At 45.8% G+C, this 144,179-nt stretch overlaps 2 protein-coding genes across 2 annotated transcripts; both read left to right on the plus strand.

Annotated features, from left to right (window-relative positions):
• The first annotated feature begins 30,652 nt into the window (after positions 1 to 30,652).
• On the plus strand, positions 30,653 to 66,132 carry LOC125939616 (sialin-like). Its single transcript, XM_049665643.1, has 11 exons — positions 30,653 to 31,106; positions 33,649 to 33,775; positions 44,344 to 44,552; positions 45,050 to 45,286; positions 51,461 to 51,644; positions 53,621 to 53,751; positions 54,036 to 54,185; positions 54,508 to 54,640; positions 57,250 to 57,405; positions 60,696 to 60,781; positions 63,590 to 66,132. The coding sequence occupies exons 2-11, from the start codon at positions 33,706 to 33,708 to the stop codon at positions 63,779 to 63,781; spliced, it is 1,548 nt and encodes a 515-aa protein (XP_049521600.1). The 5' UTR covers positions 30,653 to 31,106; positions 33,649 to 33,705; the 3' UTR covers positions 63,782 to 66,132.
• An 11,020-nt stretch (positions 66,133 to 77,152) lies between these two features.
• On the plus strand, positions 77,153 to 87,396 carry LOC119448633 (putative inorganic phosphate cotransporter). The gene is made up of 7 exons (XM_049665642.1): positions 77,153 to 77,381; positions 78,656 to 78,839; positions 80,066 to 80,175; positions 81,889 to 82,038; positions 82,974 to 83,106; positions 84,992 to 85,147; positions 86,779 to 87,396. Exons 1-7 carry the CDS (start codon positions 77,271 to 77,273, stop codon positions 87,318 to 87,320), a joined length of 1,386 nt encoding a protein of 461 aa, XP_049521599.1. The 5' UTR covers positions 77,153 to 77,270; the 3' UTR covers positions 87,321 to 87,396.
• The last annotated feature ends 56,783 nt before the right edge of the window (positions 87,397 to 144,179 follow it).

Consider the following 144,179-nt stretch of genomic DNA (forward strand, 5'->3'; position numbering starts at 1 on the left):
AAATGGCAGCAGCGCAAGAAGTCCCCCGCACTGTTTCCGTAATCGCTCTTGCCAGTCCCTTGCCCGACCTCAGTCCTATGCGCTCTAGCGATTGCTGTGTTTTCCTTTTTTTTTTCTAACGAGAAGGAGAGTACTGAAAGGAGGTACATATGCAATACGTGATAAAGCATGGCATGACTATGATACGTAACAAAGATAAGCGGATGCGAAGCGCGCCAAATGAGCTGCACGGCCAATCTCGTAAACCGGCCACAAACATTTGTAACAGCAAATGCGGAATCATGCACGTCGTTTTCCCACTGAAGACTTCGGCTTCGTAAATGGTATGAAATTATGGGGTTTTACGTGCCAAAACCACGATCTGATTATGAGGCACGCCGTAGTGGTTGACTCCGGAAATTAGGACCACCTGGGGTTCTTTAACGTGCACCTAAATCTAAGTACACGGGTGTTTTTCGCATTTCGCCCCCATCGAAATGCGGCCGCCGTGGCCGGGATTCGATCCCGCGACCTCGTGCTCAGCAGCCCAACACCATAGCCACTGAGCAACCACGGCGGGTATATGGGATAAGTTATGGATAAGGTATTCTCACAGGGGACCCTGATCATGAGAAGAAAATTTACAGAAGAATAAAATTGGGTTGGAGTGCATACGGCAGGCATTGCCAAATCCTGACTGGGAGCTTACCACTGTCGTTGACAATCATTGCAGTCGACAATCATTGCATTCTACCGGTTCTAACCTATGGGGCAGATATTCGGAGGTTAACAAATGAGCTCGAGAACAAGTTAAGGACCGCACAAAGAGCGATGGAACGAAAAATGTTAGGCCTAACGTTAAGAGACAGGAAGAGAGCGGTATGGATCAAAGAGCAAACGGTGATAGCCGATATTCTAGCTGACATTAAGAGAAAGAAATGGAGCTGGGCAGGCAACGTAATGCGTAGGATGGGTAACCGGTGGACCATTAGAGTTACAGAATGGATACCAAGAGAAGGGAAGCGCAGTCGAGGACGGCAGAAAACTAGTTGGGGTGATGAAATTAGGAAATTTGCAGGCGCAAGTTGGAATCAGCTAGCGCAAGACAGGGGTAATTGGCGATCGCAAGGAGAGGCCTTCGTCCTGCAGTGGATATAAATATAAGCTGATGATGATGATAATGGTGTCAGATCTCATAGTCACATATATGTCAATTATTGTTACATTATACTCGTGGTGCCATGACATTTCAGTTAGCGGCAGTCATTTTCATTCTCCTGGGAGGTGAAAATTTTGCTTGAATGTCATAACCTTCAGCGATTATTATATAACCTTCGAAATCAGGATCTTCTAAATAAATCCGTTGTATGATTAATGCCTGTGAATACCATACATCGTGTTTTTTTTTTTTTTCGTTTCTTCTGGCTTATTTTAACTTTTATGGCTTCAAACATACGTGTACAAATGCAGATTTATTTCTTTTTGTATGTGATGGGACAGGTGGTAGTCACAGTTTTCGCAGCCCCACATGAAGATTCCGCCGTGTAGCGAGGGTAGGCATGGAATAGATGTGTACATAGAAATGTTTGACAGGGTGACCACTAGTCTAGGATGGTCACAGGACAAGTGGACCTTGTCACTAAGTTCATGTCTCACGGGAGAAGCGCTAACTCTTCAAGGTGCAGTGCTCCAGTGCCACAAGTATGGGACGCTGAGCACAAAGCTGCTTTCTACAGCCTGAAACCGCCCGGTGCCCGTGAGTCACTCATATAATTCGGAATGGTACACACATATTATAGATCAACCCTGACATTTGCTTGCAGACAATGATTGAGGTTCGATGAATCAACCTTACTTTTATTGGTCTAAGAACAAGCATCATACTGACAAAAATAAAGCGCCAATGTTACAAAGACACTTCTAAGCTAACGCGCTGATTTGAGTATATCACTAACACAAGAATTCATATAGACGACAAGGGAGCATTTAAAGATTGATTTGTAAAACAGGTCACAATACTAATTACCAAATTTTTGAAATAGGTGAAGTTGTATAAGCAATATCACCTTTGAGATCTGTTCGACAGAAATTTTATTATCATTATGACTATTAGTTATTGGAATCAGCTAGCGTAATACAGGGGCAATCGGAGATCGCTAGGAGAGGCCTTCGTGCTGCAGTATACATAAAAATAGGATGACGATGACGACGATGATGGTGATGATGATGAATATTATAGCTTGTAAATACGTACGGTGGCGGCTGTATGAGATATGGGGTGCGAAAAAGGTTGACACCATCGGACAGCATCGGACACTAGCAGAAGCATGGAACGGTTGAGATAGAACAAAGACAAGAGAAATGTCGTTACTACCTAGGACTCTGCTACTATATCTAAATAAATAAATAACTGCATTTCTACATCAAAAAAATTTAACTGCTACGGATATAGCGCAGTGATTTTGAGGGTCCGAAAAACACTGGATTATGGGTGAATGTGTTTGTAGCACGGCACGTTCATGAGTAAATTGATCGCTAGTGTTCGAGCAACAAACACTTTTAGATCATTTTGTTTCGTTGTGTTGTCCCGTATAGTAAAGCAGTAACAAGTAATTGTTAGTGTATAAGCGTTGTGTAAGAATATGTTGAGGGAGCATGTGTCTATGGTGATTTAGTAGACTGGACATTCTATTTATTCTGAATCATATATTATCGACATGTGCATTCCAACTGAGTGATTCAGTACAACAGAGGCTAAGCTTTTTAAAGCTGGCACAATCTCAATTTAACTGTCGTCTAAAATAAAATCAATGTTAAAGCGAGCAGTTTTTTTTTCAACCTAAATAAAATGACGTTAGTTTTATTTGAATCAGTAATCAATATTTTTACTATAAACGTTACTCGTTCAGTATATTGACTAATTATTATTTTATTTCTCGTCAAGTAGGTGCATGTTTTGTTGATGACTTGCGTAACATGGCTTCCTGCTGGTTTTCATGACTCGTGTTCATTAGAAAAACTGAAACCTTTTCATTAAATCTTAGTAACTTATCGTAAACGTATTAGCGGTTAACGGCAGGGAAGAAAAGAAGACTTGACAGGACCGACGCTTGACAGGACGAGCGTCTGTCCTGTCAACCCTGCCGTTAACCACTCATACGTTTGCGAAATGTTGAACCAACAGGCCCAAGCAGATTACGATCAGTAACATAGATCTGCTGTGCTAGCTGGTGTTTCTTTTTGAATAATTTAAGGATAATGCACGAAATGACGGAGAGCAGAGAACAAGTGATTTGTTACAAAAGTATTTCCTAGGATGCACACAAGTGTCACGCTAAAAGAACATTCGCTCTTTATTGTGTGCTTTCGAAAAACTCTGTTTCAGAAACTCGAATGCCAATTAGGGAGAAGCGTCTCAACGCAAATTACGCGTGAAAAGGACTGCCAGAAACTGTGCTGTTTCGGCATATCTTGCGAAAGAGTGCTCGTTCATCCGTATCGGTGACCGGATCTGGATCTTTCACTCGCAAAACTTTTTAAATATATTTTTTCTTGGATTACGTTACGTAAATATTTTACCGCGCGTAGCTTTGTAACCGTTTGTCGAATAAAACCTGTCGTCCTAGATTTTGAAGTATGACTACATTATTCGCACACGATATTTACGATCGTTCTGGCAAGAGCACGTCGCGTGCACACGTTTGGCGCTGGGTTATCGCAGTAAATTGGTGCTACCCCATGCAACAATACTCCAATGTTACCTTAATAGGACGTTAGGACAAAATGTTCGGTTATTCGTTAGGTTACGCCTCCTACGATCATTTGCGATCAACACCTATATCGTTTTACCAAAAGCAGTGGTTCGGCATGCCAGAAAAAGAAACAAACGTAAAAGCGAGAGAAGTCTGGTGACACAGTCGTCATATTTTGAAGTAGTTCCAAGCGACGTCAAAGGTTATGAAATTGCCTGACCGATTTGACTGAAGGCTTTGTTACGTACAACATTCATTGTCAAAAGTTTGAAAGCCATTGTTGCCGCGTCCTATTGCAGAGCTTCTGAAGCCCATCTATAGCACACCGAAGATCGTACCTTCCATAGTGTATCTATAGCGCACCGAAGATCGTACCAGCGAGACCCTGTACCTTCCGCTCTTAGGGGCTTTAGAGTTAAGAAACATAAATAGGGTCTCAGCGAACGCTCTCGAGTGAGGCTAGCTTAGCAGGGCTGTTTGAGCAATTATCAGGCATTGCCTTGGATATCATTGGCCTTAGTGAAGTTAGGAGAACTGGTGAGGCATATACAGTGCTGACGAACAGCCACGTCGTCAGCTACAGAGGTCTTCCAGATAAGAGAGAATACGGGGTAGCATTTCTGATCCATAAGGTCATAGCGGGCAAGTGGCAACATTGACGAATTCTACAGCATTAATGAGAGGGTAGCAGTCATCGTAATAAAGCTAAATAAGAGGTATAGAATAAAGGTAGCACAAGCCTACACGCCAACCTCCAGTAACGATGATGAAGAAGTAGAACAGCTTTATGAAGATATTGAATTAGCGATGAGAAAGGTTCAAACGCAGTATACAAAAGTCATGGGCGACTTCAATGCAAAAGTGGGGAAAAATCAGGCTGGTGAACACGCAATTGCCAACTACAACATTGATTCTAGGAACACTAAAGGAGAGATGTTGGTAGAATTCGCGGAAAGGATTAGGGTCCGAATAATGAATACCTTCTTCATGAAGCGTAGCAACAGGAAGAGGACCTGGAAAAGCACTAATGGAGAAACAAGATTTCATACTCTCTGCCGATCCCAGCATAATGCAGGATGTAGAAGTGTTAGGTAAGGTAAAGCGCAGTGATCATAGGTTAGCGAGGTCTAGGATTTCTCTCAATTTGAAGAGAGAAAGAGTAAAATTATTCAAGAAGAAACAGGCCAACCTAGACGTAGTAAGGGCAAAAGCCGAGCAATTCAGGCTGATGCTCGCAAACAAATATGCAGCTTTAGAACAGGAAGATGAAGATAACATAGAGGTGACTAATGAAACCTTAACTAGGCTGATCTCAGAAGCAGCAATTGAAGTGGGAGGTAAGGCACCAAGGCAACCAGTAGGTAAGCTCTCCCAAGTAACAAAAGATCTAATGAAGTAACGACAAAACATGAAAGTGTCAAACTCAAGAGATCACATAGAATTCGCTAAACTGCCAAAACTGATCTACAAGAAAGTAAGGGATATTCGAAATTATAACGTGGGAAAGATTATTCTTCTTCTTCTTTCTGTGATTGTATGTATTAAAACCAGATCTGATTATGAGGCACGCTGTAGTTGAGGGCTCCGGATTAATTTTGACCACCTGGGGTTCGTTAACTTGCACTACAACGCAAGATTGAGGAAGCCGTAAAATATGGACGCAGCATTAAATCAGTAATAAAACTTGGCATAGGACAAGGCAAGATGTTTGCACTGAGAGATAAGCAGGGTAATATCATCAGTAATTTCGATGACATATGACATAATAAAAGCAGCGGAAGAATTATATACTGACCTGTACAGTACCCAGAGCAGCCAAGCTACTTTCATTCATAGTAGTGATGAACAGGATACAGAGGCTCCTTCTATAACTAGCGATGAAGTTCGAAGAGCCTTGCAAGACATGGCCCGGGGAAATGCGGCTAGAGAAGATGGAATAACGGTCAATTTAATAAAGGATGGAGGAGATATTATGCTTGAAAAGCTTGCGGCCCTTTATACGCAATGCCTCATGGCTTCAAGTGTACCAGAGAACTGGAAGAATGCCAACATTATACTAATCCATAAGAAGGGAGACTTTATAGAATTGAAGAATTGTAGGCCCATTAGCTTGCTTTCAGTACTGTGTAAAATATTCACCACGATAATTTCCAACAGAATCAGGGCAACACTTCAATCAACCAAGAGATAAGCTGGCTTCAAGAAAGGTTAATCTACAATGGGTCACATCCATGTCATCAATCAGGTAATCGAGAAATCTGCGGAGTACAATAAACATCTATATATTGCTTTCGTAGATTATGAAAAGGCATTTGATTCGGTTGGCATACCAGCAGTCATGAGGCATTGCGTAATCAAGGGGTACAGGAGGCACACGTGAATATCTTGGGGAAATATCTACAATGATTCGACAGCTACAGTGGTTCTCGACAAGAAAAGTAGAAAGTTAACTATCAAGAAAGGCGTCAGGCAATAAGACACAATCTATTTACTGCGTGCTTAGAAGAAGTATTCAAGCTCTTAGACTGAGAAGGCTTAGGAGTGAGGATCAACGGCGAATATCTCAGCAACCTTAGGTTTGCAGATGATATTGTCCTTTTCAGCAACAATGGGGACGAATTACAACAAATGACGGAGGACATTAACCGAGAAAGTGTATGAGTGAGGTTGAACATTAATATGCAGATGACAAAGAGAATGTTCAATAGCCTGGCAAGAGAACAAGAATTCAGGATTGCCAGTCAACCTCTAGAATCTGTAAAGGAGTACGTTTATCTAGGTCAGTTACTCACAGGGGATCCTGATCATGAAAAGGAAATTTACAGAAGAACAAAATTGGGTTGCAGTGCATACGGCAGGCATTACCAAATCCTGACTGGGAGCTTACCACTGTCGTTGAAAAGAAAAGTGTACAATCATTGCAATCTACCGGTGCCAACATATGGGCCAGAAGTTTGGAGGTTAACAAGGAAGCTCGAGAACAAGTCAAGGACTGCACAAAGAGCGATGGAACGAAAAATGCGTAAAGTTAAGAGACAGGAAGAGAGTGGTGTGGATCGGAGAGCAAACGGGGATAGACGATATTCAAATTGACATTAAGATAAAGAAATGGAGCTGGGCATGGGCAAGCCATGTAGTGTGTAGGATGGTGTGATGACAGGTTCTTTTCTTTAATGATTCTGACAGTTCTCTGAGGTGGAGCCTCCGAGAACCCAATTGTGAGAAAGGGATGCGATAGATGAGAGAAAAAGATTACGACAAGACAATAAATTGACCGAAGATTACGATACTCCCTAATGCGAAATTAAGCGAAGCTGTATACGTGTTTTCATTTCGCAGTATATTCAGGCAAAGCATTTCAGACCGAGGAGGAGGAGGAGGAAAAACATTTATTAAGAGAAAAAAAATAAGCAGGCGTCTTCCTGCTTGTGTTGGGAGGTGCCCTCAGTCCAGGGCTCCTACGGCTCTCGCTGTCTCCCGGGCCCGCCGCACCAGTTGTTGCTGGTCACGAGGGTCCGAGCTAGTCAGCACGGCCTCCCACTGCTCGGGTGTGGGGTTGGGTATATGCGGGGCTACCTGTATATTGGGGCATGCCCATGTGGTGTGATATAGGGAAGCGTAGTCGTTACAAAGGGGGCATTTGTACGAGTACAGTGCAGGGTGTATTGCGTGTAATCTGCTTAAATGGGGGTATGTGTTGGTTTGTAATTGTTGCCATGCTACTGCGTCTTCGCGTGAGAGGGTCTTGTGCGGGGGTAGGTATTGTCGTCTGTTCAATCTGTGGTGTTCTAATGTGGCGTGGTATTGTAAAGGTACAGGCTCCATAGATGCGGCCGTATCCCTCTCTTGTGGCGCCCGGGTGGCATGAGTGTTCCCATACTGCCCCTCCCTCTGCGAAGGCGCTGGCGGCACTGGCCCACTGCCAGTCAGTGCGGTGATTTCGGTCTGAAATAACCAAAGAACACGCTACAATTATTTCAGACCGAAATCACCGCACTGACTGGCAGTGCGCCAGTGCCATCAGCGCCTTCGCAGAGGGAGGGGCAGTATGGGAACACTGGCATGATGAGCGGCATCGGAGCCATCCGTGCAAGAAGACGACGACGAACGCGCGAGCAGTAGCACGAGCGCGTTCGCACGGTTACGTCGAGGGACGCCGACTCTAAAAACACACACATGCACACAATACAGAACTGTTTCTGTGGGTGTTGTCACACAGTCTGCGAAGGCCTTACATAGTGTTACACAGTGTCAACGTCCCACTAATACATTCTACGTAAGGCATTGGACAGTCACAACTTGTCACACAGTCCGGTGTCTTTTCAACAGCGCAGGACTGCCTTCATAGCGACTTGCGCTTATGTTCGTGTCGGCCCGTTTCCAAGAATGTTGTTTTCCGTGAGTGGGCGTTTGTCCAGTTGGTGTCGCGTGGCTTAGAGTGCTGCTCTTGCGGGGTGAAACGAGGGCAATCGCAAACAAGGTGCGCCATCATTTCGCTGCACCCGCAGAAGTCACAAAGTTCGGCCATTCCGATCAGAAAAGAGTGCGCATTTGAAAATGCTACTCCAAGCCATAGACGGACTAGAGGGGTGCAGTCACGTCGTGGAAGGTTGGACGGAATATGGAGCTGTAAATTAGGGTTCACGGTATGAAGACCTTCTGCAGGTCGAGCAGAAGGGAGACCGTATACGCCCGCCAGGCCTTAGATTGGCTTTTAATGAGGTCGCACCCTCCCTGACTGCATATTAGAAAAAAAATGTGGTGGGATTCGTCAGTAGTGCAACTTGCGAAATGGCCGCCAAATGGTCACCGCTAAGCGTTCATCATTCAGTAAACCATTCAGTGCGCTGCATCTGAAAACAAAAACAAAGCTGAATCTGACAAGTGGTGCAGCGTCTTCCTGCGCGCAAAAAGAGCGCAGTCCCACAAAAATTTCACAAAACCTGTGTGGTCGCAAGACACGGTCATTATAGACCTAAGCTTGGGCGCGACATTCGAGCAAGTTCGACCGTTGTTTATAATGGGGGTGAGTGTTATCTTAGGATCAAATAAACACTGAAGGAGAAGGAAAAGTAAATTTAGTAGTCCCATGTAAATGGTTTTCTTTGGCCGTTCTTAAAACAGGGTGGTGTTTTCAGCATGACATAGTGTCCGTTACCAGAAACCACAATAAACCATAGGATTATGCTCATTCGTGGAACTCAAAGGGTCAAAGAAGTGCGGACGGTGTGGATTCACCAGAAAGACAGTGAGCCTCGAAGGCAGTCGTGCCATCACGCACTGCTGACGCAAACATTTTGTCTGTCGAGTGCTCTCTCAAACTTATTTTCCTAAAGGGACAATAAAATGAAAAGTTAGGCTCAGATGCATTAGTAAATTAGCTTTCTAGAATAGAAAAAAAAGGAAAAGCGTCTCTTAACGTGAGGGAAGCTTTAATTGGCAAGCCACAGAACACGCAATATGAAAGACGTGTGGTGTCGCCGCTTTGAAGTTTGCGCGCCAGCCAGCTGTTGTGATGTCATTGATTTTGATGGCATCCGCTGGGCCCTAATTAAGTTTCTATCGGTAAATAACTTCACTGTTTTCTAGGAGAGTCAAAACACAGAAGTTAGCAAGTTTCCACATCCGGAGCACGGAGATTACAGCGCGAAATTCAATAAATTGAAGCCTATCCTTTATTTTCTATTCTATGGACAGCTTTCACGTGACGTCACGCACCAACCTTATCACCGTGTCGGGGCACCAACATGGCGACTACGAGCACTGCAGTCCAATCCATGTTATTGAAAGCTTTCACGTGACGTTACATACCCAGCTTGTCATCGTGTCGGTGCACCATCATGGCGGCTACAATGACGTCAGTGCAAGCCATCTATTAAACAACCTCGTATCACTAACTGAATGTAAATAAGCTTTGTAAGAATAATTAATCAGTCTGAATAGATTTAGTATTTCACTTTAGTGGCTCCTTAAACAACGCCTGCCGAAAAAAAAATTTTTTTCTCGCGCCTGAAAACCCCAAAACAGCCGTCCTTTTAATGTACTGGCAAAACTATAGTGAGTAGATAAAACAAAAAGTAGTATTAGCGCAGAAGTCGACAACTACGTGCGCATCGTCCGCAGACTGAAGTGATCCGAGATGGCCACAGGTGCACGTGGCCACACTAGCCCCGTGGTAAACTTTTGTTATGTGCTTCCTCGCGCACTTATCGGGCAAATGCGCTGATATTGGTACGTAACGCTTAATCGGGCCCGGGCGGCACTTGGCTTACCGTTATCTATGAGAGGTTGGCGAATGCGAGGTTGTTGAAAGTCGTTCACGGGCGCAAACCACGCTGCGCTTCCTTGCTCCGCTCGCACTCCTCTTAGGTTTTTTGCAGTGCCAGCACCGTCCGTCGGGCGATCCTTGGGCCATCCGCCATGCAGCAAGTACAGCAAAGTATGCTTTTCGTCTGCGTTTCTTGTCCTAATCTGATGAAACAAGTTGGAGCATCGTGCCTTATAGTATTCTGCAACGCTCTCCTTGGGGTTTTGCGTGTCAGAACTACGATCTAATTATGAACCGCCACAGGAGGGTGTGGCTGCAGCTTTGTTTAGAACGGCAACGCTTGCGCACCTTCTTTAAAAGTTATTCGTTGCAGTAATTACCACTTTTAAGACTCTGTTCTATCCGGACATAAATTACTTTGCGATTTTAAGCAGCGCATTTCATTTTCCAGGGGCGCTGGTCTTGTCGACAGTTCAGCAGCACGCCACCTGGTCATGCTGAGGGGCGATAACATACGCTTTGAGCAGTAAAAGACCAAACATGTTTAATTAATTCTAGGGTTTTACGTGCCAAAACTACGATCTGACTATGTGCCACTATTTATAGTGGGGGACTCCGGATTAATTATGACCACCTGTGGTTATATAACGTGCGCCAGTGCACGGTACACGACCAGGTTCGCATTCCGTGCCAGTCGGAATGCTGTCGCCCAGGCTGGGATCGAACGCGCGACATCATGCTTACCAGCGGGACGCCATAGCCACTGACCTACCATGGTGGGCTGAACAAACGTGTTGTTTGAAAGGATCACAGTAAACCTGTTGTTGCTCTATCCTCTTACTTATGTTTCTGATAGCTGTGGCATCAGTTAGTGAATCGTGCAATGAGCACTTACCTTTGGATATGAGATCTGTGCATATCTCTAAATCTAACCGAGTTCGCATCTCACATTCGCCAGATACGCGTTTCAGGACAAGAAACACCGCACGTGTTACTATTCTGTAAGCCCTGTAGACCATATTGTAGTACGAGAAATGAAAGCGTACTGTCATGCACGCTCAAGAATAGTGGTGCATGCATGTTTGCAATGATAAATAGGTGCTCTTGTTTATTTGCAATATACCTTACCACGTGACCGCCCTAATGTTGCAATGGGGTGTGTGTTACAAACCTGTCGGTCTGAGCTTTCCAGCGCTGGCCGGATACTGGCGCCGTATACGTTCAGTCCTGTCCTACCTACCTGCTGAAGCTTCATTTCCATGGAAGCGTGTATAATATTTTTCACAAATATAAGGTGACCGAGCGATATGTATCTGTTACACCTACGACTGCTGTCCCGATTTGAGTGAATTCTAATGATACGCTGCACAGTCACGATTTTCGGCATAACTTTCGGATGCTGCCGTGTAATGTACTTGATGTAACTTTCTGGTGCTGTCATGTAATGCATATATGACACGACAGCGTCTCACCGTGTCGTGTAATATATTCGAGGTAATATTCTGGCACTGTCATGTATACTTTACACGGCAGCGTCCGAACGTTACGTAAAAAAATGGTGATGTATACATTTGAGTGGCAGTAAAATTGGGACAGAAGCCGTAGCTACAACAAATACGTATCGCTCGATCACGCTATATTTGGTCTCAGGCACCCTAAATCGTACCTGCGACGTAGGATGTGGAAAGCTTAGTAAAAAGCTCACAGAACACTTTCTCGAGCAACAAATCCGTGTCGTAGATAAGAAGCTCAAATACTAATCATCTTGAAGTTTCGCTTCATTGTCATTCAGTGGAGCTCTACTACGCGCAACTTTATAAATGCGTGTAATTAATTGTGAGGATGGAATAGCAGCCGCGATGACGGACACACGAAAACATCTGCTTACCCTCAAGCTAGATTAAACCAAGTGTTCTGGTCGCACCTCAATCAAGGCGAGTCGTGTGATGTTGATATTTTTTTCCTTGTGCCTTTATTAACTGAGGTTTTAGATTCGACTTCCAATAATTTAGTTAGCAATGCTATTGTCTCAGTGTTGCACTGTATATGGTGACTTCCCTTTAGAACTACTGAAGCTCTTACTTTCAATTTACAATTCGCGCAAGCTTGTCGTATAACGAGAAATAAATAGTTATGTGTTGGTATAGGAAAAGTCAGAAAAGCCATGTTCTCATAACTAGGCAAACTGTCCTGGCGACTATTGACTCCTAAACGTTATTTTTTAATAAAATAAATTGATCAACATTGGTATTATGCAGTTTTGAGCAAACAACTCGGCCAGTGTCATTGTGAATGGAGCAATGGTAACAAACCGGGCAAGAACGAAAGACACGTATACGGCCGGCGACGCTATTTTAATATTCTCACGGGAGTTCCCAATGACGTCATACATTTCGTCAGAGTCTGCGCGGGGCTAGTCCACTGTCTTTGAATAAATAAATATTCATAAATAAATTATGTAACACATTCTTAAACACACCATGACTCAAGCTGGCCACTTTCGAGGACTTCTCCCGCGCCAAAATAGTCAAAATGAGTAAAAGTGCAGCTCAACCCTCAATTTCGCATTGACATCTCCTGCACCGCTGTTTGGACGTTAGCTTGGAAGAAAATTTGACCTTCATCTTTTGTGCTAATAACTAACCTTTCACCGCCAACAAAACGCAAGCGCAGCTTTGAAGGCATGTTTTACTAGTGTTATGTTCATTTTGTGTTTCTTTTAAAGACAGCTGGCGCCACTAGTGTTGCAACTGTGTCCACGCTCTAACCACTAAAGCGGAGTTTATCGCAGAACTAGGCATTCCATGGCAGCCATAGCCTTTAGGTGTCAGAAAGAGCGACGAGGAGTCTTTCGAAATCTGTCTGCGCTCAAGTGTGCGTGTTTGCTGATTGCTGCACCGATATCTGTAGGAGAGGCGCTGAGGCGACATCGGAGTTTGTATTGACGCCGTGACCTCTCGTTTGAAGGCGCCGCGCTTTGCCAACGTGTTTTCTTGCGCTGAGCCTTTCGCGAGAGCGCCTGCGTGTGTTTACGTGCGAGACTGGAGTTCACTGTCCCACTTCGAGGTTCGCTAATATACTGTGAATTCACATCAGAGATGCTGCACCGCCTGGCTCCTGCTATGTATGCTTGTTGATCCAACACCGCTTCTCGTAACAAGGCATCAGGAAAGAAGCAATGCGCCATTTCCATTGTGCATAATGGTCAAGCTTACCATGTGCGTTATACTACAACTTTGAGTAACTATTCAGAGAAAGCCAAGAACGAACAATAAAACAAGAACAGCACACATACAGAATGCGAACGAAGTTATTAAACGCGACATGTACTTCATTAACGATTTGAGGGGTATTTACAGCCGTACCTTGGAGGAGCACAGCTAGTACCGGTGAGCACCTATGTATTAAATGGATAAATAATCAAAGGTGTGCACCTAAATTTCTATAGTGTATTTTCTGCGCAATAAAATGGCAAACTGGGCGAGTTGGTGAGCGTTCCTACACACATATGAGTGAGCGCACATATGTGCGCGACGACGTTCGTAGCACATAATTAACTGTTGATCAAACATATAGTGAAAGAAACTATAGCTTGTCTACATTTTGCATCAAACCGTCACAATGCATAGTAGACGAGGTAGACTTTACTAATTTGTCCTCCATGCACTTGCATGAATCACTTATGCTGATAAGTAGGTAGTAAGAAGTTAGTAAAGTTCGTCGGAGGTAGTAACTGCCGTCGTCAATAACCTCTTACTACTTTTTTTCTTTTATTTTAAGAGTGTACGTGCGATAAGATTCCCGTCAAAGCCAACAGCAGCTTTTGACGGAATGGTTTCTTTGTGACATGTGGCCGAAGTTTCGCGACATCAATGGAACTGATTCGTTGGACACAGCCAGTGGTGAACTATAGATATCGAGACCCGCAATAGGTGGCGCTCTCCTGATGACCCACAAGCAACAATCTCTCATCTCCAACACGTCATACAAGAGTTAAACCAAAAAATTACAACAGAATAACCCTAATGTCCCCGCAGATTACTTTTGCTCATACGACCTTGTGTGTAGGAAAGTGTGAATGCTAAGCGTATACCAGTGGCACTATCTTCTGAAAAAAAAATTCTGAAATAGTACGCCTCTACTCTGTCTGTGTGAGCTCGGAGCAGCACTTTGTTTTGTTCCTGGGGTTGTATAGCTAAACAAAATTTCAAACCTACTGACGCCTATAAAAAAAAAGAAAAAAACGGTGCGCAAAGAGCTGGATCATTGAAAACAATTTCGCATTTGAACAGATCTGGGAAAACATAGTTTGGGTAGATAATGCAGAGCGTATAGCCAATATTAGGTACCGCATCACATGCAATGAACAAAGCGAAAGTGCTTGTCGATCGGTTTTCGGTATGAACCCACGATCTTTTTTTTGCGATGGCTGTGAATTACTCGATTTTGTCAATGGTTTAATACATACATCTTCGTATGCGGGCACTGCGCCCAATTGGCCATTCCGTCATAATGCCTTTGTGGTTGGAGAGCCCTTTCAATACAGTGCAACAAAAAGGTAATAAACTCTCGCTTACGCTTTAGTTGACCTTTCAGCAATTACGGCGCATAGCATTCATCTGGCCTCACTAATAGGTGGAACAGCTAAAATATTCCTTTATTATGTAAACAAAGAAAGCTAAATGCAGCAATTAAGACTGTTTACTGGCTCCATGTATGTTTACCTTCTAAAAACAAAACGATACAACACGCACAACTGGCCTTGCTGGCGTACAACCACCAGCACAGCCTTTGTAGATGCTGTGCATGTTACAGTTTTAGTGTGCGACCTTTCGACAAGTATCCACGTAAATGAGCCAAATGGGAGAGAGAGATAGAGAGATTTTTTTTAAAGAAAAGGCGGAGAGGTCGGCCAAAGCTAGTGCATCTAGCCTGCTATTCTGCACATGGGGAAGACAAATGAGGTCACTGAACCCTCTCCCACACCTACAATAGAGCAGTAAATGATAGCATTATTTTAGAACTACAGATGGCCGCAATATAGATAAAACAAACGCGGGTAGATGGTATCCTAATTCAGTTTGAGTCGGAAAAGTGAAGCCGCGGTTTATTGGAGCGTAGACAAAGAAAGAGCGTTGTCAAAGAAAGTGAAACGTGGTTAAGGGTAGCAGAAAATAAACTGTTGAGTTTATGAAAATTGCAGACATAGTGTATTGGACCGACGCAAGGCATGATTTATTGGATACCTCTGGGAACGATTTATTCCTGTAATATAGTGCCGCCAAAGGTGAAGAGGGGCTTGTCCTACCCACCCGGCGGGAAAATATATTAAGATTTTACCACAGCTCATTCACTATAGAGCATTTCTATCATTCCCTCTACAGTTTCGCCGCTTTCCCTGACCGTGCGTAATTCTTCTTTCGCTCGAACTTGAAGTGGAATCCCCATCCTTCAAAAAAGTCGTAAGGCGAACATTTTATGCATGGAACACTACTGCACTTAGCTGTGGGTGGGAGATTTAAGCGAAGCGCTGGACAGTTTGACGCGACATTGATGCAGAGATGCGAGAGAGTAAACCGAAGCTAGTAGCCGACAAAGTGTAAGAATGGGGCTGAATATTATGATGTAGAAGATAAATTTAATGTTCAATAGCCTCGCAAGAAAACCAGAATTCACGAGTGGCAGTCGGTCTCTAGAATCTGTGAAAGAGCACGTTGTCTTAGCCAAACATTTACAGTGACCTTGGTCATGAAAATAAAATTTAAGAAAGAATAAAAATGGTTTGGAGCATATACGACAGGCATTACCACCATTACCGGCAGCTTACCGCAATCCTTGAAAAGTCTACAATCATCGGATTCTACCGGTACTCGCATATGGTCCAGAAACTTGGAGGTTAACAAAAAAGCTTCAGAAGAAGTTCAGGACCACGCAACGAGCGATGGAAGAACAAAAAGAAGAAAGAAATGTTAGGCGTAACGTTAGGAGACATGAAGGCAGCCATGTGGATTAGAGAGATAAGGGGGGTAGCCGATATTCTAGTTCAAAATATAAGAGAAAAAATGGAGCTGGACAAGACATGTAATGCGGTGAATCAGTGGTCCATGAGTGTTACACAACAGGCACCGAAGTAAATGAACCGAAGTCGAGTATGACAGAGAACTGGGTGGTGAGATAAAATTAGGAAATATATAAGTATAAGATGAAATTAGCTGGTCCAAGGCAGGGGTAACTGGAGATAACTGGGAGATGTCTTCGTCCTGCAGAAGACATAAATAGGCTGATGATTATGAAACTGAGAGGAAGCGTTAAAGACGAGTTTTCGAATAGGGGCCCCAACCTTACGGTGCGCCAATCGGCCACCGGCTTGCGCCACTGGGGCACCCAGCGAGGACGCCTCTTAATATAGGGTTCACGGCTAGCGTTAGCGTCACGCGCTGGCAGCGCCAGTGGCTTGAGAGGGAAACCATTGAAGGTGTAACTGAGAAAGAAAATCGTGAATTATTACAGTATATATACACTTCTTACATGTTTGAAGTTGAAGCTGTAGCTTAAACTGTAGCTTAAACTGTAGCTTAAACTGTAGCTGAAGGGTAATAATTGACGATGAAGTGGAGCTTAGCTGAACTAGTTGGCATTGAGAGATCTGCAGCCAACAAAAACCAGAATACAGCAAGCGAGCCAAAAATTTTTTCCACTTTAAATCTACGCGCTCTCGCATCGATTACTGAAATCGGTAATAGCGGCGATACATAGTACAATGCTTGTTATTTGCGTGAGGTGCGAAAAAGTTATAGCCGATGTATCATCGTTTGTTTCTTATGAACATTACTAGATACCCGGTGCCACATTTGGTACCACGTCGCTTCAGTAGGTGCCGCCATGTTTGCTGACGCAATGCTTTAAGGGGCCATGACACGGTCGTTTGACTATTATCAGTTTATCATTGCACCTGCGACTAGAGGACCCATTATGGTTATACACACAAAGAAACTGCGCTTTCATTACGCACTTTAGGTAAAAATTTCCATGGTAAATCACTGCCTCTAAGCCCCTCCCACCGACAGTGATCGCCATTTTGGCATGGTCTGTGTGACGTCAGGAAATGTAGGGTGCACCGTCCGGGAATTCAATGGTGCAGCAAAGGCGTCGCCGTTGAATTCTGTCCGCAATTCCTTCACTCGCGCGATAAAAAGCAGCGGCAGACCGCCGCGGGACGCACATGCAAAGACGAAACGGCGCATGGCGGCCATGACATATTTGTAGATCCTGAAATCTCTTCCGGTGCTTCTAGTACACAAAAACATGGTCTTTGAAATCGGCTTCCGTTAGTCCGAGGGAGCCATTTCCGGGGGTGCAACTTCATTTTGCCACACTATAATGTTGACAGATGGTTCAACTGCAATGCAAAAAAAAAATGAAATACAGATTTCCTACCGCATCGAATGAGCTCCAATTTTGCCAACTTGCTGTGAGATGCGTACGTTATAACATGCAATGCATAATTCAAGCTCGAAAATTTGACGTCATGGCCTCTTTAAGAGACCCACGCTAAATTTGGAATTGTTGTTTAAGGGCTAGTGCGAACCCAAACTCTAGGTAGTGGATTGTTTTCAACGCATGCGCAGTTGAGAGGCGCTTTTCGCTAGATGCATAGTAGGCTTGGGTCCCCCTATATTCTAAAACTGCCTATTGATGGCACCGGTCTTTAACTATAGGGCTATCAGCTATAGCATTCATAGCGAGAGATGGGACAGTTAGGCCTCTACCGGGGACGTCTTCGCCGACTATGGCGCAGAACTGTCATTCTTTTTCATACATCATTTCGAGCAGAACCTAATATCTTTCCGCAGACGTTCGCGTTCTCGATGAGTGCTGCTAATCTTGTTATACAACGAGGCTGACACTGCGACTAGAGCGGTTTGGAAACGTAAACGAAAATGACGAAAGTGCACCTTTTGAGTGTATCCACCGAACTGTACGAATGGCCAAAAGTTGTGGCATGCTGAAAATTAATTGGAATGTGAGGGTGATACTGTCACGTGTGGGTCATGCTACAAGTTCGGGGTTTAATTAAGAGTGTTGTCAAAAATAATAGAAGTATTGCTTGTTGGTGGAAAAGAAAAGTGTACAATCATTGCATTCTACCGGTGCTAACATATGGGGCAGAAACTTGGAGGTTAACAAAGAAGCTCGAGAACAAGTTCAGGACCGCACAAAGAGCGACGGAACGGAAAAATGTTACGCCTAATGTTAAGAGACAGGAAGAGAGCGGTGTGGATCAGAGAAGAAACGCGGGTAGCCGATATTCTAGTTGACATTAGGAGGGAAAAAAATGCAGCTGGGCTGGCCATGTAATGCGTACGATGGATAACCGGTGGACCATTAGAGTTACAGAATGGATACCAAGAGAAGGGAAGCGCCGTCGAGGACGGCAGAAAACTAGGTGGGGCGATGAAGTTGGGAAATTTGCAGGCGCAAATTGGAATCAGCTATAGCGCAAGACGGGGTTAATTGGAGATCGCAGGGAGAGGCCTTTGTCCTGCAGTAGACATAAATATAGGCTGATAATGGTGATGATGATGATGATGATGCTTCTTGGTTGCGCTAGTCACGTGAAGCCGTTAGAGAGCTAACTCTGTGCGCGATGTTCAGTGTATTAAATTGCAATTTCATACGAAAAGAGGGTGTACTTTGAAGATTAAGGTGGGAGAAAATTTTCGAAGCTTGAGGAGAAGATAAACGAGCGCGGTGCGCAAGACAATGACACACAAAGAAAGGTACACATCTACGCTGAAATTTCGTGCCTCCCTCTGGCATTTTCTGTGTACGTGGTTTCCGCGCTGTGCTCGTTTATTCGTGAATTACCAACTTTGCCCAAGCTTCTACCCTTACCAGTATGTCGAAGCCGAATCTTGCCGTGAAATAACAGTCGAGTTGAAAACAAGTAGAAACGCAGCGCGCACTTTGGAAGAATCTGACGAGAAAATATCGAGGACGTGCGGCGATTAGGAAAGTCATGATAAATTACCAAAATGACACTGAAGTGGGGTGAGGATATCGAGCTAAAACTTTGCACATATGTAGTTCATACGGTCCACGCTTTCAAGTGCACGCTGAGTATTTATTTGTGTATTTGTAAACATTAATTTCCGAGTGTTATGTACACTCTTTAGGGGAGTGGAGGAGCGCCGGTCTCAGGGCAGCGGCGCGCCAAAGGGAAGTCAATGCGACCCGCCCTAGTCGGAAGAGCTGAGGGCAGTTATATCGGTGCAGAATGTGACGTCAACGTCCGGAAAAGTGTGCGAACGAGCATAGAGTTTCCTACGGAAATTGCAAGTGGGAATTTGAGCGCTGGTGACTACGGGAGCTGAAAGTGTCGCGGTTCAGCCATCGTGGTAGTGATGGGCACTACACGGATTTGCCTAAACGTCCTGCTTGTGGCTTCACACGGCATTTTGACCTCGCAAATTGATCTTTGCATTAAGGCTAGCTGCACTAACATCTTTGCGAAAAACATGGCTGTGATCCCACAAAGGCTCACAAATCTGCCACGGTCTTTTTGGGTATTGTTGCGATGACAGTCGGAATAGTGAAGAGCATATAAATCCAGCAAACTTGTGAACTCACTATTGCTTCTATAGAAACCGCATCTCTTTAACCGGGGCATCAGAAATATATTACAAACGCAAGGCTCCGATCCGTAAACGTAAAGAGGTATGTTTGTATACATTTAGAAATCAAGTTTTCGCGAGATTAAGTTTCCGATATCAAATATGCGCTCTAGGCTTCTCACGGTAAGTACTTATGAAAAATGATTCAGAGTAAGAATTTATGAAAATACTACGTGTTAGTGCTGTGATATCAAGACTGGGTCCAGAATTGATCTGAGGGGAACGGCGCGGCCTCGCGGTCCTAGCCAGCAGGCCTTAGTCTTGACTAAGGAGGTAGCCTTGACCAAGGTTTCGCCCTGACTAGCAGCGTCCAGCCCATGGCTCGCGCCACTGCTCGCGCGGCCCTCGTCCTCCTCTGCTTCCACCAATACCTGCGATGTCGCGGAACAAGGCGGCAGTTCCCACAAACCATTAAAAAAAATTCACAGGGTCTCTTATGTTATCCCTAAGACGACTTGAAGGCGAAAGCCCAAGTTCCGATGCATTAAAGACTGACCCCCTTAATTCGCTTAGTCATCCCCCTTACTCATCCTCTTAATCGCTTACTCATAGAAGAAGATGACGATGGTGACCTGCACACCATCAAAATTGTTGCGCGGGCGTTTGGATATGGGTGAGACATACGGATATATGAGCCACTGATGATGATAGTTTTTGTACGTTTCGTGTCGTCGACGCGTTTTCGCTCAAGGACTTTGAAGGTCGACTGAACGATGAGACATACAAGGCTTTTGCCTTAATAAATACCCGTTTATACCTTTCAGTAAACGCATGTAATAAAAAATTCGGCAGCATGTTACACTCTTGTAACACGTGAAGGACACGTGGTACACGTGGTAATGCATTAAGTTATACGATCGGAGGGGTTAGACTTATTACAAGACATAACGAGCCGCAGTGGGAAGTAAACGTATGGCGGCTGTGGGTCGACCTCCTCAACGACACATGCTAGCATCTAATGAACCGCCTAAAGGTTCTTTCGTTCTTTCTTTTCGTCTTTCTCTCTTTCTTTTCGTCTTTCCTCTCTTTCTTTTCGTCTTTCTCTCTTTCTTTCCATTTCGCTCCTTCTTCCGTTCTTTCTTTCACTCGCTCTCTCTTTCTTTTGTTTCTTCATTCGTCTTTAGCCATTGCATGTTTGCTTGCTTACGGGGGTATGATCCATTCCAGATGACGAGGTGTAACGTTGTATGCGTGATTCTTATGAATGTATGCACTATACGCTTCACTTTGCTGAGAGCTGTGCAATGCATCTGCATTGCGAGAGGGATGAGGATTGCATTTTTTGCTTACTTAGGGGGTATGAGCCATTGCTGATGGTGCAGTAACTATCATCATCAGCAATGGCTCATACCCCCTAAGTCAAGCAAAAAATGCAATCCTCATCCCTCTCGCAATGCAGAGGCATTGCACAGCTCTCAGCAAAGTGAAGCGTATAGTGCATACATTAATTCATACAAATATATATATATATATATATATATATACACAGGGTGTTTCAGCGAACACTTTCAGAATTTATTTAAGGTTGCCTGTGGCAGATAGCCCAATTCTAGTTAATGATCGAGCTGGTCTACTCGAAGAGGCGGACATCACTTGCACAAAAAATTGACATGCATAATCGACTAATTAACAAAAATTCACTAATTAAGTTTTTAACTAATGATCTGATGGCCCATATTGCAATTTACAAATTGTAGCCGTGGAGTTCGCAACGGCGGATACACTTGAAATTAATTCTCAGGATGACTCCAGTTTCGAGATATTAATTCCCGAACTTTGAGGAGAAATGCATTGGCGTTCCAGTTAATTTTGTGCTTCAATGCATAAAGCGACATTTTTTAAAGAATTTAACTGGAACGCGAATGCATTTCTCCGCAAAGTTCGGGAATTAATATCTCGATACTGGTGTCATCCTGAGAATTAATTCCAAGTGTATCCGCCTTGCGAACTCCACGGCTACAATTTGTAAATTGCAATATGGGCCATCAAATAATTAGTTAAAAACTTAATTAGTGAATTTTTGTTATTTGTCGATTATGCATGTCAATTTTTTGTGCAAGTAATGTCCGCCTCTTCGAGTACACCAGCTGATTAACTAGAATTGGGCTATCTGCCACAGGCACGCTTTAAGAACTTTTTAAAAAGTTCGCTGAAACACCCTGTATATATACCATTGAACCGGACGACGCGTTTTTTTTTTTTTCTTGTTTCTTTTTTTTATGAGCCATTGCAATGAGCACCTTAAGGCATTCGCCTTAATATAATTGAGTCGCTTGTTATGTTCCAGCGGCTGAGCACAGCTGGCGAAGCATTTTTGATGTTAGCGATACTCAAGATGGGCATGTTAGCGGTATACACGTCCAATTGAACCCTGCGTGAATTTGTAGAATTCGTAGCACTCATCATAAATGTGACAAAGAGGCGTTTAGGAAATGCGTAATTGCGAATGTATCCAATCAATTCCGCAGTGATGTGCCACAAGAAAGGAATGAAGAACGATAAAAGAAAAAAGCTTAACAGGTGCTGATAAGCACCACTATCTAGTAAGTGCTTACGTCCGGTTTCTTCATACCGTTACACTTAATAAGAGGCGCAATATTTCCCAGCTGCCTCGTGAAGAAAAGACATCTTTTATCGTCGAAGCCTTATCAGCGATTACTTGCTCTGCATAAAGATCTTTTGAACACAATACCGGCATAGGTGATGAGACACCCCACACGCGCATGTAATCGCATAAGTCAACTTCGTGCGGGCGTCTAGTCTTGTATGCGGACACTTATCACAGGAAACGCCGCCACCTCGACCTCGTTATCTAGTGCGGAGGCACCCACTCCCAGGTCCTCGCCTCTTCTTTTTTTTTCTTCTTTTTTTTATTTACACTTAGCCCCTTTTGTAACGAAGACTATCTGTCGTTTAGGCAGAGACACATGGCCGAGTTTCAAGTTGCAATAATTACGATCATTCACGTCACCGCGCGCACCTGAAACTTTCTGCTCGCTCTGCTAAAAATGAATGACACCTCCGTGCGACGTGCGGTTCGGCTGCCTCGCGAGATCACTGGGCCAACTGAGCTCGCGTTACGGAGTGACGTCACTGTACCCGCTATACAATAAGAAGAGCCAATTTTGCGTATCGTTTCGCACAGCTGGTGTCACCTTCATACTATAAGACCTGCACGTCGGACGAGATCAGGTGCTCTGTATCTACGGCTGGAGTTCAGGAAAGAGTGCCCAATTGAGCAGAAAGAAACAAAGGGGGGAGAAGGAACGCTCCATTGTAAACATTTTCGTTCCACTCCGCAGACACCGTCCGTTCCTGAGTCTCGATCTCTCGGTAAATGTAGCGCAATTCTATTGAACAATGTTCGCGGTACTGTCGTTATGGCGAGGCTCAGCAGCGGGACGCCTCTCCATTCATCAAGTCTGGCGGTGACGGCGGGCGGCGCCGTTGTTTTTGTTCCGACGTCAGCGCTTCCAGCGCGAAGGCGCGACTCCGGCTGCGGGAAGGCTTGTCACACGGGTCGGAACATCTCTGCCGGACCACAACACACTCCTCCGACAGCCCCACCGTCATCCCAGATTGACCAAAGGGTATAAGAAACGAGCCGCCGTTCCCTCGCATCCACGTTTCCCTTATTTTGCAGCCGAGGGATCGTTTTTGTTACGGCCATCGGCCGGAGAGGGATGCAGACCACCACTCTATTTATCTAATCCGCGTGGGAGATGCGGGATGCGAAGAGCTAGCACGCGCGCGCCGCACGCACGCACGCTCTCGCCTCGCGTCGCGAGCGCTCAGCCGCTCTCCTTTCTCGCTTCGCTTGGCGCGCGAAGAGATGAGCGCGTCGTTCCGCGAGCCCCACGGGGAAAGCGCGTCGTCAGTTGCGATCGGCGACGCGTCGAACGGAGCCAGCGCGCGCGCACCCGGGCACGCCTTCGGTAGTGGGACGCCTCGGCGGTCAGCCAGCTGACGCGCGTCTTCTCATCGGCGCACTGCCCTTTACACCCTCTCCACCTCGGGGTGTCTCGGGAGGCAACTCTTCCCCCCGCCAACGGAGAGCTTCGACGCCGGGCTTGCTTGTTTCGCTCGTTCGGCCGAGTCCTATCCCATTGCCGAGTCAGTCGTGGAGGTCGGCGGCGCTCGGTCAGTCAGAGGTGCTTCGACACGGGTCCACATTTCACCCAGCTAGCGCTTCCAAGTCATCCTCCGGTATCACCAGCGCCACAACGGTGAGTGATCTGGCAGCACTTGCATTTCCGTGACGACAAAATCTGCAGGTGGCTCAATGTGTCTTATACATCCGTCGCAATTTAAAACGAAGCAAATATACACTTCGGTTATGCGGTACGGTTGTGCTTGCTATCGAGCTATATCGCTCTGCTTTTCGAGTCTCTGGCACACCTGCGCTCTTTCAACGCTCTGTTGATGCTATATTTCTACGTTTATTCCCATTCTGCCCTCGTGTCGGCCCTGAAAACCGCACCGCTTCTGCTGAAACACCTGTTCGTGGTGAGCCGCTTATTTTCTTCATTTCGGTGTCGGCAGAGCGTGTCACTATAGCGTGTTGCTGTGCGATCGTGATGTACTGCCAGACGCTCCTGGATACGGGTCTTCGATCATATCCACTGGTTGGCAGAAAGTGTGAACGACGAACGAAAAAAAAAAAAGAAAAGGGCTGTAGCAGGTAAATACGAATATCCGAGCATACGATTTTCACGGGCCTCTTAACTGGCCCCGTCTTTGTGAACGTGAAGCTCTCTTCGCGTGACAGTAGAACAAAATCGGCGTCGCCTTTCCACGGGTTTGCCGCTTCAGTCACGCCCACCTTTCGTTTCTCTTTTGAGGCCTCCTGGCGCAGCTGGCCCTTTTGTGCGAAGTTGGTCGTCGCCCGCTCACTCCACTTCGTTCCTATAAGAGCGCCAGCTTTTTTTTTTTTTTTTCCTATGCTCGTTGGTCGCTTATATTATGTGGTGGTATGGTTGCTCGTTCCCGAGTATGTATTGAACACTGCGCTTATTGAATGCTCGTTTTATAGGATAAAGCATTAGATGTCGTTGGCTTATAAATGAGGAGTCGTTTGCAGCTAATTTACGGGAGCTCGTTCGTATCATTTCGTTGTTCTTTTCTTGCTCGATATCAAAGCCGCGATTTTGAATTAGCTAGCTACGAATGGTATTTAATTGTCGCTAGGAGCGCTAATGATGAGACAGGTAGGGTGTCTCTTCTTAAAGAGAAGAGGTCATCGCTGGCTAACATTATTAAGAGTTGCAGCTGTAACTGATGCAGGTTCATTGCGAAGGTGATATTGAATGAAATTGGCAAAATATTCTTTGAACACTGTCTCTATCCTCTGAAAAAAATATTCAATTTTTTTGCATGCGACGAAAACGCATTTGCTCTTCGTTACATTACTGACGGCACGTTTTAATATCTGGGACATCTTGCAGGCAAAAATTAACAACGTCACTCGAGGAGTTAAGCTAGCCTGATATATATATATATATATATATACATATATATATATATATATATATATATATATATATATATATATATATATATATATATATATATATATATATATATATATATATATATATATATATATATATATATACACTTAAAACTGCGCGGCACGCTGTTGCTCAAGTCAGCTACATGATTGCTACATAGCAACCACTCGACGCTTTTCTCTAAGATCAAGCTTACATGGCCACACATACTTACGCATGAGCAAACGTCAGCCAGTCGACATGTTGGAGATATATGTCATTAACTGAAGACGGCTTTCCAATGCATGGCAGACGAATAGCTTCGCCAATTCGGCTCCTGATCTTTCCAACAGCAATGGCGGAACCACGCATCAGGTGAACAGGTGTAATATTTCAGTTTTAAGGGTTTAGAGTGAAATATCCACACTCGGAAGGCGCTGACTCAGGGCGACGATGTGAAGGGGGCCACAAATGCAAGATTGAGACCAATGAAAGCAAAGTTTTTTTTTTTTTTTTTTTTTTTTTGGGGGGGGGGGGGGGGATGGTTGAACTCGCATAATGGTGAATCTTGGGACATCGAAAAACAGATTTTTTAACAACATGCTTATTAGGTCGCAAGAATGCACCAGACTTACCGGCTACACTTTTTGTTTCCGCTAAATTTGTAAAAAATTATATATCGCCTAGGTACTTCGGTGGCTGAAGTCTTCTTTCACGTAATTTCTTTGATCCTTTCACGGCATAATTTACACAACGGACTCGTCGATACTTGAGAAACTTCTCTCGAAGTTGATTTGTGCTCGTTCATAGATATTAATTCATTGTGTGAAAAGTTGTATTATGCCATTCTCTGAGCAATAAAATTTACAGCTTAATGTTTCGATAAGAGCTCAAACAGCCGGATAAGAAAGAAAGAAAGAAAGAAAGAAAGAAAGAAAGAAAGAAAGAAAGAAAGAAAGAAAGAAAGAAAGAAGAAAGAAAGAAGAAAGAAAGAAAGAAAGAAAGAACAGCAGCCCAGGGACACTGATCCCCGGTAATATGTTGCTCCGAGCGGAAATTCGATTACTGCAAGGGTGTGAGCGTGCAGCAAATTCGACATGTGAACCACATCTGCGCGTTCATATTCCTTCTTTTTGCCATTGTTAGTTAATACTGCAACCTGCGCTACGCATGTTCACGTAAGCACTGCATGTTTCCAAACTGATTCAATCCCGCCGTATGAGTATGCAAATTTGCCAACCTTAAAATGTCAAAAATAGTACCGTCGAAGCTAAAAAAGATACTGAACTTGAGGGAAAGTACTGGAAATTGTTTTCTACTCAAGGCGTACACTGTTTACTTAAAAATAAAACCTGATTTTGTTTTGTTGAAACGCTGTGATTAGGCATGTGGCTCTATATTCACAGCAAGAATTATCTACACAGAAAAGCAGAAATGTTCGTGATAGTTATTCGTAAAATATTCGCTGTAATGTGACCGAAATTTCACCTGATGTACTCGTGGCGCAGCTGCCAGTAGGTCTGAATAATCGAGCGGGTCCGAAATGCCAAGCTCTGAAAAACCACTGGACGACTACATTTGCATTCTGTTGAGATCACTTTTGCCCTAAACAGGCCGCGAATAAAAAATCATAAAATTATCGGCGTCAATACGACAATCGCAAGCAACCTCTAGTAATCGAGCATTTTTTACGAAGAAATCTGTAAAATTTGGCAGGTACGAATGTGGTACACGATAAGAGGTTTCTGGAGCCTAGGAAAGTCTTTGAACGCGGGCGTTTCCCTCTTCGCGTGTTTAGAAGTACGCCTACCACCACCGGAAATTGAACGGCGCAGTAGAGCGTCGGTCGGAGCGTCCCTGTGGCGCAAGCGACGTTCCTCGGCAGCAGAGAAGCTCAAAGAAAGATGACTCGAGCCAATGACCAACTTGGGCATCTTGCCTCATATGCAAACTGACAGATGAATGGCTGCAGGCGTACCGCCTGTCATGTAAGATAATGCTTACCTCATTGAAACATCGCCCACAGAACGTGATGAAGTGTCCAGATATATTGGGAGAGGGGGGGTGCAGAGTATGAAGGTACTGCATGCTTGCATTTTAAGTAAGTGAATAGTTGCTATTTCGAGACATTCAATACGACATCGTGAACGACATTGGTATGAATTGATTACTGAAAGGATTTGTAGCTGAGAGCAGAAGAAGATTATTCACATGCTCTGCTACATTTCATGATTACTGAATATTCCTTGACATTGAACGTTAAATGATTGTCAAATGGAACTTCGTGCAAATCTGCTTCGTTATTGTTAATTTCAGGCTAAACCTTCTGAACATATGTCTGACTGTACCATTAGGATGCATTAGAAAATTTATTTATTTAATTTTGTGTGCCAGAAAGCACTTTCTGATTATGAGCGGCATGATTATGAGGCAGTGGGAGACTCCGGATAAATGTTGACCACCTGGTGTTCTTTAACATGCACCCAAATTTGGGTACGCGAGTGCGCTTGTATTCCGCCCCCATTGGAATGCGGCCTCCGCCATTGAACCCGCGACCTCGAGATAAGCAGCAACACGCCATAGTCAGTAAGCTACCGCGCTGGGTCTAATAGGATGCACCACGATTGCATTGTCCGAACATGGGATGCGAAATACAGCCTGTAAGCCTGATTTTACTGGAACAGCGATATCACCGCGGGTCGCTCTTCCACCGAATCAGCAGCTGATTTCGTACGGCGGTTGCAATCCCATTGGCTTGAAGCACGAGGCGGCTAGATAATCAATCAGGTGACATTCACAAGGAGATTTCGTTGACGTCGCTGAAGGGGTAATATGCCATACACTGTTGGCGACGGTGTTCATAAAGTTTATTTAAGAATGGTTCAAGAATGGCTGAATTTGTACGACTGTGTCGCACTATAGACATTGTATTACGCGAATGCACACATCAAAGCTCCGCGTGTTCTTTTTCTGTTTTTTCCCCTCTGCGTAAAATATTTACAGTGTCTCTTAGTATGCTCCAAAAGTCACGTATAAAATCTAGCTTCCCGAAGCTGAGCTATCAGTAAATTTATTCAAAATTTCAAAAGGATGTTTAGGGCGCATAGATAATTCGTATCATAAAGTATATTGAAACAGAATTCATTCAAGATTCTGACTGCATGAAGCACGCCTAATGCTCCGTGCAAGCATAGGTCTTTGACCTCCATATCGAAGTTGATGAGGCAAAGCTGTAAACTCACACTTTGCATTTACAAGCACTCATAGTGACAAAGCGATGCTATGCGATTCTGACCGATTTGTATATCTTCCCCGAGCACTCAAGCGAGGTCATCGAATGTCTTGCGAACGGTAAAGTACAAAAGTGGGACATCAGTGTTGCGGAATAATTCTGGGCAAAGTCGTGCCTCGCGTTTGTGCCTGACTGATAAAGGCGATAAAATATTCCGCGTGTCTCGAGAGGCGACGTTAGCGACTGTACGTCGGCCATCATTTTTATCGCCAGGAATTTACTAGCCTCGGATCTTTCCATTCGGCACGAACGGACTTTGTTACGACTGACTGGGGCATAAAACCAAATAGTTAGACCCCTATTATCCAAGAAGTGCCTAGTGATGATCTCGCACACGCCCCTGTTACGAGGCGTTATGGGTATATATCGGTGCTAAATCGGAGTAGACGCCCGTTTGGCACCCTTAGAGGTGTTAAAATGTTACTGCGTCGTGCCTATACCGTAGCGACTTCCGTCGTCCTTGGGAGCTTGCGTGAGGATGTCTGAGTGAATGAGACGGTTTGCTGGCGCGCGCCTGTGCCCGTTGCGTCCGTGCATGCGTGCTTATTTAAGCGTATGTTGTGTCTGCAGTGCGCGCGAGACTACTGCCGTTCCTACGTGATTGAAGGCCAGCTCTATAGTGATGTAACTTTGTGTTCATGTTGAGCTATGATATACAACGGTATTCGGAGCCCCATCTCAACCCTAGCTTCCCGTAATGGTTTCGGAAGCCTCCTAAACACATTTCCGCTTCTTGAGACAGCCTCGTTGTCGTTGACGAACCTTTTCGGCAATGCCGTGCAGTCTTTCTGCGCCAATAGCACACCGTGTGAAATAATCTTATATGTATAGGTGTTGAAGTTGTAGATCAACAAGTTGACTTTCTTCACTTCCTCATTCTTCTTCCTTTTTTGTTTGAGTACACTTGTGCACGACTTAATGCGCCCGTGCTGCATTGTTCCGCACTAAAACCTTGGCAACACAGAAGCTTCGCGTAGGCTTATATGCCTATACAAGGTACGCGTTCTTTTTTTTTTTTCCTATGTACATAGAGAGCACGGTATACTTCTCGTCCCAAGGGAAGCATCGTGTGACTTTCTTGACCACACTTGTAACAGACATAAATCACGACTCTCAATCGGCCCATTTGCGAAGGATTGACTTTGCAACGTACGACAATGCAAAGGCGAGAAAATCTGCCGAAATTTCTTGACTTCCTTTGTTGCTGAAATGTCTTTCAGTGAACCAAGCTAAAAAATAATAAACTGCGAACTATATTTGAATTCCCGGGAAGAAAGCCGTGTTTACGGCACTGAAAATTCGAAAAGGTAGCAATTGAATAATTTTATTTGAGACTTTAGGTAAATTGGCAGATATGATTTCATTCGTACGCGCTGCAGAGAACCTCTTGAACGGAGGCATGGTACGCGCTCGTGGATTCTCGCACACTCGTACACTCTTCCCGGGTGGGAACGTCGACTGCATACATAATTAAGTGCGCAAGGTAGCGAATTAAATGAGCACTCGAGGGGGGAAAAAACAAGTAAACAACTGTCGCGCTCGTAAAACCTGCGTTCTGGCGGGGCTCGCGGAAGCGGAGGCATTCCGCCGATCAAGCTACCTGCAGAGTGCGAGTCTCTGCGTCCCGAGAAACTGTAGCATATTCCCTACGGCGACAATAAAGCGAACACATCAGCCGTCAATCACGCCCTTCAAGTTGAGAGAATACGGCCCGAAAGCGCTCCGTGAATTGGCGCCAAAATTGCGTCAGTAGTATACGGCTTCTCCCGCCCGGTGTTCATTTGTTCCGCCTTGTGTACACGGTCGTTCCACTTCGCTCGGAGCTTTGCATGCTCTACAAGCACTCACTTTCGGCCAGCCGCGTGCACGAGCTATCTCGCTCTCACCCTCTTTCCTTTCTATGTGGTCCCTTTACTTCTTTTTTTTTTTACTTATTATTTCGTTGTCTTTTTTGGCGACACCCCGGCATCCCTCCCTCCGCATCGAAAGACCGGTCTCCCAGCCGCTCCCGTTACCTGAGCTCACTCGTCGAAGAAAGCAAAGAAGGGAGCAGGAAAAAAAGAAAGAAGAACGACGAGAAAGACAAAAGAATGAAAAAAAGAAAAGATAGAACCAATCCGCTCCGAGCCCTTGCCTTTGGGGTGGATGGCGGCGCGCAAAGCTAACCTTTCGGCTTCAGCCAGTCGCGCGAAACAAGGTCGCTATACTTGGCGTGTGGCGAAGGCAGGCAGGCAGGTAGTCAGATAGGCACGACGTTCCCGCCGCAACGTTACACGCGCCGAGAAACGTGTTCGGCGCTACGCCGACGCTTCGCTGCTGCTGCTGCTGCGGCATAACTGCCAACGACGCTGACGCCATGATTGGAATTTGAGGAACTTTGCCGCACGCGCCTGCCAGCTGCCTCCATCTCAGTGCAGCGTTCCTTCCCCGTTTTTCCGTTTTAAATTGTTTTATTTGTTTTATTCTAACTCGCCTCCCGGCTACTGTCGCTGTCACCTTCCGGAAGTGAAAAGCCCCGTGTGTCTGTGTTTCGCGGTCATGCGCTTGTGTGTGCGTAGTCGTTCGCCTGTTTGATTGCCTCGAGGTAAACATCCTCAGCAAAAAGGCAACGCTGTTTTTCGAGTGTTTGGAAGTTCCCAGCTGATTGGTGACGTAAGTACACCGAACAATTCTCATGCGTTTATTTGCCGCTGCGCTTTGTCTCCAATTGCGTGGATAGTTTTTGCGATTCGTTGTCAGTAGCTGGAAGACTTCAATCAAGCATGGTCAACGTAGTAACATAATTAGCTTACTCCTTTACTGAATCAAGTACTTCAGTACAACCTTCGTGACATGCTTGACGAGAAGGCCGTGGTCGACGAATATAAGTCCACGTTTGTTTTTGTCCAGCCCCTGATGCTGAGCTTACATTCAACCATTCTACGTCTCTCATCGCTTACGTTGCTTTTGGTAATAATCAAGTCAACCTGGTGAGGTGCGCCACTTGCTATATTTCATCACCGAAGTGCAGAGTTTATGACCGTTTCTATTGGTGCAGTAAGCTCTTCATTCCGCATAGAGAAAAAATGAATTTTCATACAGATTGAACCACTCTGTGCCAAGTGACTGTTGTTGTCTATAGTCGCATGTGCGCGCTTACCCTTGTGAGAACTTTCAGTAGGATGAATATTTACGCATACATATGTGCTTGTGTCTGTCTCACTACTTTCGCAATTATAAGGATAGGTCGCGGATTTGATTTTACACATTGCTTCTACGCGTGTTTGTTTTCATCGCTGTCGTAAATCATCCTTCCGACTTACAGCCTGTTTATTTATATTGCTACACGCGTGTTGTATTTGGTCGTTTGAACGAGGCGAGCGCGCGCCATCACTCGATCAAAGAGGAGGTTGAACGAACTGGGCTCGCGCTGTGAATCCAACCGGTCAGCGCTGCAACCACTGCTGTAAATACAATCTGTACATAGTTTCTCGCTTAATTAACTCGTCCTTTTAGTTATTTTTCTAATGTTAAGGCAATATTTGATGACTTTCTTTATTCGTTTTGACAATGGAAGTTTCGTTTCTAAAATTTCAATTGCGAAAGTTATACGTAATGTAAATACAGCTGGATGAGGTGTCAGAAATTTTACATTGTGGAGCTACGCTCACAGGATCAATGAACATATATATGTTTAATGTTTAGGCATGTGGGTGGGAGTATGCAGCCGTAGAAAAGTGAGAAAGGAACATGGTGAGGCTGTGGCATGCGAGTCACCATATATGCTACCACTTACGTATAGTGCACCTATTGAGAATTGCTCACAATTTTTCTCGCTTGCCCTCTCAAAGGGGCCAACACTTCACCGATGTGATAATACGCAAATAAATTTCTATCACCTTTCCCTGTCTCTTCCCTCACTTACCAACCCCACTGCCGACTGCCGTTCATGTCTCAGCAGATGTAATTAAAGACAGTTGCAGTGCGGTCAGCAGTTTTTTTACTTACTTCCATTTTTCTTATTATATTTAAAATCAGCAACAAATTTCTACTACTACTCTCAATGTAGGAGCGCCCCTTCGCCCTCTGAACTACTTTAATATGTGGTGTTTTTTTTTTTTTTGTACCTTTTCTGTCAGTTTCCTGACTGACGCACGCCATGTGACAGCTGCGGATTGCGTTTCCAGGCACCGTTCATTCCGAATGCCCGCGTCATCACTCGGCTGTCCCAGTCGGCTGATATTGTCGTTAAGAGCAAATGAACTTGCAGAGCTCGAACGGTTGGTCCGACGTAGTGTGCTAGAGCAAGTCCTTGTACAAATTGTAATTGAAGCCGTATGGGGCGGAGCACGTGGCTCTTCTATGTGATGCGCTGCGGGAATTCACTACGCAGCGAAAAAAGCAGGCGCTGGGCTCAAGGTACGATGCTATTGCATGCATATCTTGCCTAGTGTCAACGTGACTGCTCCTTTGCGCAGGCATTGCTTGCAAAACTCGCAGCTGCTCGTTCAAATATAATTACACTATGTCTAGAAGGTCCCGAAACGGCACAACGGGGTTATGGGGGACGTCCTAATTAAAGTAACCGGATTAATTTCGACACACATTAACCAAGCAAAAGCCCCATTCAACCCGAAGGAAAATTATAACAAGTTGTTCACCTTCATTTTTGCCCACTGAGAGGTCACTCGTACATATATATATATATATATATATATATATATCGCTTGAAAAAGGGCGGTCCACCGACCGAAACTGTTCCCGCGCTTAAATGAGGGTTTGGAGGTGTGAGCGTAACAAAAATTGTACGTTGGGCTATGTATATAGGTTAACGTGCGCCGAAAGCACGGCACGTGAGCATTTATTTATTTTTTTTTTTTGCATTCCGCCACCATCGGAATGCAGCATCCACGGCCGGGAATCGAGCCCACGACCTTATTGCTTCTTGTATACCCCTCGGCACACCGCTCGAACCTTCAGAGAAGACTGACGCCGCGATTTTCATCGTCGTTCGCGTGAAACGTCGCAGTCGGCGCGCTTTCACAAAATGCACGGAAACCCATGCGTGGAAATGGCTTCGATTTTCGGTTCCGCGAACCCCATGATTAGAAAACCTGCCGTTATGGGAGGAAAAAAATGGAGGAGGATATAATATGAGGTCGGAAATTCGGGGTACGCGCCTCATTTGCGAAACATTTCTGTCTTTTTCTTGCAGACGGCCAAAATCCGGCCGAAGAGAGTGCGCCGTTGATGATGAAGCCCGTCCACAAAGATGGCAGCCGCACTGGCCGTGGCCTCTCCTCCCAAAATCAAGAAACATCGAAAAGGAGAAAAACTCTTCGGTGAGTGTATTTCCTTCCTGTTTGCTTTCTTTACCGCGGTGAAGGTGGAACGCCATAGCGACCATAGCGGCCGTAGCTTAATCTATATAGATGAGCGTTATTGTGTTAAACTACGCATGCGGGGGTGACAGCATATATCAAAGAAAAAGAAAAGTGGGAGTTTGACTGCACGCTTTGAAACAGGAAAATGCGTCCGTGTTCACGGTCCCTTCTTGATTTGGATAATACTCGCAAGCTCTTGAAGCCCGTCCTTACCAATGGTCGACCATACACTGTAGCCTACGTTGAGGATAAATACCATACAGTTGTTTGCCCGAAAAATTTATACTGCAGGTTGAATGAATGAATGAATGAATGAATGAATGAATGAATGAATGAATGAATGAATGAATGAATGAATGAATGACATCGTGCTTTAACGGGCCCACCCGCGCTATGAAACATACGCCGTTTGGCGGGACTTAAATGTGCACCGACACTGTTATGCAAGCTTTATTTAATACTGCGCGTGCAATCTCTGAACTTGAATCAGCGTGCTGTAAGCACTTTGCAGCTGCGTTGTCCAAAACAAGTTTCGGTTTCTGGGACTGTTGAAACAACGCGATGGACGGCGGCATACGACATCAAAAGAGGGGAGGGGGGGGGGGGGGGGGGGGGGCTTTAAGAACTTGAAATTAACCTGTAAGCTTGATTTTGAGTTCTCTAGCCGAATTTATTTGTGTATCCAATTCAACTACGGCAGAAATTTATACAGAAGTTGCGGCAGCTTTTTCGTGGATACGTATCTTCAGTACTGAAAACTTGTGCGGTAACCAATTCACAGAGTTGTCGAAGCTCCAGAACTGCAACGAAGGTCAATTTTCTTTTTTTTTTTTGCATTTTCTTGTGTTTTATTATTATATTTCTAATAAGCATGTTTTTGAGCTAAAAGAATTAAATGAAGTTTATGATCTCTTGCTATCACTGTTTACCCTAATTTGTATTATTTGATTTGAAGAGAGATATATACCGTTGACAGAAAAAGGAAAGTGAGGAGCAGGCTGGCAACTGCCACCGGAAGGGGCACAACACCTGCCTACTCTTCAGAAAGGAGGAGACAGAAACATAGAAATGGAAGATAGGAAGGAGGGGAGAAAAGGAGGAAAGAAAGAGCAAGATGACAAATCTCAAAGAATAAAGTAGAACACACAGTACAGGTCACACACAGTAGGGTCAGTCACTGCAGGTCAGGCTACTAAAGAACGTTAAATGGAATAGTTCCTGAGTTACAAACGTGAACCTAAGTTAGCTAATTCTATAAAAGTAAGGAGAGCGCGATGAACCTGATCGTGTCGAGACGCACAACGAATGGGGTACAAACATTCGTCGAGTGTCGTGCACCGCAAGCCAAGCAGATGATAGTCCCTCAGTAGCGTCATGCACGGCGCACTGAAAGCGACACTCCAATACCAACAAGAAACACACACACACACACACACACACACACACACACACACACACACACACACACACACACACACACACACACACACACACACACACACACACACACACACACACACACACACACACACACACACACACACACACACACACACACACACACACACGCACACACACACACACACACACACGCACGCACGCACGCACGCACATACTCGAACACAAAAGAATAAGCCCACTCGCTTTTCACCGCAAATACAGCGAGAACCGCACATTGCTCAAGTCGAACATTTGTTTGAGGTCCTTGTGAAATTTCTTCCTTCAGCGCATGCGCAGCGGCGCTCATCGACACGCAGTTTTACACAACTGCGCACTATGTGACCTTTCGCGACCATAATGTTGTCAATTTCTTTCATTGGCAGCTTCCCCAAGCGGAAAAGCAAAATATAACGCTTCGAGCTGCGGCAACTGTGCAGCTGCCCTCAACAACGTTTATTCGCAGTGTGGAAAAGGTTCTCAATGTCATACGTACGAAAATTCATGAATAATGCTAAACCGTTCGAACGTGGTCTGCATACACAGACTGCTGGTAAAGAAGCAATAGGTTAGCGTATAGCTCTACGGTTCCACATGGTAATTTCCTCGCCTTCGAGGGAAATTCAATACAGGAGTAGTTCGCTTCATGTAAGCACAACGCATGTCAAATACAGTGAATACTCCTATAACTAGCAGTTTGTGCGCATCAAAGGCTGGCTAGCACCTCAGAACACGACCTAAATCCTCCTACATGTAATTCAAGGCGAGTGACATAAATACAGAATAAAAATTGACGGAAAGGGACAATAGAAAGTAAGCATAACTACCTATACATATGTATACGTATTTAAGAGCATGAATTTGAGTCGTCGCCCGGCGTCCTTAAAATAGGGCTACGTCGCAGCGGAGGCTCCGAACAGTAGCCCGGATGGTGGAAATGTCGCAGGCATTTTAAGAGAACTCTACTACGAAAGCCAATGTTTACTTACTGGCTGAGATTCACGTATTTGACAAAAGTCATACCGGTTTGGCCAACACACGGCCAATAACGTTCATTTTACCCTGGAGACTGAGACTGTGCAAGAATAGGTGCAGACCTCAATATGACCACAGTACAGGCAAGTCGGTAATTGAGTTCATTGATGAATGTATTAACATGTAGGATAGTGAAGGCTGCGAGGAAAAATTGAGTTTCTGTTTAATATAGAATTAAAAATAAAAGATTTAGTCACCTATAATGGTGCCGGCAGCTCCTTTTCACGTGATAGTAATAAAATGAAGAAAATTATTGTAACATAAGAAGTATGATCACATGCCAGGAAAATCCAGAGTGAAGCTAGATAAGAGGTTAAATGAAGTCCACATATCATTCTCTTGTCAAATTATTTTCTAATTAAGAATTACAAGTACAGCATCTAACCATATCATGGGGCGTGAAACACATTTCAAAAACTGCGTGTGGGATAATTATGCCCGGGCGTTGTGCGCGTCGAATGCGCTCCAGCACAACTCGTGGAATCTTGTCAAAATGAATCAGACTTTAGGGGTTTGTGCAATTCGAAGCTTTAAGTCTTGAAAAAAAATTGAATTCTGGAGTTTTATGGGCCAAAACTGAGGCACGCCGTAATTGGTGACTCCACATTAATTTTGACCACCTGGGGTTTTCTGACGTGCACCCAATGCACGGTGCACGGGCGTTTTTGCATTTCGCCCCATCGAAATGAGGCCGCCGCATCTGGGATTTGATCCCACGGGCGAATAACAAATGGAATTGTCACTATTCGCAAATACACATTATTCGGAATAGCTTTCGAATATCTTAAAACGTCAACTTTGTGCATTTCAACATAAAATTCGAGCAGAAGTACGATAAATTTCAACTCCGAGGTCATAGTATAATCATAAAACATGAGAACTTGCGTAGTGGAGTATATAGGCTACGGTGCTCACGGTGGCTTGGCCGGCTATACAGCGGTTATTCGCACACTCTGAAGAGTCCTGTGCATGCGAACAAGCTGCTGACTTGTTCCTAATGCTCCATTTGTTCTTTTAATAAAGAACACTTCGTATACAACGAGCAATGAACGACCGGAGCTTGCTAACGTTATGAATACTAGATGTGAACATCGTTTTATATCAATTCTGAAGTGGATATTCATTATTCGAAAACTATTCGAAGAGTATTCGATTTCGAATCAATTCGATATGATTCGTATCTGCACCTATTCAATTCGTATTCGATTCGGGCTGAAAAATTACTATTCGCACACCCCTGTGAAACTTACTAAATATTTTTGAGTGTATGCGCGCGTTTCAAACACTGCGAATGCGTGTTCACGGAGGCCTTGTCATATTTCATCTATTTTTCATGCGACGGTAGCATTCAGTCCAACAGCAAACATGTAACCTCTTCTGCTTTCATTCAAGCGATCATTCTCCCTTTATATAAAAGCATGTGTTATCGTCAACATGCAATTAGAGGCGAACGGCCCAAGAAATAGATGAATGCTAATGGATCTCATGTAAAGTTGGCATTCGTTCGGGCATACAAAGAAGGCTGTCTCGCAGTTCGAGGGTGAAATAATCAGACTAATATGTTTCTTTCCTCAAAGAGAATACTTCTACTTTGTCGGCCTGATTAGAAATTTCCGGTCCGTGTTTTTCCATTAGCCAAGCGAAAGCACGTGTTGTATCTTCGCACGAGGCAGGTAAGCCTGACGTTAGATAGCCAAGACATTGGGGCCGCATGTAGTGTTACGATGTCTTCCATTCTGTCCTATTTATGGTGTTATGTTTCTTTTGTGTACGTGTTAGATTCCAGGCCACGACGGCCACCTTTCTGTGAGGGCGGAATGCAAAAACGACCGTGTGCTTAGATTGAGGTGCACGTTACAGAGTCCCAGGTGATCGAAATAAATTACTCAAGAGCACCGCCGATACAGCATCCCTTAATTATAGCCCGTGTATTGCTTTGGGACGTGCTGACACTGACATAAAAAAATTCAGAGCCCTTCGCCTATACTGTGAAGATGGAAGCCATCGAAGCTGTGACTATGGTGGGTCTGCTGTAGGTGAATGTTGCTATGCTGAATTTATATATCATCATTACTGACTATTTTGAGCGTCTTCGGCATGTTCGTCAAAGAGCAAGGACACCGGCGTCTTGTTTTCGCCCGGCGCGATGGCCAAGTAGTGCGTTTGCTGCGCCAAGTGCGCCCCATCGTTATAGGCGTTGGCGCGACACCGACGAGATCTCTCCCGCTCCTGCTCTCGGCGGCTCATACCTACATATTCAACGCGGGTATGAGCCACACGGGATTTCTTTCTTACCTTCCTTCTTTCTTTCTGGTCCCTGGCTCATACCCGCCCATCCAATGCGGGTATGCACCACACGTGATTTTATTATCATTATTCGTGACGTAACTGACGAGCATGTGATGGAATTGAGGCCATGACCTATCAGTCATGTTAGTCATACATTCGTAGCTTTCCATGCCAATTTTGTTATACACCACGTGAACGAGACGCCACAAAATTGTTGCCTACTTCCGGTGTACACGGACGCGATCTCCTGGAATCTAGCCTATACCAGCTTCCCTGTAAAAAAAAATCCTTCCTCAAGTATTAGACAGGTATCTTTCGTGCTCAATAAGGCATGCGTTAGGGCACGTATAAATAATTCGCCGGTATCAATTTTTGTCATCTGAAATGCTATTTCTATGCTATAGCTTTTCGACACCTCCAAATAAGCTTCTGTTGAACAAAGCTGAAGTAAACAACATACATTGATATTTCATTTCAATAACCTTGATAGTTCGTATTCGTGACCCCGAGAGCGCCGCTCTATAAACTGCAGACAATTCAACTTGTGCCTTATCTCGAGGGGTAAGTTGACACGTGATTAAGCCGTTTAGCAGATTAACTTTGTTACACCGTTTAACGTGCCTTACAAAGTGTTTGAAGAAATTTAGAAATCTGCTTCTAGAAATGTACTAAACATGTTTTTTTTTTCTATAGCTTTTATGAGTAAGACAGTAAGGCGACTTGTACGAGAAAGTGTCAGATTTACAAGCTTAGACGATCAAATTACAAAGTAGATGCATCTGTTCATGTATTGAAAGCAGCACTGTACCACAGGGCGGGAATGTGCCAAAGTGCAAATCCATTGTTAACAGTGTATTCGGACGATTCCCTAACATCAGGCAGACTGACGTCATAATCCGCCCGAGCGTAACTTATCAATGAGCATTTGCCAGCAGCTTTTCAACGTTAGGTCCACCTGCAGCAAGCAATGCTCCTCTGACTTCAAGGTGTCAGCATGTGCGCGTGCCCAAGTATCCGTGCGCATGTTTGGTAATGTAATAAGACAAAAATTATCAAGCGCACAATTTGGCGAATTAAAAAGTCAGTGTAAGAGTCAGTGTAACGTACGCGAACTATCTATAACCTGTAAACGTGTAGATTGGTGAAAAAAAATTAATAAGAAGCATTGAAAAGGGCCTCCACTCCCACCCGCTCCGTTTTTTTAATTTTCTGTTATTGATTTTTGGAAGCTTCTGGATTTGTTTGGGAAGCAAATGTCCTATTGTTGGAAAAAACGCTCGTCGTGTTCAAAAATGTCAATGTTCCGTTTCGTCGGGACACGCTATAGAATGCGTTAGATACCCTGACAACGCTCTTTAGTTTAAGCTGTTTACTTGCTTGCAATCTAATGAACACAGAATAGCTAAAAAATGCACGGTTGTCTTGCAAGACTGAGCAAGGACAGGGCACGCTTTTCGATCGCTATTCGAAATAATGCATATTCGATCAATGCTGTTAGCACTCTTGTTAAAAGCAAATAGGCTGGTCTTACTCTTCCTTAGGTGTTTGCAATCCCGACGGAAACTATAGTCAACTGCAGAAGTATGTAGTCAGGCATCTAGAGATCTTACCTTCTTTTATTTCGCACTGATATCGGCCAATGTTTCCGAACATGGCCAGTGTATAGTCAGAATATTTCGTTGAACCTATGATGTGCTATTGCAGCTGCCATATTGAACCTAAGGCGTTAGTGCTGCATTAAAAAAAATAGGTGGAAACACAAACAAATTATGATAAAGCAGATATTCTATCTGTGTCTGCGTGTACAACGATAGTAGCGAGAAATCTGGCGCAGGTCCGTTGACCTCGGTGAGCGTGAACTTGAAACGGGGACACACGTTTTGAATACGTATACTCGCACATCCTTCTTTTTTAATTTTTTTTTCTAGATAAATAAACCGCGCGCGGATTCTTCTCGAGTTTACTTCGCGTACTAGTGAGAGGGAACCGGTGGCTGCAGGGCAGCTTTCGAATATATTTCCTCGAGCGGTTCGATAGTTTTCCTTGTGCGAGTTACACAGGCGGGTTAATACAAAAAGGCCGGGTAGGTAGCGCTTTGCCGTGCCAATAGTCTTACCCGATCACAAAGAACCTACTTCTTCTCCTCGAGCTACGCCGCGTATTTATAGATCGAACCTCGGTGATCGCAGCCAGTCCCTTCTGCTTCGTCAGGTGGACGGATGAACACTAGATAGGAAAAACAAATTAATTTGGCCATCAAGCAGGCGCGCATTAGAAACGAGGCCGCCGCGAGCGGAGCGGTGCCGCCGGCCGGTTTTGCGCTGAGAACATCTCGAAAATGGAAAGCCTGATTTCTCATCTTCTGCCACGCCTTCTTCGGCGGCTGCCATAGTTGGCACGAAGTTAACGCCCTTTCCGAGTTACTGCGATGATTGTCATATAAAACCTATTTTCCAGGTAAAAAAAGTAATAATAATAGAGCTATAAATAAAACGGCTTCCATGCAGAGACCTACACAGTCGTGATCGCGTTCCTTAATTGCCTTTTTGATAATTACGTTGTTCAATCTGCTGGCGTGCACTTCAGCGCTACCTACTTTTTAGAATGCCTGCAGAGAACGCTCTTGCCGGTGTCGGCTTATCAGTGTTTGCGTAGGTCTTTCCTATCACATTTTGTAAAATCTAGAATACGGAACGTGTTTTAATTTTACCTAAAAACAGTTGCCCAAATTTGAGTCTTGTCCAAGGTTGTCTTGCTTTTGCTGCGAGCGAAGATGAGAGATCAGCCTTAAAACTTAATTCTGGGGTTCTTAGTTCCGAAACCACGATCCGGATATCAGGCACGTTTTAGTGAGGGACTCGGGATTCATGTTGACCGCCTGGAATCTCTTAACGTGCATCTAAATCTAAGTATACACGAGTGTTTTTGCATTACACCCACAACGGGATGCGACGGCCACGGCCGGCATCACGACCCGCGACCTCGATTTCGAGCTCAGCTTCGGCGGAGACGGTGCGATCCACTCTTCCAAACAGCAGGCCCAGGCCACGTGCCGTCGGCGCACATCCCCCAGGGCCCAAATCATGGCATTCACACAGAAAGACGCGCTGTAACGGAGGTACACTGTGAAGGAACCTTGTAATATTTACAGAGCAAATCGACAGAGTTATCTGCTGATTAATTTTGTCGCCGCATTGCTATACATTTTTAAGGGCTCTGATATATTGTGCCGGCAGTGGCGCCAAATTTACGAGCAGGCTTATTACGCCGCCATGCTGGCTTAGACGAAATCGCTGTTGTTGTATGCCAGGTGCACGCTCGACAGCAGTTGCTGGTGATTTTTTTCCGTGTTAGCACAGTCTACTTAGCAGGACGTGACGCCTTCTACATCACCGTTACTAGAAAACTTTAAGAGGTAATCTAGTAACGTTGTTCTACATTGGAAACAAGTCTGTGGGATGTACTGAAGTGATTTAACTCGATATTGCCGGAAGTTCCTGCTGCCGGTGAGGTGGACGCGTATCACCCGGTACGATTCATGCGCGCGCGTTTGAACCTTCGTTCACCCTCGGAGATCAGTAGTGCATTTATAAAGATTTGTTTCACGGATGTATCCTTATTACACCATTCGCCACGTAGTTCGTCTAGGCTGTGGTTTAGCAGCAATGAGTAGTTAAGAAACATACGTGACGATCGTAACAGCGTGGGTGCCGTTCTACTACGCAATGAATTCTGTCGTTTACTTTGAAGAGCCTTCAAACGTCCTTTTAGATACACTGCGCTACTACCTCGTTAGTTAGGCGCGGCTTTTGCCTACGAAGAAAATTGCTTAGGTCAGCAATAACAGCATGCCGTACAAACTGCAAGGCACCGAAAAATTTCTTGCGGTCCGTTTTAGGCACACTCACGCGTTCCGCGGAAATTGCGTCCTAACAAATAGCCGTCGCATTCTTTTTATGCGATTACTATTGGATATTACTGCTTTACAGAGCAAAGAGGTGGTGCTGAAGCACGAAGCCTGTGTTTCATGTCGGTGCACCAACCGCGCAGTGTTCAGCCGCGTCATCGGTCTCACACGGGAGGCCCAACGCAGACGAAGAATACTAGATTTGAAATGCGTGAGAACGATACTGCTGGCTGAAGCGAATATTTCAACGATTGGTGCTTAGCTGTTTAGGGGTTGCATTGGGTTGGGCGTACACGAGCACTCTTGTGTTTCGGTTCGCGCGCCAAGCGATCAGAGAGATAGTGAGAAGATTTTCCAATTGGATATTACTGGATCTCGGCAATGCGCCAACATCGCTGCTCTTCGTCGAGTGGAAATCGATGCAACCAAAATAGTTCACAACAGACACACCTTTGCGCAGACAAGAGCTTTCGCTTGTTTGTACTTATTGCTGCACCAAAAGATTGATTACACAGTGCTTCTGCGACTGCCTTGTTTGATCTGACACCGCGCAACTATTTCGCAGAACGAGCTAAAGCATCTCCAAATCATTTTACGCCACGCGATGACAACGCATTCAAGCAGAATCGCGCCATCACGCACGATCCAGCTGAAAGGAAGAAATGCTCGCCGCGCGCTCGTTGCCAGACCTTTCCCCCCTCACCCGATGAAAACGTCTATACACGTGGGATGAACGTGAACGAGGCTAAGGAAATGGAGGAAGTTCTTCGGCTGCTGTGTCGCAAGAACGATACGTGGACTGTGAAGAACGGGGTATTATAGTGGAAGACGGCGGGCCAATTGCAATGGACTGGGGTTTTTTTTTTTCTTTTTTTTTTTCACCGTTCAGTACGCTGTCGTTTCTGTTTTCAGCTTCCAGCAAAACGAAGCCGCCGAGGGCGGGATTCTAACCCACGACCTTCTGAAGGACTCGATGGCCTCTGCGCCACTGCATTGGCTTCACAGATCGTAATTTTAAACAGATAAGATGCGATTCTTCCCTATTGTATAAGCCTAAAAGTAAGGTGACGACGTTTCAGTCGAACGACCTTCAACTGCGGCATTCTGACTGAGACAGTGGACTTCTCAATTGAAGCGAAAGCGGAGACAGAAAAGCTCAATGACCAGACTTATAGACACGGACAAACAGTTTAATTGAAAGCATGGCTAGCGTTTGTCTCTGCACCAGTATATTCCAAATCATTTTCTTTTTTCGACGTTCATGAGAGAGAAAGAGAATAACTGAGGAAAGTCAGGAAGTGTAACCGGGATTGTTCTCGGTTTGCTACCCTATACGCCGGAATATGGGAAGAGGGGACATAAAAGATGACGTGAGGGGAGAACAGCCACGTGAACGTATGACACAAGCATAAGCGTTCACTACGTATTTAGAGAATGCGAACGAGCAGAATGTAACTAGATATATGTTGTACTTCTTAGTGGACACACCTGTCGTCACAAGAATCGACAAGCATGGCGTATGTCACCTTCGTTCTCGTGTCATCACTGCGTAGACGCCTCACACTGTGTGTTACGCCTGATTTGGGTGTTTTCATTTCGCCTTAGCTTGTGAGCAATGCAGTGCATGAAAATAAAAATTGCACGAGATTAAGTTACCTTGGCGGTCGATAAACGTAAACATTGCATGAGTTTGCACGCTGCATGGGATGAAAGCAAACACAAGTGTGCGCATCACCGTTAGTTTTATTGAACTTAATGAACACCGCTTGTCTTAAGCTTCGCTTCACATAGATTCTAACACCTGCGTTCGATTTGCGCTATTGTAACTCTCTCACTTTATTTTCTTTTGTCTTTCCAGATTTCATTCCATGCCGACATGTTTTCGTTCTTATGGGATTTCTTGGTCTGCTGAACGTGTATTCCTTACGTGTGAACCTCAGCGTCGCTCTAGTGGCCATGGTGAAAAGTGTTGATTCCGGAGACAAGTATGGCAACCACTCGGAATGCTTCTATGGTTATGCTAACGCGACTGACGCGTACTCGAACAAGACGGAAGACCAAAAGCAGGTAAGTTTCTGGGACCTTTGGAAGGACAGTGATTTCAGTGCATAGTTGTTTTTCTGGAATACGAGCTGTGGGCTCATGCGGAAAAATACATTCACCTCCACTAGGCCTGTGAAACCTTTCTTTGCTGGTTAACATCCCTGCCTTTCTTATATTCCTCTCTCTCTCTCTCTCTGTGGGCGTTAATACATTTCAACTCACGGTCAACCTATCTTTGACTATCATGCGCTGAGAAACGCGTATATGAATACATATAGGTGAGCACTATATGAGCAGTTATATTCTTCAGAACAAGTGTTCTTCTGAATATGCTGGTATAACATACAATACAAGCCGTGCGCGTACTGTATTCTCTGAATTAGCATACAATACGCACAAAAAAACTATTATCCGATTGCAAAAATAGCTAGGAAATCTGCAAAGTTTCTCCCCCGGTGAATTTCGAAGTTGATACGTTATACAGCTTCTGTCTTTGACCGAGAGCATCGTTTGTCGTGCAGGAGACGGGCGAGTTCGAGTGGGACAGCTACACGCAGGGCATCATCCTCGGTTCCTTCTTCTACGGCTACGTGATCACGCAACTGCCCGGAGGCCGCATCGCCGAAGTGCTGGGCGCCAGGTGGATGTTCGGGCTTGGCGTGTTCTTCACCGCGGTGCTCACGCTCGCCATCCCCGTCGCGTCGAGGGCCCACTACGGCGCCCTCATTGCCATCCGCGTTCTCCAGGGACTCGGAGAAGTGAGTGGCCGCCCGTTCACGCCGCGCCATCGATTTTTCTTTTCCTTTTTTTTCCTCACTATCCCGGGCGAGATTCGGAGTGCGTATGGAGAAAGCTGCGGCCGCGTGCCGTTACCGTTGGCGGCACTGATTGAGTGCTAGCTCGTCTCGAGACTCGCCCCCGGACAAATAGAGCTGGCGCTCGGCGATACCGACCTGTGCAATATTGCTTGGAGTGCACTGATCGTGTCTTTGTGACAAGAAGCAACGGCCCTTGGAAGGCGCGGGAACAGCGCAACGAATGAGAAGGCGGACAGGAAAACCACCGCACCATGAACGTTCGGAGGGTGTCTTTCTTGCTCCCGTCTTCGTTTTCTTTTTATTTATTTTTTACGCTCTCTACATGCCTTTTAAGATGAACCAATTAGCCCAACGTTGCACCCTTTGCAAAGCAAGGGCCCGAAGGCTCCGAGCAGTAACGTCACGCCAGTGTCTAAGGTTTCGCGTTGCGGAACGAGCGGTGAAGAAAGCGTGAACGTTATCATCGCTGCGCTGCTCATTTCGTTGCTCTGACCTTTGAGTGAATGGACTGTCAGACCACTGGTGGGGTGTCGCGGCTTAGTTTCACCTAGGAGGCGATGCGAGAAGCAGCGAGCGCAGGCGATGAGCATAAAAAGGGCACGTGGCAAAATACTCCACCGCCACAGCCTTCACTTCGCCTGCTGAGTTTGTATGGATGTCCGCCATTAATAGCAGCAGTTTCCTGCTCCATGACATCCTAGATGGGAAACAGAGATGTTGATTTTTAAAGGGTCAAGGAAAGAGAAAAATGATTTCAGCTGTGTTAGCAAATTAGCCTTCCGCAATACCAAAAAAAATAATAATAAAAAATAAAGCCACTCTGAGCGCGAGAAGACGGTAAGCCAGAAAAGACGACACAAATGAAACAATATTTATAATTGATAAAAATGAACAACATCGTATTCTAAAACAGCCATGGACTGAACTTGGGAAGTTTCAAGAACATTTACTCAACCACAACGGCCAAAATACGAAAAAAAAAAAGGTAAGTTGCACTCCGTGACGTCCGACCGATGTACCGGCAGCGGGGTTTCGGCTCGAAATTCAAAACTGATGCTTTGACCGTAATTAATAGAGTTCGTCAAGAACACTTTATCAATCCAAACAGTTCGAATATTTCTCTTTAGTGTCATTTAAATGTAAGAGTAGCGATGTTCGTCTGGCTAATGGCGTCACACCCAAATGTTGGGTGAAAACGATGGTATATGTACTGCAATCACACAAACAACACGTCCACATTCGCAGACGCACACGGCACCGCGTGCTTCTCAGCACAAGGCTCGAAGACGACGTCAAGCTGCGTTACTCGCGACAAAGCCCCCTCTCAGCATATCGTCGTTAATTCCTTGAGCAGTCGGCAATGCTTATGTTGCCATGGCCCCTAAATTCGTGCTATAACACCGAGTCTCACGCCTATAGTTTGAGCGCGATTTGCTTTGTGACTGGCTAAGCAAGAAGTCGCGGGATCAAATCCCGGCCACGGCGACTGCACTTCGATGGGGGCGAAAATGTGAAAACACCAGCATACTTAGATTAGGGTACACGTTAATGAACCCCAGGTGCTCCAAATTATTCCGTAGTTCCCCTTCTACGGCGTGCTCCATAATCAGATAATGATTATGGCACGTAAAACCCCGTAATTTAATTTAACTTTTTGTGACTGTCATAAGCAAATTGCGAAAGTCAAGCGATCAAGAACCGCTGCGCACGCTATCGATTTTCCGCGTCAAGCGAACGTGAACACAACCATGAATTTCGCAGCCACCACAAATAAAGGCGGCGTGTATTCAATCTTTAAGAGCGACACTGGCCCAATGGATTGGCAGGATACGTCCGCGTCGTGTTCGACAGCAGCATTGCTGCAGCGCAAGCGGGAGGCCGCACAGGCCCATTAAGATGTCGCGCCCTTTTCTTTTAAACGCGAAAAATGGATATACGCAATAAATGCGTCGGTGTCGCGAGCTGGAACTGATATTTCCAAGCCTACTTTTAAAAAGCTCGTATTAACACATTGGCCATAAACAGAATCGCTAAAAGTTAATTACTCATAATGATTTAGTTAACTGAGGACAACGCAAAAAAAAATGCTGAGGTCATCTTTTTCTTTAAGCGGCGGCGTATTCGACTTTCTAATTGTATCCACGTAGATGGCATCCCTTTATTCATTTAATTTGCTGCATGTTAGCCAGAATACCCTGTATATAGGTATAGTTGCTCTGAGACAGACACATGTAAGTAGCATCCCGCCCAGCATCACACGTGTAAGCTGAAATTATTCATTGCGGAGTGTTTTTTTTTTTATTTCCCAATCGCTATAGGCTCATATTGCAGTCGTAGCTGCATGCCGGCTTTATCGTGTTACCTTTGTTGCCGCCTGTACATGATACCTCATACGAGTACTCTCTGTTTTCGTAACTCTTTCTCTGCAGAGAAACGTTCTCTTTCCAAGCATGACGTTTTGGCCATGACAGGTGCACATGCACGTATAGCTATACGCATTCGCGAACACGCGTGCAGGTAGGAATGTTAACAAGCAGGTGTGCATAGGTCGAGCGCAGAACTCAGAAGCTTTACCTGTCTCATCAGTTTTTTTTTTCTAAATATAGCGTACTTCGCATGCCAGTCTTGCTGTCGTCAGCAAACCTGCCAGGCGACACCTTCATATGCGTGATTGGCCGCACAGGCAAGCAAGAACACGTGGTGTTTGCATTGAACAGCGGCAGTATCAGTAACAGTAGGCGGTAGTCGAACGCGTTATTATGTTCCAGGCCCAATTATATGTGAATACTTCGCGTAGTCTGCATTGAATTTTTTTTTTCGTACAGTCGCAGTAGCGCCGGTACGCTCCCAGGAGACTTGTGGCCGCGTCATTGTACTGGCACAGCAATTGGCCCATTTGAAATGTCGCCGCATAACGTGCTACGTGACAGTTTTTTGCCAAGAGTTAAAGAAAGCTCCAAGAACACAAAGAAGTGCCACGCGACTAGTAACACGGCACCTTTCGCGTGCTTTTGCGGGCTTCTTTCAGGCTTGGAAACACGAATAACACTACAGAACAACAGAAATCTGGATCGGAAATTTTTCATGATGGACTATATACAATTTTTTGATTGACAATTTTGCTCTCATTATACTGTTTGAGGAGTTATTTTATTCATTTAATTATTTAGTCATTCAATACTGCGGACTCAAGGTCCAAGCAGGGTGGACAATACAAATAGAAACAAAGCAGCAAAAACCACAAGAAATAGCAACAAAAGAACAATGCCGATGCAGGATCAAAAATGGTAATTCTCAATCTGATCACTTGCCTCAGTAAGGCAATTCTAATCACGTGTGGTCCTTGGAAAATAGGAAAATTTCAACAGGTCAGTGCGAGCAAAATATGGCACCAGCGCGTTTTGTTGGTGCTGTCGGGTGGGTCGGCTAGTTAAGGGTGATAAATACGGTGATAGTTCTAGAGCTAGCTTGTTATACAAAAGTTGGGAAAAAAATTATAATCTAAATGTTTGCCTTCGTGCCTGTGAATGTGGTATGCCATTATCTTGCATTAAATTAGAGGGCGAGGCTAACGCGGACATTTTTTTTAATATAAACCTTACAGCCTTTCTCTGAATACGCTCAATACTATAAATGTTACGTTTAGTATAAGGGTCCCATATAATGCACGCATGTTCTAGTTTTGGACACACAAGAGTGGTGTAACAGAGTAGTTTAACATTAGTAGGAGCAGTTCTAAGTTTATTATTGTTAAGTAATTAACAATAACTATAGTTATGTAATTACGCGAAATACAAGAAGATAGTCTGACTTGCTCCAAGCAACGGCAAACAACATTACTTTGGTTCTGTCCACCTACGTGGCACTCGCATATTTTTAACTTTTAGCACAAGATGCGTAGAACACTGGTTATACGGTAGGCTTGCTTCCGCGTATGGATCGCTTTCACTGTATTTCTTTTTTTTTTTTCGAAGTTGAATTGCACCAATTGTACCAGCACTTAGCTTCGTTGAAAAGTGAATAATATGGGCGTTGGATTCTAGCAGGTAATATTATCAAAAAGATGTTGGTGAAATTGATGCTTTGAAGCCGAAAAAAAAAGAAAAGAGGCGCAAAAACGCGCGCGCAGGCACAAAGCATGGCAGAGGCGCCTTCCCCGATTTGCTCTTTGCTAGCGCGTGTGTTCTTGTGCATAAGCTTCAGAAACTCGAAATAATGCGGCAGCTGCCGTTAGAAGAGGTGCGCTGACTTCTCAGGTGTCCCGCGTGGAATATGTCAGCGACTCCGTAAAAAGTTGCCACTCAACCCTGTAACTCGACCAGCCATAATTCTAACGAAGCAGCTGCTGCTTCATGCGCCGCTCTAGCGAAAATGACCTGCTTGCGTGTTTTTTTTTTTTTTTTCAAATATAAAACTGTCACGAAACTCCGGTACATATCCGGTTTCCCGTAGTACACTTTTCTCAATCTGACCTCGATCCGGCCAGTGTCTGTCATTGGTATCCCGTATCACATCTTCATGCCAGCATAAACTTCGGCAAGCCGCATAGGTAGTATTTCAGCTAATGGTGCGTTCTCTATCGCTTTAACAAAGCGGAACTGAGGACTTTCGCTCGTGCATTGACCTCTCTTTGGGCTTTTCACTTTCTGCTGCATCTCCATCACGCTCAAATATCTAAAAGTATAGATGACAGTACGTATTCAATTCCAAGACGGCGTGAGAGGGATCGGATTAAGCAATGAATACTCGTGCAGTGCTTTATAAACAGATCGCCAGAACCATATCTGTTACAGCTAAAACTTCGCGGGCGCGCACTGCAGCCTGTGTCTTGCGCTAAAATTAATTTCGACGGTGAGCATTGAGGAGTGACTACTATTATTTTTGTCGTTCCTGCGCGCAACATTGTCACAAGAAAAACAAGAACAAAAAAAAACATTTATTTTACGACTTCAGTTTCGCTTTTATAGCCTACGCGCACTTTGAGCGCACGTTTTACTAGTCGTTGACTCTCGCCTTCCAGTTGCTATTATGTGACCGTATTTCGTGAGCTGGCACTTCGCAATACATAATACGCTCCTTCGTCCTTCAAGAACTACACAGGGTAGTCGCAGTCATTGGGTCCGTCATAAAAATAAAAGGAGGCGTTCTTTAACGAATGCAGGCGGCGTTTGTTTAGTCGTATAGGCTTATCACGCAACTCAAACAACAAGAGTGATGAGTGAAACGAGTCGCCACTCGTGCGTGGCGCACGACATGCACAAGCACGTACAGCAGCAGCTAATTACAACATCGTGTCGAGGACAGTTACAAGGAGGGGACTAAAAGCGCCTTCGTTGCACGCGATGCGCATGTAATCCCTGCTCCAACGTCTACCAAGGTTCTTTAACACTTGTATAGACATCCCCATGATAATCGCCTCCATCGTAAGCCCTTCACATCTTCTTCGCGTTCATGTTTGACACGCGTCTTCCCTCGGTGAAGAGCAGCGTGCCAGTGCCTAACACGCCGAGCCAATCACCCTGGTATTCATACAAGTATCCGGCTGTTTTCATCCCATAGATTCTAATTACTTGAAACTGCTTTCCGTTTTGTTTACGCACTAGCCATTATTTCTCGTGTCTCACTGAGCGCTGTACAAGCACTTCACGACCTTCACTTTGATTACGTCGTCTATCGTAACAGGCGGAATCAAAAATAAAGAAGTGTAATCGAAAGTGAGCTAGGCTATCGGTAAAACATTTTATCTATGTGACAACGTCTACATCGTTAATTCACCTCATCCTTGCCCGTTTCTGGTAAGCGGCTGATTCTCGGCCAGTCTTCCACTGTGGTTATGTACCGCGGACCTTCAGGTCATCATTAGCAGCATCACTGGCCAGATAAGCTACACTGATGTTCCGTGTACCCTCAGGTTATTTATTTATTTATTATTTATTTATCAGCATAACTGACCAGCTAGGTTACGTCGACCTTATATGCATATGTGACTTGTTTCGTTTTGTCAACTGGTACATCCAGAGTTGTTTCCCTTTCTTTCTAAACTGTTGTTCCTTAACTTTCTTATTTAAATCAGTCCGTTACCTCTGCCAACCAAATTTTGTTTTGTTTTTCCAGGGCGTTACGTACCCGGCAATGCACTCGATGCTGGCGCAATGGTCTCCCAAGTTCGAGCGCTCCACTGCCACTGCGCTGGTTCACGCCGGAGCCCACGTTGGTGCCATGGCCGCGCTCACGTTTTCGGGGTTCCTTGCAGCGTCGACGTTTCTCGGCGGCTGGCCAGCTGTATTCTACGTTTTCGGTAATTTTGCACGCGTTTCGGTGCACGTTTCTTTCCCATTAAAATGATCCTTGTACACCACAAGATTGCTGAGAGAGAGAGCAAGAAGCGCCCATCAAATTAGTGAGTAATATCGTGGTATCAATTCAATAGCAAGTCATGACCACAGTCAAGCCGTATAAATACCGTAGTGTAGGTATAAGCAAAGTAAAGACCTAGTCAAACCTCCACAGAGGTAATCTGAAGTGGAGTGGAAGTGGAGAGGAAGTGGGGTGGAATTGGAGTGGAATTGGAGTGGAATTGGAGTGCTGCTCTATTTAACCGCAGAGCAGTTTGGGGCCACAATATATATGAAGGGGTGCGAGGAATTTGTAAAGGTGTAATGGTGCCTGCGCTAACCTTCGCAAATGCCATTCTGTGCTTCAAATCAGAGATATTGTCGGGGTTGGAAGTTATCCAAATGTCGGTGGGCCGATTGACACTGGAGTCCCACACTGAAACCACAAATGAGGCAATGCAGGGTGACATGGGTTGGACCTCCTCTGAAGCGAGAGAAGCGTAGCGTGAAATTAGTTTTGAAGAAAGGCATGGATGAAGAACATGGATGAAAAGAATTGGGCGAATAAAGTGCATGGATATGTGGACCTCAAAAGCGTGGGCACAGAATTGAGGAACAGGTCACGAAAGTTGGCAACCAAGTACACGGTAATTGAAAATGCAAATAGACAACCGAGAGTCGTAAAAAAAGAAGAGTGAGAGAAACAGAGACGGCAAATTGGATGCAAAGGATAGAAACAGTGAGTGATGGAGTACGAACTTTATTTAGGTCCTGAGAAGAAAGCATTCCATGGAGATTTACGCAGATGACAAGAAATAAATCAGGAGAGAAAGTCTGCACGATGACGCAAAGGGCAGTGGTTGCTGTTGGAGGAACCAGCTGGCGGTCTGGGAACAAAAACATACCGAGCGAATATTTGAAGCAAGATAAGCATGTTCCAGCTGCAGCCAAAATCAGCAGATGACTAAGCACATTGAAATGGAATGCCAACATAGTCACCCAGCCAGGACCGTAGGCAACGTCCGCCTCGCGTAAGCGCTAGGGTTTAAAGCTGATAGGAGCGTTAAGGAGTCAGTGGTAAGCAAAAGATGTTAGACGTGAGATAAGCAGAAGACGTTTAGAGTATTAGTGAAGAAAAAAACAAACAGGAAAAGAGCTCTGTGGAGACGAAGTCGCTACGTGCTAGGTAGCTGTAAAATATAGAGATCGAGGTTTTAATGGCGAAGGAAAATATAAAGAATAGATAAGCAGAATACTAGACTGCAATAGATGCAGTAGAAACCTGATTACTTCCAGCAGGCAAATGACTATTTGTCAACGCCCCATCTCAAAAGGATTGCCAATAGAAATCATCATAAACAGCCTAATCATCATCATCAACATCATCATCATCATTATCATCATCATCACTAATCTGTTCTGTTATAATTCAGTTGCTCGGGAGAGATTGAGACAGAAAATACATCAGCTACTCCGTTTGTCTGTATTTTATAAGGCATCGCAGGTGGGCTAGTACTTACGGATCCATTTTCCATGAGTAGCGCGAGGAAAGAACCCGGGTGAGATAATCAAGAAACCAACACACGTGCTGCTTACAACTACACTTTAGGAGCAACACGGTGTATGAGCCACCAGCTTTCGCTGTCTGGCTAATGAAAAAAATGCGAAAAGCATTAGAGATATGCGCTAATTTGGTGAATACTACACAACACTGTGACAGCGGTTCAAATAAGCATTGGTGTTCGTCACTTTTTTCTTCCGTCAGTGTTTTCTATTCACGTTAGATAGAGGTACAGTCAACTGTACACAATACAGTATACGGTCCTGCGTATGCCAATCTTTCTGTGTTTATTTTTGTCCGGTTATGCAAGGGTCTCATTTTGTTACATTAATATATAATAAAAAAATCTAACACGTATTTCTTTCCCTTGAATTTTCAGGCTTCTAGGCTGCGTGTGGTTCGTATTTTGGATGTTCCTCGTGTATGATAGCCCCGAAGATCATCCTCGAATCACTCAGGAGGAATACGACTACATTTTGATCAACCAAGGTGATGAAAAAGTACAAAAGGTACGCTTAAACTTCACGCTATATGGTTGCGTTGGCTTCTTCGGGCGGTCGGCCTTGCCGGCCGCTTTTTCTTCATTTTCCTTCCTCTAAAAGTCACATACTACTACTACTCTACAAAAAAAAAATGTAATCTGTTCGGCTCTACAACTTTGTCGGACAGTCATACGGACGGAATGATGGCTCGCCTTGACTGCTTTAAGTTTCCCGAGAATGGTGAAGATAAGCAATGTATCATGAAGTCTTCGTCTGCTGCGCGAACGTAAACGGGTTCGTCTGGTTTCCAGAACTTGAAGATACCATGGAAGTCCCTCGCCATGTCGAAAGGACTCTGGGCTCTTTCCCTGGCACACTTCGGATCAAACTGGATCTACTACACATTCTTAACCATCATTCCCTCGTATTTGGCTACAATTCTTCTCTACGACATCAAAAAGGTGGGTAAACCGTAGGTGAACTGTCGCTCCCCACTCAATCATTTAAAAAAAAAAACGTTGTATTAGTAAAGTGAGCAATGACTTCACTGCTTTCATAAGGGCTGCTTCTTAAACGACATTCCTAGCAAAACATTCCTAAACAAAATTTCCTAGCAGCCTGAAGTGCAGCAGCACCTTGCAGCAGGCTAGCAGCTTCTGGAACAAAACCAAACATGTCCTACACAAGCACGCGTTGCGGTAATTGCAAAATTGTAGTCGAGTACAGGAAGGAAACGTTGAACACTCGAGCTTCCTACCACGTGCGCCGCTTTCTTTTTTTCAGAATGGCCTCATCTCTTCGCTCCCTTACCTCCTCACCACGATCACCAGCTGTTTGGCGAGCGTTTACGCTGACGTGTTGCGAAAAAGGGGCATCATGAGCACCACAGCCATCCGGAAGTTTTTCAACACGTCCGGTGTGTTTTCTTGGTCATTCTCACGTGCTGCTGATGTTCAGGTGACGTTCGAGTTCCGTGAAAGCACGTGACATCTGTACAGTTAAACTTGAAGAATGTACTACGAAGAAGACAGCTACGCGTGTTGAAGGAAACTACTCCAGTTGTTTCTTTCTCGTTATCTTGCGCAAGCAAAAGTTGAAAACTAAACCAAGCTAATTCCGAAAAGAAGATTTCTCGGGTAGATACGAACGCTGAATTAATTACTTAGCACATGAACGCCACATTAGTTAATTAGCACGTGAAGATAAAGGCACAAGAAGAACATCAAGAACAATCACAGATTTGAACCTCCGCTAAATTTAATGGACACTTTGTAAAAGAAGTTAACGTCCCATGTGCTTTCCTTAGCTTCTAGTGTTTGTCGCCTTCGTAGTCATAAATCCCATATTTTCCGTAAAAAGAGCATAATCGGAAAACGCATCCTGCTTAGACATGGTGGTAGTCACTGCATGATTTTTTTTCTCTTTAAGTTATTGGTTGAAGTTTGCCTCGTGAAGCGTTAAAGTTGGGAATGTTTGCCTGTCTCACGGCCTGGCATGGTAGTCCAGGTGTTGGGTGAAAATCATTATTGGCCTCGAGAACATATGGTGCATGGCGTCATCCTGCTGGAATCTCTTCATAACGTAGAAAGCGACATCACGTGATACCGTCTGCGAAGTGTTCGGCATCTCCAGTAGTTCAGCCACGGTTAATACCGAGCGTTTGCATGTTTTAGGCGTTTCATGAGTGGCGTCTTGGCTGAAAAAACAATCTAGTGCGTACATTCCAGTCCGGTGTGTAGGGCAGCAAAGGTTTTTAGCGAGCGAGCAGCCTAAGGCTCTCATATTGGTTATTCAGTTCCCATGATCTTTCGTATAAGTACCTATACGCACTTTTGATATGACACGTTAATACGACGAATTTCAATCGCGTATATTTCTGTCTCCTCAATCCGCGCTTCCACCGTGTGCGAGCATGGAAGTTACATGCACATCTGCTAAGGGTATTTGACTGATGTCATGTCAAGTAAGCACGCTACAAGCCCAGTGTGCATCACTTGCTCGACTCTCACGATCGCCATATTATTTTGCTTTCAGTGACTTTATCAGCCTAGCATCTCGCTGCCGCTGAGTTTTTGGGTACGCACACCGGGTTCAGTCGAATACGTTCGGCACTGCGGTGCCGAGCAGTACACCCTCCTGTAAAAGTGGGCCACTAAATTGCTGCTTTGGGAATGAAACTTGTTATCTACAATCAAGGCTTCAATCGGCCAGCCAGCGAGCTGCCTTGGTTACGGCAAAGGCACGAAGGCCAGTCACGTGATTATATCACTTTCTACGTCATAGCGATAGCAGCACCGGTCTTTCTAGTGGTGGCCCTGGAGGCCAACAGCGAGCTCATTGACAAGAAACGCTTATAGGAGATGCTCGCGAGGAGGGGGGAGGGGGACAGCGCGATCGACGTGTTCAGTTTGGTGGTGGTTAATGCAATGTGTACAGCTGCCAACACAGGCGAGGTGGTTCCACGTGAAGCTAACTAAAGTCGTAAAGAAACCACTCTAAGTGGTTCTGAAAAGAAATCGACATTAAGGTTTATACTGCGACGTAAAGCTCGCACAATGGGTGTCATTACTTACGTCGTACCTCACGGGAGTTTAGTGCGTGATGCAATGAAACGTGAACGTTTTTGGTATTGTTGTACATCAGACAGGTTCGGTAGAAAAAGTTGTGAAGCTCAAGGTGCCATATTATGTCATGCTACCAAACAATGGCTACGTTAAAGAATAAATTTATCAACATAAACCTAATATTCTCTTTTACGTTTCAGCGTGGACGCAGTAGTGCGGAATTAGTTAAAAGAAAAGAAAATAACATTTGCTATGCTGTTGTGTACAGAATGCAATGTTAGCTAATGCTGTCAGAATCTTCCAATCTTGCATAATTTTCGATGTTGCATCCTAATCAAATCGACGAAATTTCCGTAACCTAATTGGCGAACTCATTCGCCCTTCGCTTCATGGCGAACAGAGCAAACAAAAGCCTCTGCTTAAGCTAACCTAGACATATTGCCGCTGTTGCCGAGGGCTACACAATTTGCATTTTTCATCCTTTCTCCAGTATTCATTGTTTTTATGCGTCCAAAGTCGAAACGTCCGATTTTCGTTTGTAGTAGTTTTTCTTCATTACAACGCCTTTCGAATGGTGTCCTATAGTCTAAATAGCAAGGCTTTGTTAGATACCAAGACTAAGCTGAAGGCCTCGTAGTCATTACACCGAGGCTCCCCGACAAAGCTTTCTTCATTACGTGCACAGCGCACAGTGAGCAACGGCGTCGGCCAAGCAGGCTAACAGCACTATCAGTGGGATGTCTGCAATGGGTTGGTTTGGTGACGGTGGCAGTCTCTTTATTGCGAGACCCCCTGCCGTGGCAACCCTTATTTATAACGCGGCGAATGCACCGAGTGAAATCGTAGTCGGGCTAACCAGGCCCGACCCCATTACGAGATGTTGTGCGGCTCAGACTCCTCTTGCAGTTTACGAGAACGAAGGCGTCTCAGACTCATCGCGCTGTGACCTTCGCCTTCGCAGCCGCCGTGGTGCCCGCACTTCTGCTGATCGGGATGCCGTTGGCCGGATGCGACAGAGTTTGGTCCGTGGTGCTCCTCAGCCTAGCCGGAGCGGCGCTCGGCGTCCGAGAAGTGGGATTCATGGTCACCCACATCGACATGTCGCCCGATTTCGCCGGTAGGCCTTGAATGCACTCTGTCGTACAACTAAGAACGACCCACCGAACACACACGCGCGCCGACTTGAGGAAGCAAAGAGAGAAGCGAGCGAGATGTACAGGCAAAGTTTTTTTTTTTTTTTATGCCACACCGAGTCAGCAGAATTGATGTCTGTGTCTGTGACACGAGACGAGAACGTGGCTTGCAGAGGTGCACTGCCACCTCGGTAGTCCTCGATACAGGATACGTGCTGTTATTTTCTTCTCTTTTTATGAGCGGCGGTTATTCATTCTGAACCCTTCGCAGTGTCGCTCGATTGCTTTGATCAGGGATTGACAGGACGTAGCGCCTGCCTAGTCGTACCAGTACACGGGTCTCTCTTTAACTCGCCATAAAGGCTACCACATGAGAAGGGAGGTCGGTTCACTTATGCGCTAAACAGTCTGACATAACTGTGCAGAGCGGTTACCATGCGGAGTTATAGAGAAACTTTATTTCTGAATTACTCTTAGCCCGAGTAGCAGCCATCGGAGTCCAGCTCAGTCCAGTAGTCTGGACCCATAGATGTGTTTTATGTGGACCACCAGCAGAAGCTGTGGTGACCACAGTTTAGGGAGTTAAGCTCTCCCAGGTGTAGTAAAGGGAGGGGAGGGTGTTAGAACAAGTTCAAATGCCTGAAGTACCCCGGGGAGGATAAAAAGAAAGTAGGTATAGCAATCTGACAGCAAATACCATTGAAGCAAACCGCCGACCATTAAACCGTGAGTGGCTTCGTCGCTTGTACTTAGTGATCTGTCACCGCTTTCTGTCTTCCCATCAGTCTCACTCGCCGTCGTTTTCTTTCCTTCAATGTATGCGTCTACTTCTTCGCCAAGGTGAGCGCTTGTTTTCTTGCAGAAGTAACCTGTAGCTTCCCATTATTGTTTGTTTGCAAATAGGCCAGACAGGTTTACAAGGAAAAGTTGAAGGTAAAACTTGTCATTGTTGTTCAAATAACTTCTGTTTAACCAGCCGTATTCTCATCTACCGAACCACAGTAAGGTTGAACTACTTATGAGGCCAGTACTGGGAGATTGCATTACAACCAAAAGTATAAATGTGACAAAAGCTTAACAAGTGACAAGCGACAAAAGATTATTGTTGCAGCAGCATTCACCGTGCTACACGGACGATGGAGCGGTGCTTGAAGGAACATTGAACGTAGAACTTGCAAAAGAAATAAAAGCAATACAAGGTTCGACGAAGGGACAGTTTACCGCACAATACATCGGTCAAAACAGAATCGCCTTGTCCGAACACGGAAAGCAGTGTTTAGAAATTCTTAGTGTGACGAAATGTGCATCATCTTATTAATAAAAGTCGCCAGAAATATTCTAGTTCCCCCCTTTCCACCTTTCCACCCGTAGCTGCAATGGCTACGATTTGCAGGCAGCCTATTTGAATCGTGAAATACGTTAGCTTTTTCGAACTTTCGTCATTCCTGGAACAACGTGTGGACAGGTGCAGCAGCAAGAAAATTCAATCAATTGACAAGGCGAAGTTGGCCCTTCTTCCAAGTTGTTGCTGCTGTGACTTTCCTCGCGCACCAAAAAAAAAAAAAAAAGAACTTTCCCTGTGTAGGTAAGAATGAACCCGCTTTTTGCACAATGCGTGCATGGAAAATCTCAGTCACGTGACAACGTGCAATAATGAAGCCCCCAAAAGGGACGACAACCGAGCTATAGGCTTATCACGTTTAACGAGCACCGCCTCAAAACTTTGCCAGTGACAGCGTAGGCTTTAACAATCTGGACGTCAGACTATACATGCAACCCGCCGTGGTTGCTCAGTGGCTATGGTGTTGGGCTGCTGAGCACGAGGTCGCGAGATCGAATCCCGGCCACGGCGGCCGCATTTCGATGGGGGCGAAATGCGAAAACACCCGTGTACTTAGATTTAGGTGCACGTTAAAGAACCCCAGGTGGTCCAAATTTCCGGAGTCCCCCACTACGGCGTGCCTCATAATCAGAACTGGTTTTGGCACGTAAAACCCCATAATTCAATTCAGACTATACATGCAGTCCTCCGGGGATACCTCTACGAGCGCTTTACTTTTGCTCCATATGCAGATAAAATATGCATCCTTAGGGAAGTCAGTGATGAAGCAGGCTGGACAGCGCGTGACATAGTAAACACAAAGGCTGCGCAAACACTAAACAATCGTCAACTGGCGCTCTTTACTGTCTTGGCCAACTCTCTTCTTTCTCTTTGCTCAGCGATCAACACCGTTTACAACACCCCTTTTCTTCTACTTGATTACTTTTCCTTTCTTTCTTTCTTTCTTTCTTTCTTTCTTTCTTTCTTTCTTTCTTTCTTTCTTTCTTTCTTTGATGAACGGAAAACTTGCGCAAGCGATAAGGATGTAGTAACTGAGGCATCCTGAATGCCTGGAGCGCCTGCTTGCCGGGCTGTCAGCGGTGCGTTTCGGAAATGTTCCAAACGACGTGCCTCGAGGCTTGCTTTTACATATCATTCTTTACCGACGCGTTTGTTATGGCTCTTCCGTTATTTCAGGGCGCCGAATGCGGAACGCCTCCGTGATTGCTTCGGCGGATGCCGCCCTATCTCGGAGCAACCCAGAGGCAAACAAAGACCGTTTCTAATTTCCGCCAGCTCCTGGAAATGAGGCCACGCTCGCGTCCACGTTCGAGTGAAACACGAGCTTCTGCGCGTGACACTGAGCGGCCGACTATTTGCCTCGAGGAGAATTGTTTTCCAACCACGTCGAATAGCAATGTACGATGAAGACTGTTAGAACACCGTCATTTGTTCTTCAAGTAACTTTCTAAAGCATCCTTGAACAATATTCCTTAAAAAAAAAGAAAGGAACAAGCAGTCAAGTTCACGCGACCTGATGATAGAATGAAGGACGAACTTGAAGAGATTATATAAAACATCAAAATCGCTGACACTCGCTCGCCTTACTTAGCGACTTGACCGGTTGAGTTACTCTGCAACCACAGAGTGTCTTTCAGGTGTCAAATCAACAGACTGTCGACAACAGTCAAGCGGGAACATCGCATTTCTGCCACACGTCTTTCAATAAGAGTTCTCGTACGTACCTCAATGACACGGGTAGAAGCAAAGCAAACGCAATCAACAACGAGGGAAGGCAGCAAATATTTTCTCGCAGACCAATAAAGCCTCTGGAACTTTGAGGCAGACAGACTTCTCCGGAGATTGTCGGGATCGTATAATCCTACAAATTAAGAGTTATGCTGAGCCGGCTCTCTGTGAACCATAAATCGTCTTTTCTTTTCTTCTGCCCAGGAACACTTCTTGGAGTCACAAACACTATCGGAAATCTGCCTGGATTTCTCATGCCATACGTCGCTGGAGTACTAACTAGTGAAGAAGTGAGTTTTGTTTCAATTATCACATTCAGCTGGGTTTAGAGGGAACCAGACCCATAACACAAACAATAAAAAAGGTCGTGGGTTCGTGTGTCTTTATTAACTGTGTCTTAATTAAGATAAAGTTAATTAAGGCACTCGAACCAACGACCTTTGTTGGCGGCACCATGTGGCGTGGTGGCGCCACGAATTTTGGAGCCACTGAATTTTCCGGACAGTAAGATTTTGGACCCATGAGCCATCTAACGCTTTGGCCTTAGCAAAAGAAACAGCTCTGTTACCTTTCTTTCCATTGTCTTGGGGCCCGGATCATTTTTGAGAAGCGCCAAAACCAACTCGCTGCGAAATTTTCGTTGCTGTACTGAGGTCACATATAGGCGCTATAACGGTGCTAGTGACGTGTTATGTTTAGCCAAGAAACGAGGATGTAGTGTGCTCCGGTCAATTCATTTTACCTGCGCGGCTGTGTGTACGGGTTAGTTAAATGGTGAGTCAGAGGGTGAGCGACCGTAAAGAGAGACGACTGTACCAAAGTGTAATGAGTTTTCGTAGTTGCTCACCTTAGTTGGGCTCAGCGACATGCTGCGAAGTTAGTTCTTCGCTGACGAAGAATAAAAAGCACGACACACGAGGGACAAGATAGAATCACGACACTGCGCTCTTCTCGTGATTCTTTCTTCGCCATCGTGTGTGGCGCTATGCTTCGTCAGTGCGGAATACCGACTCGCCCAGTATTCTGCCCTTTGAAATTAGTTCCAAGAAAGAGAAACAATACTAAAAAAGAGAGCAAGCAGACGTCTTTGTTTTCTATTATCCCGTCTTGGGAAATTTCAATAGGGCCTGCATTCATCAGATTTCTCTTGCGTGAGAGCGTTGCTTCATTGGCCGACGTTTGGGCAACCGCCACTAGGGATAGCGATCCGCATGATAACGAGAACCACTACGACGATCGCAAATCATGGACTGCAGTTACGTAAGAGAAACTTCGCAAATCCAGGCCTAAACCTTTCACTGATAATGCAAAAAGGACCATACGGGACACAAGTTACTTGAATTATTAGTTGACGGCGCAAACTGTGCATCTAGTTAGATCATTTTTAATGCAGTTCAATTATAATAAGATCTAAGCTAAATTCATCGAATATATTCGTGTCTTCGCAATCTGTTAAATAATTGAGTGCTACTTCACCTATATCATAGTCAAGCACATATACCATAGCCCCCCCCAAAAAATGTTGATGTTGTCGCAATATGCGTACATAAAATAAAACTTGCCAAATATTTGTTGTTATCACAAAGTAACATAACGTGGACATGTCCTGTGAGTGAGTTAGAATGTGAATAAAGTTATTTGTACCCGCTCAAGACAAAGCAGTAAATACAGAGGGTCTAAATTTCAAACATATGCAATGCAACTCTACAAATGAATTTGAATTAAAACATCAACCTGATAAAATACACATTGATTCGCGTATATAATTTTCACTGTTCAGCCATTCGTTCCAGCAGTGAACGCTTGTTCCACTCGACCGGTCTTCAAGAAGAATTTGAACTTGGCCTAGTTGGCATTTACTGTATGACATGCTTTGATTAAGTCGGCTAAAATAGTTTGACGCGATAGTTGGATGTTAGCGCCACTGCCGTTGTTGGTGTTTCTTTCACTGTATTCGTCTTTCATTAGCGGTAAACATGTCACTCGGCGTTCGATACAAGTTTGCATGAAGATTACGAAGTTAGTGTGAGCGCACTTACTGCTTCTTATACAACGTATATAAGCATATAGTAATCAGCTTGTACATGTGCAGGCATAGCGTTACTGCGAAGCTTTAAATAGCGCTATGTAACATCTGCATATACATGCATACGCTATGGAAAAAGTTGCCCTCCTACCCGTCCAGGTCTTAGTTTTACGTTTTCCCTTCCTTTTGTTAGTGAAAATAAGATATAAATAAAAGAGCAATGGGATATAGCTGAGTGCGCTACTCCAAACGCTGGCTGAGAAGCTATCGGGAGAATCGGGAGGGGGAATAGGCTGTGTTTGTGTGTATGTTTGCGTAATAATGCGCAAATATGATTCTGCCAAGGTAGGCCAGGCAAACGGCCCCTATGAGACACCTGATGTGGCTTCGGATCCTGCAAGACTCCAGTAGTAGTCTTGATAGTAGTCTTGCAGAGTACACATAGTCTTCTTTCTTTTCTAATTCTAGGAATCACGACCCTGTTTACAGTTTTTGTTAATTCGAACGGTTGTACCCATCGTATTTTTGTTATCTTGCCTTTTTTCTCTCTCTCAGAATAATTTGTTGTATGCTGCTTATTATAGTAAGAGAAAGTCCACATCAACTCTGCTGCTGCAATGTGTGTCAGATATCTTCACTTGTCTGCAGCCCCCTGACAAAGGTTCATCCACCGACTGAAATTGTTGGGCGTTAAAGCTAAGATACCACGAAGTTGTCAAACTCAATTTCCTTCATTTGTCGTCTGGCCCGTTAACAAATGCTAATATCGAACACTGAGATGATGAAACACACAGTTCTTCCGCAGAGAGCGTTTGTTCCATTACTACGCTTTAGTACCGCAAGCTTCTTTAAGGTAGCTTGTTGGTCGTCATGTTTCCAGCTATAGTGAGAAACAAAAATTAACAACTTCCAATACACAGACGCAAGTTTGTTCTTGTGTCCTAGTGAAAAGGCGAAACCCACTCTGGAGGATCGGCCATGAATCGGGCTGTGATAAAAAAATATTATCAATTATGTTTATTATTTTGTTACACGCAAGCCTATCAACCGAACGTCTTCGTTTTTCCTTCAGAACTCGATCCGGACGTGGAGCTACTTCTACTACATCGCCGCAGCCGTGGGAATCGTCTGCGCAGCCGCTTTCTTGTTCTTCGGCACCGCCGAACTGCAGCCTTGGGGCAAGGGCGCCGAAGCACAGGAACCGGCTGTCATGGACGAGAAACCGACCAAGGAGGAGAACAAGACGGAAAGTTCGAGACTCTAGGTGTTCGTCGCGACATTCGATCGGGACACTCCAAGCCTATAGGTCACCAGGCGGCCAGGGAGAAAGCGATTCCATCATTTGTAACATCAAGAACCGCTCGTCCTCCCGGCATCGTCTTCCGAGACACCAAGGGGAGCCGGAACACCGAGACACAGTTGTTTGTCTTTCGTATTGGTCAGGCTTGAACACTGGTTCAGCTTACAAGTATAGACTCGTCAAATGTGTTTTGCGGCTCGATGGGGGAGGAGGGTGAAAGTGTAAGGCATGGGTTTCGGGGTACTGTCCCTTGCGCAACCGTGTATACCTGCGTACGTTCTCGGGCGCCATCTCGGCTTTCGTTCGCGAAACAGAGCTGTTGCGCAACTATATCCCTCACAACTACACGTTATGCGTACGCAAAAAAAAATGAAGAAAGAGAGGAAGGAAGTCGCCCGGTGTCTTCCGAGAAGTAAATGCGGACCATTATCATTTATCATTGAGCATGACGAACTTGAACGATACAGTTACAAGCAAGAATTAAAGCAACTACTTATTCACAACTACCATATTTACAGTTATTTAAGATGTCTGCGAAGATACTTCCCTTCGCTTGCTTCGTTCAGTAAACTATAAGTCAGCAGAGCGTCTTCCACGAAATAGGTTAAAGTTCCGTACAGGGGCCTGTGCTCGCTTAGCGGTGGTAAGGAATGATATTTTGCGATAGCTAAAGCACGCCTTCGCAAAGAGAGTTTACCGTCTTAGCGCAGCGCCGAACATCCTTCTTCTAACTACCAGGAAACATGTCAGACTGCTGGCTGACTGCCATGGCGCGCTCCTGAACGTAGTCGCATCAGCGCCTGCTTGGTGAGGTTGTTGTGGAGTTTGGTGCGTTTTCGCGTAGCTATCCATTGATGACCGCACTGAAAAGAGAGGGTGGGGTCGCAGTTGGGCAGGAGTTTTAATATGGCCGCGTCTACCAACGCTTCGATCACCTGCCCGTATCGGCGCGCAGGTCCGTGCAATATAGGTTGGATCCGGTGCGAAACACTCCTTGGCGAAGCTCCCCGGGCTTTTAATATACTCGCTATACGTCGGGTAAAAGAGGGAGCATTTTCTGGTTGACGCAAGCATTATAACCAGCCGCGACATCTTTACGCACAAAATCTATACCTTAGCGAATGCGCTTTCTTTACTGGAGTCGCCGCAAGCTTTCACTGAGTCCATACGAAGTCAAGCGCGGCCCATGGCTGTTGGCGTGTTTTCAACCGCAAAAAAAAACTTGTTGCCTGTGGTGCAGGCTAACAGGCAAGCCAAAGAAGCTTGTTCATTATAACAAAGAGTCGTTAGACAGAAAGAAGAAAGTCACTCAGCCTGCCAATACTTCTAGACATTCCTGCTGAAGTATTGCCTACATTTAGCAAATTCAGAAGGTCAGGCAGTGGCACCATCACTTCCTCAGTTCTGGCAAGGTGCTAGTTTAGGAATGAAAATAGAATTTGACTGGTTCATGGAGTTCAAGCTCCGAAACCAACACTGAGGCTGTCAGAGACATCCGTATTGGAGGCTTCCATATTAGTGTCGACAACTGATTTTTTTTAAATTGCACCTAAATTCATCGTAGCAAATCTAAATTTAGATTTCGCCCGACATCGAAATGCGGCCGCTGCGGCCAGCAATCGAACCATCGACCTCGTGATCATCGGTTGAACGCCGTAGCTACTGAGCCTCGGTGATGGGTGAAAAATTGAATTTGTCTCGCAGTTTTTCACCATTCACACGTAACCCTTTTCGGCAGATGGAACTCTGAGAATTTTCCAAAATGGCAGCTTAACAGCCTCATACATATTATAGCCCGGCTTTATTGGTCAACTAATTAGATAACGCATGTAGCCTTATACTTCAGCTGACAGCCTTCATGATTTTATTAGCTGGTCACGCCGTATAGACCGGCAAATTCGTAAGTGCTTGAATGTATAGCTGTGAAAAACAGTGACCGTTCTCTCTTTGTATCGACTGCTCTGTCTGTTCAGGTGTGCCAAAGAATACAAGAACTTACGAATTCGTCATGCTGCCTTTTCAGCAGGTGTATAAAGTTATTTTAGCCTTTCACTGGACAATGTTTACGAAATATTAGACAGTTTTATAGCGTATATTTTTATGACGTTGGGTGATAGAAAGCTTATGAAAAGAGCCAACATCAACTTCGCGTGTACATACTTATATACTAATGTTTGTGTTAGCGCGAGAGAAAATTACATATATATGTATATTGTTGAGACACACATGTTTTGTGCACTTGTTGTATTTTATGCTCAGAGTTGACAACTACGATGGTATTTAATAAATAAATAAGTTTATATGTTCAAAAACAACCGCTTGGTTTGTTTGTTCCTGATGTAAATCAAGCGATCATCGTTGCAATATGAGGACCTTTGTTTTTCGTTGTTGAAGTTGTTGAAGTTCAAGACCGGCTAAGTAATCCTAACATTATTTACGATGTTGCAGTACACTGGGTTACGTAGGACTTACTTTGACGTTACACAGATTATCTGCTTTCCCTAATCAACCTGATAATTACCGCTTACTTCCATACGTTATACTGTGTCATACAATATATATATATATATAGCCAGCGGGTCTTTGCTTGCTACACAACTTAATTAGAGAAAGAGAGGATGTTCCAGTGAAAAGCTTCTTTACTCAACGATAGGTAATTTCCCCGATGCTTTTCTTGGCTTCATTGTCTGTTGCCTTTATATGGTCATGATTAACAAAAATCGAGCCCCTCGGTTTCCCTTCTGCTCTCTCGCTCATTCATAGCGAGGGTCACAAATCTGGCAGCCTTCATGTCATTAGGTAGCATACGAGGGCCTTTTAGCCGCGTACCCGCTCTCCTCAGTTCACTTGTTACGTGACAACATCGGACGACAAAAAAGGATGCTCCACACCCGCCCATCATGTCTCTGAGTGGCGCTGGCTAACACTCCCAAGGCCAGCTCTAGTAAACATAGATACCCAAGTAAGTGGACGGATTGATAGCTGTCACCGTAGCACATTTGGTAGTGCAACGCACGCGTAATGCGGAGGTTGCGGGTTCGGCTCCCACCGGCGGCAAGTTATCTTTTCATCCGCTTTCATTATAAGTTTTCTTTATCATTTGCGACATTTGAAATTCAACCACAGCTAATTTCCCTGATGCTTTCGTTGGCTTCATTGTCTGTTCGCTTTATATATATATATATATATATATATATATATATATATATATATATATATATATATATATATATATGGTCATGATTAACAAAAATCGAGCCCCTCGGTTTCCCTCTTGCTCTGTCGCCCATATATATATATAAGAAGCTAACAAACACAGACCCAAAGGACACCATAAGGGAAATAACATGTTCTCATATTATATATATGTATCACCTCGTCTCTGCCGTATATGTTACAATATTGACCGAGGCTGTCGACCCCAGGATTCGGGTAGGTACGTCTAGGGGGCCTCTCTTTGCTCGCTCGCCGAGCCGCGCACATTGAGGCACTCTAGGTGGATGGATGGGATGGATGCTATGAGCGTCCCCTTTGAAACGGGGTGGTGGGTTGCGTTGCGCCACCGCGCTCTTGTTATTATTTTACCTATATTTTTGAGCAAACACACAGATACAAAGAATTCCCAGCATCGAAAACTTTGAACCATTACTGGGAAGTCTGTTTTTGTACGTCTCCGTTGTTTGTGGTCTCCGTACTTTTATGCCACAAAACCTCCAATCACCTGTTACTAATCCCCCTGGTATCCCTGAACCCAAGGGCTACAAGGAGGCCAGAGGAGCCTAAATTGGCAGCTGGGTAGATATCTTCATATTCCAATAAAACATGTTCCATCGTTTCTCTAGCTTTACCGCAGCAAGCACATTGGTCTTCGGCCTTGGTGTAACTCGCTTTATAACTACGTGTTCCAAGGCATCGTGATATCGCTTCGAAAGGTAAGGAGCTTCCCTTTGAGTTATTATACATTGCTTCTTTCCTGATTTCGTTTTTTTTTCCTTTGAAGCAGTAAGTCATAGCAGGTACGTGTAGAGTTACTTTATATGCTCCCCAAGGGGAGCATACAGAGTAACTTTAGGTACGTGTGCCCCGTGGCGCCATCTGCTGGCCGTTCACCGCACGGTGACATGTAACTGAATGACAGAGAAGAATAGAAATTGGTTCCCACGCACGGAAGGCCACAGTTGAACTGCAGTCACGATTTTCGCCTAGCACACCCTTTCTAGTTTTAGGCTATTTTAGCTTATCTCCATCTGCAGTTGCCATATGCCCTTCTCTGGGTGCATTCCTTTGTGAAATCTTTATTTGCATGGGACGTGTCTACATGTCCTCCCGATGTCATTTTTGCTATGAACCTGAGATTATTGATCCGTTCTTTTATTGCGATAGCAATTACATGGACACTTCAACCGGATTTCTGCCGTCGGCGTCGCCGTCGCCATCGCCGTGAGGTTCCGTATAGATAAAATCTTCGCCGTGCGCCGTATGCCCGAGCGGAAGCGTGCGGGGACGCGCGCTATCACGGAGAGCGAACGCACTCAATCTCCCACGCGCAAGCAAGGAAGCGGGAAGCCAGCGCCGGAGGGAGCGGGGAGGGGGGGGGGGCACTTCTACTCTGCCAACAACCGCGCTCGTCGCTCGCCCGCACCGTCTCTTATCTCTCCCACGCGCAAGCAAGGAAGCGGGAAGCCAGCGCCGGAGGGAGCGGGGGTGGGGGGGTGGAGGGGGGGCGCACTTGTACTCTGCCAACAACCGCGCTCGTCGCTCGCCCGCACCGTCTCTTATCTCCACACGGCTCTGACCTTTATGCACTGTGCATTCGCCGCTCAGTTTCTGTTGAAACGATAGACCGCACGTACCTTCGCCCGCTGCCAGCGTTTTGACAGTCGTTGTCTGCAGTCATTCAGTGTGATCTATTCATGTTTGTTTGTGCGCGCTCACACCACGCTTGTTCATTCAGTTAGTAATAGTCGGGCCACATTTTCCAACGCACGCTACACATGTAATGCTGCCCGGATCGGCAGTGCAGCGCTACAGGTGTGTCCCTTCGCACGCGCTGCCCACGGGAAGCGCTTCTCATCAACACCACCGTTTCACACGCGCCTTCTCGTGGTCATCGAGTCTCTCTTCATGTCGGTCTACTTACGCCGCAGCACACCTGCTTACTTAATCAGCTCATGTTTACCACAATTCATATTGCTACCAAAGCCGCTCACCTTACTTCGTATGACATTGCTGTGTTGCTATCGCATTCATTGCTTCGCCCTTAGGGCGAAACTGTGACCTTTTTTTTATACTGCCGTGGGTTTTAGATCGAGAACAGAACACTCACCAAAGCGCCAGTCTATCGCCACACAAGTGCCTTTGGTCACCTGGGCCATATATAATTTTCTGCGCGGCACAAGTAAATCGCCGCGTTACATGACATTCATTTTGATGCCCTTTTCGAAATCGCTCTGCGGATGGCGAGTTTCAATTAATTTATTAAGTAATTATGACTTGCTTCCCTGTGTCTACTTTTCTTCCTTCTTTCTTCTATTTTACAACTTGCTTTGGTTTTCCTATGGCAGACTGTTGTTGTTGTTGTTGACCTAAGCGGTTGTCTGACTTGGCGAACAACGCGAGCTTCTTTTACAGCGTAAGCTGTTATGGGCTCATTCCAATAGCCGTTCCGGTTCGCGATGACGTCCGCCGCCGCCGCCGCCACTGGTTACCGTAACCGCTATCGCTGGAAATGCGAAAAAAAGTACCCGGTCCCTGCCGGGATCAAACCCAGGCCCGCTGCGCGGGAGTCGGATACTTTACCACTGAGCCACGCAAGCGCTTGCTATCAGGCCGCGGAAAAATGCCCTATAAACGCGCCCTAGGCAGGTGCGCAGCCGATGACGACGAGATGCGATTCAGACGAGGCACGCAGTGAACGCGGGATCGCGTTGACTGCGCAATACCGCGTTCACTGCGCGCCCAAGTTACGAGATGACAAGTTTACGAGATGAAGATTACAAGAAGACAAATTACGAGATGACTGACAGTCAACGCGGGATCACGTTGACTGCCAGTATGGTGGTGCTATCTAGTTAAGGTGCCTGCAAACGCAGCGTGCCCGACATGTAAGCTGCATATAGCAATTGCATGCTGCATGTAACTGGACCTGGTTAACTCAAGCAGGCTAGGTGACTATGTGTCACCAGCCCGTTTTGAAGATTGCAATAAAGAATCATGATCATCATCATCAACAACAACGTACCGTGCCACGGCCACGGGTCAAGGGATGTGAGATGTGCGCCACGTATTCTGGATACCTCTTTGGTACACGTTATGACGTCTCCTCGCAAGTTACGAACCACTGCTGAAGAAGCGAATCATAGAGGTACGTGCGCGGCTACAACCAGACATCATCAACCAGACAGCTGTGCAGCGAGCATTACAAGCCGCAGCTCGCCGTCGATGCCGGGCGGACCGTTCAGATTGTTCTCGTCAAAACGAGGCAAAGAGACTTTGCCGCGAAGACCCTGTTGTGCGTGGTGCCGAAATTGGAGCTACTCTTGAGCCGCTCCACCAGCTTACGCTGTGACTGTGCTGCGTGTGCCGCGCAGGCCTGTGACTTTCTTCCTCTTTTATTAACAAATTATCATCTAAGTTGTAACTTCCAACTTCCAATGACTATCAATACTGCTACTTCTCCCTGTCTTCATTCTGTTATTTCTAATGCCCTCTTCCTTGCCAAAGGGTATGCCGGTACGTGCCATTATTTGGAATCATCATCATTATTATCATCATTACGTTCGTTTTCCGTGATGAACTGAGTGCTAAAACTCGCGCGTACTCTTCCAAATGTTTTAGCCATATTTCATACAATTCGACCAGCGCATGCCCTTAACGTTAATTTTCCGGAAATATGCTGAAATTCTGCTCGCTTAGGTTATAGCAACCACAAAAAAACATGAAGCCGCTTTTATGCAAAAGATAGCTCTTTGTGGGCTCGAGTGGACTGCCGTGTGCAAAGCTGAACATCAGGTATTCTATCCCTGCAAAACAGAATACACAAGATGACTCAGTTTGACGTCTCCTTCAGCCGCGTAAGTTTATTATTTCCCTATTCCGTGGCAGGGATTAAAACCTAATTACAGGGGGATATCGGGAGCGCGCCGGTAGGGTCATTTCGGCCTGCTCAGCAAAATCAAAATCCCCAAAAGAGAAGATCACCTATAACGCCACAAGGACCGGTGAATCGATAAAAAGTTGTTACCGAGATAAACTTCCAACCCTCTCCGCTACGCGCTCACTCTCGTTCGCAGTAAAAATAGGTCATATGTACTGGTGTCGTTCAGTCCTACTTTGATTACCTTGCACTCCTACTCTGATTACCTTGTGTTAGATTGGTGCGCCTCCCTTAGACCGATAAGCAAATGAGGAACCAATGGTGCCCTTCTAATATGTAATTTGTCTTTTGCTTCGTTACATTGAGCAATATAAAGATAGTAGACACATTTCCCGGAAATAGTATAATAATGAGAGATTAAGAGGAGCGTTTTCATTAAAGAATTCAGAGTGAAAAGAATTTGAAGTAAAGACAGAATATTTCACTTGATGTGTTTTAAAAACGTGACACATTTCTCTGATGGGGATTGGTCACACAGGGGTCACACAGTTAAACGAGACTGCGAATTTAAAGACTACCTGACTTCCCATTCCAATAATTCTTCCTGCATCGTCCATGTAGCACACGCTGTTATGAACGTCGTATTTCACGAGTTCACATGTTAGGAAAGTTATCGACGTGCCATAATATGCGACGAAGAAGTTTGAAAACGCGGCTGTCGACGGGCTCGCGCCGACCTCACGCGGAGGAGGACGAAGAACGTGCGAACGGTTCTGTGAGGACGCATCTTAATGCCCCGTGCCGCGGCTCTGCCTTTTCCCGACTAAGCCCGAGCTTCTCCGTCTTCGGGTACTGCACTTGGCATCGCAAAGACAGTGCCAGTTGAAGCCGAGGCACGGCAAAGCATAGTAAGTGTATTTATCGTTTTGTCCATCACGGAGCGTGCTAGGGACTAAGGCTGTTGCAGCAGCAGCAGCAGCCATTCTTCCTGTGACGCAGTTTCACCCCTGTCTTCCGTGAAAAGCGATTTCACTTGACCAGCCACTATCGCTAATAATGTGTGCGCTATACCCCAACTGACCGGAGTTTGTTCTGACGAACCATTACAGGGCGCGAGGCGCTTTGTGAATACAGGGCCTGTCCTGATATTACCAACACGCAAGTGCGTCTGCCGGCTACTATAGGTGCTAATCTCTCTACGCAACAGCAGCGACATCAGCGAGATTATTACAGTACTAAAATTGAAAGTACAACCTCCATGCGCGCTCGGTCAAGCGCGCTGGTGCCGCTGGTTCGAGACAACGTCCCTTAAGAATGCTTTTCCAAATGGGCTGGTCACCGCTACACTTGTGGTTTTTGTCAAGCAGTGGCTTTCGATGCCCTCTTTTACCGGGAACAGCACTCTGCGCCTGCAAAGCTAAGTGGTGCCTTATCGACTGCCGTGACCTATGCTATATCACTCGCCAAGTGGTCGTCTTCGCTGCCAGCGCAACTATAGCGGCGGTCTGCTAAGACGGCACCACTTGCTGAGAAGGAAGTATTCTCGAACCAGTGATCTCCACTATATAGACGGCCTCAAACACACACTGCGACAGAGCTTCCTCTCACTATAGATAAGTGCTCTAGACGCTGTAAACACATTGTATAACAACACGAGGACACGTGGTCCACGGGTATTGCATACTCACGCGCCTAAGTCCCTAATGCAGAAAGATTTTGGTTCCTGAATATGTTTCATCACTGATCAACCACCTTCGTCAATATTATGTACGCTATCAAGATTGTCTGGCCCCTGTTCTTACAAGACTCTCTTACGTTGGGAAACTCTTAAACAAATACGGGCCCTGAATGTTCAGACGCGTGCTGTAGCTTCCACTCCAGTGCCACGCAATTGGGAAACGTTAGTGTTGCCTCGTCGCAAAGGCCGAGAACGCATATAAGACCTCCAATTACTCCACACACACTTAAGTCATTGGTACGTTCGCGGGCATTCGTGGTGCATTTCTTTTGCCCCTATTAAATCGGGAGTAATCGCGTGTTTGTTTCTTTTCAGGACAGCTGTACTCGGTTGAAGAGCGCCACTTTGAACGCTTATCAACATGCAAGCCATTCCAAGTATGGCGGGTGAGAGCGCGCTGCTTTGTTTCTTTAGTGTGGTCATCTGCTTCAGGAACGCCAGTAAAATATTTTTCTTTTTAAGCAGGGGGGGGGGGGGGGGGGGGGAGTGGGGGGTTGGCTTTACGGACACGTTTTGCAGAAGGCTCTGAAATAAGACACCTCGCGGAGCCCCTTGTTTGATATTTTCTGTATTTCAGCTTTATAATACATAAGGTTTTCTAGTACGCATGTTCTTTGGGACCCAACACAAATCTGTAATCGAAAAAAAATGTTGTAAGCCCGCACAGCGATAATACAGTGTATGTAAAAGAGCACTCGACGGAATAACGTCACGATTTCTCTCCTTCGATTTTATTCCTTTTTTGCCATCCACTGCTCATGACGGTCCGAGACTCGTTATAACAAAGGACCGCTGGCGAAGCTCGCCAAGCAAAAGGATTAGAACAAGAAATATATCATACTATCCCGGCTCTAGTTGATCAACGGCAATACGCTGCCTTCTAGTATGATGTCCACCTAGTGCTGGTGTAGCCCTGTGAGATGAAAGAGTTGTTTAAGCCCAACTTTCCTGTGCCCGAAAGGGACTACTTCAAATTTCTCTGGCACCTTCTTACGAAAGTGTTCGTTGCTCTCGGCGGCACCACTAAGTCTGACGCGAGTCCTCACAACCTTCGTCGGGCAGTACTAAGTACTAATCCAGCAGAAAGCGCCATATACTACGAGAAGCCGGTACCGTGGGCGTCGCTCGTAGTACACCTACAATAGTTTTAATGAAAACAAAGTGTAATTAAAGGAAAAAAATAGCTGCGTAAGCGAGTGGAATCATCGCCCCTTTAGCACAGCGTTAGACGCTTTTCATACCAGCCTGAAATAAAAATACATAAATAATATTACTATACAGTGAAGCGGTTACTATTATGTATAGATGTGATGCTGCTGGGAAGGAATTCGCTTAGTTGTCTTCTGATCACGATAAATGTTATTCGCGCACCACTAGAAACGAGGACTAGGAAACTACACATAAAATGCAAACTTTATCACGGCCACAGGAAACGTAGGTAGAAAAAACGGGAAGGCGCCAATTGCGTACATGTCCTAGTAGTAAGTTGTAATTGACTGTGTATTGAAATGAATGAATGAATGAATGAATAAATAAATAAATAAATAAATAAATAAATAAATAAATAAATAAATAAATAAATAAATAAATAAATAAATAAATAAATAAATAAAAGGGGGGAAGGAAATTACTGCTGTCACCTGAACGGCGGTTGGGGTAGAGGTAGGGGAGTAAAAGTACAGGGAGAGAGGATAGCAGAGAGGATATGGTAAATAAACTACTCCATATTTTACAACAGCGCGACCAGGTAAGAGATATCCATAGTTCGCTTGTGGACTGACTTTCTCGAGAGGATTTGTCACCCGAACCCGCATACCGGCACTGTACTACAGTCCGGTTTATGATTAAGGGGCCTCCCACGAGGCTCCACAAGAACTTTTCGCTCTACACTGTAATTTGTAAAGCACTCTCGGAGGGAGTATTCTCCTGGAATAATTCTTGAAACTGGCTTAATAGTAGTAGCGGAAATAAACACAAATGAAATGTTGCAAGGACCGCAGATCATCTGCTGGAAAACTGGGCTTGGTCATACGCTCACATACCTCAGCTACGTGCGCCTTTCAGCACTAGACCATAGAGCGCATACTAGTATACTGAGCATGTGTGAGCACATTCTCTACTCGAGTAATTTCATGTACAGTACTGCACTTGAAGCCACTGTATAAAAAAATAATTATAGCGCGTGTAAACTCAGCATCCGCACCCGCATCCGGTGGCCAATAAATAAGGCTTTCGAGCATCAAAGTTCGCTTCTTCTGTGATCCGTTTCGCAGTCCAATCTAAGATGGCCTTGTTCCCTTCTCAGCATTGTAAGGGACAGCGCACTTACGGATGAAGAACACAAAGAAGTAGACGGACACTAGCACTGACTTCCAACTGAAATATTTAAAAGTAGGGCCCAAATGTATATACACTCGCACACGCGATTTTCGAACAAGCTGCCACGTTGCCACGTCGCAAAAACAGAAGCGAGTTTACGTTAAGTGCTTTGTTGCTTACCATAGGTTTCCAACCAGCCCGGTCACACACGTCTCTTCTCAGCACCTTATGCAACATCTTAGGAACAAGAAGAGAGGAAAAAAAACAGCACGCGTTGATACTCGCAAAGTACCTCGATGCAAGAAGAGCACCGGGTGTCTAATGGCTACGTCGGATGTCGAGGTGGCCCTCGGCATCGACTGATGCCATGTGAGGGCTCTCATGGAAAAGGATGAGCGCCCATTAGGAAACTCAAGCCGGACAGAGCAACCGGTAGATTAACGTGGAATGCAATACCCGCGCTCCGACATCGCGGCAACTTGAGGCGCTCCTTCGCCGCGGCTGACGCTCCTATCTTGCGCCTTGCGACGTGTGTCATCATTACCGGTCTCTTAACACCGCGCTAGGGAAAAAGCTATTAGCACGAAACAAAAACTAAGAAGCAATAATCTGGGGTGCTCCAGTGATAGATAGGAGATTCCACACAAAATTACAGCTTTATTACAGTTTTCGCTGGCAGTCATTTATTACACTAGAGAAAAAAAAAGAAATTCGGCGGTACTCGTGAGCTCTGTAAATTATTTAAATTTCATGCACTAACTTTTAATTAACTACGGTGCGCACTTATAAATCTGTAATTGAAGGTCATTCGCGTTCATTGACACGTATACTTAGGAGCAATCCCAAAATTAACATGATCTCGAGATACAAGTCCCCAAACTTAGGGACTAAATGAATTTATGTTGCAGGTAGCTTCTTCCGACAGTGCATTAAAAAGAAATATCAAACGCCACTGCATTTGGCCACCCTTTAGGAACGTATATGTTGCGAAACCAGAGGTAGGGGCCTAGGGATTCCTACTAAGCGGAAATATGCCTCGAACGTGCCTACGAACTTTAATTTCGCAATGTATCGTTGAAGTATATATTTATTGAGGATTAATCACTGAATCTTGCTTCATTACAAAGCTGTCTGGCGATTATCCAATTTTTTGAAGACTCGCACTGTCATGAATTTCGGCAAGGAAAATGTCTTTTGCTAAAAATCCCCCATTTTCAAATAATGGAAACTGTCACAGTTGAAACACGAGGGCGAAAAAGAGGCGACTTTGCGGCCTCAAAAAGTGATCCCATCTTCGTCGCAGACATCGTGGCGGCTCGCTACGTGTTCGCGGTGGCGGGCTTCTTCGGTCTGATGCACCTGTACGTGCAGCGGCTCAACCTGAGCGTCGCCATCGTGGCCATGGTGCGCATGACAGGCGACAGGAACCGCACCGCGGACACCGGCTGCAACTTCGACGGCGCGGGAAACGCCTCGACCAGGGAACTGGTGCGCACTCACTGAAACGCGCAGATCGTTAACGCACCCAAGCTCCGGCACCAGTAAATGCGTCAAGAATGTATTCGAACTTTTTTTGCTGCCGTGCCGCAGTATCTGTCAATCTACCCCATTAATGCGAAGCATTCTTCTCCAAGTCCAGTCACTTTTTGGTTGGCGAGCTTATCTTGCCGTTTTCGGGGGCCGATCCCGGTGAAAGTGCAATATAATTATGTTTGACTAGGGTCACTTGGCACCACTGAGGCCCAATGGATATGTTCGCTCTGCAACATTTACATTATTCATGCAGCCATCCTCTACAAATCGCGAATGCTTCGCATTACGTAAATGTCAGCAACAGTTGAGTGAGCCAATTTAAATTTCTTTTCCATCCCTGAATCTTTCAAGATATTGCAAGAACGCTTCCGCACCGACATTTACGTGCGCAGTAAAGAAACCCACGAAGTTAAAATCAATCTGGAGTCTCTGTGCCGCTTTACGACGTTATGCGTCCTCGAACAGCCATCAACCTTGCTTCCATAGCAATTGTTGTCCAGTTTCGTTCAGAGATGTTAGGTGTAGTGTTGTTATCAGATCCGGCAAGCATAAATGACAGACCGGAGAAGCGTCAACGTACATCGTTCGTTCGATCTCTATATGGGGGTGCAAGTTTAATTATATATTGGCTGGCGGATACGCAGACGGGCGACTTCGACTGGGACGAGCAGACCAAGAGCTCGGTGCTGTCATCGTTCTTCTACGGCTACATCCTGCTGCAGTTCCCGGGCGGGCGGCTGGCCGACCGATACGGCGGCAAGCATCTGATGGGCTCCGGCATCTTGGTCTCGTCGCTGCTCACGCTGCTCACGCCCGCCGCCGCCAGACTGCACTACACGGCACTCATGCTCGTCCGATTTCTCATGGGCGTCGCCGGGGTACGCTCATCGCCCTATAGTTCAGTGATAAAACGGCGCTTGTCCTTTTCACTGATTCGTGGATTCATGCGGCTTAAGGTGCCAGTAGGAGGAGGACGAGGAGGAAAGAAAGGGAGACGGCAGGGGTTTTAATTTAAGGTCTGCTTAAGGCCCCAAAGTAACTCTCAACCTATGAGAGACGCCGTACTTGAGAGCGCCGGAACAACTTTAGCTCCCTTCAACGGGCGCCTAAATCTTAAGTAAATGAACGTTTCTGCATTTCTCTCCCATCCAAATGCGACCGGTACGACTGGGGATCGAACCCGCGAGCATGTGCTGTCGTTTTCACTGAGAAGCTCAAGCAATGCACCAGTCGCTACTGCAGCGCCTTGTAAATTTTTGTCCTATGTTCATCGCATGACATATTAACACTGCGTTATTGCATTATGCTGTCAATTTAAGCGTAATTGGGCATGTTTTTGAAGATTTAGAACGGCAGTGGGTGATCAAGAGAGACATCAGCCCGAAGCCAACGTTTCGGCAACTTCCCGCACTTCGGCGAGAGGGACCCTTATAAACCCTGCCACGAAAGCAACCGTTGCACGGACAAAGACAAGTCCACTTGTGGAAACTTTGGCTCCAGGCTGACGCTTGCCTTGTTCGTCCATTGTTAACCAATTCGAGTCTCAATATTCCTGTGACTCATTTGACTTGTTTGGATTGCGTTTGTGCAAGACAAGAAAGAATAGATTTACGCAAAAGAAGAAAATAAAAAAGAGTGAAAAAGAAACCATCCTCTAATACAACTCACCGAAACTAACCTGTTTTGTGATGTAGCAGTAAAGTGGAATTACGCGTAATATGCGAAGCGCCCTCCGATGCATGCAGAATCATACGGAACACACGATAAACAGTTGGGCAGAAGCCACTGGCGGATTTTTGTCAATCAAGCGATAGCTTCCCCGGTAGACCTAGTAAGATATGCCATTGGAGAAACTTACTAGTTAGCTTTGTTAGGTAATTCTGCGAGGAGTGCGCGTTATGAAGCGTTCCACTGCTTCCAGGATCGGCCCACTTTAACGACCACATTAAAATTCTTGCCAGCACACACGTCGGGCACTGCTATCAGAATTGGCCCACCAAGTCAACCAAATTTCATTATACTGTCTCCTGGATCAGCCCAGTTTACTCGGCCAGTCAGCCAGCCATCCAAAGTGGAGTGAAGATCCAATAAAACCTTCGCTCTAAAAAAGTGTTCCCCTCGCTTAACTCGCGCTGTGTCGTCGTCTGCGCAGAGCTGCTGCTTCCCAGCCATGCAGGCGATGCTGGCCCAGTGGGTGCCCAAGGCGGAGCGCACCATCATCTCCAACATCGTGTTCACTGGCTCCTTCACCGGCACCGTGGTCGCCATGACTTCGACCGGCGTCATGAGCGACTCCGAGGTCTTAGGTGGCTGGCCGTCCGCTTTCTACCTCTTCGGTGAGCATGGCGCACGGTGGCTGCGAACGTCGTCCCTAGAGTGCGCGAGTGATGCGCATCTGAATCTGTTGGTGCCTCGTGTGGCAAACACTTTGGCACCAAAGTCTCAACGTTATGAATAACGAAGCCCTATAAGCTCCGTGAAAACCGGTGGCCTGCAATGCGCGTTTACCTTACAGCCGTGTATCAATGTGTGATATAATTTTATCCAGTATCGAGGCAGTTATGTTTCTTCTCTTAGAACAACTTTTCGACTATGCTTGGCTCTTCGATAGCTTTACTTCAGCGTTCACCCACATTGGCTTGCCCTCTAGAAATTGTCACTGCATGCTTCCGCAATACACTCGGAGGTTCATGGCTTAAGGATTATGCAGTTGCCGTTCAATGCAATTGGAGAATAATTGTTGACACGCAGGAAATAAGCAGACTGAAGCATTGGTGCTGCGCCTCGTTCTTTTCCTTTTAATCCTCTTGTCTAACACACGGTTTTGCTTCCTGGAACGCCAATAGCACCCATGATTGTTTAACAAAACTCGGTGTTTGGAAACTTCCTCGACGAACTTTTTTAACTTACGGAAACATGTGGCATGCACTTCACATTGACAGACAAATAAAAGAAAATGGATGACGAAGCTAGCTTATTTATTTACTCTCTTTATTCTGAGTACGTTTGAAGAGCTTGACAATGGGCTTGCTAAAACATTTTGATGGCACCGTTGCACGTTCAGGCACCAAACAGACATGTCGACAACGGGCAACAGTTCATTTTCGCGCGCAACAAAGTGCAGTGCGTCTTCGTTCTCGACCACTGTGGGCTCCCTCTCACCACTGGGTTCCTCTTCTCTCCGCATCACGAATCTGCCAGCAGTCGCTGAAGATAAACGCCTTTATGATTCCCATATGGCTCACTCGTGTTGTATTCCTCTCTCTTTTCTTCAAATATTGTTGCTCCTCATTATTTGTGACACGAGGTAGCTAGCTTCTAATACCTACTATGCTATAGCATGCTTACTACCTGCAGCTGTACATAAATCTTCAGTTTCCAGCACTGCTATAAACAAGTAGTTGCAGTGAGTTCGCTTTTCTTGTTCATTTTACGATGGACGAATACACTATTTATAAATCAAGTAGCGAGTAAATCAACCAAATAGTCAATCAAATGATCGCAAAATAAACTAATGCAAAGCGAAACACACACGATTTCTTTCTCGACTCGAACGCTCCAGGTTTTACCGGTTGCGCCTGGTGCCTCATGTGGTTCCTGATGATCCACAACAGACCTGTGGAGCATCCGAGGATCAGCCATGGCGAACTGATGTTCATCACCGGCGGCAGCGTCATCATGCAGGGATCAGCAGTCGTAAGCATACAGTTATAGTGTATACAGCTTTGAACGTGACAACAAAAGTTGTGCGGTACGACTCGTACATCCGTTGCCACATGGTTGTCCCTGTGTTTTATGAAGCAAATTGCAATGTTCACCTGCCAAACTTTAGGATTTCTGAACACACAGGAATCTGTGTTTGTGAAATCTGTGTTTGTGTTTGTGAATCTTTGTGAAACACAGGATTTGTGTTTCATTTAACTATCATATTTGTGCCACCATAAATCTCGAAAGTGATACACCTGATATGCGCTGTTATTGAAATAAACACCTATGATAATACGAAGTATCAATAACGCACAAACGAAACGCACAGGCATTGCAGGACATTGGGACGGGTACTCACACACATAAAAAAGAATGTTCGTTTGCTGGTGATGTTCGTAAGAGCAGGAGGCCGTCAACTGAGCGAAGGCGACCAGTCAGTTGCAAACAGCTTCTACGAATGAACAGATTTGAGAATGCAGCCTCTGAAGTTCTTTTTATGGCGCCTATTTACGCTTTCCGTGTGCACGCTTTGCTGTAGACAGTATTAGCTGAACTCAAAATCAGAAGACTAGGCAACTATGTCTCACTTTACTCGTTCCACTCTTAAGAAAGAAACACAAAACATGTTTTCCAGCTTGAGACGAAAAAAAAAAAAAAAAGCTGTGGTCACCGCCAAGCTCCAACCGCTGTTTATATGTAGCTGTGCCCACCATTCACTGCGCAGCCGACATATGGGGCACGGCGATGTCTAAACGACAAGCACAATTACACATGTATAGAAACGAAACCACGTACTCAAAATTCGATCATCACCCACCAACTCTAGGGTAACAAACGGAGCAGTACATGGGAACTCGTGGGTAACTATGAATTTGTAGAAGCGATCTACCAGCGCCCATATTTGGGCATAGATATCCAAATTTGGACGTTGATGTAATTAGTGACATCATGCCCTACAACAACGCACTAGACTCAAGGTAGATAAAGCTTGTCACGCGATCAGGTAATCTTGCTCGCCCGCCAAGAACCAACTAACCATTGGGCTAACTGAACAAAAGCAACCAAGGTCGAGGCAAAACAGCTTTTCAGGAAACATTCAGCAGAAAGTATCCAGATATCATTTCGCCCTTGCAACGTTAGGAAGTTCAATCCAACGTTCCAGGAACACATTTAATTAGAGAGCCTAATTTTGCGGCTTATTTCACAAAGCGTTTAACAATGGTTAACAACAAGCAGCGGCCAATGACAAATGCTTCATAAAAATGAAAATAATTGTGCCTTAGGCCCGTGGACCAGTATTCAAAGTAGTTTGTACACTAGAGTGATCCACGAGAACCGGCGGCAGTCAATTCTGGCGAAGGGCACCAGCGAAGGCTACCTGACCATCGCGAGTAGTTCTTATCAACTTAAAAGCTTCATAAACTTGGCATCCGGTCACGTTATGTTGCGTGGCAGGGCGGATATTTCAGCACGCCCAGCCGGTTACGACTCACACGTGCACTCAAACATCCAGGCACCTTGCCAGGGTTGGTTTTCTGGCTATGTTTCAAGTTCGTAATCATTAACGTGCACCAAGTAGCCCCTTTCATTGCTTTACTTAACTTTTAGTTATCGCAATCAAGATGCCATGAAAATATTAATCTTTGCTGAATTTCGTATTGCGACTGGTGCGAGCAGATGATGCCGATTCCCTGGAAGGCTATGCTGACGTCTCCGGCTGTCTGGTCCCTGGCAGCCACACAGTGGGCGCACACCTACGGCTCCTACACGCTCATGACCGAGCTTCCCAACTACCTCAAGAATATTCTCGGCTTTGGACTTACGCAGGTGCTTGCACACCTACTCCGAACAAGCGGCATCTCACAATAGCTATGTGTTCAAGAAACTGAAGCTAGTTCAACAAGGAGTGTATAGAATTTCTAACACGCTCCACAAAAGTAGACTGCAGGCTAGATAAAGCTAAACAGGCCATGAGAGACATGCGTTCCTGGCTTAGAGATGCCGATGAGGATCACCTGTTAATTTTCGTAGTATTTCATTTCCCAGCAGCACTTCTGGAACTTATAGGGAACTGTACCAGCTATGTCGTACGCGACGTAGGATCTCTATTAATTGCACATATCTTAAATACAAACATTAGCCTTGAGAAGTTGGGCATTATAAGAAAGGTGGAGAGGACAATGTGAGAGAAGTGAACCACTGTTTAGGTTGTTTTTTTTTTCTTTCTTTTTTTTTTTTGCAATTTCAGAACCTTTTCCAGTCATGGCCACTGTATAGTGTTAGATAGCAAGCGAAACAGGGACTGCTTAGCAGAGTCCTAATCTCGTGAAGTGCTAATCTCTTGAAGTGGTCGTTCCCACAGCGCAGTTCAATAACGTGCCGAACACTTGTACAACATACTGGCAGGTCTCCATGCTACACCTGAGCGAATGTCATGCAAAAGCATTATCAGGATCGACCCACACACGCCTTTTATTATATTGTCTGCGGGATCGGTCCCGGTTGTACACGGCATTAAAATTCATCATGATGAATAGCTACCGACTCGCCCAACTTTCAGTACTACTTACACGGCATTAAAACCCTTGCAGCAATACACATAGCAGCAACAACAAAGGCGGCCCGCCATCAGGATCGGCCACCTCAGGGCATTTTTTTTGCACTGCCACTGGGATCGGTTCACTTTATTTCGCGTCCACCCCCAAGCACAAACGCTGGTGAATGTTCTGAATAACGCTACACATTAAAACCGTTGTTTACAGAACGGAATCCTGAACGGGGCTCCGTACCTGGCGTTGTCCGTGCTCTCACTGATCATCGGATGGACCTCGGACGTCGTCCGGCGGCGAAATGTTGCTACGGTCACCACCATCCGGAAAATATGCGATTCCGTTTGTGAGTCCCCTTTCACGACTCCAAACAAGACATATCTTCACATGTATGAGATACATGCATGAAGTGATCAATCAACAGTGATCGAACAATTAAGTGATGCCGCTGGAGCCGACGTTTCGACAAGGGGAGTCTCTTTCGTCGAGGCCGCATTGGCTTTCGAGGCAGAAACTTGAAAGCACTTGCTCCTTTGTCCAAACGCTGGTACAATTCAAAAGCAAGCAGTTGCTGCTTTTGGCCGGAATTCACCGCCTCACCGGCGTCATATCAAAAGGTCCGGGTGCGCCCTCGAAAGCTCCAAAGACGACCGCATCTTTAAACTGCATCAGCACGACGTTCTTGCTGTGTTTCGATTATCATCGTATGGTAGCGATTCGTGCGACACGTGCAGGTGCGTTTTGCTGAAATGCGATCCGCACTTAAGCGTTCCGTGCATTGATCCAGAGAGAAAGTCTTGGTAATGCACTTATGCCTACTCCAAAAACCACTCGTGTCCCATCAGGACGCCACCTCTCCTAAGTTCCGCGTGCCTGTACCATGCTCTACTGCTAAATATAACCATTTCCCCATTACCGAATAGGCCACAACTTGTTAAGACCTGTCGCCGGCAAGGCGCCAGCCCGTTTCAAGGAAGTAAACACACCGAGGGAGCTCTCGGACGGAGCATTAGGTTGTTGCTTTCTTGATCGAAATCGTTTTCTAATCGTTATGGTGAGTGCAAAGGCGAAATGCGTCATTAAAGGATTGCTGCGCAGACAGGTTTGGAGATGAACAAACAACCAGCATGACAGCCAGCTTCAAAAATAATTATATTTATCAAGCGTTTTCTTTCTTGCATAAGTCCTGCTGCTGCCTGTCACAAAACCTCCATCATCGTCATCAGCCTATATTTATGTCCACTGCAGGACGAGGGCCTCCCCCTGTGATCTCCAATTACCCCTGTCTTGCGCTAGCTGATTCCAACTTGCGCCTGCAAATTCCCTAACTTCATCACCCTACCTAGTTTTCTGCCGTCCTCGACTGCGCTTCCCTTCTCTTTTTATCCATTCTGTAACTCTAATGGTCTAATACCTTTTTAACACCTCTATAAAATAATGGAATGGCAAAATATTCTCATCACGTTAACAATAATTAGTAACAACGGGCGAACTAAGTACAGCTCTTAGGTGACATGCACAATGCAGAAAGAATGGTTGATGGCATCTCCAAAAATGCAAGAAGAAATAAGAGTTCAAGCGAAAATTATTTCCTGTGAAACTGAGTTCGGAAGCACTAATAAGTCGAACTCGCGTTCTTATTTTTTTTTTTCATGAAAAGTTAATACTGCGATTTTCTCAGCATACTGTACCACCGATTACTTGATCTTAATAGGCGTCTCAAAAATAGTGACTTCAGAGTTTATGTATTAATCCTTTAACTTGATACAAATTCACGCACGATTTCGTAAATTATTTTATCGCTCTTAATTAACCATTCTCAAGTTTAATCAAACGTTCATCATCACGCTTTTCATTCATAAAAAATTACGAATGGTAAAAGAGTGATGAAGTGCTTTGTGTGTCAGTACACAGTTATCACGCCATGTGCTCTTCCAAATATCACGATATTCATCAAACATTTCGACTATTACCCAGTTCTTTCAAGCACCCTCTATGATCACTCACATCGATTCCCTGTCGCAGCGGACGCGATTTCGATGCAGGCGAAAAGCAAAAACGATGGTGTACTTAAATTTACGTGCACGTTATAGAACCCCAGTTCGTCGTAATTAATCCTGAGCCTTCCGCCGCGTCCCTCAGAACCCACTATGCAATTAAGAGACTTTTAAACCCCATAGATTTATAAACTGCAGCTTCACATTTTTACACTCTACCGCGTGCGCGAGCAGCGGCGTTCGGACCGGCGCTGTGCCTGATAGCGGTGACCATGGCGCCCTGCGAGCGGATGCTGGCCGTCCTCTGGTTCTGGATGGCCATATCCCTCATCTCGTTCGCAAACTCGGGCTTCAACTGCACCCATATCGACATGGCCCCTGCGTTTGCAGGTACGCGCTACATATTGCCGTTCCGCTGGTGATCAGTGTCCAATGGCCTACACGGCCAAAGCAAAGTTGCCACACCTGTGCTCCTACGTCAAACAATAAAGCTCTGACTTAACGTATGGTAGGCATGCATAAGCAACATTTTCACTGCGACGTAGCAGATATCTAGGCAGTTCGCTGCTGAGCCAGGGTTTCGCGTCTGCTGTGTAACTCAGCTACTGATATAAATTAGTGCATAATACACTACTGGCATATCGCTACTGAGATGCGTTAATGATATAGCGCGACTATGTTGCATTTCTTTTAGGCAAGGCTTTAAGATATAAAGGCGAAGCGGTAGGTACTCTTTAGTCAAATCAACGCCCTATTTCCAAGTGTGCTCACTGATATGACTGACATGGAGTGCAAGATTGAATGCAGCTAGTGCCAGAAGATTTTTTGGTGTTGACCATTATACGTAAAAAGAACGTCGAGACTTAAGAAGCCCGAAAGTCAACAGACGTACTCAGAAAAAAAAATAATTTCCAATTACAAAAAAAAAGAAAAAGAAAAACATACCTCATAGATGTTCGACTGTTTCTTGTCATGCAAATGAAACAATATTAGCTGGAGTTCATTATTACCGGTCATCGAATGCAGAAGTGCTGGAAACTCTTGACCCATGTTATCGCATCTGACATGATGATGTGTTGAAGGCGTATGGGCGCAGGCGCAAATGAAAGTCCCCCTTTCGCTTCTTCCCGCCTATAGGTACTCTATTTGGGATCACAAACTGCATAGGAAACACGACAGGAATAATAGCCCCTCAAGTCGTCGGGTTCCTGACCGAAACCCATGTAAGTATGCGTAATTTATCTCTCTCTAGGGCGAAAGCCTTAGGTGTCTATGTTGACGGTGCCCTTGGCGTGCCCTTGACGGTGACCTTGACGAAACTGAGCCGTGACGAGAAATGGCCCTTACCGCGAGAAATGCTCGGATTGACGTCACATTTCTCGGGGAAGTTCCTGTAAGCAAAGTAAATTAGTGGCTTTGAAACGAAAATTTGGGACATTTAGGTCCTAGAGGGAATCGAACCGGGCCTCCGAGGTGCGAGACAAGCGCTCTTTCCTGAAGCCACGGCTGCTCCACGGTTCTTGCTTATTAAAGGTGTGCCTAGTGCGTGCGTGATTGCACACGTTACGTCGTAGCCATCTCGTTCACTAAAGGTGTGGCCTAGTGCTTGCGCTAACATGCTGCACTTTAGGTACTCCGTTACGTGTTCATATGTGGTGTTCAGGTGGTCGCCTTGGTGTCACACGTGTACTTCCCATTGCGGCTCGTTATGTCTTGCAAGAAGACTAGCCCCGATTGTATATTTCATGTATTACCAATTGTGCAGCAGGATTTCGCCTTCTTGTGTTACAAGAGTGCAACAGCTGCCGAACTTTTCCTTTCTTCACTCCAGAGTGCGAATACTCATCTGCCGCCCTTCTTCTCCACATGAGGCCAGCATGCACAGCTTAGGTTTTGAATTCGAGCAATCGCTCAATTGGCGCACAAGAAAAATCCACAAAAACGGCCTGCCGCTTCTTCGAAGTTTTCAATAGAAAGGAGCTCTAAAGGCATTTCCGAAACTCTCGCGCTTCCTTCCGCAGAACAATGTGGAGAGCTGGAAGACGGTGTTCTACATCACGGCCGCTGTATACGCCGTGGGCGGCCTACTGTTCCTGCTTTTCGGGTCGGCCGAGCCACAGGAGTGGGCCATGGACGTGCCTACCACCAGCGTGGACCTGTACCGGGAGCAGCAGAACCGCTCCCTGCAGTGTTGCAACTGGTCCACGTTCTCCGTCGCCGGCAGCAGCGCGCTGGCCGTGATGGCGTACAACTCGAACGCCAACCAGGTCTCGTCCACCGTGAAGAGCAGCCAATGACGACTGAGTGCCGCCGCTTCGCGCATGCCGTGCCCTCACGTTTCGTCTGCGCTTGCGTCGGTGGCGAAAGGGCTTTGAAATACTCGACTGGCAGGGCTTTTAGGGCCCTGGTTCCGGGACTATTCGTTGGACCATTCTTTTTTTTATTTATTTCACCTCACTGTTACTCGCAGCGAGAGCCTGTTACTTGCTGCGTAGCTGAGGTCTGGGGACCTGAAGGTGATGGATTTTCGGAGGAATACACTACCTTATACTCTAGTTTCTGACTTCGCTTGTGACACAGATTACTTAGAATTCATTTACCGTGATCGCAAGCGCTATTTAATACACTGACGCTGTTCCCTGACAGATACAACTTTTTTATATGTATTGTAGGTTTCTCTCAGCAGCCCTGGGATTATTTTGTACTCATTTACCATGACCGCAAGCGCTATTTAATACGCTGCCACTGTTCCCTGACAGATACAACTTTTTATATGTATTGTACATTTCTCTCAACAGTCCTGGATATAAGCTGAATTGCAATGCAGTATGCGCAAGTATCTGCGGATTTCCCAATGCCACAGCTACTAGTATACCCCATTTAATAGGTATTGAAGTTCAGACAAACTATTTGATCCTTTTAAGTTGTGCTTCATTTGAACGTTATTAAAACTTTTTTGTAGCTCTTGTTTATTCCTCGCCGACATGCTTTGTGATCGAAATCGGGCTATTGTACGTCCAAAATGACACATTCGGTCAAGTGTTACCATATAGACTGGTGCAAGGGCCCCATTTTTTTTTCTCAATTTTGATGAGGTGCGGCCCTTACACGGATTCGAACCTTTTGGTCAAATTTACGCACACCCTAACTGTACCATTGCATCAGAGGTCAACGTGCAGCTCTCGCCATCTAATAGCGGTAAGCAGAAGTACGCAACGCGTGAAAATTCGCTGATGCTCACGCGCGGCATCGGGACACCGGACACGATTGTTTCTCCGTCGAATATTTTTTTTCCAAATTTTGGGCTGCCAAATTGGTGGTGCGGCCCTTACAATAGTCTATACGGCATCTTTATCTTCCCGATAACCGCTTGTATGCACCCTTGGACGTCTGCTTTAATTCATTTCACAAATAAATTAAAAGGTTATATTATGGCGTTTAACGTGCCAAAACCACGATTTGATTATGAGGTACGCCGTAGTGGGGGACTCCGGAAATTTGGACCACCTGGGGTTCTTTAACATGCACCTAAATCTAAGTACACGGGTGTTTTCGCATTTCGCCCTCATTAAAATGCGGCCGCCTTGGCCGGGATTCGATCCCGCGACCTCGTGCTCAGCAGCCCAACACCATAGTCACTGAGCAACCACGGCGGGTCACAAATAAATCGAAGATCAAAAACAATCATCCACAGCGAAGTTGAAGCCGGATGTATTCGGTACCACAGTGTATAGTGTAACCCTTCTGTTGCCACCAGCTTTTGAGGAACTCGAGACTAATTTGTTGACTGTTGTATCATCACCGGCGACAAAGAGCACCTGTGTAGTACATTCTCCATATAGTCTGATACGACGCCTCAACCGAAGATCCCTTGGACATATGCGTTAATTATTTTCACAATTAAATCGAACGATAATTAAAAAGATCAGGCCCTCTCCTGTCGAGGAAAGGGGATAAGCGAAGCCTGTTGCATGTGTCTTCGGGGTTCCTCCGAACGAATTGCACAGACGGGTACCACGTTGTATACTCGAACCACAACTGGTCACACGCACTGCAGCTGGCTCCGAGGTATGGGTTGAGAAACTGGCGTTGAAACCTGGCCGTCGCAACGGGAAAGTTGGCGCTAGCGTTGTCGAGGCGTGCATCAGCGTTGTCGGATTCCTGGAGAGCAAGACGACGCTGACGTTTGGCCTCATCATCGCGCTCCCACAACTCGGGGTCCGCGGTTCTTGGCTGACGTCTCGCCTGGGCTTCGGAAGCCCTTCCGGAAGCCCTTGCGCTAGAATCGGCACGGCGATGACGAGCGCATTCATTCTGGGTGAATTTCCATAAAATTTCTTCAAACCTAAATATGTGCGTTACGTGAGACAATGAATGGCTCATACTCTCTTAAGCAATGGCTAATACCCCCGTAAACGCGGCCTCCTCATCACGACGACAGAGTAGAAGGGAAGTTCTACGCTGGAATGATTAGCGGCAACACAGCCAGCTGTGGAAGCAGATGACGACGAACGCGGAAGCAGTGTCACGAGCGCGTGCCGAGCACGCGCTCGTGACACACCTGCGCAGCTCTGAGAGCAGCTGGTTTTTTAGGTGCGAAGCACCTTATGCGCTCGGGCTGTCGGCTTCTCCTGTCGTCGTCGTCACGGTAAAGCAAGCGGCTCGTGCTCGCGCTCGGCACGCGCTCGTTCCACTGCTCCCACGTTCGTCGTCGTCGCTGTCTTCCACAGCTGACTGCGTTGCCGCTCATTCCAGCGTAGAATTTAACTTTTCCGTCGTCCTAATGGGGAGGCCGCGTTTACGGGGTTAGGAGCCATTGCTTAAGGCAGTATGAGCCAACACCACCTATATAGCACAAGGCCTACGCACTCCGAGCTATGACATCATGCTACCTGGCCCGACTGCCATGGAGTCTAATGGGGATGCTCTCGCGTAAGCAACAGTGATTTTGACGTCACCGCTTTCGTCACGCCAGCCTTGGCGAAGAAAATTTCGGCCCAGGTAGCATGACGTCATAGATCGGAGTCCGTAGGCCTTGTGCTGTCTAGGTGGTGTTGTATGGTCCCATTAGCGCCCCCCCCCCCCCCCCCCAGGTTTCACGTTAGTGGAGCTGCATTTCGCTCAATGGGTCATTTGACACTTACGCATAAAATTTAATTCACCGCTCAAACCGAGCCAACGCTTAACTCGTGCTAACTGTAATAACTAATAAAAATGTCACAGTTTCGCCCTAAGGGCGAAGCGATGAATGCGATAGCAACACAGCAATGTCATACGAAGTAAGGTGAGCGGCTTTGGTAGCAATATGAATTGTAGTAAACATGAGCTGATTAAGTAAGCAGGTGTGCTGCGGCGCAAGTAGACCGACATGAAGAGAGACTCGATGGCCACGAGAAGGCGCGTGTGAAACGATGGTGTTGATGAGAAGCGCTTCCCGTGGGCAGCGCGTGCGAAGGGACACACCTGTAGCGCTGCACTGCCGACCCGGGCAGCATTGCATGTGTAGCGTGCGTTGGAAAATGTGGCCCGACTATTACTAACTGAATGAACAAGCGTGGTGTGAGCGCGCACAAACAAACACGAATAGATCACACTGAAAGACTGCAGACAACGACTGTCAAAACGCTGGCAGCAAGCGCATATATACGCCGCAGCAGCGGGCGAAGGTACGTACGTGCGGTCTATCGCTTCAACGGAAACTGAGCGGCGAATGCACGGCGCATAAAGGTCAGAGCCGTGTGGAGATAAGAGACGGTGCGGTCGAACGAACGACGAGCGCGGTTGTTGGCAGCGTAGAAGTGCCCCCCCCCCCCCCCCCCCGCTCCTTCCGGCGCTGGCTTCCCGCTTCCTTGCTTGCGTGTGGGAGAGATAAGAGACTGTGCGGACGAGCGACGAGCGCGGTTGTTGGCAGAGAAGTGCCCCCCCCCCCCCTCCCCTGATCCCTCCGGCGCTGGCTTTCCGCTTCCTTGCTTGCCTTGCTTGCGCGTGGGAGATTGAGTGCGTTCGCTCTCCGTGATAGCGCGCGTCCCCGCACGCTGCCTCTGGGGCATACGGCGCGCGGCGAAGATTTTATCTATACGGAACCTCACGGCGACGGCGACGGCGACGGCGACGCCGACTGGCCGAAATCCGGTTGAAGTGTCCATATAATTGCTATCGCAATAAAACTAAAACAGTAAGAAAGGCGTCCATAATGGCCAAATTGCTGAGGGTGTTAAAGAAAACAATGATTGTTTCGCTAATACTTCGTGGTAAAAGACATCATCAAGCTTGTCCTAAAATAATACTAGTGGCGCGTTGGCCGCACGGCGAACTTTTTTTTTTTAGCGTTACATCTCCGGTGCAGGGTAGCGTATACAAGCTTCGCTTGAAAACAATAAATAATACACCCCGAAGTTGAAGCCTGGTGTATTCGGTACTACGTGTGTATCGTGTAACAATTATGTTGCCACCAGCTTTTGAGGAACTCGACACTAATTTGTTGTAGACTGTTGTATCATCACCGGCGACAAAGCGCACCTGTGCAAGTAGTACGTTCTTTACATACTGTGATATGACGTCTCAACCGCGGATGCAGTATCAACATATAACTGTACCTACATATTGAGTTAAAGAAAAGTTTTTCAAAGAATAAAATATAGAGCAGGCACTTCGCCCACGTTTGTGAATTTGCTATTTTGTGCATCTGCAGAACCACGTGTTTAAGTGAACAAAGGCTTTTGCAGGTTTGTAACATAGCAATCGGTAGTAAGCACCGGTGTGAAAAATCGCATCAATTGTATCACAGCATTGTTTTCACAGCCATAGAGTGATTAATGTAAGTGATCCATGCGCCGTCGCAAACCCAATATCTTCACCGGAAAATGAGACGCTTTTTTGCTGCATTATTGTAGCGTTGACTTATTCATTCACAGCGGTGGCTCAGTAAGGCCGCTCAGCTGTTGAGAACAAGGTCAGGGGTTCACTTTCTGGCCGCGATAAGTGCATCACGGTAGCGCAACAATGAAAAACAACTCAGGTCTATCAATCTTTGAGGCACTCGTTATGGAATCGCATGTGGTCAGAATTAATCTAGGATGATCCAGCACCGCATAAATATATCCCATGTCTTTCTTTCGGGTGTCAAACCTCATGACTCAATCTGCCACACATTCAACTTTAATAGCAAGAACTTCAGTAACGAGACTGGGTAAAATAATAAGGGTTATCGCATTCGAATGGCATTGCACACCCTATATACTTGTTACGAAATACAAAAACATATAGTATGCCGAGGAAACTTCTAGGCATTTGCGCTGTGACGCAGTATCTATGTCACTACTGCGGTGACACGCTATAACCGACAGCACCGGCTACGAAACCCCGTTTCGTCGCACAGTGTTTTTCTGTGGGATATGTTTCATCAATACAACACGGAGAAGTGCTGTGCAGACGGAGTGCCTGATATAGCCTACCTACTATTGCTACGCAGCGGCCGTAATCAGGCAGACACCGTAGAACGTGTGTCTGTCTGATGTAAAGGCGGCGTCGAATTACAACGCAGCCACCGTCATCGTCGGCAGCTGCACCATATCCGCTGCAACTTTAAGGCCTCTCTCGCACTTTCGCAACTTTTGCTGCGCCGAGTCGGCGCAATTTATTTTACTGTGACAGCCGTTAACGGCTTTTTCCCCGCAATATAAACGTTGCTGTTAGCTGTCTACGTCGACATTATCGAATTATCAAAAAATTAAAATTCGGCCAGGTTTTTTTCAGGATTCCATCCTTGGACTCTGAAATGGTAGACGAGCGCGCTAATGCAACAGACGATGCCTGCTCATTCAAATGTGCATAATGAATGTACATTTTGCATAGCGCTCTCACGTTTCGCACTGCACCCGGTAAAAAGCATAGATGTGGACAAAGGCACCGTGTTGCCACAGCGTCACTTGCTGTGGATGTCGGCGGGTGGTTATATAAAGCGCGCCTCAATGTCTCCAAATAATTCAACACGATGGTCATTGTTGTACAAGGTGCATTTACGGTTCATGCAATTATCGCTGTCAGCGCACTGCGGATTGTGCAGGGCTGCTGGGGCCTTTTCGTTCTCCCTAAAGAGTAGTGACGGTGCAGAGTGATAAAAATCTAGTGCCACGTCTTTTACCACTCTTTATATGCCGCCTTACGAGGCACACAGAGGTGAACGGCCGCTCGAGGCTTCAAAACAAGACTCCGCTATGGCAGTGAAAGATTCAATGACGTAAAGGTAGACGCTCGGCTTCGTTCGCGCTTATACGGCGGTCGGCGGGGCTCTCGGTCAGCGAGCCGTCTGGGAAGCCCACCTGGCCCCACCCAGTGATGTGAACCCTGCGGCACCGACGCAGTCTAAGCGCCGGCGGCGAGCGCTGGTCGCGGCGTCATCGACCGCCCAGGAGAGCTAGCCAGTGTCCGTTGGACGTGACCAGCGTTCGGTCTGGCGAGCTGCGCCCCCCCCCCCCCCTCCTTTTTTCCCTCCACGCAGTGCCACCACCTCAACGGCGGTGCTCGGTCGCTTCCTACTTCCGGACAGATTTTGCAGAACCAGAGGAAACATCGAGTCAGCTATATACGTATACTGCCACCAAATCACCGAAGGAGACAAAAGAGAGAGAAAAAAAAAGCAGATGATGCCCTGCGTAGATGTGACCATCGCTCGAGACGCCAATGTTGGGCGATCGCCTGATTAGTTGGGGTTTGCCGGCAGCCATTTAGAACGGTTGCTGTGCGCCTTTGCCGATTTAATTCTCCCGCTCGTTTATAGTCTTTTCGTTCATTTCCCTCTGCGACCGCATGTTTCTGCTTTAGTTGGTTGCAGAAGCCTGTCTCGGCCTCCCATGGCGCCGCACGGCTACGTGTCTCTCTGTGAACTGAAATTAAAGGGTCGCTCTGGTGTCCACGAACCGTGAAAATTATTCGCTAATGGAGACAAGTTCCAGTAATCTCGCCTGTGTATATGAAGACGTACGACGCTGGGGTATTGCTTGCAAAGACTATCTCTATTCCCGCTTTTATTTTTCTCTCTCCGCTTTTCTGCCCGGGACGCTACTGCTCGCGTGGCCCAATGGTTTAATTTGTTTAGCCTCCCAGGAAACACCACAGCGAAACTGGTAAAGTTGATTTCGTGCAAGAGGGCCTTAAGTGGATATTTGGTGCGTGTATATAGTGTTTCCAAGAACTCCAGTGTGGCAGCGTTGAAAGCCGACATGTAGAAAAGGCATTCGTAAAGCAATGGGCGACTGTTGTCACCCGAGATATCCATTAATGTCCTTTAGTCTTTAGATTAACAAAATAAGCATATGATAAACGTCGCAAGGATATGCATGTGGAAAGCAAACACAAAAGTGGAATATATTGTTCCGTCTATGTACGAGAAACCTAAAGCCTGTTGGGATTTTTCTTTAATAGGGCCATCTCGCGGTTTCATAATGTCGTTTACTTACATCATTTCTGCGTTGTAGGGCCGCGCCAGGTCACTTTGAATTATTCGACATTCTAATTAAACCCTCATCTGAAAATGAAAACCCCAAAACTTTTTCATTTGTTTATAGTAACATACATACATACATACATACATACATACATACATACATACATACATACATACATACATACATACATACATACATACATACATACATACATACATACATACATACATACATACATACATACATACATACATACATACATACATACATACATACATACATACATACATACATACATACATACATACATACATACATACATACATACATACATACATACATACATACATACATACATACATACATACATACATACATACATACATACATACATACATACATACATACATACATACATACATACATACATACCCGCTTTGTTCCTTTGGTTATAACCGTGTTTCTTTCCTCTATAGAAACGTATGAAGACTTCCCTGGATTTTCAACAAAGCCGCATTAACCGACTGTGTGTATTGACCGACGTGGAAACAACACAAGGAATATCACTGCACATTGAGTCTTATAAACATTCAGTTATTTAGAAATCCATATAAAACAATTTTAAAACATCCTGCGTGTGTAGTGATGTACTATTGCGCTCAATATGAGCTGCAACACGCGAGCAGTGGCAGCAGCGACGCTCTCGAGAAAGAAAGCGGAGAGGGTGTCGCCATTTGAAAGTGTCGCTGCTTCGCGGAGCGATAATACCAATAATACACTGTCCCACCGAGCAGCTATCGCTGCATCGTGGATAAAAGAAGAGAAAAAAAAGAAGAAAAATAAATAGTTACGAAGCTAGGGCAGCGTGCGCCATGACGAAGCATGCTGCGCTAAGGGCTAAGGATTTACGGGTTGCTCTACGGGCCACTGTGTTATCGCTACGCGAAAAAAAAAAAAAAAAGCAGACAGCGTTACAGTGGCTAACAGCGTAAAGCACCGGGGTATGCGCATTTCCGGAATGGCGAAACTCTTTCCACTTATTTCTTGACAGCGTAGCTGCGGCCATGGCTGGCATGTTGCAGCTCGTATTGAGCGCGATATTAAGCGTGTTCTGGCATGTAAACGTATTCATTCGACGCCATTCGGCCTTTTGAAGACGTCGTCGGAAAAAGAAACCTATTCTAGTTCTATATGTTCAAGCTACTTTCCTGGCCCTCATACATACATACATACATACATACATACATACATACATACATACATACATACATACATACATACATACATACATACATACATACATACATACATACATACATACATACATACATACATACATACATACATACATACATACATACATACATACATACATACATACATACATACATACATACATACATACATACATACATACATACATACATAACTACATACATACATACATACATACATACATACATACATATACATACATACATACATTACATACTACATACATATACATACATACATACATACATATGTATGTATGGGGGATACGCCCATGTGCGACTCTTGTGGAACCAGTGCAACGATTGAACACGTCTTATGTCTCTGTCCCCAGTTCGACGTCGAGCGTGAAGCTCTCCGGACAGCATTGAACCGGCTGGATTCTCGACCATTTTCGGAAATGAAGATCCTTGGACCATGGCCGTATGCGTCGATGGCACAGAAAGCCACGAAAGCCTTGTTCCACTACCTCAAGTCGACAGGTCTTGGCGACCCTCTGTAGACTTCGTGCGAAGTGTCAAGTGTGCGCGAAACTGTGCTCTCTCTATTTCCTTTCTCTCTCTTTTCATCCCTATACCCCCTTTCCCCAGTGCAGGGTAGCAAACCGGACGTGCGTCTTGTTAACCTCCCTGCCTTTCCTCTCTTCTATTTCTCTCTCTCTCTCTCTCCCCTGGCCCTCATGAACTCCTACAACGATGCATAACGGTGCAGGCCCCTCCAGAAGCAGTGCAGCAAGAACACCCGTGATCCGAAAGCATTGTGGGTTACAGCATACAGCAACAATGCAATAAAAACATAACCAAGCGTAGTCTAAATAAGAAATAAATAACTGCACCAATAGAACATAATGGGTGTTTTAAACAAAATGGCATACCGGTTCACAAATGCAATAAAGAAACACCAAACTGCAAGCAAAAACATTTCGCGTTCATCAAGTACTGCGACAATGAGTGCATGTTCGCTCAATGTTCCAAACGAAATGTTTATTGAATGAATTAATGGCTACGCGACATATTAAGCAGGTATAAGTGCAACAAACAAGAAGCTTATTATAAATGCCAATACAACTGTACAAAAGAGCTTGGCTAAAAATATGAGGATACGTTTTGATCTCAATCGCAGATGTACAGACCTTCTTTAAGTTAAGAGGTCGCAGCAGTCATTGGAGGTCAACGTTGTGCTGCGACGACCGTCAACGGTAAACAACTACACGGTAAACAACTACCTTTAGCACGACCTCGCCCAGTGCCAGCAAACGGTCAACAAGATCCGGCGCTTTTCGCAAGCATTCATTACATACGCTTGTGTCAACATCGTCGATATAGTTTCTCGTTTGTGTAGTCGTTTTGCCCGGTGAACGCTATTTGCGTCTATCTCGATGGTCTCGACCACGGCCCGTTTTCGCGGGCCAAGGGGTAACCCTGCTTATGACCCTACGTGCGCGTAAAGCGCGCACGGCATCCTCGGAGCTGCCGTACTCGTATTTTCTCAGAATAAGTGCTCAACGAACAGATCTCTCACCAGAATTGCGACGTTTTGCATTCGTAAGAAGCGTTTGTTATCGGCCAGCGCATCCACTGTCATTAATTCTGACTAAATATTTTTTTTTCGGGAACAACCATACGTTTTAGCAAGCAGAGCAAAGACGGTACTGGTCATATCCATTGACAATCAACGTAATCACCTATTGTGCATTCCCTAATGCTGGCGACACATCTGAGCCCATATTCACAGAAATGTTTCACGCTAGAATTTTTCGTAAGGGTCTCGGCAGACAGCAAACAAAAGATGTGAACATTGCAATGTATGAGCGATGTGGCATTTTGTATAACAGCGTACGTGCGTTCTAACAATATAAACGCACAAACATTCGCGTATCCCGATCCAAACTCCGATGCACCCGACATTTCCGTGTCGTGATTTGGCACACATCGGTCAATCTGCCTGGCATTTAAGAGTGGGCGTAGCAAAAGTGGACGAATCGAGCTCCCTGCTTTACGTAATGTAGAGACACTGCTCTTATTGATCCGCTTACTGTATACTGCGCACTCTGCTGCGTCTGGTCCGTTGTACCGACCGCACGGCGCTATTTCTTGCTCGTACGACGAATGGGCTTTGAATCTAAACATTTCAGCGGTATTCACTATGCACTGGTTTATTCATAAGACCTGTCTCTCATTTCCTAGAGCATTCACTATTATTTCGTTCATTATATCGCAACTGGCCTGCGTACAGGCAAAAAAAAAGAAAGAAAGAAAAAGACAGCGTTGCGAATGCAGACCCAATTTTTCGCCTGATAAGGCAAAATAGGGTTCAACTCACAGCAACAAAACAAGAACAAAACAGCAACAACCCAAGACCTCTGCGGAGGTGATTCAGCAAAATCCAAACCATGTTGTTTCCAAAGTACAAAAGATGGCAAGTTATAGCATATGAAAAACGCAGACGCACAAACACAAAGATCTGAAAAATTAATTTATGATAAATTCTGGAGTTGTACATGCCAAAACCACAATCTGATTATGAGGCACGCCGTAATGGGAGACTCCGGACTAATTTTTACCGCCTGCGGTTGCTTAACGTGCATCCAGTGCACGGTACACGAGCGCTTTTGCATTTTGCCCCCATCGAACACGTGACCTCAATCTTAGCAGCGAAACGACATGGTTCCGACAACACCGACAAATTTAGAAGCGCTGTTTCACATGCCTTCACAGCTTATGCAAGATAATGTGGTTTTCTACTTTATATATTTTTTTACTATAACATAGCTAAACCAACTTCTTACCTGAAAGCTTCATTAAATGTACACAATGTAAAAGACAACTGAAACGCGCAAAGATCGAAATCTCACCGCATCATGGTGAATTATTCATTAAGGCTAATGACCTATAGCGTTGCGTCTAGCTCGGCGATGCACGCACAAATAAAAAAAGCTCTACACCTTTTGAGGCGTGGTCCTCAGACACCTACAAAGCAATACTTACACTCACGGAACTATAATGCACCGCCTCTACCCGACGCTCCACAGCTGCCTCTGCCCACTCTGCAACGTTCCCGACACCCTGGCACACTTGCTCTTGGAATGCCCGTGGCATGAAGACAGCGAAATGCAGCCGGAAATGGACGCTAACCGAGCACCACAAGCAAACGAAGACCACCTATTCGAAACGTGGGAGGCCAAGCTCGCCCTCGGGGACCTGGAAGACCAACGACAACTCGTCGCCAGGGCCAAGAGGGCAGCCGAAGCCAGAGGGTTCCTGGACTAAGGAACCTTCCCACCTCAGGGTGATACCGGGCCTCGCCCGGGACACTGTTTCAAGAATAAACGTTTCTTTCTCTCTCTCTACACCTTTTGAAAGCCTCACCCCCCCCCCCCCCCAAAAAAAAATGTTTTAATGTTTCGTTCGCCGCTTGATGGCGCCCTGTTGAACACCAGACAATGGCAACAGGATTGCGACCTTAATATTATAATTACAGACATTGGCAACGCTATAGGTCATTAGCCTTAATGAATAATTCACCGTGATGCGGTGAGATTTCGATCTTTGCGCGTTTCAGTTGTCTTTTAGATTGTGTACATTTAATGAAGCTTTCAGGTAAGAAGTTGGTTTAGCTATGTTATAGTAAAAAAAATGTAAAGTAGAAAACCACATTATCTTGCATAAGCTGTGAAGGCATGTGAAACAGCGCTTCTAAATTTGTCGGTGTTGCCAGACACCCGTCGAATTTGGGCTCGCAAATGCCTTCGCAACTATAGTCCCTGTCGTAACGTGGCCGTAGTCATCGGGAGGCGAAAGTAGCCCGCTCGCTTTAGTTACACTCCGATTTTGAAGTTATCACGACCGAACAGGTGCGCAAAGCTTTAGTCAGGACCCGTCTTTGTTCGAACCACGGTACTTCTACTCTTGGAGCAGCGCCCCAGCGCTCCTCTCAAGGTCTGACAGTTCGCATGCGCTGACCCGGCTCTTTTGCGTAGGGAAAAAAAAAAAAAAAAAGGAAGCCCGATTGCCCCTGAGCATGCAACGAACCTCCAAGGCCGAACGGTCTGGGCTCGTTCCCTCGTTTTTACGCTAATCGTTCACCGAATGCTTGCAGTGAGCGCGCCGACTCCAAGCGACCCTTCACGTACCTGCCATTGCGTGCGCTTTGTCGTTACGCATTCTAAGGAGAGGAGATGGAGGGGTGGTTGTGCCTGCATATACGTGCTTCGCTCATACCAGAACTGGGTCGGTGTCTCGACCTCACCATCATTTTGTAATATTTTTTTTGTTAGTCTTGCACCTCTATAAGGTCAATATGATATCGTTGGTCTACGATATGGTATCGTTGGCGTGTACTAAAACGTGCTTCAACAGCATTACGCTGGACTGTTTGCTGCGTCTGAGTAACTTAGGCAAGTGCATATAAACTAGCTCTACCGGGTCATTACAATGACATAATTACAGTGAATGTATTTTTATGCGGAGCTGGTATAAACGTTGGAAAGTTGTAGGCAGGGATGGGCACTTCAGCTTATGGCACGAACATCAGGCTTAACGTGTGCAAGCGTGTCTGTGCGCGCGCGCATTCCTGCAGCGTCAGCAAAGCTGAATACGAGGACCGGTTAAGCAGATATCGTCGGAAGTTTGATAGCTGAAATAAGGCAAATATCGAGTGCGTACATCGAAAGTGCCAGGACATCCGCGTGCGCTACACCCGTGGTGATGGCTTAAATTTCGTTCTCAATCATTCGCCGCATGTTAAATTAAGGTTAGTGGTTATTATCGAGTCGTAATTCAAACATAAGGTATACACATCAAGAATTGCGGTTGTCATAAGCGCCTAATAACAACAAACTGCATAACTTGGTGTCCGCGTTTTTAGATTGATTCGAAGATACCTCACAAGAACGTTTCTTTTTTTTCTTTTTTTAATTCTCACTGAAGATGACCCTACTAATTAACATTACGCTTATCGTGGTGTATCACGGAGCAGGGCTTAGAATATCACTCTTTTAAACTTCACCCTTGTAGGCCTAATGCAATAACTTTCCTGCAGCCATCGCGTCACTCCCATCAAGAGAAAGCTGATTTCCAATGGGCAGCTTTGTTAAGTTTATCGCTCGTAAAAGATGGAGATCGTCAGTTACTTCTATGCAAGGCACTGTATTTTAGCGTTTCATTGCTACAACCACCCGGTGGTGCCGAACATATGCAAGAATAATCTCCGCGGACTATAAAGCGAACTAGCCCAAGCCCTCCGAGTTTGTGTCGCCTTCCCCGATGTGCTTCTACAGCCGCAACAATTGTGATTGCCTAAGACGCGGTATCTGCACACATAGCCATCGAAGCACTCATATTCATATGCCCATTTATGCCGCGTCCAATCTCACCACTTAGCCTCTCTGACAACGCGAAGACAACGCTCTACATTTTAAGGTATTGCTGCTCCCCGTACATCCCTACATCAGGCTCCACGCCCGCGGATAGACCATCGACTGCCGTGTGGTGCCTCAGACAACCCGTCGTAAATGTTGATGATCCTGGAATTCGAAAGAAGGCCGACTAGACGCAGGTAGCTCCGAAACAAGTAACTTTACAGCAATTACATCAGGCCCGCTATGACTGTGTGCACGTATATCAGATGATTCAGCTATATTGCGAACATCTCTCCCGATGCGTTGATCATGCCAAAAAAAAAAAAGGCGATCACTCATACCACGACATCAATCGTATTGGAGCTTGCTGCCCTCAGAGGTACTGTTCGTTTACGTCCATCAACAAACACCTAACCGGTGGGTAATTTTTTTTTTTGTAATTTCCGGGCAGCCCTACAAACTCTCCAGTCAAGCCCACGTGAACAGATGCTATCTCTGCAGTCAAGCCCTATCTCTGAACAAACTCTGGAGTCAAGCCCTCATGAACAGATGCTATCCATAATCAGAGAATCTCACCATCGCGCTGTCGATAACGGACACACAATCAAATTTCGGTGGCTGCCGGTTCATTGAGGCATCGTCAGAAACGAAAGAGTCGACGAAGCAGCGCATTCCGTCCACCAAGTTTAGCGTGCACCTGTGCCATTGTCAAGGCCTGTTGCAGTGCCGGAAACTTCGCCTACTTACATTCATTAACACTGAAACAGAAACAAGTGCACTGGACGAGCGCTACACGTGAGCTCAAGCCCACCATACCGCACTGACTGTTCGCCTACTAGCTCGTCACAATGCATTACAACATTGGACATCAGCGGAATGTGCCAATACGCAATTGTACACACTTCACCCTTCATTCTCTTTAACTACCACCTGGTTTATTAAGACGAAAGCCTTAGATGGCTCATGGGTCAAAAATATCTGACGACCGACCAAAATTCAAGCGACGTCCCTGGTGACGCCTCAGACACACTAAAGAAACTGCTATCATGAGTAGAACCAAGTTCGAAATGACTATATGGAAGCTACGAGCATACCCACATTTGGTGACGCATGCGCCAGTAAGTCATCAATTTCTTTATCAATAAGAGAGCTCGATTACTTCTGTTCGCGTTGAACGGACACCCTTCTAAATTATCAGTGTGGCCACAAAAGCGTCTGCGTGTGGCCTTCCCGGTTTTGTTCACATTTGCCGAGCAATATGCACATGTCTTATGACATGTTGAGGAGTACAAGTACGCCTGCGAGAACTGGAAATAAATTTGTTGTTGAAAGTTAGCACTGCGTGTTTGTCTAATGTACATCTCCGTGTCCCTCTCATTCTACCTGCGCTACAAAAAAGTAGACGAACGAAAAATGAAGAGAAATCCACGACCGTTCTAACGTGCCAATAACCACGCAGAACCATTGGTGATGTCTAGGCGACCAAAAAAAGAGAACAAGTAAAGATAAAAACAAGTAATAGGAAGTACAACAGCGCATTCGAATGAGCATGTCAACGTAACTTAATTAATGTCTCATGAGCACGCAGACTTTCAGCCTTCATCCTCTTTAGTATATGCTAAAGTGACTGTCAACTTTGCCGATGCGACGCAACTTATCTATTTATTTGTTCATTTATTTATTAATTTGGTTATTTATTTATCATACATACTTTAACGCCCGTAGGCAGTGCAGAAAGGAGACGTAATATAACTAAATTGAAGACAATAAAAAAATATGTGATAGCGTGGTAGATTGCTGTTTTGAATGAAGATGCTTCTGAGATGTGAACGATGAAAACAGGAAGGTGGTTCCAGTCGACACATGTGCGGGGTACAAATAATTATGGTACCTATTCGTTGGCAGGCTGGCACGCCAACTTTATGTCTGTGATCAGATGTGCAATGAAACGTAGAAATGTGAGGTATCTCCTTCATCCCATGGTTGAAGTGATTAACTTTATGGTATAGGCAGATGCGAGCATATTTGCGGCGCAATGAGAGATTTCGTAGATTCCGAGTCTTTCTCAGACATGTTACACTGGAAGTGAAGTACTTTCACCACAACTACAAGACATAAATGAAAGAGAGAAAAAGATAAGCTCTACTAAAAAAAAATAGAAAAAGAAACCTTTTCCAAGCTTTCTGTCTCTTTTTAGCTAGGTCCAGCTTTCTGATAAGCTCGACCACGGATTTCATTTTTTTCAGAAAGGAGTTCGTAAGCCACTCCTCCAGGGTTGTTGGCTGTTTAGAGCCATAAAGAACAGCCTGGCCTCCCTTCCCCCCCCCCCAAAAAAAAAGAAATAATAGAAAGAATGAAATAACTTAATAAGGTGGAAGGCACTGAAGAATTAATAGAACAGAATATTTCAAAAGCTATACCTGTATACCCAACCACTGCGCGTTCTTGTATTTCAATGTGCCCGCATAACTAGCGCGAGACAGCAGCTTAACGTCCTTCGTAGAAGCTGGCCTTCAATGTACGCCGTGGCTTCGTCCTTCGAATGAATCACTGAATTCCTCGATTAATCTAAATATCATCGAATACAAAAACGTAGCCGCGCGTCATTAGCGTACTGAGAACAGCCGGTTCCGCTGACAGCGTCGTCGTCCCATACGTCCGCCCCGCGCAATACGCCCAGCTTTTCGTATTTTGCTTCCACTGAATTCATTGCCGCTTCCCCAGCGCCCTCTCTCACTCCTTCCCGTCGGTGTGATCACACTAATGGGCTCAACCAAAGCGCGCTTCGTAGGTGGGGAGAATAGCGAGTAACAACGTAGAAAAACAGGAAAGTAAAGCAAAACCCAGTGGCCGAGAAAGTATGGAGGAGAGGGTGCAGAAGCGCCGAAGGGGAAGGAAACGCGGTAGTCCCAGGTAGTCGACGCGGGTTCAGCGACCTCTGACCCAAATTTCCTCTCGGTTTTACCTTTCCCGCCGGCTGATACATTATATCAGCAGTGCTCGTTGTTTCGCTCGAATCTTATTTTGTTTATCACTTATATGCGCGGTGACCAAAGCGTAGCCACCCTCTCACGCTTTCCGCGACGGTGGTGGAGGTGGCGGCTGCGGCAGCTGTGGCGGCGGTAGTCTTGGGGAATGCGTTGGGTGCTCTGCAGGGAGAGGAAGGGAAGAGGGAAGCTTCCCTATAAGCGCGAGCCCATAGCCCGCCGCCGTGTCATGGTCTGCTGCCCGGCGGGCTCATGATGAATCTCGTCGCGTCTTCCGCCAAACGTGAATGCGCGACCAGCTCCCCGGTCCGCCTTTCCTCCCTCTTTCTAGTATAGTGCTCTGTGGCAAGTTAGCCAGATGAACAGAACCGTGCATTAGTGAAGTCGAGCGTGGTACGTATAACTTGCTCGCGCAGGCCCGAACATGTTAAGCTCAGTAGGTCGCATCCGCTACGGCCTGGAAACAACAGCGTGACACGCTTTGCAACGGTTGACTACGAAACGCGACGATAAAGACAAAGACTGCTACGGTCGCTCGACTTGTAATAACATGCTGTTCTGATCGAACGTCAACTATTGATGCAGTTCTATTGATGATAATTAGTTGGCACGCAAGGCACCAAATGCGTCGGTCGCCAATTCTTGCATGATTATTTTTTGGCTCTGCCGATTTCGTGCCCCAGAATTTTCCAGTTGTGTTTTTGTTCATGAATTAGCTACCCGTCTTGCATCGATTGCTGACATTAACAAAAAAGACAAAGAAAGCAGACAGCCTCTCCTCGTGAAACCGCAGTGAAGAAAGGACTCGGACTTCTGTTGGTATTCTGTCGGATTGGTACGTCGAAATCCCATGGTATGGTTATCGGATCATTTCCGTAATTGTATAACTTCTTAAGATCTTCAGATGTCTCTTCGTTCGTGTTCAACATCAATGATAGCTAAGCTTGTCACCTTTCTTTAAGTTATAATGCTTGATTTTGCTTGATTTGTCAAAATAATAATAAATAAGAAAAAAATCGGGGTAGCTTGGCACTGGCGGCGCAAGGCTAAAGACAGAGCGCAGCTGATCGGTTCCTAGCTGGTCCTGGCTATACGAAGTGATGCTAAGTTATACGAAGTGCATAAGCATTTCCTCGTGGTCCGTGGCATCGGGGAACGCCTCGCGAAGCACTTGCAGTCCGAGCACACGTAGGGGAAGCGGGGCGAAAGCTATGCGCAGTGTACGGGCGGCGCGAAGCAGACGACATGCCGGGATGACGTCACGGCGCATGAGAAGTAGCGCGCAGCTGGTGGGAGCTCGGCCGAGCCGCTGCCAGAAGCGCCTGCTGCAGTCACGGACACTGCGAGCATTCGGCGCTAATGCGGGGAAACAAAGAAACGCGAATGGCTTCGGCAGCACCTCTGCGCGTTGCCTCGTTGGTGCTGCTACAATTTCTTTTTCTCTCTCGCTCTCATTTTCTCTTTCTCTCTCTCGAGCATAGCGCGGACGCTCCGCGAGGTCGTTGCTAGGCAACGCAGTGGCCGGCGGCACACATTACGGCCAGCTTAAACAGCTCCGCTGTTAAAAAGTAAAATTGAGAACTTCAAACACCTTCCAGATAAAGAAAGGGACAAGTAGAAAACGGCGAACAAATATCCGGCTGTTCCTAGTATACAAAGTGCACGTTAGCCTATCGATCTATGCTTCGAAAAAACAAACGTGTGGGTGAGAGAGAGACATTGTTCTTTATTTAAAAATAGAGAGGTTCGCCGCGGCAGAAATATTCGCCTACATGCTGCTCAACAAGGCACTCGGATATCAGATTGAGCAATCTCGACCCTTTCTATGCATGTAGGCGACATTTGTCTATTTCAGCTGTCAGGCGTCTGATCATACCTGCATTCGCGAAACCAAAACTAAAGCATTTTTATTTGCATTCTATAACAGTCGAAGACATGCAACAATGTGCCCATACTTCACCTGGATGTCGATAACTCTGCCCCTGGCAGACAAAAAGAGATGTCATCGTTTGCTTTCTCTTATTTTCTTTCTCGCTCACGTGACCCACGCAAAAGCACGTGCTTTTGTCACTGAAAGGCAGGCTGGCAAACACGGACGCAAGAAAGAATGAAAAATTCCATTCAAACGCCGGCTGAACTTAAGTTGTCTTTTCAGTAACATGAATACCTGCCAACTTGCTCAACTTTCAGTCGCTCTAAGACATGTGTTCTTCAATGCATTGTACTAATGACTTGTCTTCAATTTTTTTGTCTTTTTTTTCAGTATTATTTTTTTCCGTTATGTTACTTTATTACCGAAATGAATATGTGAAGACCACTGAACCAAGGGGTGTACCTTAGTCGACTGCCAACGTTTCGACAAGAGGACTTCTCTTCGTCATAACGAAGAAAGACCTTCCACTTGAAACATACTGATGTGTTCCCCATTCTTTTTTTAGGCTAAGGCCTATTCGAAACGCTGAAACCCGACTAAGACGTTCCTACAGTTGGTGTCATATATTTACTGTACGTGTCTCCATCCTCACACCAACACTACACCTACACTTGATAAGTAGTGCACCTTTCTGTACATGCAGTGCACATATATAAATTTTATTTAATTCGCTCTCCGCCCAGCTACATGGTGCACCGAGAACTTTAGCTTGTAGTAAAGATAAGCAAACACCTTCAAGCGACAAAATGTGTGTACAACCGTACCTTCTATAACTTTTATTTTCTTCTTTGGGGTACAAAGTAAAGATAACTGGCGTTCTTTATTTTAATCTGCTGCATTACTTTCTGGTCCAATTATTTCCATAAAAATTTACATCATGTCCGATCTACTTGGAGAAGGACTTACACGAGGACAACAGTAAAATTGCTTTATGGTTGATTTACGGCCCCGAATAGGAAGAAAGAGGAAGCGAATCTAAGTGAGCTTTGAAATAGACATTAATATTGAGAAAGAACCGATTAAAGCAGTTGTCTGCACTTGTCTCTGCTAGTGAAGCTCAGTGAAGCTCACACATAAAGAGACATGCATTTCTAGAATCCACAAGCGGGACGGGTAACCCAGTAACCAATCCTGCATAGCGACCCGGCAACTTTCTCGGAAAACAACTCGCTGCATAAGCCTTGGATGGGAAAAACCGCAGCAGCGCGGCCACTTTACGCGCGCTCCGGAGCGTCCAAGCGTCGCAGTTTCGCTCTTCGCGCAGCAAAACTATGTTCGCAAGCCGCGGTTGGAGCCCTGAGAGTGAAAGAGCTGAGAGAGAGATAGAGAGAGGGGAGGGAACAAGAGGGAAGAAAAAGAGCATTGGCAGGTGGAAAGGTGCGCGCTCCGCGCCACCGACTTCCTTTTCGCCACAGCCACGGTTCCCTTTCTCCCTTTCGTACCACTTCCCTCGCTTTTCTCTCGCCCAGGACGCTCTACGAACGGTGTAGTCGCTGTACCTCCGTTCCCTTGGAGACCACGGGCCCACCGCCGTGGAACGGCGAAGCAAAGGGTTTCCAAGCCAGTGCCGCGCTTGTCAGTGTCGAAGTTCGCTCTAGGTGCGAGTCGGTGAGCGTCTGATCTCCGCGTGGTGGTGCCGGTCGGGCAGAAAGGCGCGCCTGCTGACGAGACGCCGGAAAGTTTCGCCGGCACGACTGTTCTCATATGGAAGGCGTGTTACGGCAGCTATATCGCTGCTATTCGCAGCCTTAACTGTTCGCTGTTCGATGTCAAAGTTTCTCGGAGCCTTTGGTGGCGGGAGCCGTGGGCCGCCTGGCATTCTAATGCGTCAGTAATGAAACGTGCACGGCGAAGACTTGCGCAAGACCACCAACAACGGCGACCGTGACTGCTCAACGCCGAGCGCCGAATCACGTACCCTTGTCCGGATCGCACGCCAATGTGTTGCAACCCCTACGTTTGAAATAGCAAGGTACCCCCATTCAATGCGCCAGCGACAGGCAAACGAACAAAAATAACGGTGATCTGCGTGAAGATAGGTCGCAGTGGGCGCGTTGTCAGATGGCAGCGACGAGCAGCGATGAGGACAGCAACAACCACCGGATTCCACGGGTCGCCCTGGCTGAGATGCCGGACTCGCGCTGGGTGTACATGTTTCTCAACGGTGACGAACACTTCGAGCCGCTCAGGACGTTGGTGAACCAGAGGCACTACCGCAGCCTCGAGTCGCTGCTCGAGAAACTCACCGAACGGATACGGCCCAGCTTCGGTGCCATCCGAAGCATTTACACGCCGCGCCAGGGACACCGGGTCTCGTCCATCGACGACCTGCACGCTAACGAGCGCTACGTGGCCGCTGGATACGAGAAGTTCCGACACTTGCCACACGGGTGAGTACTGTGGGTGCATCGCCGCTTCGAGAGATAGTAACGCACGAGTTTCATCGTAAAGTTTTTCTTTTTTTTTTTTTTTTTTTGGGGGGGGGGGGGGGGGGAGGAGGAACGCAGTGGTATGTGAGCGGATAGTGACGAAACCTAGGGGACAAGCGGGATAGATAGTCTCAGCAGCGGAATTTAGCACTGGTATAGTGAATCGTAGAGTTCCTACATATGCGTTCCAGCGGGAGGAATTGTTCTCTGTATACGTAGCACATTATAAAAAACACCATACTTTTAAATACAATACCTACTCTTTAGTGCGACGATATCCCTTAGGCAGATCAACTGTGAACGAGCAAGGAAGCCTTAAGTTCAAATTGAAGCCTGCATCTTTCTTTCTGTGCCCCTTATGTTTTGTTTAGTCATTAAATAGCCCGTATACCGTACAGGCAACGTAACGTACGTTTCACTTTCACTACATTCGTATGCAGAAGTGGTGATGGGAAGTATGAGGGGTGGAGGGGTGCGGCGGAGGCGATTTATATACTACTGCTATAGTTACAAGATACATGGTCACGTATTATTTATCGTTATTGTCTTTACAATCCTAGACCTTCTTAGCATGCCGCTTGGCCTCTAACAAGATATCAAGAGCGATTGTCTCAAATCAACTTTAAAAAATAATTCTGGGGTTTCACGTGCCAAAACCCCGACATGATTATGAGGCACTCCGAATTCATTTTTACCACCTGGATTTCTTTTACGAGCACCTAAATCCAAGTAAACGAGCGCTCTTTCATTTCACCCCCATCTAAATGCGGCCGCCACGGCCGAAGTCCAACGCGTGCCATCGAGCTCAGCACGCCATAGTCATTAGGCTACAGCGGCAGGTTCACAGCAACTATCTTATGAATGAAGTTACGCCTAACAAACGAGACAAGTATCATGTCCAAACAGGAAAACGGTATGGTAAACTGCGGCCAGCTCGGAACGCATTCTTCAGTGCTGTCTCCCCCCCCCCCCCCCCCTTGTTCCGCTTACCACCTCTGCTCCTATTGCGCTGCATAGCACCGGATACTGAATTTTGACCCTATCGAACCTGGCAGATGTACAGTCACAGCGGCTACAGTTTTCTATGTCTGAACCGGTGCCAGTGTCACAGAAGCACTCTTAATGGCTATTAAAGTTCCTGCCGCAGAAAAACAAAAACAAAGATAGTGGGCAAGTTCGTGAGGCCAGGTGCGAATAAGACGTGCTTTCTGTTTGTTCGATTGATTGAAGGATTGATTGACTTTGACGTGTAAACCTACAGTAGGAGTATGACAGGTGGACTGCGGGTTTCGCATGCCAAAGTTCGGAATTCAGTTATCATTTCGTGGCAGCAAGGTTACACCACCAGATAATTCAGTTCCTTCGCACTTGGCACGTAGTAGTTCCTAACTACACGTGATTGTTGAGCTTTCCTGGCCTCACGCACATCTGTAACAATACTGAAACCGCGAAGTGATCATTACCGGCCAAGCGGATCACTCGATGGCAGATCATGCTATCTGGCCACCGTTGCCTTTAATCGATGCGGGCAAACCGCCAAAGGCCACTGGTGCGCGATAACATATGTATAGGTGTTGTGCAGCGGGAGTCCGACACGAGAATTCTCTCTCCCCGAAAATCAGTGGTTCACGTTTTTTTACAGCAGCCACGGCATCTCATGAGTACTTCTACGAGTACGAGTATGTCCATGGGTGAGGAAATAAAGTTTACGAGCCGCCGTACAGGATGTTTTCACAGCCACAGTGAAGCTGAACGGAGAAATATACTTTGCATTTGCAGGACATTACGGCCTCATGTAATAAATGTTCTACGAAGCATGTTATCGCATTTGTATAAGGTCAATCTAAAATAATTTGTTACCTCACCACTCCAGTTAGCATGTAAAAAAAAGAAAAGAAACTTCTGTGCAGTTTTGCCGTTGCACAGAGAGGTTTCGAGGGTCTATGTATGATCGTCTCTGCAGGTGGCCACTTAAACAGCGTGCTCAACGCCGCGAAAGCTCACTTGTTCGAATCGCATTTCTGGTCGCCTCAATACCGTTAGCGATATTACATACATGAAACGTTCTAAAGATAAGAGTACAAAGTTTCACACTTCCCAGTGCGCCATCAAGACTTCGACGAAATTTCATGTAATCGGCATTCGACAATGCCGTAGGTGGTGTATCAAGAATTTATGGAAAGGTGGACTGCCGAGTTAGGTTTGCATGTGTTGTAGAGTGCAATCTTTAGAGAATGAGTGAATGACAGAGTAGATCCGTTGTTGATTTTTTTTTCTGAACACGTTACAAATAGTTGCCGAGTAAATTTGATCGTGCTTGTCGGGCTAAACCAAAGTGCGACTATTTCAATCAAACATTTTGAACACCAAACAAATTTGAAAAGCAGCAGATTTCCTTTCCTTTACCACCGAGGCACTTCGTACGGCTCTTAAATTTGAAAGCGCACAAGACGAAGCACGATATTGTCTCACAGTCCCAATAGCTTAGCTTTTGTCGCCATGACGCACATAAACAATAACGGTGTGCTGCATTGTCGCCGAGTCATTACGAATGCATTACGGGTCACCAGTTACTAGCAGGTTTACTGCTTCTTTCTTCCACACTCTTTGTTGCGCTTGTTTTCGCCAGTTCCTTTCTCCTACAACAATGTTCAACCAGAACGTTGTCAATAAAAGAAATATTCTCCCAGGCCACTTAAAACGCTAAGCAATATCAGAGCTCGCCTGTCTAACTATGCAAGCAAGCCAAACGAATGCGTCTCATTGGAGATGCCGAACGTCGCTTAAGAGAGGCACTTCAGGACATGTGGGCAGGCGGTCTCTTCTGATACCTACCACGTGCTTTTCTGCATCGACCAGCGTCTATCGACCCGAGTAGGGAACAACCTGAAAGCTGTCAAGGGCGACATATTTCTTTCCTGGGTATATATAGGGAACCATGCATTCATATTTTTTGTGTGTTTTGTGCTTTACGCCATCTGTCATGCACCGGTGCGCCTTCACACGGCGGTCGGCCCAAAATCATTGACAAAGGACCACGCCGACGCCAGGCGTCGGCCTCGCATTTCTAAGCCCACCTGCCGAGATCGATGCAGTGCAACAGCCTTTTTTGCCCTTCTCTTTATTGTTGTTAGTGAGCTGCGTCTTGTTGAGCTTTATTGGCCAGCGCGTGTTTGTGTGGACGAGTTGAAGCAAACTCAAGAAAGAGTTCTTTGAACAGCAGAGATTTCGGAAATGGCGCACGCCCGAGCAATGAGGTTCGAGCCCTGAACGCAGTCAGATATAATAAACTTCTATGACCCGGTACGCGTATAATATGCACTAGTGCGTATGCCTTGCTTTGTGATATTCAAGTCATGATTAAATATCTGAGACGTAAACTACCGATGCAAAGACATATGCAGCACACAACCATTAAGCATACACATTGACTAAGCGGTGATCTAATGGTCATTGACGCGTAAGGCACACGTAAAACATTGTTCACCAGGATTGTTCATTCGTCAGCAGACAGTGGACTGTACATGATAGTGTGAAACCATACGCATGAACGAGAACGACATATACACCGACAACGACTGCTCCGGGCTAAACCAAGCGAGTCCAGGGCCCATAAAGGATGTCACTGTAATAGACAGCGGTGATATTTCGTTTCTGTAGAAGAACACCTACTCAAATATGTCGCCTTCGATGCTAACGAAGTTAGAATATCTACAACCGATTTAATATACCTTAACAGTTACTGTTACGCCATTCGCGGGATACGTATATACAAGAGACCCTACTCACCACCTGAACTGCTTACAGTTCCACTTCTGGGCATCAAACAGTCACAATGGGACTGCTGTTTACCAAGTGACACCTCCACCGTTCCGGCCCCTTCGAGGGACTTCATTTGATTTATTTGATAATATTGAGTATGTTGGCAACTTTAGTCGCCGGCGTTTTAAGATCATTTCATTGTCTAATGAATATACAGAATTGACACGAAGAGAAGAGAAATAAGAATATACGCACACTGATACACACGATTGGGAGCACTTATAGCGTCAGCGCGCTTGAATCAATCAGCAATGGCGTTGCCGTTGCCGCCAAAATACATTTGGTACGATGTGCACATAAATGGTCAGGAAAAGAAAACAAACAATTCAAGAAAACAATGGAATATACAAAGTAACAATCAATACCAAATGTAGGGACAGTTACACAAAGGATATACAGAAACGGTGAACAAATACAAGTTATGCATGCTCAAGAATACATATACGTGGATAAGTGAACGAGAAAATGGGCAAATATAGATCAATATAAATATAGAAAAATGAATGATAATGGGGGTAGGTAAGGTCAGAGACAATGCCACTGTCCGTTTTCTATGCGTTTCGTTTTAGACGCGGGTAGCTACGAGCGGTTTCCATAAATCCATAGCTTCAGAACCTACACATAAGTGTGACGAAAGCGCAGACTTTCTCAACCATAAGTTCGACGATTACATCCATGCCACCGTCATTCTGGATCACGCGTACAGTAGAAGTGAACCGCATCTGCTAATAAAACGAGAAATTAATAATTCGCTCTAAATAAAATGTTATGCTAACATTATGCTACTTGTTCGCACAACTGCATACATTTCGTTCTTTCCGGTGCAGCTATTTAGTTTAATCATTGTATGAAGCACACTGTCCCACTTATAAAGCCTTTTGAATAATTTAAATGTACTTGTGAACCAGTTTTGAACTGTGTAATAATTAGTGCTGTGAGACTAACTAGGGGCGTGTTCTCGTGCAGATTGGCATTTTTACCCACGAAATGAAGCACGCAGGCTTTGTGATTCTCGTCCAATATAGAGAAACCTACTAAATACCCCATGAATGCGAGGAGGATATGCACTGCTCTGTCTTTGTATATTACCTGGATGCCTTATCAATGCAGTATTACATTACTGAATAAAGTTTCTCGCCAATGTGACATTTTCCGTATTGACTTCGATCTTCCTCATCGCAAAGGAGGGCGTTGTCAACCATGTGATGCTTGCTCTAGGCAGGATCACGTTACAGCTGCTGTCTGCGTCCCTCTTAGTGGGAGCAGTCGGAAAACATACACCGTCTACCGTAAAACTTCGCTATATTGCAGTTCTCGCCCTTCTTTACGTCGTTTATTACAACCTATTTGAATGTAGGTTTGTACGATTACATCAGCAGGACAATGTTATATACGATTGTGTACAATAGAGTGGTTTTCTGTTTTGCGCTGTGGATTTAGGGCATTTGTTACCAAAGTTTGTGTTTCATAACTAGATATCACGTAATGGCCTCGGTTATTAAAGCCAATAAACATCCCTTAAGTCTTTTTCATACAAACCCTTCCATGAGAAACGTATTGCGTACTACTTAGGAGCCAACGCATTTGTAGGAAACGACATAAAGCCAACACCGTGAACAAGGGTACGTTAGCTTCAATTAACACGCACTGCGCGGCCAACGAAAGTTTATTGACGAAGGCTAGTTGTTGAAGCGTATTTATTGAAATGCTTCTCCGCGCTTTACAGAGGCCGGGTTAGAATTAGCGAAAGTAAGTAAAGGCACTTCTTTAGTCGCAGTATTACCATACCATATTACCAGGGCCCGGAAACTCCCTATACCTCCTATGGGACGCTCGGTCCCATGCCGATACGCGGCGGCAGCGCCGCTTCCACTACTGGCGGCTGCCGGATATCCTACTGGAAATAATTCACAAAGAAAACAATGCCTCCATGACGTCACTGATGAGGTCAGAAGGTCGAGGGAGAGGGCGCGCAGCCGGGAGGAGGAGAGTTGCCGCTGAAGCCCTCCTTTCTCACTTCTCATGCAAGCGGACTGTTTCGTACTCTCTTGCAGGTCCGCTGGCCGTGCGGTGACATTGGCCAAATCGCGGAGCAGAATCCGCTGAAGTGCATCGTGTATAAGGAAGCGCTTTCTTCCCACCAGGTTTACCTCGCCAGCTGCTATTCATTTTCTAAACGACTGGGACATTGCTCGTACGCACCGTGCCAAGCAATTATAATGAAGAATATTTATATAGTGAACCGTTGTTAATTACCAATATTCGCGGGTAATATATTACATTTCGTCATTTCGTGAAAATAGTCGCTTTGAAAGTACTAACTTGCGGTTACGTTTAGGGCTTCACTTCAACTAGTCCACAGATATAATGGGGGGTAGCATAGAGAAAATAACTTTCTGGCACCATCAATCGTTATTTTTGTTCGTGTGTTGTGAAGTGTATCAACTAAAAATAGCCAATTTCTCGGCCAGCCAAAACTCAACACAAGTAAAAGTTGAACGCTTTTGTTTTTATTCACACATTCGGTACTGCAAAAAGACTGAACTCCACGCAGTGCGAAAGTGACAATCTACAGAAGCAATTTTCATTCACAACGGAAATTTGTACATAATGAATGAAAATAGATTCCAGAAGATCCAAACCAACGCGAAAATGTTTTACCACCACGGCTGCGTCTTTTTCTTTTTTTTTAACCTTTTGCTGTGCATGTCGACGAAGAGAGAACAAAATGTATAGCCCAAAAACACGCACTCAAGCCCTTCATTACAAGTATTTCACCGACAACAGACGGGCTGCCGTCATGACGAATGAGTCGAGTGACACTGCTCTTATGTCATCCCACACAGGCTTGCACAGAACTGGTTTACTCATGCAAAATGAATACCTGCTCGGAAAATAGAGTGAAATACTTGTGCTTACCCGTGGTCATTAGGAAACCTGAAAAACTTGGCAGAACTGTATTTGCCAGTCTTCGAACACCACAGAGCCGCGCAACACCTGTGACGCCCCGATTTAGCCATCTTCGTCTAATGCTTGGATGGCCTGGTTGCCTGCGTCTTCCATTCTTTGCACGCCTGATCAAGCTTCTCTGTCTTATCTTTCCCATCTTCACACTTGGGACGACCACCGAAGCAGACGAGCAAGCGCGATCTGACTTGTGATATCGCTTATCGAGTGGCAAGGGTGAGCAGCGGCAAGCTCGACGGGACGCACGATGGCGACCACCTTTCCCGCGCTTCGCCCGATTTAAAATTCACAAAAAAGAGAAATAAGAAAAATAACTTAGGATGTCCGGCAACCGCTAGGAGCGCGCATGTTCCTTGAAACCGAAACTAGCTTTACTTTCCGGGGGCTGGTATTACTACGACATAGCTTTTCAGGTCGGCCTCTCTATTGCCATGAGTCCGCTGTGAAACGCCAGCTTCAAGCGACAGCAAATCCGCGAATGGCTGTTTTCGCTCGCGAACGCACGATACGCGATGTACGACTATATACGTACATATTGTCGGTAAACAGATCCGCGAGTTATTGAAAGGAAATGCATTAGGTAACCGTTGCAAGCTGTGTGTTTAATTGGCAGCGCACTTTACCGGCCGAGAAATACCTAATCTTCTAGAAATATGCGAGCCTTCTTCAGAAAAAAAAAAACATTGGAGTCAAGAATAGTACATGCCCTGCGTCCTAAAATTCCGTCGGTTGGTGCAACAAGCGGCAATACGCCCGCAACAAATCGAACCTATTGCTCACTCTTAAGCTCACCATCAAGCGCTCGCTAGGACTCTCAGTATACTGCTAAACGCAATTATTTTGGTCATGGCTGCGCAACAAAACAAAAGTATTTCAAGCAGCAAAAGTGATCGTTTGCCTTCCCCAAAAACCGCAGATTCGTCGGAGTGCAGTACTCCGACAGCGTATACGCAATCACCAGTTACTGACAGGCAAACTTGCAAAAGCGCGTCCAGCTCACCCAAGTTAACACTCTGTATGGACAGGTAATTCCAACTTGCGCCTCCAAATTTCCTCACTTCATCACCCGACCTAGTTTTCTGCCGTCCTCGACTGCGCTTCCCTTCTCTTGGTATCTATTCTGTAACTCTAATGGTGCACCGGTTATCCATACTACGCATTACATCGCCTGCCCAGCTCTATTTTCCCCTCTTAGTGTCAACTAGAATATCGGCTATCCCCATTTGCTCTCTGATCCACACCACTCTCTTCCTTGGACATAAATACAGGCTGATGATGATGAGGCAGGTAATTGGGAAATGGCTGTGCAGTATCCAGAAAGTCTTTAAAAATTTGCAGTTTCGCCTGAAGGGCGAATCAGTGAGGGTGATAGGAAGGTTATAGCGTAGCGCTGAAGCACTTGGAACGGTTTTCAACAGTACGCTGGGGCCGACATGTTGGCGCGACGCAGCACGCGAAGGGACTACTGCTACGCACCATAAACAGCCCTGGCAACAACAAGGCGCCTCGCAACGCTGGTGCAAGGTTCCTAGATTGTTATAAGGTCCCTAGATTAAAGAAATAGCTTGTTTTAACTAGGGACCTTACCCTGGTGTAAGGTCCCTAGATAGATTTCATCTAGGGACCTTACCCTGGTGTGATGAGGAGCGTATCTTACCTTCGTGGTGAATTTCTTTCTTTTTTTTCTCTCTCTCTTTTGTTTCTCTCTCTTTCTCTCTCTCTCTTTCTGTATCTCTATCTTTCTTTCTCTTTCCTTCTTTCTTTTTCTTTTTTCTCTCTTTCTTCCTTTCTCGCTCTATCTCTATCTCTCTATTTCTCTCTTTATTTTTTGTCCCTGGTATGTGACTTTGAGCTTTGACCCTTTCTGCACAATTGCCAGGATCGGCCCACTTTTCAGCGTGACACCACCACCACCACCGCCGCCGCCGAAACTTGTGAGCCTATAAAGGTTCGCTTAAAAAATGTCGCAGTTTCACCCGAAAGGCGAAGCATCAATTGCGATAGCAACTTAGTAGAGAGCTATATACGGAGTAAGGATGGTAGTTTTATAAGCTGTATCACAGCATCCTATATAATTCTATAGGAGGCTGTGGCTGTATAAACTTGGACATGCAGCAGCACCAGCAACGCGCAAAACTGTTGTCGACGCCGTCGCCGTTTTAGCCCGCGTTCGCACCGAACGCGCGTGGCGTTGGTGACTGTTGCCAGGGCCTCTGGGGGCGGCTTAAGATGGCTTGCACTGACGTCGTTGTAGCCGCCATGTTGGTGCACCGACACGATGATAAGCTGGGTCCGTAACGTCACGTGAAAGCTTTCAATGAGATGGATTGGACTGAAGTGCTCGTAGTCGCCATGTTGGTGCCCCAAAAAGGTGATAAGGTGAGTGCGTGACGTCACGTGAAAGCTATCAAAACTACGAGATCCGAACAGGAAACTCGTCGAGCAGCATCGAAAGCCTTTACCACCTTCTCGCCTCGCAACTTTTTTATGTAAATACGCATTTGGTGCCGCAGCTAAACGTCGCCTCCCCTCCCTCCCTCCCGTCCCCCCACGGCCTTTCGCGCGACGGAAGAAGTCGCGTTTGCTCTATATAAATGGTGATTGTAAAGGAGGAAAGAGACGCTTAATTGTGCAGCCCTGCAGGGAGCACGGCGCAGAACGCGCGTTTGTTCTCCGTGCGTTCACTCCCCGTGAAAGCGCGCGTCCCTCGCGCCCTTTCACTCGCTCATACAGCGTCCGGCGCGCGGCAACGATTTCATCGCCGTTGACGTCATACGAAACCTCACGGCGACGGCAACGCCGACGGCAGAAATCCTCTTTGAGTGTCCATATAAGTGTTATCGCAATAAAAGCATGTATTCATTATTTCGATTCCTACAATGTTTAATTATCATGCATAGCAAGTTTAGTGTTCCGATAAAGTTACGTAAAAAACTAGTAATTTCACGCATCTTCATCATAGACATAAGGCGTGTTGCGATCACTAGCGATCGTTTCTTCGGAAAAGTGTAATTGTACTTATCTAACAGAAAAATATTTCCGAAATAACGCTGAGTCCCGTGGTTAGCTCCTTGGCACTTGGATGAGGTGATCGGAGTGGTTGATGGTGGACGTGCTCTTGGGGGACCTCCTCTCTCCAGTCTTCGCCGCCGTGTCCTTGCATGCGTGTCACTTAAGGTTACGCGAAAATGAAGTCAGATCCCACACTGAGAAGCGTCGTTTGAAACTATCCTCGAGTCATCGATAAGGAGTCGACGATAGCGTGTTACAGACCACGCACGTGGGCTTTTACTTGGCGCGCTTTGAACCAGTATTATCCCCTCGCCGCTGAGAGAGAGAGAGAGAGGCGGAAAGGAGTGATAAACGAAAGACAGAGAGGTTAACCAGGGTGAGGGCGGTTGGCTATCCTGCAGTGGGGAAGATGGAAAGGGGACTGAATGATGTGTAGAAAGAAAAAACGAATGTTCACAGTGTGCACTCGCACATACGCAGAAGCGTTCATCGTTCAGTCAGCAAGAAGCGGTCAAGAAGGTGGAAAGTCAGAGATGCGCCACATCGGCAACATAACTATAGTCGTTGCAGAGACGAGAAAGCGCGTCCCATCGCGTAAAATAAATATGGTCTGTGTTGGTCATGTCCAAACAAAATAAAGTTGCGTGGTTTTTGTGCGGTTGGTCCACTGATCCAGCAGAAGTCATGCGGCGGCACCATGAGTACGTATATCTGAATTACCATGACGGCACTGACGTTATCATAGTTCCAGTGCCGTCATGGTTCTATTATATTCGCAGAAGCGAACGACCGCTTCTGTGGTAAAACACTAGCACGCTCACGTGCATGAAGATTGTGAATCCGTGAGGGCAGCGAAGTTCCGAGCAGGAGACGTCTATCTTTTGCAGACGTATACTGCTGATCAATTACCGCATCTTTTGCAATCAACCACGAGGCCAAGCGGTCGAGCCGTCATATCTCGGACGAATGAGAGACGAATGGAAGCGTAACAACCTGAGTTTGAAAGAAACTGAACTAAAGAGTCGTCTGTACAAAATTATGAGTGTTTCTGATAAAATTGTTCCAGCACCAAAGTCTTGTCCTCAGCAGGAGAAATGAAGCGCTTGGAGAGGAGCGAGGGAATTTAGCCGTCGCAAACAGCGTTTTCGATCAGATGGACGGATCAATTTGCGGCTGCGCTAGAAGTGGCACAGTGGATATTACGTTTTGCTACGGACACAAAGTCGTGGGTTCGAACACCGGCAAAGGCGGCCGCCTTTCGAAATCGAGCGAATTCTTAAGAATCGCGAGTACTAGGGTTTATGTGCATGTTAAATAACCACTAAACTATTCCGTTGCCATTAACTACGGCGTTTCTAAAAGCCCGGGTATTGGTTTGAGACGTTAACCTCTAGAAATCAATGAAGAAATCGACAAGATCAGACAAGTCGTCAACGGTAGAAACAAAGGACAATATAGGGCCAAAAGCGCCTCATAAAAAATGCAGTGAATCCCACATTGGCTTAACATGAACTAAAGATGATAACAGATAGTAATGACACCGTGAAGAAAACACAGCTGAATACCTTAGAGAAAGCAATCGTACAACATAAATCTAATAATGGAGACTAACCTTACTTCTTTTCTTGCTAGCTGATTGGTTAAAATTGGTGGAGAGGTGGAGCAGCGCATTTCACGTCGTACATATGATGGCGTTCTAATCATCAACTGTCTCCGTTTATTATTTTTTTTTTACAGCTACCCAGACGTTGACCAGCTCGGAAGATTACACCAAGCGCGAAAGAGAAACGCCAAGGTATTCTTCTATCTCTATTATATTTCTTCTCTGTGTCGCTCAACGCTAGTTCATATAAAATTTTATCTTATCTTCCAGGCTCAAAATATGCCACAGAACACAAAGAAGAGCACAGGTCTTCCTACATTAAATAAGCTCAACCGGTTCGAAGCGCCAATTACTGTATAGTGAGTACTTTTTACCATGACGACAATTCGCTTTCGGCCTGACAATTTCACTCTGCCATTTCTTGTTAGCATCCCTAATGTAAAAGAAAAAAAAACGAGAAAAGAAACTCCCGTAACTAATATGTGAAGTGGAATTAAGTATCCATAGTCATTTTGTTATCTTTTTGCTGACAATTTCACCGCATTGCTTTTCTTTATTTCTTGTTTTTATGCAATACTACTGCTCTATTCATTATTTTTGTAAGACCCAACTCCTCTATGCATGCTTCGGCCATAGAAGAAAATAATAACTAGTGCACTTATTAACTGCATTGTCGTTGTCATAGTGGCCATGCTAAGAGTTTGTGTAGACATACCTTATCTATTGTGTGAAATCAATTATTTCTATCCTCCAAGTGTGAACAGCACTAATTGTTTCCGATGCAGTGAACGTCAATGGCGAATATTGATGCTTCTAAATAGTGAGAACGGCTCATGTCGTAAGCCTTGAGGCGATGATTGGCCACATTATAGGACCTTAACTATTGCGTATCTCCATTCACAATGATTCACATATGATTGGAATACCTAAAAACGAGTTTGTTTAAATGATCGCGTGCCAGTGTGCTTTTCGACACTGAGATTCGCAGTCCTGTCTCCCACTCCGCGGGGATAGTTGGATTGTAGCACGCCTCCGTTGTGATCGCCTACCATGCCTCTGGTGAAAAATACAATAGTACCTCAAACTTTGGGTTAAGCTTTTGACAACTTTTGACAGTTTTTGGCCACTGGTGTTCTTCTCCTGCCATCGTGTCCCCTTTACACAGAGCTTACTCCTTTAGCTCATCCTAAAGTGCAGCCATGAAATCTGGGTTCTAGTTCTTCCAAAAAGTGTCAAGTTTAATTCTTCAGCTTTTACACGCAGCAATAAGGTCTGGGAAACGCTTCGCAAGGTCATCATTGAAACGGCTCACATGGATCGGCAGAATGGTGTAAACTTTATGAGGACTCCACTACTCAACTTGAGTTCACCGAGTTTTTACGTCCCGTTTTTCCCTGTTATCTTCGTTGCTTTTTTTTTTCCTACTTTTCAAAAGCAAAGTTTGAGGTTTCATTTTGGTTTGTTAAAATCGCTAAGATGTTGCAGCCATACATAAATTTATGTGCAGCCAGTGTGTGTCAGAGGGCGTAATTTACCATTTCTTTTTTTTTTTTTTCAGCATTCACAAAAACGATTCGCAACGGGAAGCTCCAATACGTTGCGTTCTTGTGGGCCGGGATCGTATCAGTATGATACGAGTCTTGCAAGTAGTCGGGCAGCGCCTGAAACTGGAAGCGAGCTACGTAAGAAAGTAAGCCCCATTGCATCACTCTCTACGATAGTTTCGACGCTTTCGCTCACTGTTTAGTGACATTCTAAGGCCGAAGTCACGTCCTTTGTATGAGCAGGTTGCTGCTGGCCGACCATCTTCGCTTTAGTACCTCCACAACCACGACTGGCTGGCACGTACTGTTACGTGAACAGTTTCGGCATAAAAACTTTATTGTAAATGCGGGCCCTGATTCCTGACGCTAACGCTTTCTTAATGTCACGTGACGCGGTGCAAGCTTAACATTCACCATCTTCCATGGTAATATAATTGGCGCAATTTCAATTTAGCGTTCATTTCTTGAATTCGCAACAGCGTCAAAACTACGTTGCAACAAGTAAGGACCACAGACAACGGCTAGCGGTTGTTAATTGGCTTTTGTTCATGCTCTCAAATTTTGGCAGTTGCAATTACCAATGATTGCTACAGTTGTATGGTGTCGGATAAATAATTATTAGTTTGCAACCTTTATTCTTATGGTTAAATGGATTAATTGTATATTGATAAGCACGACTGTGCGCGCCTTTCATCAGGACATGACGTAACACGATGAGACGTAATTAAATTGCTCTGAACATGCACTTGAAACAAGCTTATCCGCCTGCGCTGGCCATCACACCGCTGTAGTAGCAAGAATGCTGACATGGCATGAGCGTAGGAACGCGAACGTTCGTGTAAATGGTTCGCTTTCAATTATATATATCTATAGGGTCCAAAAACTACTTGCTTGCATTTCTTTTCCGTGTGCATGATGGTGTCCTTCCGTTTCTCGATGCGAATGGTTGTTTCGTTTGAGACATCTGTGCCGTCATGAGAACGAGAAAGAAGCAATGATTTATTGATAGTTTCAACATGCATTTGCAAGTGTTGGGGGTATTTATCTGTGTGTGCGGCATTCACAAATGCGCACATATAAAACGTCACGTTGTACGCGAGTCCTCAGTAACACGTTCAACGACAGGTTGCGTTTGTAATGTGAAGCAGGTATAACAAACCTGACATGATAAATATCGCAGCCAAATTTACCAAATTCCTCCCGGCGTCCTTCAGTCTGAGATATTCTTTTTCTGTAACAGCCCTCCGGCCCTGTTGTAAACGCAAGAAAAAAATTACTGGGCATCTTAACCCCACTAAGCCCTAACACCATTTCGCATCAAATCAAATTAGAACAATTTGTTTACTTTTATTTCTTGCTATTGCGAGTATATTGGTACGAAGAAAACGGCCAAATGGTAATTGAATGATAATTAGTACGGTGATTGCTTAATTAGTATTTGATTTGCTGAACTGACAACAAGTGAAAAGTCCCTCCAGTTTTTGTTGTTAGGACTTTTTAGGTATCAAATTCAGCGTAGCAAAATGATACGTTGGGCTCTGCGGGGTTAAGTTTTCCACCTATCCATAGTCTTACCGCAAAATTTACATTCCCATAACAAAACAAATATTGGTGCCTTTCACTTCAATCTCACTACTTTTCTTTGCGTTGAATAACATCGCTTTATGAAACATTATAACTATACTCTCAAAACAGTTACCATTTGGGGCGTATTTTTGACTCACAACAATAATGGTAATCAATTTTGCTTATGTTTCCTTTCTTGAAAACTCTGCGATTGCTACTTTCCTGTCAAACAATGCTACGTCCCGCTGATAACTCGCATGCCGCTCGTAGCCTGGAAGTACCGGGTGCACTGCGGTAAAGAAACGAAAGGCCCGCAAGATAGATGACGAATTATGTACTGGGACAAAGGTACGCCCCAAAGGGTGTTACTGTTTTTAGACTATGCAAAAAAAATTTTTAAAGGGGGGGGGGGGGGGGAGCATCTCTACAATTAGTAATTGCAGCAAAAGGCTTTGTGAAAGCGCAGTCTACGCAGTTGCATAGACGACGGGAGGCTTCGAACTATAGTGCTGTGACTGACATCTCACAACATTTTAACATTACCGCGCCCACCTCCACGTAATAATTATCTATTGATGAAATCTGACAGAATGCTCCTATAGTGCTGTTTCGTTCCCTAGGGCTGTACCGTGGTAAACAAAAACTGCCACAGCACTGCACTAACTTTTGGCTTCACTGCACAAATGTTTTACTCTTATGCAGAGGAGAGTGCTAGTAGACCAAACCGGTGGTGTCGCTAAGTTCCACTTTGTTCATTTCCTGACATGCATCCCATCTCAGTCGGGGATTCATGGTTGACAGGTAATTGTGAATGTAAACCTTCCGCATTAGTTATGAGGCTATGAGCGCATCAAATTGAGCGCTAATTGTAGTCGTCGTTTGTTAAGCTAAATAGGTATAAATCTTGATATTCTCGCCAAGAAATGTTCTTTTATAAATATGGCTCTCGCGAAAATGATTTGTCCCAAGACTTTACAGTATGTATACTTCCTACACTTACGGTGCGCTGATTTGCGGCCTGTATTTCTTGGTACAGAGAACATGCATGGCCAGCCGCTGGAAACATTGATTTCAAATATGTAAAATACGCATTCAGCAAAAATAAGTTTTCTTGTATATCCTTTCTTTTCTTTAACGTTTCGTTTGATGCGCTCCATAGCTCAATCCACCGTAGAAGTAGACAGAAAAACCATACTGTGAATTCAATGCACTTTTATTTTTCTTGCCCCATGTGCAATTTCCGCTTACTAGCATAATCCATAAGCTTACTAAACTGTGGCTGAATCCATACTGGCCGCAGTTTATTTCTTTTTTTAAAGTAAAGTATTTGTCCAACTGACTACATCTAAATTAGAGGTTTCATATTATAAATATCACGGCCACTACGCAATATGATGGGTCTTCTTTGCGGGCAGCGTCCTTCGGCTTCACAGACATTTTTATGAAGAAGCTTTATTCAGTCCCTGTTCTTGCGTCGCTACATGCTTCTTCACATTCAAAAACACGCATTCATGGTCCATGTAACAAATGCTTCTTTATTATAATTTACAGGTTGTGCTTCCCAGAAGGCAATCCCGTGCTTGACGTGGAAGACCTAAAGCACGGCGGACATTACGTGGCGTTGCTGCCTCACGAGTCGTTCAAGAAGCCTACTTCAAAGATACCGAATAATTACATGTATGACCAAAATAAGCTTGCAGTTTTGCTGTAGTAATTTGTCCAACGCGAGACATCTGTCCATGCAGCAGCGAGAAATGTGACCTTGCATGGTCTACTGTACTAGAAGAATTACGAAAGGCGAAACTTTTCAACACTTTTCAATCCAAATATAAAATGAAAGCACGCTCTTTTTTTTTATTCTCTTTTTATCCGGTGCCTATGCTTAGTCCTATACTTTCACGTTCTCTTTCTTTTCGATTCCAGGCGAACATATGAAACATTAGCTCAAAATGCCTCGGGAAATGCATCTCAAAGTGCGATTGCTGAGGCGGAAGACGAAAATGAAAATTCAGCCAGTGATCTAAGAGGCCACAGCCAAGAAACAGCGATCGCAATGAAGGAGGCATCCACATCAACCACCGAAGACAAGGAAACGGCCACTACCATGTCCTTGTATAATAACCAAGAGCTGGAAGACAGCGCAATTCAAACGGGCAGCCTTGAAGAAGTGCGAATGGAAGACAATGATCAGGGTGCACCTCATCAAGACTCATTGGGCGAAAGCGCGGACCAGTCCACAACCCAAAATGAGCCAACGACCGAAGCTGCCAACGAACAAAGTGACAATAACGAAATTTCGAATAGCAGTGCACGCTCTCCAGAACCAAATATGTCACCGCCACAGCCATCAGGTACCGAAATCGCTGCGCAGCCACCTAGAGAAGATATGTCAGCGAGTATTGTGGCCGACACGGCATCGCCTGCGACCAAGGAAACTGATGACGACGACCCATCCGAAATAGCGTACGCCACGCCCCTGCAAGATGCCAAACGGTTGCAAGATTTAGAACAGCATCTACACAGATTGTCTGGGAATAGCAATCACAAGTTAAAAACGAGCCCAGATAGGACAAGCAAGCCGGAGGAAAGCGATAACATTAGCTTGGCGTCATTGAACAGCTTTTACGAGCACGAACAGCAGTTACTAAGAGCTGAAACCGAAGCGTCAAAGGAATCGGAAAAGAGAAACGGGTCCCGCCACAGCGCCAAATTTGAATTTAATGACACGCCAAAACAAGAGTTGAGTGCCACGGATAGCACCGCTAACAATGAAACACCGGCAGCCCATGCAATAGACAAGAGTGAAGAATTTTCTGTGGAACAAAGTGCGGCCACCGAGTCGTCAGATACTAAAGCACAACCCACAGCATCGACTGAAGACCAATTCAGCAGTGTGCAAAGTAACACAAGCATTGAGAGACCACGCCCGGCAGCTCGACGAAAGTCATCCGGGTCGATCAACGCAGCGGGTGCCGCGCTGAGAAGCGAGCAGCACGGCACGCCGAATGACAGCCCTCTGACGCAGCGGAGCCTTCGTGTGAGTGAAAGTCGCGCCTCTGTAAACAGCACGTCATCGGTGACGCGCCGGGACTCTTTGAATGAAGGTGTCAGCCGCAGAGAGCGGCGGTCCTCAGTTCACAGCATCACTTCCCTGGGCCAAAGTCCGGCCGAGACCAACGGTCGTGCTGCCGGTCTTTCTAAGCAATCTTCGTTGGACGATGCAGCGAAAAGTAAGAGTTCCGAAAAACGGAATTCGAAGACAAGTCGGACGCCGTCGCAAGATCGAACACAAGGCACAGTAGCCGAGAAGTCGGCCTTAAAGAACCCTTCTGGCAGCATTTCACATTCGTCAAGAAAGACAAACGATGATGGCAAAGGCTCAACCCACTCGAAGACTTCCAGACAGGGCACGGAAAAGAAAGCTTCAGGTACCAAAAGCAAACGTCCTACTGAGGAAGACAGCAATAACAAGGTTTGGTCACGGTCATCATCTGTAGAGTCACTCAAGTCTAACAAGGACAGCGGATACTCGCCTGCCTCTGAAAGGTCCAAGGACAGCACCGAGGCACCCCAGAGGCAAAAAGACGTCAAAGACGCGAGCAGGACACAGGGCACAGGAAGTTCTTCCAAGCGCAGTGAAAATAAGCTGAGTTCACTGTACTACGCGACCTCAGCCGCCTCATTCTCCCATAAGAACGTACGCTTACCTTCTACAGGAAAAACCCTCTGCAGCAAGCTACGATTACCGCCCACCAGAAAGCGGTCCAACGAATCAGGCGCTTTACACTGCCGCACCGCTGCGGTACTCGTCCGCTACTAAAAATCAGTGGAAGCCGGACACCTACCCGATCCTCGAAGAGGATGACGTCTTCTATGCCAAATCTTCCCGAGGAAAGAAAATGGATGCTTATCGGGAGATCGACTTGGATGAGGGTACGCTTTCCTTTGAAATTTGCATGTTTTGAAGTTATAGAAAGTTTGCTTTCCAACGGGTCTGAAAACTAGACGTGTCATTACGCAATATACAGGGTCTTCAAGGTTAAACTAACGCCAATTTTAATAAAAAGGCGCTGCTGGCTAAGCAAAATCTGCTTGCACCGGCGGTTTTTGCGCTTGGGCGGACACAATTTTCGTGACAAGCTAGTGACCGAACGCATAATTAAAATTTTCACCGCCCATGCACCCGTACCAGCGAAGATGAAATGTGCTGCCCCGGTATGAGCCACACGTGATTTCTTTCCTTCATTCTTTCTTTCTTTCCTTTCTTGTCCCTGGTTGTTATATCACGGTTATGGTATGTTTATAGTTCAAAAGATAAGACAATCGTATTTGAAGACAACTTCACTTTGATTCTCCTGGAGCGCTTCTGTTCCTATATATTCGTCATCAATTTTGACGCTCCGTCTGCTAATTCCGCATTCAGGGAGTAAATCTTGACACAACCTGAGCCCCCACTGTGACGTAGCTGACCGCGTGCGGCACATGCCTGGAAAGGCGCGCTCGTAAAGTTCACCTGTTACAATACGCCCCCCTCATATGTGTTGTGTTGCATGTCGACGTTTGTCTGAATTAGGTGACGCGGGTAGTTTTATTGTTTCTTAACCTGTGCAGTCAAAAGTAGTGAGTTGCGACCGTCAGATACTTGTTTACTTTAGTTTTTTTCGTGCAACAGCGCTGGCCTTCGGGCTTGGCGTCCGACGAAAGGACGAGCACTCTACGCAATCTACGCCGAAAGTGTTCGTCGGCCTCCAAAGAAAGTATAGTTCTGTGCAGCGATGCGACTTCGACACCCGTACGGCTGATCTTTTCCGGCATCGCTTTTCGCGCTGAAAACTCGGAACGCCCATGAAGTCGAATAGCGGGGCATTTGAATATACAGCTCTAATGAAAGGCCTCCGAAAACAAATTTCGCACCTATGAGAACAAAATGACGTCACTTCTGTTTTTGACGGATATGACGTCAAATTATTTTTTCTTCCGCCGGAAGTGTTCCCTCCTCACACAGATGGCGCTAAGCCCCATGAAACGCCGGTAAGCAACCATGTTTTGAACGTATGGGCTTCTATGGAAGCTTCGCTACCAGGTATATCTACCTTGCACATCGTTTGCAAGCTGGACGAAGCTGATAGCAGCTGCGTTCTTACATCGGCTGGTCGCGCGCGCTGCAGCGTGATCGTCAAGCTTGACGTGTCGAGATCCACGCCCCTGAATGCGAAATTATCTGGCTGAATGACACATTTGTTGATAAATATCTCGGAACAGAAGCACTCCAGGAGAACCAGACAAAGCGAAGCTCTGTTGAATAAAAGCCTAAAATGCCTAAAAGCAGCTTTATCTACTCCTCATGTTCTGTATTGCACATGAAATAAACTTCTGCTTCTACTAAATACGATTGACTTAACGCTTCAAATGTAAACGTATGCCAAATTCCTGACAGCAATCAGTTAACTAAGAAGTTAGTGTTAATTATGTGGTTGATGACTCTAACTGCTCGCGAAACTTCCGTCTGCCAAAGCGTATAAACCAACTGTGCTAGAAGATATTGTGTAGCAGACTTTGCATCACGTTTTAACGCGATAGCGTTAGGGGCCCCGTGTCGCAGAAAATCCGGCGTCGGCGTAAGCGCCGGCGTCCGTGGCAGGGAAAATTATCCTGAACCACCCCGACCACGCAGGCCCTCCGCATGGCGCAAAGGCGTTAGTGAACTAATTGGATCTCTGAAAGTAAAATACGTCAGACAAATCGTAAAGTACGACTTAACCACAGCCTGCAGACATAATAGCGTCGGAATGTAATTTGAATATACGCGAAAACAATGCTAGTTCGCGGAAACTCAAACACAAGCCCCCTGTTCCAGCATTTCTACCATTGATACAGCCTCGCGCCGCGGTTTCTCTTTGCAAAAATGTAATCCAGATGGCGCTCGCCTCCTCGGCAGCCGCACGCGGAGGCAAAGTTGGACAAAAAGCTGCAGTTGCCGGGAAGCCTGATAAGCAGCCAGGGATCTTTGAATGCTATCGCGTACCACCCTTAAAAGTGAAGGTTAAACGTCCTCCAAATTTTTGTGTATTACTTAGATGCCTTAGGCAATGCGGTATTACATTATTGAATAAGGTTTCACGCAAATGTGATATTCTCCGTATTGGCTTCGATCTTGACCATCCCAAAGGACGCCATTGCCAATCATGTGATGCTCTAGGCAGGATCCCGCACGGCGGCTCTCTGCGTCCCTCGCAGTGGGAGGAATCGGAAAACATATACCGTCTACTGTAAAACTTCACTATATCGCAGTTCTCGCATTCCTTGACGTCGTTAATTGCAACTTATTTGTTTGTTTGTGTGTTTGTATTAGTCTAGGTTTTTTGCTAAACTTCCTTGTCGCCGACGGGACAATTTTAACCCTTGAACTGGACCACTCGAAGAGGCGGACATTACCTGCACGAGAAATCAAAATGCGTAATCGATGAAGCATCAAAATTGCACTAAATATTTGTTAAGGCGAAAACCTTATGTGTCTCATCGTTCAGTCGACCTTCAAGATGCTTGGGCGAAAATGCGTAGACTACGCGAAAGGTACAAAAAGGAATCGAACACACAACCTCTGGTGTTAAGGCGAATTAAAGTACAGTGAATTAATATAGAGTTAATTTAGAGTTTGCCCACGGCCTTTGGTTGGAGTCGCACCCTCGACCTTTGGGGTAGTGGGCTCGAGTAAACTGATTAAGAGGATGACTCAGCGAATTAAGAGGGATGACTAAGCAAAGTAGACTACGCAAATTAAGGGGGTTGACTAAGCGAATTAAGGGGGTCAGTCTTTATTGCATCGGCACTTGGGCTTACGCCTTCAAGTCGTCTCAAGGATAACATGAGACCCTTGTTAATTTTTGAACTAATCACTTCATGGCACACATTACAATTTACGAATTATAGCCGGTGAGTTCCCAAGGCGCATCCACTTAGACTGAATTCTCAGGACGACGCGTTTCGAAGTGTTCATCTCCAAAGTGTGCAACAAAATACATTGGCGTTCCAGTAACCTTGTGTGCTTAAACGCATATTTATAGGAAGGCAGATGGGACAACAGTGCGCATTTCTTTTTGATGGTGCATATCTTAAAACCGGTGCCATTCTCAGAATTCGTTCTAATTCAATATGTTCTTGATTCATACGTTACCACCGCGATAGAAACGGGATACAAACTAGAGACGCAGACACCACGAACCCTCTATGTCCCTATTCTCTTGCGCTAGTAACATGAATAAAGAATCTCGCTATCAACTAGCCTGTTTAAACACACTACTTAAAGTAAAGTTGGTACCTTTTGCAAGCTCACCGGCTACAGTTAGTAAATTGCAATATTTGTCGTAATGTAATTAGTAAAATCACCAATTTATGAAATTGTTAATTAGTCGATTACGTATTTTGATTTCGTAATGTCCACCTCCTCGAGTAATCCTGTTCAAACTGCCATAGGCGATTGTTAAGAATTCTGTAGAGTAAAAAAGAAAAAAAAACTCCTTGTCCATGGAATCATGTATCAACAATTTAAACATATTCATCCGGCAAAGAAAATAACATCGTAAACGTTGTCCAGAAGCTATTTCGTGCTAGTAACCATTTATTTTACTAGGCTGCACTAGCTGTGGCTACCCCATATCAAGAAAATATTGCGTGCACCTCTTGAAAATCTCACGTGGCTGCAGTACTTATTAACGAAAAAAAAAAAGAAAAAAGGAGCTCATTGCAGTGTAGGGGTTTTCGAATGCCTGCAATGACTAAATTAAAGAATGTATTGCATAAAGACTCGTTTCTCTTTTTCCTCAGACAATGGAGGTGTTTTCCGAGCGAGGCAGTTCCTTTCCGACACGGGAGGAGCTGTCGAGATACAGGAGAGCATGGACACAAAAGTCGACGTTCCCATCGACGACATGGAGGCTCTTGAGGTTGAGGTAAGACGTACTAGCCCGACGGAGCTATTGTCCCTTTTCGCGGCGATCCCGTGGGCGCTGCCATGTTTGATCACGTGGTGACGCGTCCATTGCTTGCCTCAACTGCCTCCGTTGCCTCCTTGTTTACAATGGAAGTGTATGACGCCGGCGCGGCTTACGGTGACTAGGTGGACGACACGAAGCTTTGATCACAGCTTCAGAGAACATGCAAAAGCGCTTTTGAAGCTGATTAAGCTATGCCCAAACGGCGCAAGCAGCGTATATGGTGCTTGTTCTAAAAGCGGGGCTAAATATGTGTTCCAAGATATCCAAACATTCCGCTCATGAATTCAGTCAGGATTAGTGTGTTTTGCTCTTTGTTCTTTATTCAGCAAACATTTTGAAGCAGTAGCTTGTCAGTTTCTGACTCAGTGAAGTTCCTCGGTGCGGCCACTATCTGATCATTTTCTGCCTAATCGCTCGCGGGTATGCTCAGTTCCGATAGATTTGTTCTTGCTGCGCACATGGCTTGAAACATAGCTGTTTTGTACATTGTAATACCTTGTAGCAAATATATATTACAGCTAGTAACTCGCTTACTCTCGTGGACCGTCACGAAACATTCAACTTCGACCATTCGTGCGCCATCGGTGTAGTCCGTCATTTATTGTGTGTATACAATGCGCATATATTCAAGTGTGCGCCCATTCACTTATTCTTGATACGTCGGCGATAGAGTTGGCGTAAGTTTTCCTGCCATTTGGGACATATGTGTATAGATAACGTGCGCGAAACTTACTATAACAGGAAGCGGCGCTACTCCCTTTGTCATTGTTTAACGAGTGGTACTCACTCTTGCCGACGTTCTGGGGGTGAAGCTCTTTCTTTGAAGGTTAGCAAGGTTGGCGGATGAGCAAATTTCTGTATCCTCGAGGTAGGCGTACATCACGAAGTGCCGGTAACACATTCGGACAGTTGCAGCAGCGGTCCGCGAACTTGGCCACACAGATTCATTCTATTCCTTAACATGCCAGTCACTATTTTTGCAGCCAACTACTGCACATGTCTTCAATCCACATGATTCAATCTAGCATGATTGGAGCACAGTGTGTTAGCGAAAACTCAGTTGCATTTCCGACAGCTGATCGCACAGAAGCAAGGTAGAAGCAGCAATGGTTTCGTATTCGTGCGCGGTCGCTGAGGAGAGGTATGGCGCGCCGCCGTGAGCGCCATCTCGTTTCTCTAAAACAAACTGCTCCGCGAAAAGGGTCAATATATAGGCCGCCCTAACTCGACTTCGCGGCGCTACGGACGCTGCTGAACAGCGGTGCTTGCGGAGCAGCAAATGAAAGTCGCCAGGCAGCGCGGTTGCGTATAGGCGTATTGCGTACGGCAGTGCACGGGCTGTGAGGTTATGCCTCCCGTGCATTTTTCCGCACAAGCCTGCCGTTCAGTGCCACAACAGCCTCAAAAACACGAAAGGGCCGACATCTGCTCGCGAAATTCAACATAAAAACAAGAGAGGAGACAAACGTGCACCACTGCTGTTGGGCAGAGTCAAGTAAGTCGCGCTTGTTCGCTTTCGCGTGCTAATTTATTTAACGTTTTCGCATGCGAAATTTTTATCCATATCGAGTCGAGGGGGCTTTCGCATCTAACTGGAGTCCATTATCACAGGAGGCACTGGGGCTCGTAGCTTCCGCTTGGTGCCAAACGCTGAGCGTTGGTAGTGGCGGCAGCTTCGCGCAGGTGTAGCGAGTGGCGTGATGTGATGCGATATCGCTGCATGTTCAAAACTAAAACGAAGAAAGAGGCAGAGGATTCGTCAAAGACTGAAAAAAGCGTGAAGAAACACTCGTGGAAAGCCGCCTCACAAGTACGAAGCGGGACGATTTTACCATCGCGTACGTGGCGCGACACGACTGTGACGTCCCTGAGGTGTCTAAACACATGATGCATTTATTACCCTTGTCGCTCAAGCACTTTGGAGCGCTGTCGAGTCCATTCCGGACAGGGTGCCTCTACACGGGCACTTTCGACCGCGATGTGGCACGATCCGTATCCCAGAGATCACGATCATGTGATGTGGTATGCACCGTAAAGGCCCGTATATTGACCCTTTTCGCGGCGATCCCGTGGGCGCTGCCATGTTTGATCACGTGGTGACGCGTCCATTGCTTGCCTCAACTGCATCCGTTGCCTCCTTGTTTACAATGGAAGTGTATGACGCCGCCGCAGCTTAGAAAACCTCTTGTTTTCGGAGATATCGTAGACGGTGACTAGGTGGACGACACGAAGCTTTTATCACAGCTTCAGAGAACATGCAAAAGCGCTTTTGGAGCTGATTAAGCTATGTGCAAACGGCGCAAGCAGCGTATATGGTGCTTGTTCTAAAAGCGGGGCTAAACATGTATTCCAAGCTAGCCAAACATTCCGCCCATGAATTCAGTCAGGATTAGTGTGTTTTGCTCTTTGTTCTTAATTCGGCAAACATTTTGAAGCAGTGGCTTGTCAGTTTCTGACTCAGTGACGTTTCTCGGTGCGGCCACTATCTGATTATTTTCTGCCTAAGCGCTCGCGGTTGTGCTCAGTTCCGATAGATTTGTTCTTGCTGCGCACAAGGCTTGAAACGTAGCTGTTTTGTGCATTGTAATACCTTGTAGCAAATATATACATTACTGCTAGTAACTCGCTTACTCCTGTGGACCGTCACGAAACATTCAGCTTCGACCATTCGTGCGCAATCGGTGCAGTCCGTCATTTATTTACGTATACAGTGCGCATATATTCAAGTGTGCGCCCATTCACTTATTCTTGACACGTCAGCGATAGAGTGGGCGAAAACTTTCCTGCCATTTGGGACAGATGTGTATAGATAACGTGCGCGAAACTTACTATGACAGGAAGCGGCGCTACTCCCTTTGTCATTGTTTAACGAGCGGTACTCACTCTTGCCGACGTTCTGGGGATGACGCCCTTTCTTTAAAGGTTAGCGATACGAGGCTGGCGGATGAGCAAATTTCTGTATCCTCCAGGAAATCCGCACATCACAAAGTGCCGGTAACACGTTCGGACAGTTGCAGCAGCGGTCCACGAACTTCGCCACACATATTCATTCTATTCCTTAACATGCCAGTCACTATTCTTGCAGCCAACTACTGCACATGTCTTCAATCCACATGATTCAATCTAGCATGATTGGAGCACATGCAATGTGTTAGCGAAAACTCAGTTGCATTTCCGACAGCTGATAGCACAGAAGCAAGGTAGAAGCGGTAATGGTTTCGTATTCGTGCGCGGTCGCTGAGGAGAGGTATGGCGCGCCGCCGTGAGCGCCATCTCGTTTCTCTAAAACAAACTGCTCCGCGAAAAGGGTCAATAGTCCGACGTTATCGGCGCGCGGGCCAGCGTCGTTCGCGGCCAGCCACGCTACGCCGTTTGCGCTGCGCCAGCCGAAACGCCATACGCGCGCGCCGTCAGCTGTTCTCTTCGGAGCATGCGCAGAACGATCCCAAGCCCGCGCGCCGCTTTAAACCATCGGTGAAGCCAACGTTCATAGATAGTTTTTCAAGTATCTATAAACGTTGGGCGAAGCGGCGTGGGCGCCTTTATTTCTTCGCGCGAAATGCATTGTAGGTCGGCGCAGTCGACGCGACCAACGCGCGAATGGGTCAGGAACCAATTCAGCGCCGGGCCCGTCGGGGCGCGTCAGAAGCCGCCGGTTACATTGGCTGCGCCGGTGCGCTCGACTATAGAGGGGTTCGTTTTCGCCAGCGTGACGTAGCGTGCGCGCGCTCGCGTTACGTCGGACTATAAACGGCCCTTCATGCCGAGTGAGCGCAGCCAATTTGATCTGGATTGTCGGACCGTGCAACAGCTACCATTCTTGATCGCGACCAAAAATTTCGATCCGTATCGGGCTTGATCGTGATAGAAAGTGCCCGTTTTTAACCGGTATTAAAGAACGGCCAAGAGCCGAAGCGATTCAAACCGCTGCTGCCCTCCTCTCGCAACACAACTCGCGGCGTCAATATGCCACACACTGCGTGGCCCGCATTCTTTTTCGAAATGAGCTACCTAATCATACGCCTGTGCTAAAGTGCTCAACTGCTTGCAACTTGCTAGTACAGAAATGTTGCCGATCAAGCGCGCGCTATCAAACAAACAGGAGAAAGCACAATGTGCGTCGCATGCGCGAATCAGCCGACGCTCAATGCGTCACTCAAAGTGTGTCGAAGTAGAACTGCAGCGATAATTTCGTCGTCACGAACAAGCTGTCATGACTGAGGTAAAGGCGAATCAACACTGCTGCTGCGAATAATAGCAAGCGTTCAGTAAAACGGCAAACTTTCGCATTCCTACTTGATCCTGCGGACGACGGATATCCATGCCTGCCTGCTACCCTTTCCCACGGGATACTGTAGAGCTTGACAGGCGGCTGCAGGCGCCCCGGGTGCTTATAATGCGATAGCGTTGAGATCCCCGTGTCGCAGAAACTCCGGCGTTGGTGTCGACGTCGGCGCGGGTGCACCGGCGTCTTCGTGGAAATAATCATCCCGAACCACCCCTACCAGCCGCGCAGGCCGTCCGCGCGGCGCAAGGCGTTAGTGAACGAAATTGAATTTCTCAACGTAAAATCCGCCAGAAAATTCGTAAAGTACGACTTAACTACAACCTAAAGACGCGATAGTGTCAGATTGTAATTTGAATATACAAGAAAACATAATTCTCTTACGCCGAAAGTAAAACATAAACCCCTTTTACAGCATTTCTACAATTCATACAGCGGCGCGGCGAGGTTCCTTCCTTGCAAAAACAGCATCCAGAAGGCGCTCACCTCCTCGGCAGCCTAGAGTTATTGTCTATGCTACCATATACATATATGGTAGCATAGTATAGTAGCATATATGGTAACATATACGGTAACTCTACGGCAGCCTATAAAGCCCCTGGCAGCCGCGCGCAGAGGTAAGTTGGACAAAAAAAGTTGCAGTTGCCGGGAAGCCTGATAAGCAGCCAGGGATCTTTGCATGCTATCGCGTTCCACTCTTAAAGGCTTAAAGGCGAAGCTTAAGCGTTCTCCAAATTTGACAGCGTAAGCTGTTATGGGCTCATTCCGATAGCCGTTCCGGTTCGCGATGGTGTCCGCCGCCGCCGCCGCCGCTGCTGACCGTAACCGCTATCGCCACAAATGCGAAAAAAAGTCGCAGTTTCGCCTGAAAGGCGAAGCATCGATTGCGATAGCAAATTAGTAGACAGCTATACGATGTAAGGATAGTAGTTCTATCGGCCGTATAAAGTTGTAAATATTCGCTTACTAACTAAATAAACAAGCACGGTGTCACGCGCGCACATGCAGGTAAACGTGAACATATCTCCCTCTATGACCGCGGAAACTGTTTGAAACGATTGAGAAAGCGCGCCAGCAGCAGCGGGCAAATTGACCTTCACGCTGTCTCGCTTCAACGCAAACTAAATGTCGAAAGCACAACGCATACGAAGTTACCGGCACTCGGCGCATCCACTTTTGCACTTTGTACCCATCGCAGATGGCTTTGAAGAGAGGCCTCCGCGGGCGCACACTGCGACCACATAGCAGATCGCTTTCAAGATACGGTACCCGCGCGGAAGCTCCGTCAGCAGCAGCCGCAAGAGCAGAACGCACCCCTCACCCCTACCGTCTCCGTCACCTCCTCTCCGTGCCCCGCGAGCGACCGAAGAGCGCGCGCTTCCGGCCACCTTCTTCTCTCGCGTGCGTGAGATTAAGCTGCGTACGGCGCTCGGCGACGGTTTTATCGCCGTTGGACTTTATACGGAACCTCATGGCGACGACGACGGCAAAAATGCCATTGGAGTGTCCATATAATTGCTATCGCAATAAAATATACCCGGTTCCCGCCGGGATCGAACCCGCGCCCGCTGCGTGGAAGCCACTGAGCCACGCAAGCGCTTGCTATCGGGAAGCGGAAAAATGCACTATAAACGCTCCCTAGGCAGGCGCGCAGGCGCAGACGACCCAAGCCTCCGCCAGTATGGTGGCGCCATCTAGGTAAGGCGCCTGGAAAAGCAGCGTGCGCAGGCGCAGACGATGAGATGCGATTCAGACGAGGCGCGCAATCAACGCGATCCCGAGCTGCCCGAACCTCCGCCAGTATGGTGGCGCCACCTAGCTAAGGTGCCTGCAAACGCAGCGTGCCCGACATGTAAGGCTTCATCGGGCTCAGCAGACTGCTTTGCAGAAAGCATTACAAGCCGCAGCTTGCCGTCGACGCCGGGCAGACAGTTCAGATCGGTCTCGTCAAAACAAGGCGAAGACACTTTGCCGCGAAGACCCTGTTGTGCGTGGTGCCGAAATTGGAGCTACTCTTGAGCCGCTCAACCAGCTTACGCTGTGACTGTGCTGCGTGTGCCGCGCAGGCCTGTGACTTTGCCCCTGGTGTTGAAGTTTACCACGCAACAGTACCGAGCTCCTTAGCTACCCGACCGCCGAACCATCGCGAAACAACGGCGACGCGAGGGGCAATTTCGCAAAGACATCGCGAGTGCCTTGAGTGTCTCACGGTGCCGGCGACCTGATACATGGTGACGCGGATCTCCGCAAGGGGAAGAAGCGGCTCTCGCGTTTATCAGCAAATTTGAGGTTGGGGCCCCTATTGAGTCTTCTCGTATGCAAAATGCGACACCGTGTCGGCAGGTTATGTGATGAGTACAGCCCTTTTCAAAGTAAGTTAACCAGGCCATTCAGCTTGTAAATAGAGGTTCTGCTACGCTTTGTCGGGTCTGAGTGGATATCATACGATCAGTGGTTAGGTAACTACTCAAAGCGGCTATATAAATGTGATATGCTTTAGAAAGGTTTTGCTCTTCCCTTCAAGCCCACACTTGTCTGAACAGCGCCCGTTCTTGTGGTATAGGCTGCAACGCTGTAAATTATTACTTAAGGGCAGTACTTTGCATTGCAGCGTTCACTCTTTCTATGAGATCATGCCTAGGTAGTTAATGCATTTTGCTGAATTAAATCTGACAGGCTTTACAGGAAATTCTCGCTTTGACTTATTGCAAGCTCCGATGTTAGGTCAGACCTGGCACGATTTAACCGATTATCACGACAGACCTCAGCTGTGTGTCTAAAGCATAGCATGAGCAAACAATATATGGTTCATTCTCTATCTAGAAACTCGTCAAGTAGGTGGTATTTTAATGTCCACAAGCTTCACTGAAGGCTCTACAAGACACTGTTGTGGACAGAGCAAGATCAATTTTGACAATTCTGGTTTCTTGCATTCCTACCTACTGAATTAGCTACATACAGTAAAAACTCGTTATAACGAAATTTAAGAGGGAGGGGCAATTCGTTACCTCCATTAATTCGTTATAATTATTGTTCGCCCTCAGGGCCGACATTGGCCGCCAAGAAAGGTGGCTTGTGCTGTTAGCAGCTATTGGGAAAGCCGATGCAAAAGCCCGCTGCGCACCGCCGAATGACGGAATGAATGTTTTCTACCACTTTGTCAGCGAGATGATTTTCTCTAATGCAAACGTCAGCACTATAGTCAATCTTCGCCATCACTGGGCGTGGTCAAATGGCGACGTAACAATTAGTATTTCCTGAGTGCACTGGCAGAGCGCAGCAAGCCTTCAATTTTGTACAACACTCGTCACTGTATGCAAGCGTACGCTTATAAACGACACTAAAAAGCATCTCTTCGCGCTATTGTCCAGTGACGGGCATTGCACTTAATTGGGGGCTAGCAGTGCCCCGCCGGTGTAATCACGAGACGCTTATAGGCTGGCTGAGGACCTGAGCAATAGTCGTAATTTGTAGGATCCGTTTCGTTTACCATTCTTTATTATTCGTCGTGCCAGTCCCACCGATAACGGCGGCAGGGCTTTGTCAGCGTCACTGAAGGTGGCCAAAAAAAAATGCAGAATGAAATTGATCGTTATGAAATGCGGTCCCTTGTCTGCGAATGTACAGAACGTTGTCATGTACCGCATTTACCTTACCATAGCGAAAGCCATGCGTTCCTTTGGCCAAGGCGCAGCAGGTCGCGCGCACAAGAGTGCGGGAGCCGCCCACGTTGGCAGAGCACGGTGCGAGGCGGCAGAATTTATAGAGTGCTTCTGTAACCGCCGGCACAGCATGCTAGACCAGTTTGTTGTGTTGCCAGGTATTGTGTTGCCAAGTGCTGTTCACGGGAGTTTTGAACTGCAGCATAATTCAGATGAATTACAAGTCGCATGGCGCGCCACCAGATTTCGGCCTAATCGGCGCAAAATGAGCGGTAAATTTACATTCTGAACTAAAAGGTTCGTTATATCAATTAAAAACCTTTGGCTTTGTTGAAACCAGAGTTTCAATGCATGAGTTTCAATGGGACACATAAACATGAACTTTACTGGCTATGGTGCCGTGTATTGCAGGCCTGTTAAATATCAAGCGAGCATCTGTCCCACGTGCTTGCCTTGCTTTCTGTTTATGTGCAACTGTAATCAGACACTATGAAGAGCTGAAATGTAATGATCACTGTCACTAAAGCAACAATGCACACCACAATGCACACCACAAGCATGACAAAACCCGCCGTGGTTGCGTAGTGGCTATGGTGTTGGGCTGCTAAGCACGAGGTCGCGGAATCAAATCCCAGCCACGGCGGCTGCATTCCAATGGGGGTGAAATGTAAAAAGACCCGTGTACTTAAATTTAGGTGCATGTTAAGGAACCCCAGGTGGTCCAAATTTTCCAGAGTCACCCACCATGGCGCACCTCATAACCAGATATGTATTGGTTTTGGCATGTTAAACCCCATAATTTAATTTAAGGAAATTTTTAAGCATGACAAACAAATTATGTTTCATCGCTTCAGGTGCAGCTTTTGGCCGGCGATGGTTTCTTGTCATTTCAACAGCTCATCCCGCCAAGAAGATAAGATTATGAGACGCTAGACTTTGTGAGCACTGCTGAGGGTGATATTTTCTTTCAACTGCCCCCCCCCCTTGTTTCTTAACCGACGAACAGGAGGAGTACCTGCCCCCGGAGCACATCCGCATTGATCGGAGTGCGTCCGGAGGACCGGGTCATCGCATCGTCACCTTTCTGCCAAGTGCCGGAAGCGGGCGAAGCAGCTGTGCGACGTCATCAGACAAAAGGACCATGACGAGGCACATCACCCGGGACGACGTGCAGCGCATGGTCATCTGACACGATGAGGTTCGGGAGTAAAAGTAATCGCAATGTATGGCCTAGCTGAAGATGTGGATGGCAATAATTGCAGTCATGGACGTCATCATAGGTCAGAAGTCGCAGACTGGTAAAGTGTCAGGCCACATAAGTACATATCTAGTAAGTATGTACTTATGCGTATGTAGTACGCAGTATACACGCAGTACATGCTTCTCATGGGATGCATCCTCATCTGTTTTCGCACTAGGGAGGGAAACAACTGTTTAAGGTACAGGCAGATTAGAGAGAACTCAACAGTGAAAGTTCATGCAACCAACATACAAGAATGCGGCCAGCATGCTTGAGCTCTTAACTGCAGATGCCCGTACCTAGGTGGGAAAGAGTGTGGATGCTGCTATGCATACGGAATGGTGAATTACACATTAACAGAAGTACCATTAGCACATGCTCCACTTACAATTGTTCAGTTACAGAATATGTTTTTATATTTATCCTACATCATTCTCCAGTGTCCCTAACACGATGAAAGCAAGCCAGCAATGCGTAGCCTTCCCATTTTATATGAGCATTCACGATTTTCAAGCCTCCTTTGCATTCAATGCAAAAACTCACATAAACCTGAACTATCCTCAAGGCAAAAAAATGCTTTTTTTCCACAACATTTCCTGAGACATGAATGGTGTACTTATCTAAGGAGCATAAAGGCCAAAGAGTCTATTTTTGGAAAGAACATATTTATCTATATACCTAGGTCAGTAAAGTGAACAGAATCCACACAGACTCAAAAAATATACTCTTAGCTTATGGATGAATCAGAATCCACTCACCAAAATCAGAATCAGGCAGCTCACTCACACTCAGACTATGCAAAGTCTGACTCAGCTAGGCCACTCATTCGTTCGCTTGCCAATGGGTCCCACCAAAGTCATTGCAATTCATAATATATATATCTCTTTAACCGCCAATTTAACTTCCGAAAAACTTACCAAAATCGCCAATTATTTTTTAAGTAGTCATAATTTTTTCCATGCAATTCTGATTCTGAAAATATATGGTACATCATTTATTTCTGTTTAGAATTAGCACAGAAATTAAAAACAAAACACTGCTGTTGAGGGCAGCTTTCCCTCAATGCATGCCGTGGTCATGCCATGGTCCCCAGCCGAGAATGTCATTCTCGTCAGTGGGCTGCCGCAAGATTCCAGGCACTGAAGAGAAGAGAAACCGTGGAGGCGCAGGTAGCGGGTTATCGGTGTTCGCGCGCTTCCACACACGTGCACTGCTCCGTGCGTCACCGTCGTCATCTGATGCAATAGCCAGGGTAAAGACAACTACCGAGTCGCTGTTGGACACAAATTCCATGTCGTCACTAAAGTTGCTTTCCGTACTGCTCCAAGAAGCGCCTCTTTTTCTTGGAGCATTCTTCTTGTGAAGCGCCATTATGAAATGACTGTTGTTAGGCTTAAAACACGTGCGAAAGGCACGAAATGCGGTTTTTTCATAGACAACTACCGCTATCTAGGGTTGAAAATTGCAAGCAAAGCAATTGATGACCGTGATACGTCTTTGGCGGTGGAAGGAGCGGAAAATCGGGCCGGACGAGTGTAACTCGTCGTTGGCGATAGTGGTACAAACTCATGTGACGAGTACAGCTCAGGGTTGCCTGCTAAAGGGTTAACCAAAATGAAGCTCAGGCAGGCTCACTCAGTTGGTGGTTCATGGGATAATACACACTATATATGGCTTACTCGTGTTCACATACTGCCCAACTCATTCAACTAATGAAATCACGTGCTCCGACTCAATGCAACTGATGGAATCGTGGGCCTGCATAAACTCGTGGAATCGGAGGTTTGTGACTTGCTCAGACTCAACTAAGCATGAACTTCCCAAGATATGCAAACACAGACTTGCTCCACAGAAACTTCTATGGGGTTGTTATAATAGTGTCACAATTTGAACTATGCCACAGAAACAGCTGTACACCTGTATCTGGAAGGAATGGAAGGCATTATTACACGTGCTTCCAACACTACATAGAGTCAAGACAAGCAAGACGACATGAAGACGATGTGTTCAGTGCATTTTGGCTTGGCTATGTGTTGTTAGCCAAGTCATTGAGAAGTTCATTATCGCTGGATCGAGAACATTTGCAGATTGGTGCTTTTGATGAAGAAACGCGATTTTGATCAGTCATGCGAGGACAAGCAAGCGAAGATTGCAATGTATAACCACTTGGTGCTCTTAGGTTATGACCAATCACACAAACAATTCGCTTTATGAACCATTGTAAGATCACACCACAGGTGCTGCTGCATCACTTTCAGCATCAACCAATATAATCTAACAATGAAGGGGAAGCAGACAGCAGCAATAATGAAACATAGAACACTTTTAGGCTATAATAAATATGAGGTAGTGTGAGGAGTCTAGAAAGGAGTAATGGTGCCAGCACTTACGTATGCCATTCTGTGCTTAACATCAGACATCATCTTGGGGTTAGAAGTTAACGAAAGACCGGTAGATCAATTGGCCTTGGTGGCTCATGATAAAACCACAAATCAGGCAGTGAAGGAAGACATAGGCTGGACCTCTTTTGATGGCAGAGAAGCGCAAAGCAAAATTAGTTCTGAAGAAATACTCAGGAACTTGAATGAAAATAAATCGGTGGCTAAAGTGCACAAACATCTGTAACTCAAAAGCGCGGATACAGAATGGAGGAAGAGTTCAAGAAAGTCAGCAACTAGGTACAGGTGCCGGGTAATTGAAAGTGTAAATAGACAACCAGGGATCCTCAAAAAGAAAGTGAGAGAAACAGTAACAGAAAATTGAATGCAAAGGATGGAAACAAAATGGACCATGGATATTTACAAGAATGGCAAGAAAGAAATTAGAAAGGAAAATCTGTACGATAACACAATGGCCTTACCATTTGAAGCCTGAGCTGGTTTTCAAAGGACAAGAGCAAACCAGAGCAAATATTTGCTATAGGATAAGGAACGTATGTGCTGCAGCAAAAATCCAGGGACCACTTGGCACATCCTTACTTGAAGGAGTTTACCCAGCAACACCCATAGGAAACATGGGTGTTTCTCAGCATCTCAATCTCAGCACCTTCCTAAAGTGCTGAGATTTAAAGTGGATGGAAGCATTAACCAGTCAGCAGTCGAGATAAGCAAGAGATGTTTAGAGCACTGGTGTTTTGAAAAAAGCAGGGAATAAATTGATAGGATCAGATCTGTTACAAGCATAGGTACAAGATAAAAGGCACCAGATGTAGAGGTTTTAAGGTAGAGATAAGAGATTAGGGAGACAGAATGCTAGACTGATAAATATTTATAGATTAAGTGATTAGCTAAAGCAGGCCCGGCCGCCCCCATTTTAGAGGGGGTGCCAATAAATCATCATCATCGGTGTCTCGCTTTGCCACCTGCCCCTCGTGTCTTTTTTAAAGTGGCGCCACCACAACTGAGAAAGTCAATAGCCGATTTGGCACTGTGGGCAGCCATTTCAGGACAACTTGGGGTCCGGAAAGGCCAAAGCAGGACAGAACACCGCCCCACTTGTACGCTGTGGCACAGCAGGACTACGGCAGTAAAAGTGTGGGACGTGTCCCGCCTTTATCAGGACATCTAATCACCTTAGTTATGCTGTTAAGAAAAGGTAACGGTCACTAAATCGAAAAATGTCAAACTAGAACAAGGAGAAAGTCGATAAATCTAGCTATATGAAATCGCTAAAATGGCAACACTGCACACAACTCGGCCTTGAACCTCTAGCATCTGCTCAGGATCACTCGGACTCGCAAACACATGGACTCACTGTGACCAAGTTAGACTCACAAATGGCTCGCAATCTGAGCGAGCCAAGTAAGTCTCAACTCATCAGTTCGCCGACATAAGGCTATTTAAGTGTGTGTCCCCCATCAACACATAATCTTTCTAGAATTATTGCATTGCCAATTTGAGCTATGCCAATTTACTTTTTTTCTGACTAAGCATAAAGCAGCAGCAAAGTAAATCATGAAACTATGCTGGCAGTGTTATGGTTTGCAAATTTAACCTGTTAAACTACAAAATTTTAAACTCTTCCTTCTGACCTTTGCAGACATCAGAAGTGGACGACTAGCATGGACAGAAAGCAGACGAACTTGCTTCTGGACAATCGGTGGTGAATGGACTTCCAAAGAGTGAATTGTAGGTGAAAAATGCCACGAACCCCAACCATGAAGACTGTGGACCGAGAAAACTTTCAATATGTGCTTCTACTGTTTTGAGTTCCTTGCTGTACAAGTTTAGACACACTTGGTGCAACAATGACCACTGAAAGGTTCACGAGGCCGCCTATTGCAAGACATCGCATTCGCAGTT

Source organism: Dermacentor silvarum, chromosome 4, assembly GCF_013339745.2.
Source record: "Dermacentor silvarum isolate Dsil-2018 chromosome 4, BIME_Dsil_1.4, whole genome shotgun sequence".
Lineage (NCBI taxonomy): Eukaryota > Metazoa > Arthropoda > Arachnida > Ixodida > Ixodidae > Dermacentor > Dermacentor silvarum.

What these genes read in the sequence shown, in the direction of transcription:
- LOC125939616 (XM_049665643.1), top strand. Translation starts at nt 33,706, where the DNA reads ATGGCAGCCGCACTGGCCGTGGCCTCTCCTCCCAAAATCAAGAAACAT. An exon ending in TTCTCCAGGGACTCGGAGAA is followed by an intron (nt 45,287 to 51,460) that starts GTGAGTGGCCGC and finishes TTGTTTTTCCAG; the next exon opens with GGCGTTACGTACCCGGCAAT. An exon ending in CATGTCGCCCGATTTCGCCG is followed by an intron (nt 57,406 to 60,695) that starts GTAGGCCTTGAA and finishes TCTTCTGCCCAG; the next exon opens with GAACACTTCTTGGAGTCACA.
- LOC119448633 (XM_049665642.1), top strand. Translation starts at nt 77,271, where the DNA reads ATGGGCTCCGGCATCTTGGTCTCGTCGCTGCTCACGCTGCTCACGCCC. An exon ending in TGTTCATCACCGGCGGCAGC is followed by an intron (nt 80,176 to 81,888) that starts GTCATCATGCAG and finishes TGGTGCGAGCAG; the next exon opens with ATGATGCCGATTCCCTGGAA. An exon ending in GAAAATATGCGATTCCGTTT is followed by an intron (nt 83,107 to 84,991) that starts GTGAGTCCCCTT and finishes GTGCGCGAGCAG; the next exon opens with CGGCGTTCGGACCGGCGCTG.